The following is a 144,179-nucleotide window of genomic DNA, read 5'->3' as shown; positions in this document are numbered from 1 at the left end:
ATTTTCCCTTGTCATCATGCAAGGAATATTGGATTAATACAAGATTAAATTAAAAACCTTTTCGAAAATCATACCCATCTCTTGACTCTTTAGCATTATACTTTATTTAAAAGTGTAGAAAACTAAAAGAATGTAGAATTAAAAAAGGATAAGGAACTAGAAAAAGAAATAATTCTTTAAAAATAGTCACAATGTACACAATTCATGAATAGTGAATATTAATAATAAGTAGTAATTTAACAATTATCATCAATATCGATACAAGCTTTTTAACGTACAAGTAATAATTAACTGTTGGCTGAATTCCCGAACGGGGGAACACATTAGCATTGACTAAGAGAGATACGTGTTCGAATTTGTTTTGGGCGGCCGCATTCAAATTAGAAAAAAAAAAAAAGGTTAAAAGTCCCTCTTTAACAAATTAATTAGAAAATAGACCTGCAATAAATGTAAATTAATGGGATCATCAAATGTCATTAAGTATGATAGGAAAAAGATCATATTGCTCTGACGGGTGCTAATTGCATTTGACGTATCCTCATTTGCATATCACAGATCCTAATTACATGTAGTAGATTTTATTGTATACTACAAATACTAATTGTATATCGTTGATCCAAAACTAGTATATTGCTGATTTTATTTTACATTGTAGATGTCTAATTGTATATGATATCTTATTATATATCATGAATCCTAATTGCATTTAATTAATCCAAAATTGCATACGCCTTGTTCTAATTGCATATTACAAATGTCTAATTGCATATGAGACCTTATTGCATATCATTGATCCAAATTTGCTTATTACTAATTCTAATTGCATATATGTTACTATTTAGATAAATAAATTCCTTTATGCAGTATGATAGATTGCATATGATAGATTTCATTTCTATCATGTTAATTTGTAGATAAGAATTTGTTTGTGAGTACTACACAAAGGAATTTATTTATGTAAACAGTAATGTAAATGCAATTAGAATAAGTAATATGCATATTTGGATCAGTGATATGCAATTAAGGTCCGTGATATACAATAAGGTCTCGTATGAAGATAGGCATCCACAATATGCAATTACAATTAGGCATATGCATCTTTGGATCAGCAATGTGCAGTTAGAATCTATGATATGCAATGAGGTCTCATATGCAACTAAGCATCCACATATGTAATTAGAATCACCAATGTAAAACATTGAATCAATTATATGCAATTAAGATTCGTGATACGTAATACTATATGTAACTAAGTATCCACAATATGCAATTAGTATCAATGATATGCAAGTTTGGATCAATGATATGTAATTATAATCCGTAATATATAATAAGATCCCTTATACAACTAAGTATCTATTATATGCAATTAAGATCAATGATATACAAATGAGGATCTGTCATATGTAATTAGCATCCATCAGGGCAATATAACATTTTTTTCTACCACATTAATTACTAACATTTGAAGGGTCCATACCTTTATGTTTATTGCAAATCCCATCCTCTAATTAATTTGTCGAAGAGGGGCTTAATTTTAAGCAATTTCCCTTCAAAATAAAGTAATTTTGACAAAATATCATAGTTATGGCAGAATTTCAAGTTAGATTTGGATCTACGGACACAATAGTTCATCCAACATCTTAAAATATTTTTTTAAATACACTTATCATCTTAAAATATTTTATAATTATTTATCTAGTACCCTAAAGTATTTTTTGAAGTGGGAGCACCTTATTTACCAAATATGCTCCTTTATAGAAACTGTTTGTATAAAATTTAATGGCCTAAAATTTATCCAACTGATTTATTCTTTGTATGACGTGGTCTACTTTTATATTTGACTGAATAAGCACTGGGTTGAGTTCCAGTCGAATTGAAAATGAAATGAAAATGACAAAACCACGTGTCTCTTGTTCCTTTAGAGTTTAGAACGTATGGACAAAAATGAGAATACTTTTACGGAAAAGTTGTTGAAAAATATTTCATTGCAAAATTTATTATTTAAATGCACATAAAGACCCAAGTTTTTGGGCAGAATCAAACTATTTGTAGTGGGTGCAGCTTTTCTTAAATTGTGTGCAATTTACTTTCAACCATGTGTAATTGTCTTTTATTTTTTTTACATAATTAAAGATGAGTTTCACGTAACCGGACAAAAGTTACACATGCTAAATATAGGTTGCCTAAATCCTTAAATAAATTTTTCTGGCCAAAAAAAAGGGATCCCTAGGTAATAAATTTTGCAATGGGAGATTTCTCAGTAATTTTTGATGTTTGGTGGAATATAATTATAAAGGCTGAACACGTAAGTGACCAAATTATCCCTCAAATAAAACGTGATGATCCAATTCCTTCTGATCTTCAGGCAGGTGGTGGCAGACTCCTATAAATATTGCTTCAATAATCCTTTCGAGTATCACAGAGAGAAGATATTTTATCCATCACTGAGAGGTTGAATATTATATATTTCATGGCACTGGTCAGCATGAAATCCTCCATTTTCTCCTTCCATCCCAAATTCCCTCCCACAAAAGCAGAGCTTTCTAGCAGATCCTCCTCCTTCAAACCCTATTCTCAGCCTACTGCTGACAAATGGATCATCACTGAAAAAGGCCCGTCTACCCCTTTGAGAAACTTTGTAAGTGGTGGAAACCTTTGAGTTATTTCTATATATTCTACGCCACGTGTTTTCTGGAGCTTTTCTGTATTAATAACTTTCTTTCATGGCAGGATCACCTCGGCGATAATCTGGAAGGAGAGCTAAAACTGTATAAGAACGTGCTTAAGAATGTGGGTGAACATTCAGTTAAAGGCTTGTACATGGTTGACGCTATGCAACGCTTGAACATCGATTACCACTTCCAAGAAGAAATTGACGAATTCCTCGCAACTCAACGCACGATTTTCAGCACTTATGGAAGTGGCTACGGCCATGATGATCTTCATCAGGTTTCTCTTCTCTTCCGCCTTCTGAGACAGCAAGGTTATTCTGTACCTGCAGGTGGGGACTGATACTTTAAAAACAGAAACATATCATGTTACTCTAATTGTTTAACTTGAATAGATTAAGGATACTAGTTAAATTAGTTTTCCCAAATATTATTTTTAATTTGCTTCCTTCCTCTCCAACTTGATTGTTGTCAATGAAACATCAGTAGGGTTAATTTTGAGAATAATATATAAACATGTGAAATAAGTCTTATGTATAGGATCAACATTAACTCTGTAATTAGGTTTTATATTAAGTACCAGGTGAGTATATTTTTTGCCGAAAGAGTACTGATAAAATAGTTTGTTTTCTTTTTGTCGAGTTGCAGAGGTTTTTGAGAAGTTTACAGCAAAGGAGGGGAAGTTTAGCGACAAGGTAAGTGGATATGTCAAGGGAATGACAGAATTATATGAAGCTTCACAGCTAAGAATGCCGGGAGAAGCCATACTTGATGAAGCTGAACAGTTTAGCGAGAAGATGCTCAAGGAAATAAGTGCCTACATTGGTGTTGATAAAGTTGAGTTTGTGAGGAGTACTTTGGAGCAACCGTTTCACAAAAGTCTGCCAATTTTCACTTCCAGAAACTTATTTCAAGGCACTCATGGCATGAACGGATGGGTCAATGCCTTACAAGATTTGGCCAAAATGAACTTCAATATGCTCCAATCTGCATACGAAATGGAGATCCTTCAAATTTCTAAGTATGCTTCTAAGATATTTCCCAAAAAAAAGTTTTTCTTTACCATTATATACTTGCCAAAATATATATATTTTATTTTCATTTTCAGATGGTGGACTGAACTTGGACTAGCGAACGAGTTGAAGTATGCTAGAAACCAACCGTTGAAATGGTACATTTGGTCAGTGGGATGCTTCGCAGATCCATCTTTTTCGGAAGAAAGGGTGGAGCTCACAAAACCAATTTCCTTCGTCTACCTAATAGACGACATTTTTGATATATATGGGACCCTTGAAGAACTAACTCTTTTCACAAAAGCTGTTACTAGGTACACTTATCGTTCCTTCAAATGTTGCTGGTACAAGTTAAAGATCACAGATATTGATCTTGTTTGAATATATACAGATGGGATATTGAAGCTGCAGAAGAGCTACCCGATTACATGAAGATATGCTTTAAGGCACTCTATGATCTCACCAATGAAATCAGCTACAAAGTGTGTCTAAAGCATGGATGGGACCCCAGTACGTCCCTCCGAAAAGCGGTCAGTATATATATTCAACATTATCACAATTTTACTGTTATGATTCAAATGTTTGAAACATTAATTGTTCACTGGTTTTATATTTATCTGGTGCAGTGGGGGAGTTTGTGTGAAGCATTTCTGATAGAAGCAGAATGGTTTGCTTCAGGGAAGATACCCAGTGCAGAAGAATACTTGAAGAATGGGATAGTAAGCTCAGGAGTGCATATAGTAATGGTTCACATTTTCTTTTTGTTAGGTCAAGGAATCACCAACGAATCAGTGCAGAAAATAGACTGTACTCCAACCATCATCTCTTCGACAGCAACAATTCTTCGTCTCTGGGATGACTTAGGAACTGCTGAGGTAAACATTCTCTTCGCAAATCAACATTCTCTAAATCGTTCATTTTCTGCCGCATTTAAGAAACTGGAGAAACCTGTAAAGCACAAAACACCATATATATATATATAGTTACAGAAAAGTTAGTATGATGTGAATGAAGAGGGTTTAATTGATTAATTTGTAGGACGAGAATCAGGAAGGGAAGGATGGATCATATATGGAATGCGTGAAGAAGGAGATGAGGAACAAGGAAATGGCAAGAAAGTTGGTGAGGGCCAAGATCTCAGATGCGTGGAAGAGTCTGAACAGAGAGTTCATAATGGACAACTCATTTTCTTCATCATTCAAGATAGCATCTCTCAATCTGGCGAGGATGGTGCCACTGATGTACAGTTACGATCATAAACAATGCCTTCCCAAACTAGAGGCCGAAGTCAAGTCGTTGCTTTATGATCAAGTTCCTCTGTGATTCTGATTCCCACGAACTTCTTATGCGACAAGACAAGTCATGCTCATATTAGGGCCTAGATTCCGCGTGTGTGTGTGTGGAAGAGCCAAGTGTGATGTTGTACGAGACAGATGGCAATATCACAATCGGTTGTCGGCTGATGTAAGGCATAATGGTAATTTATTCTTTTCCCATGATCAACTTTTTGTCTGATTAATTATAATGCCACCTGTATCATCACGGGTTTAGATTCATTTCCCTCGTTTGTTAGTTCTCTCGATCCATCTCTTTGTTCTGCTGTGATTTCGCACAGAAGTACAGTAAAAATTCACGTGCAGCCGTGCATGTACACAGGAAAATGATAATGAGGTCCCACATATAACACAAAATAATGTCAAAAAGTGGCTTCAAACCTGTTAATTAATCAGAGGCGCCAAAGAAATTTGATTGCACTAAGAGAAAACATAAAAAGACTGTATTGTCACTGCTAAATTACAGTGGAAAATAAAAACTGATTTTATTTGAACCCAGATAGCTCACAGTACTCTCAAAAACTGGCGGTCTGGTGTTAAATCCACTCTCATCTGAAGCAACCTAACTCAAATCTGTTCACTGTCGCGCTTAAGCAACCTAACTCAAAGTGTAACCTACAAGAAGAAATCATGCTGATTCTAAAAATTGTAACTTATAAAAATTAAAGAACAAGAAGGACATCCATATGTCTAATTAATATAATAACGATGTAACATGATATGAACATGGCACATTGGTTAAAAATTTGAACAAATATCTTAGCTTGGGTTTCGGTTTATGAATGAGACTGAAAAGGGCCCTAATTAGTCTTTGTTAAAATTTGAAATACTAAAAGAAAAATTAATTATGCGACTTCTTCTTCTTCTTCCTTTTCCTCTCAATGTCTCGTCGCGGTGGGGGAAAACAACCAGAAGTTCGACCACAAGATGTTGGTGGAGATTTGGCTCATTGTTAGCATTGTGGAGTTGGAAATGGCACTCCTCTAGTCCTATTTATAGGATAAGAGAGAAGCAAATTTTTAATCCTATTTATAGATTACTTCATTAAATTTTTAACATAAATATACTATTTTATATTTTAATTATAGTGTAAATAGTTACATTTTTTTTAAAGGTGTATCTATTAAATAACGGTAAAATTAGAAAGTTGTTATGTTTTAATGAAGAGTTGATGTATTTTAAGATTTTTTTTAATGAAATACTCTTCCGGTCCTTAATGTAAAACACATTTAACTAATTTGATTAGATTAAGAAAGTTAGGTAAGTTAGTTCATTATAAAAAATGTGACACGTCTTTTCTAAAACACCATAATTATCTTTCTTAATACCTCTTCCCCCTCTTCTACTTGATTATGATTGAAGGAGTATCCATAAAGGTAATTTAGAGAAAATTGATAAATATAATAAATGAGTCTTATATTTAGGATCAAAATTAACTCAATAATTAGGTCCTATATTAAAAATCAGAAGAGTATACTAAAAGTACATTATAAATAATACCACAAGACCATGTTGTTGTTGTTTCTCTTATATCCACGTGATCTTGTGGCCCTTGGTAGTGGGTTCCCATAAAGATCTTCAATATCTTACTAACAAGTTCTCTTTCTCTCTCTCGGTCTCTCATTTAACCTTATGCACAAAACCCTCTCTCCCTCTCTCTCATACAAGGTTTTTGTGCTGCTGCAACTTTGTTTCGAAAAAGGAAAACAAGATGAGAAGCTCGATCACTTGACATCTCTTCTAATTTTTTAAGTATATATGTCATTATCTCGATACATATATATTAATATAATATAATGTCGATCACGAATATATATATTTATATAAATATAATGTCAATCACGAGATTGACATAAGTAATTGTGAAATTAGAGAAGGAAAGTTTGATCATGTGCATGGCATTTGAAACGCGCAATATTCACCAACAGATGTATTAGTGTAGTAGTAACTGATTTCACAGATTTGTAAATTGCATAAATTTTTGGTGCAGAAAAGTTACATAAACTTCAATGTTAAAAAATATTATGAAGCTGTTAAAAATCAAATCAAATCAAATTATAATTAAAAAAAAAGGAACAATTTTTATGTTTTAAAAAATGCTTGCCTTGCTAAAAATCAACTATCCTCCTCATAGATGTGCGTGCAAGTGTTTACATTTTTTTTAAAAAATTATTTCATACAAATTAAACGCGCAGACCCCACCCAAAGATATTAATATCCAAGTATGAACACAATTACTCCTCTGATTCTATTTATAGGGTAGAGAGATAAGGATTTTTTTGTCCTATTTATAAATTATTTTATTAAATTTTTACCATAAATATATTATTTTCTCCTTCATTTATTATAGTATAGATAATTATTTTTTTTAAAAGATGTATATATTAAATAAGGATAAAGTTAGAAAGTTGCTATATTTTAATGGAGAGTTAATGCAGTTTAAGGTTTTTCTTAGTTTGCATGAAAAATGTTGAAAATGTCTTATAAATAAGATCAGAGAAGTATATATTGAAGACAACATCACTTCACAATAATATATTTGATGTGCTTGCCAACATAATTATTCCACCTCTAGTTTTTAATATAAAAGTCAATTTAACTTTTAATTTGATTCTAAATATAAGGTCTTAATTCACTTTATCTCTCATATTTATTTATTTTTTTAATATAATCGTTGTAGTGAATGCACATATTAAAGGTTTAATCAAATGGTAGTTTTAGCTAATGTATTATTAGTAAAGATATTTTATAAAAGACAACCTCTAATTATTACAAATAACTAACTCAACAAACTTTTTTAATCTATTCAAATTAATTAACCGATTTTTATATTAAGGACTAGAGGTAGTATTTTATATATATATATACATATTGCCAGTGAAGTATTATATATATATATATATTAAGAAGAAGACAATTTATTAAAATTAAATAAGGCAAAATGATGCACACAGATTGGGTTTCTCTGCATCAAACGATAAACATAAACTCAATATTACAAGGAAGCCCAATCAAGTTTAAAGAAAATAAAAACACTGAACCCCATAAAAACATAAAACATCGACCACAACTAAATAAAGACAGGAACGAAAATATAATGAAAATGATATATTAGCAGCAAGAAGAAACACGAGTGATCTAATGTTGACTGGAACACGTCATTCCCAAAAAAGGGTCTATACATATAAGGATTAAGGTGCGCCTAATACCCTGAACTATTTTTCCAGATGCGTCCAGTGTCCTAAAGTAATTTTTGGTGCATTTAGTGTCCCAAACTAATTAAAATGGTGCATTTATATTTCGGGCTAACAGAAAAATTAAGTTTGACCATTACCTTGCTGACTCAGCCTAAGGTTGACCAAAAAATCCTATGTGGCGGACATGTAGGCGTCTGATATATATTATTTTGATGGGTTAAGGTGTGCCAGCACTTCAAACTATTTTTCCAAGTGCACCCAGTGTCCTAAAGTAATTTTTGGTGCATCCAGTGTCCCACACTAATTAAAAAAGTGCATCTACATTCCAGGCTAACAAAAAAATCTCGTTTAACTATTATCTTACCAACTCAGCTGAAGGTTGATAGAAAAATTCTACATGGCGGACACGTAAGTGTCTGATGTGTATTATTTTGACTAAAAATTCAATTTATTTCTTCCTCTTCTAACATTTATCTTTTGCCAGCTTTCAAACTTAAGAAAAAGAAAGACCATCGATCCACCCTTTTAAATCCTGGTACATGTACCACCCATTTAATCCCATCCTTGTCTTTAACATTTTATCCCATTTCTTCCACCACTCTGATTTGAAACCATAACCGTCGTCATAGTACACTTCTGTCTCTGTGAACTCCTCATCCAACTCGTATTTGCTTTTCTCCTCGTAAAACACAGTAAACTTTCCCTTGGTCACTCCATCGATATCGTCGTCGCCTCCTGAGAAAACACCTGCCGCCATCAGGCTCGTCTCGGGAGCTTTAGATAAAATAATACACATCAGATGCCTGCGTGTCCGTCATGTAGGATTTTTCAGTTAACCTTCTGCTGAATTAGCAAGGTAACAGTCAAACGAGACTTTTCTGTTAGCCTGGGATATGGATGCATCGTTTTAATTAATTTGGGACACTGGATGCACCAAAAATTACGTTAGGACACTGGGCTCACTTAGAAAAATAGTTCAGGGTGCTGGGCGCACCTTAACTAGTCAATATAATACACATCAGACACTTGCGTGTCCACCACGTAGGATTTTTCGATCAACCTTCGGCTGAGTCCGTAAGATAACAGTCAAACTTAACCTTTCTGTTAACTTAGGATATGGATATACTGTTTTAATTAGTTTGGAACACTGAATACATCAAAAATTACTTTAGGACACTAGGCGCATGTAAGAAAATAGTTCGGGGTGTTGGGCGCACCTTAACCCTACATTTAATTCATTTCATGGGGGGCCCATGGCGGGACATCTTTCATTAAAATCACGTGCATTGTTTGTTCCAAATCAATTACCTTGATGCTACCGTTTAACTAAAACTCTGCCATACGATTTGACGCTTTATAATTGTGTGTAAACATCAACAATTTGAACCATTCGCAGGGAATTATTAACTCAATAGTACTAGTACTAATGATAATAATAATTAGCTAGACATAATGCAATGTTCTGTCTAGTTTAAAATGCAGGTAATTATAACGAAATTTTAAATAAATTTTTCTAAGAAAAGTATATGCTTGATGGGAGTATGATTTTGGAAAAATTATAATAAAGTCCTAAAAAAAGATAATCATTACCAGTAAGTCTCAATGACAAGTGAAAAGTTGTTATTTACTACCCTGAAACCTATTATCGCAAGTTGTTCTGTTGTCATTGAGACATAATTTTTAGTAATTATATACTCTAGTAAATCCCAATAACAAGTGAAGAGTTATTAATTACTATCCTATAACTTGTCAATACAGGTTGCTACGTTATCATTGAGATTTTTTTAGTAATTATTTTCTTTACATGAGATTTTATAGCAATAATTCTCCCAATATTTTAGATTAAAGAAAAAAAATTCTTACGTCAAATATTTCACTGTGTACCTAACACTACAAAAAAATTGACTTTCAGCGGCGACTTTTGTCGCTGCTGAAAGTACAAAAGTCGCCGCAGAAAGTTTTTTGCGGCGACAAGTCGCCGTTGAAAAGTCGTTGCCGTAGCAGCCGTGGCTGAAAACTTTCAGTGGCGACTAAAAAGGTCGCCGTTAAAAGATACTTTCAGCGGCAACTTTTAGAAGTTTCGGCGGCGAAAACACTTTCTGTGGTGACAAATGTCGCCGCCGAAAGTGTTTTCTGCGGTGACTTTTTTGTCGCCGCTGAAAGTAATGCCTAAGAAGAATTGGCTTTACCAATGCCATGTCATCACCGCCGGTGCCACGTCATCGTCTCCGGCCGCCATGTCATTACCGTCAACCTCCACGTCATCGCCATCGGCGGCCATGTCATCACCGCCGACTGCCACATCATCACTAGCCACCTCCACGTCATTGCCACATCACTCCTCCTCGCCACATCATCGTCTAAATATTTTCACCTTAAATGTGTCTTCTTCCAGGTTCGAACTCGTGACCGCCTCCTTTCGTGTCCAACCTTCTTGCCGCTGAGCCAGATTGAATTTGTTTATTAATATTGAAAAAAAAATATATATTATTATATTATACTTTCAGTGGCAACAAAAAAAGTCGCCGCGGAAAGTCCACTTTCGGCGGCGACAAAAAAAGTCGCCGCTGAAGGTCCACTTTCAGCGGCGACACTTTTGTCACCGCTGAAAGTCCTGGTTTCAATGGCGAACTTTCAGCGGTGACTAGAAAAGTCGCCGCTGAAGGTCCACTTTCGGCGGCGACAAAAAAGGTCGCCGCTGAAGGTCCACTTTCAGCGGCGACACTTTTGTTACCGCTGAAAGTCCTGGTTTCAATGGCGAACTTTCAGCGGCAACTAGAAAAGTCGCCGCTGAAGGTCCACTTTCGGCGGCGACAAAAAAGGTCGCAGTTGAAGGTCCACTTTCAGCGGCGACACTTTTGTCGCCGCTAAAAGTCTTGGTTTCAATAGCGAACTTTTAGCGGCAACTAAAAAAGTTGCCGCGGAAAGTCCACTTTCAGCGGCGACACTTTTGTCGCCGCTAAAAGTCTTGGTTTCAATAGCGAACTTTCAGCGGTGACTAAAAAAGTCGCTGCGGAAAGTCCGCTTTCGGCGGCAACAAAAAAAGTCGCCACTGAAGGTCCACTTTCAGCGAAGACACTTTTGTCGCCGCTGAAAGTCTTGGTTTCAATGGCGAACTTTCAGCGACGACAAAAAAAGTCGCCGTTGAAAGTCCACTTTCGGCGGCGACAAAAAAAGTCGCCACTGAAGGTCCAGTTTCAGCGACGACACTTTTGTCGCCGCTGAAAGTCTTGGTTTCAATGGCGAACTTTCAGCGGCGACAAAAAAAGTCGCCGCTGAAAGTCCACTTTCGGCGGCGACAAAAAAAAGTCGCCGCTGAAGGTCCACTTTCAGCGGCGACACTTTTGTCGCCGCTGAAAGTCTTGGTTTCAATGGCGAACTTTCAGCGGCGACAAAAATGTCACCGCTGAAAGTCCACTTTCGGCGGTGACAAAAAAAGTCGCCGCTGAAGGTCCACTTTCAGTGGCGACTTTTTTTGTCGCCGCCGAAAGTCATCGCCTAAAGTCTATTTTTTTGTAGTGTAAGTGGCAAGTGGCAATATGATCTGGTTGGCGGAAAAAAAGAAAAAGAAAAAAAGAAGCAATATGATATGTTGCAAAGACAGCATTGTTTTTAGGAAAGCACCATGATTGCAGACACTAAATATATGACCTTTTTACATTAATCCTAAAAATCAAACGTAATAGGCAAGAAATTAACCATCATTGGACCAACATATTCTTAAAATTCAGATCTATTAGCCTTCATAGTTCATAGTTCATAGTTCCTAGTGATACGCCGTCCTACACATTCATACTCTTGTTGCCGGAAAGTCTAATATACCAGCGGAGGACGGCATATTCACACTTCATAGTCATAGGTCGTCCTACACTTCCAATATTCTCGCTCAAGGTTTGTACATGAAACGTGCTCAATATTGCAATTCCGAACTTTCCTCCTTTCTTTTCATCCCATAAATAAGACCTATAATTATATAAAAGACCCATAAATAAACAAAGCCTTATAAATAAGACTGGATGTAATATAAAAGATCTCATGTAATGTATATGAAAATGTACTTAATTATATAAATATTATCATCAGTTTTTAATATAAAAATTAGTTTGTAATTTAATTTTATTATTAAATACCGGAGTTAATTTTGGTATTTAAGGATATGATCCCCCTAGCCCATTTTAACAGGGTAAGCCCAATCCACTAAGGATTGATCATGCTTAACCCCCACACATGAAAATGAACAAAATAGACCTTACATTATAGTTAAAGAGAAAGATCTTATTTTATAAACTTTAAATTTAAAACATATTTTAAAATAAAAATATTTTTTAAACTTATTTATTGCTTTTAAGTGATTTTAACTAATTATTCTGTGAATTAGTCATTTGAAACTTATAATAAAAAAACAAAGAGAGTATAACAAAGCTTGAGAGAGAGAGACTCATGAATACTTGGTGGGAAAAAAAAATTAATTGTTCATTGGACAGAAGAGCTACGCATCAGCTTGGTGGGAAATATCATCTTCTATGGTTAACAAATTAATACTCTATTTTGAATCAATATCATTGCTCTAGCTTTGTCATTTTATTTATTTGAATTATTATTAACGTACTTCTACTTCACCACAACCACACAAGAAAAACAATAGAATATTTTTGAGTGAATCGTTGGATCAATGTAAAATATAAACGTTTCTTTTTTATATAAAAAAAGATTTTGTGAGTTTGATCTTGAGTTCACTAAGGTTAGAATATGCTTCTAAACTCAAAGAGTGCTAATAAAGTTCTCATATTATCAGCAGATTCAATTAGACTAACTGTTGTCGGCATAAATTAAATATAAACGTTGTTAATGCATATTGTCAGCATCAAAAGCCTTTCCTCCACAAACATAAAATATCAATCCATCTCAAAGCACTTTCGCTCTTTGCGGCTCAGAATTTTTCGCGTGTCCAACTTCCTTCTCAGTTCTCACACACGTTGAAAGCAGACACTATTCAATTATGGATACCCTTTGAATGGAATGGAAGGACGGCCACCTGCGTGTACTCTTACGTTTTGGCTTAATATTAATTGATCATTTACCCCAAAAAAAAAATTTACCTTTTTTCTTTTTCAAAAGCCAATCTCTATTATATGATGTGCGACCTGCCTAATTTTTTACTCCTTGACTCCTAATTAACTTCTCAACTTATATATATAAACTTCAAAATCATAAATTTGAGTTTATTATGGGTTAAATAAAAATATTAAAGATTTTTTTAAAAGAATTCCTAATTCAAAATATGCCTAAGGTTGAGTTTCATTTGTACGTTCAAAAAACTTAAAAATATCAAAATCTAGTGATAGAGAGTTCGTGCATGTGGGGCTCTCTCCCTTATTTAATCTGGATGTTCACCTCAACCGCAGACAATTTTGAGTTAATCGTTATTATTATTAATATAAAAAAAATCCTATTCAGCGATATATCTGTTCATCCCTGAAATATCTGTACTTACTACTCATATAATATATATAAAATACTAAATGTAATAAAAAGGATTTTAATAACATATTAGCTAGCCAGCAAAAAGTAATTATTTTGTTGAAATTCTCATCAACATGTTTAAGACCTAAATTCTAAAATATATTTTTAATTAATGATATTTAGATGAATGACATAATAACTCATTGCCCTAAAATAAACTTGATGGTTGAAACCTCTCAATAGAGAAGCCCCTCTCATGGGCTTAAATTATCTTTGTTAAAAATAATCTTTGAATTTAAATTAAATAGTAATTTAATTTACTAAAAGAATTTGCAAAATTAATAAATCAAAGGACGCAAATGCGATTAATTACATTTTCCACATAAAAGAAGTATTTTGCACATGCATGTTTAGTTTGTAGAAAACGACGCAAGGAGGGTCCCCTATCTGCCCCACTTTCGATTAATAAAATGATTTTTTTAAAAAATTTTAATTTCAAAAATAAAAAAGATAATAATTATATTTTATTGTAACTAATTAATAAGTATAAAATGGTTTTTTTTATACGAATGGTATTGTGGTAATTTAATTTACCCTTTTTGTTAGCTTTCCTATCAACTCATCAATAATTTCATCCCATAATCAAACATAAATCTGTCCTTATAAATGTGGCTGAGCATTTAGAAACACTAATCAAGTAGATATTTATCATCATCTTCTTCCATGGAACTGATCAGTATGAAATCCTCCATTCTTTCCTTCCATCCCAAATTGCCTCCCACAAAAGCAGAACTTTCTGAGAGATCCTCCTCCTTCAAACTCAACTCTCTGCCTACTGCTAACAAATGGATCATCACCGAGAAAAAACCCTTCTACACCTTTGAGAAACTTTGTAAGCAGTGAAAACCTTTGAGTTATTTCTATATATTCTACGCCACGTGTTTTCTGGAGCTTTTCTGCATGAATAACTCTGTTCCATGGCAGGACCACCTCTGTGATAATCTGGAAGGAGAGCTGAAACTGTACAAGAACGTTCTTAAGAATGTGGGTGAACATTCAGTGAAAGGCTTGTACATGGTTGATGCTATGCAACGCCTGAACATCGATTACCACTTCCAAGAAGAAATTGACGAATTCCTAGCAACTCAAGGCACGATTTTCAGCGCCTGTGGAAGTGACTATGGTCATGATGATCTTCATCAGGTTTCTCTCCTCTTCCGCCTTCTAAGACAGCAAAGGTCATTCTGTACCTGCAGGTGGGGACCGATATTTCAAAAACAGCAACATATCATGTCATATTATTTTTACCGAAAGACTGATAAAATAGTTTTTTTTTTTTTTTTTGTCGAGTTGCAGAGGTGTTCGAGAAGTTTACAGCAAAGGAGGGGAAGTTTAACGACAAGGTAAGTGGACATGTCAAGGGAATGATAGAACTATATGAAGCTTCACATCTAAAAATGCCGGAAGAAGCCATACTTGATGAAGCTGAACAGTTTAGCGGGAAGATGCTGAAGGAAATAAGTGCCTACATTGGTGTTGATAAAGCTGAGTTTGTGAGGAGTACTTTGGAGCAACCGTTTCACAAAAGTCTGCCAATTTTCACCTCCAGAAACTTGTTTCAAGGCACGCAGGGCATGAACGGATGGCTCAATGCCTTACAAGATGTGGCCAAGATGAACTTCAATATGCTTCAATCTGCATACCAAATGGAGATCCTTCATATTTCCAAGTGTTTGTCTCAAATACTTCAAAAGAGTTTATTTTACCGTTAAATATTTGTCAAAATATATATTTTATTTTTATTTTCAGATGGTGGACTGAACTTGGATTAGCGAACGAGTTGAAGTATGCTAGAAACCAACCGTTGAAATGGTACATTTGGTCACTGGGATGCTTAACAGATCCATCTTTGTCAGAAGAAAGGATGGAGCTCACAAAACCAATTTCCTTCATCTACCTAATAGACGACATTTTTGATATATATGGGACCCTTGAAGAACTAACTTGTTTCACAAAAGCTGTTACTAGGTACACTTGTCCTTCCTTCAGATATTGCTGGTACAAGTTAAAGATCACAGGTATTGATCTTGTTTGAATATGCACAGATGGGATGTTGAAGCTACAGAAGAGCTGCCTGATTACATGAAGATATGCTTTAAGGCACTCTATGATCTCACCAATGAGATCAGCTACAAAGTGTGTCGGAAGCATGGATGGGACCCCAGTATGTCCCTCCGAAAAGCGGTAAGTATATACATTCAACCTTGTCACAATCATTAGTCCTATGGGTTTTACTATTATGATTCAAATGTTTGAAACATTGTTCACTAGTTTTGTTTTTATCTGGTGCAGTGGGGGAGTTTGTGTGAAGCATTTCTGATAGAAGCAGAATGGTTTGCTTCAGGGAAGATACCCAGTGCAGAAGAATACTTGAAGAATGGGATAGTAAGCTCAGGAGTGCACATAGTAATGGTTCACATTTTCTTTTTGTTAGGTCAAGGAATCACCAACGAATCAGTGCAGAAAATAGACAATACTCCAACCATCATCTCTTCCACAGCAACAATTCTTCGTCTCTGGGATGACCTGGGAACTGCTGAGGTAAACATTCTTTTCAAATCAACGTTTGAAACAGTTCTTTTATCTCTTAATTAATACGACAGAAATATCTGTTCAAATCCTGTACCACTAAAAGGAACAAGGCGCACATAGGTAGAGAAAAGTTAGTTAGGCAGGATCAGTGATGTGGATGAAGAGGGGTCAATTAATTAATTTGCAGGACGAGAATCAGGAAGGGAAGGATGGATCATATATGGAATGCGTGATGAAGGAGATGAGGAACAGGGAAATCGCAAGAGAGGTGGCGGCGGCTAAGATCTCAGATGCGTGGAAGAGTCTGAACAGAGAGTTCATAATGGACAGCTCATTTTCTTCATCCTTCAAGAAAGCATCTCTCAATCTGGCGAGGATGGTGCCACTGATGTACAGTTACGATCACAATCAATGCCTTCCCAAACTAGAGGCCGAAGTCAAGTCGTTGCTTTATGATCAGGTTCCTCTGTGATTATGATTCCCACAAACTTCCTTTTCAAATGCAAGAATGCGATAAAACAAGTCATACTCATATTAGGGATTTGATTCTCTCTCTCTGCGTCGGTGTGTATGGAAGAGCCAAGAGTGATGTTGTGTGAAAGAGAACCTTCACGTACGTGTTATGACGAAGGCCACATATATACATAGTGGGTGGACCGGCGAGCACGCATGAGAAAAATTTATTGTGCATGAGTTGAAAATGAAAGCATCTCTTTCATTTATACAGAAACATATGAGCCATATGGCAGTTCTAGCCAGCCTGGGTAGCATCAGGAAGCAAAAATAAGTAAAAGTAATTTTTTCAGGAAGTTAATTGTGTAATTAAATCACAAAGAGGCTATGATTATATGTTACTGAAGATAAGCCTACGGTGATGGATCATTAAATATCCTATTATGAATCTCACTAAAATTATTGGCAATAAAATATCCTAACGTGATCTGTTAGACGCTGAGGAACACTCGTACGTCTGATTACAAGCCTGGACCACAAGTTTCATCAAAAGATTATGTACCCTGATGTAATATTTGGTTTAATAACATAGAATTTATGTATTTTTAGCAAAAAATAGAAAATAAAAATATAAGTTAGTATTACCTATATTTATTTTCAATTTTTAATTTGGTATTTGTCTTTTTTTCTCTTTATTAAATTTTTAATTTTGCTCTATTAACATTGTTAATCCTTTGCATGGAGACTAGAAATACTAATAGAACAAAATTACAAGATTTAATATTGCTCAAAAGGTAAAGTTAAATAATTTAATTAAAAAACACATAAATATTACCTCCAAATATGATTTTTTTTTTTCTTTCTTAAAATATCTGCGTAGGCCCAAATGAAATTTGATGTCTGAAGTCAATATTCCGGGACCCTCCATGTCCAGGTGTCCCACTTCCAACTCGCCAAAACGGAGATGTATTTTTTTCCCGCCAACCATAAATGGGAATGGATTCAATTTATTTTATAAATGCCTCGACTTGAATTCAAACATTTAAAACATGGAGCCTATCAACAAGTCTTGAGTGTCAGACGACAATTCATATTGTTGTTTTCCCAAATCTATAGTTACGATTTTATAATTGTATTCCAAAGGCAATTGAATGTTGACCTATAAAGGAACAGCAAAGAGCATAGTAGTTAAAAATAAAGACGTTAAGCCATCTGGCCATGTGAAAAAATATAAAATTCATAATAAACATATATGGAAACGAGTTGGTGTGACATTATCGAAGAAATATGATAAAAAAAAATATTAAAGGTAATTTGAACATATATATAAAAAGTGTCATTAGAGATACTAGAAGGAAGAATGATAGATTAGAGTTGATGATGCTGCAATTAACAACTACGGTGAAGTTGAAGAGAAAAATAGATAAATGACTTGTTCGTGTGTTTTCCATTATCTATACGTGGTCAAAGTAGATACAATTCTTAAAAATGTCTGGCGTGAAGGGTTGAATATGATAGGGCCAAGAAGCTTTCTGATCGTTCAGTGCAGACCCATTATTTAGAAAAGACTAAGGATGCTCATCCACGGGATGCAAGAAAACCTGAAAGGAGCGATCAGTGGGTTGGTGATGAGAGAAAGCAGAGGAGGAATTCCCACGGTGATAATCGGAGAAACATGACAGCGACTGACACCAAACCTTTACCTGAGATGTGGCGTAAGCCTGCTGAGCGGAAAAAATCTTACGATGCTGTTGATCTACAGTGAGTTAAAGCTGCTTCAGCGGTTGAACTTGCTCAAGCTTTCTCTCGATCCACGTCAGATCTAAAAGTGAATGATAGATGATTACCAGGTCAGAGGGGGGATACTGGGCGTGCACAGCAGCCATTTTCACGCCTTGTTGGTCCAACCCCGCAGCCTTCTTCCAATGATTAAATATTTCATTTGGTACAGGTACATGCAAGTTGTGGTTTCTGGAGCACTTAATGGAGTGGTTGTGGGTACATTACCTGAAGAAGAAAATTGAATATGGGCTGCCATTGAAAGCACCTAACGGAGTGGTTGTGGCTTATTCCCCACCCCTTTTGTCTCCATTCAGCTATCTTCTCCCACAACTCTGCCTGCAAAGCATGGCAGCTACCCAAGTTCTGATCTGCCGAGATAAACAATTCTCAGCTCTAGATTTACTTATGTTCCTAATAACATTCAGAGAACACGGATAGCTGAATAATACACTATATTGAGTAATGAATGTCCACACAAATTACATTTGACTCGGCCACTTAAATAGGCCTACAAAAGCTAACTAAAAACAGAAAAATAAATGGGCTTGGAGACAACAATAAGGCCCGAGCCCACTACACCTAAAGTCTTACACAAAATGAATATTGAAGTGAATACATTTAATACTTCCCCTCAAGTTTGGGGCTGAAACAAGTCAAAAGCTCCTAACTTGCTAAGCAACCTTAGTTGCATTTCTTTTCCCGCCGACTTAGTTAAGATGTTTGCTTCCTGATTAGCAGACTTCACGTGCTATAATTTTACGAACCCTTCTGCCGCTTTTTCCCTTACAAAACAACAGTCAATTTCTATGTGCTTAGGGTGTGTTTGGATGAAACCAAACCGTGGTTTGGAAAAGTGATTCTGGAGAATAGATTCTGTGGAGAATAAATTCTGTGGAGAATAGATTCTGAGAAAAAGTGATTCTGAGAAGTGAGAGTGTTTGGATAATTATTACCAGAAGCACTTTTTACATGTGAAAATTACCAAAAAGGGTATAAGTTAATATGATAATTATATAAGGGATAGATTTTATGATATATTTTGATTTGAAGAAATAAAATTGTTAATAAAAATTTTTTTACTAACATAATTAATAATATATAAGATAACATAATTAATACATAATTAATATGTGTATATATTTATTTATTCCACTGCCTAGGAAAGGGAATGAGAACAACGGGGTGTGAGGATTAGGAATATAAACCGAGGATTAAGAATATAAACCGTGGCCCATAAATACATTAATATAACGTAAGTTTTGCTTTGACGTGAATTCGATTCGAGCTAGTGCTGGGGAAGATATCAACGATTAAGCTAGATCGGATCATATCCTTGGATTTTTTTAAGTCATCATGAAATGGACGTAAATATAATAACACTAATTTTCATTATTCATACATTATACTGGTGATGCCCAAACATTTGATTTGTTGTTTTTTTAAGCCCTTTGCAACGTAGGAGCCTGATCGATGATTTGGTACATATCAAGCGCAAAAGGAAACGACAAGTGGTAAGTATTGTTTTGGCAGGAATCATGGTAGGGTCGCTTTTCGCAAAAGCGTCTTTTTCTCTCGTAGAGTTTCCGTCGTGCGAGCGTCAAATCTCTCCGATAGCGAGAGCCGCCTCACCCTCCGGCAACAGCCGAGGACATAGGTTGTGATCTATGAAGGTTCATTGGCAGCAACCGTTTGTAGTGCAAAAAGTCTGGGGATCAGAGAACTCGATCGAATAATCCTGGAAGACATTGGTGGTGTCGATATGTAAGCACTGTTGAAAGATTACTTCTTGATTCGCAGAAAAACCCAACAGATAATTGGACCATTTGGCCAGCAGAGAGAGGCGAGCTGAGTGATTGAATGCGCGAGCAGAGCAAAGAGAACCAGAGCGAGCAAAGCGAAGAGAACTAGTCAAAAGTGTCGGTCGGCCAACGCTGCAGAAGAAGGGTATTATGGGTCACTGCTGTTGCCTTCAATAATTTCTGCCAGAAGCGACAAATTGTTGCTTCTTATGAAACCATGGTTTCACCGGTGGAAACCATGGTTTCAATCACGTGCATTGTTTGTTCCAAATCAATTATCTTTGATGCCACTGTTTCACTAAAAATCTGCCATACGATTTGACACTTTATAATTGTGTGTAAACATCAACAATTTGAACCATTCGCAGTGAATTATTAACTCAATAATAGTAGTACTGATGATAAAAAATACTTGGTCAAAAAAAAAAGTAGTACTGAAAATAATAATAGTAGTAGTAATAATAATAATTAGCTAGACATAATGCAATGTTCTGTCCAGTTTAAGATGCATGTAATTATAACGAAATTTTAAATAAATTTTTCTAAGAAATGTATATGCTTGATGGGAGTATGATTTTGGAAAAATTATAATAAAGTCCTAAGATAATAATTACTAGTAAGTCTCAATAACAAGTAAAAATTGTTATTTACGACCCTGAAAACTATTATTGCAAGCTATTCCATTATTATTGAGATTTAATTTTTAGTAATTATATATTTTAATAAGTCTTAATAACAAGTGAACAGTTATTATTTACTATCCTATAACTTGTTAACGTAGGTTGTTCTGTTATTATTGAGATTTTTTAGTAATTATATTCTTTACATGGGAACAATAATTCTCCCGATATTTTCTTCATCATTCAAGAAAGCATCTCTTAATCTGGCGAGGATGGTGCCATTGATGTACAGTTATGATCACAACCTATGCCTTTCCAAACTAGAGGCCCAAGTCAAGTCGTTGCTTTATGATCAACTTCCTCTGTGGTTATGATTCCCACAAACTCCTTTTTCAAATGCAAGAATGATAAAACAAGTCATACTGTGTCTTCTGTGGAAAAGCCAAGAGTGATGCTGTATGAAAGAGAACCTTCATGTATGATTATATGTCACTGAAGATAAGCCTACGGTAATGGATAATTAAATATCCTATTATGAATCTCACTAAGATTATTGGCAAAAAATATCCTAACGTTATCTGTTGACGCTGAGGAACACACGTACGCCTGATTACAAGCCTGGACCACAAGTTCCACCAAAAGATCATGTACCCTGATGTAATATTTGGTTTAATAACATAGAATTTATGTATTTTTAGCAACAAATAGAAAATATAAATATAAGTTACTATTAACGATATTGAATGTAGCTATACTTTTTTTGTTTAATTTTCATTTTAGTACTTGTGTGTTTTTTTTTCACTTTATTAAATATTCAATTTTGCTCTATTAACATCGTTAACCCTTTACAAAGTTATAAAATATACTCTGTGTGGATGGAAAGAAAAGTTGAGAGGAAAAAAAATGAGAGGAGAGAAGACTGAAGAAAAAAATATTATTATATCCATCTTGTTTAGATGAAGGAGAGAAAATAGAGAGGAAAGAAAATAAAAAATATATAAATGACTAAAATACATTTATCTCAAAATATATTATGTTTGAAACCAAATTAAATATCACAATAAAAAATTATATTAACATTAATATTATCAAATAATTTAAAATAAAATTAATTAATAAGAATATGTTATCATATTATAATATTTAAAAATCAAATAGTTTAGGAAAAAACGTTATTTTTAATAGAAAAATAAAATGTGGATATTTTTTAATTAAATATAATATAATAAAATAAATAAAATATATATTATTTAAAATTATTATTAAATAATACAAATTTATTATAAAAGCCGAAAAAGATCGAATTCTAAGTATTACATCAAATGTGGAAAAAAAAAATCTTACGTCAAATATTTTACTGTGTACCTAAGTGGCAACTAGCAATATGATCTGGTTGGCGGAAAAAAAAAGAAAAAGAAGCAATATGATATGTTGTAAAGACGGCATTGTTTTTAGTAAAGAACCATGACTGTAAATTATTTTCAGTATCAGGTCAAAAAAAATATTTTGTTAGGTAAAGATATTCTTTTATTAGAAATAACCATTTTCTAGATATTATTAATATATGAACGCTTTACTAAAAATCAAACGTAATAGACAAGAAATTAGCTGTCATTGGACCAACACATTCGTAAAATTCAGACCTATTAGCCTTCATATTCACACTTCATAGTCATAGGCGGTCCAACGCATCCAATGTTCTCGCCCAACAGTATTTTTCTTTGCTTGTACATGAAACGTGCTCAATGTTGTAATTCTGAACTTTCTTCCTTTTTTTTTCATCCCATAACAAATCAATATAAAAGATCTCATACGATGTATATGAAAATGTATTTAATTATATAAATATTATCATCAGTTCTTAATATAAAAATTAATTTGTGATTTAATTTTATTATTAAATGCCGGAGTTAATATTTGGTATTTAAGGATGTGATCCCCCTAGCAAATTTTAATGGGCTGAGCATAATCGATTAAGGATTGATCATGCCTAAACCCAACACATGAAAATAAACAAAATAGACTTTACATTATAGTCAGAGAGAAAGATCCTATTTATAAAATTTAAATTTAAGACATATTTAAAAATAAAAATATATTTTTAACTTTTTTATTATTTTTAAGTAATTTTGACTAATTATTCTGTGATTTAGTCATTTGAAGCTTATAATAAGAAACAAAGAAAGTATAACAAAACTTGAGAGAGAGAAGAGAGACTCGTGAATACTTGGTGGGAAAAAATTAATTGCTCATTGGACAGAAGGGCCACGCGTCAGCTTGGTGGGAAATATCATCTATATATAGCTAACAAATTAAAACTCTATTTTGAATCAATACTATTACTCTAGCTTTGTCCTTTATTAATTTGAATTATTACTTCTACTTCACCATAACCACACAAGAAAAAAAATAGAATATCTTTGAGTGAATCGTTGGATCAATGTAAAATATAAACGTTTCTTTTTTATACAAAAAAAAAAGTTTTATGTGGGTTTGATCCTGAGCTCACCAGAATTAGAATATGCTTTTAAATTTAAAGATTGCTTACAGAATTATTTACATATTGTTCACTAATAAAATCATCACATTATCAGTGAGATTCAAATTCACAAGTCATGAGCGGACTCCTCATCAGTTAGGCCAACTCTTATCGGCATAAAATATAAACGTTGTTAATACATATTGTCAGTATCAAAAGCCTTTCCTCCACAAACACGAAATATCAATCCATCTCAAAGCACTTCTGCTCTTTGCGGCTCAGCATTTTTCGCACGTCCAACTTCCTTCTCAGTTTTCACACGTTGAAAGCAAACACTACTCAACTTCCTTCTCTATTATATGATGTGAGACCTGCCTAATATTTTATACCTTGACTCCTAATTAATTTCTTAGCTTATATATACTACCTCCGGTCCTTATTATAAGATTCCGTTTGACTTTTTGTTTGGTCCTAATTATAAAACCCCAATCCATTTTGTCTCTCATATTTATGCATTTTTTTCCAAGATAATCCTTCTAATAATGATAGTTCTAGCCAATATACTTAATTAGCAAGGATATTTTAAGAATGACAACACTTATTTATTACAAATAACTAATTTAACTTACTTCCTTAATCTCCTCAAATAAGTCAACTGGGTCTTATAATTAGGACCGGAGGTAGTATAAACTTCAAAATCATAAATTTGAGTTTATTATGGGTTAAGTAAAATATTAGATATTTTTAAAAAGAATTCTTAATTCAAATTCATGAGTTTAAAAATTATGAGTCGACGCCTCGTCAATTAGATCAACTCTTATTGGCATAAAATATAAACGTTGTTAATACATATTGTCAGCATCAAAAGCCTTTCCTCCACAAACACAAAATATCAATCCATCTCAAAGCACTTTCGCTCTTTGCGGCTCAGAATTTTCGTACGTCCAACTTCCTTCTCAGTTCTCACGCACGTTGAAAGCAGACAACATTCAATTATGGATACCCTTTGAATGGAATGAAAGGATGGCCACCTGCATGTACTCTTACGTTTTGGCTTAATATTAATTGATCTTTTACCCCAAAAAAAATTTTACCTTTTTTTTTTCAAAAGCCAATCTCTATTATATGATGTGCGACCTGCCTAATTTTTTACACCTTGACTCCTAATTAACTTCTAAATTTATATATATAAACTTCAAAATCATAAATTTGAGTTTATTATGGGTTAAATAAAAATATTAGAGATTTTTTTAAAAGAATTCCTAATTCAAAATATGCCTAAGGTTGAGTTTCATTTGTGCATTGAAAAAACTTAAAAATATCAAAATCTAGTGATAGAGAGAGTCAATGCATGTGGGGCTCTCACCCTTATTTAATTTGGGTGTTCACTACAACCGCATACAATTTTTAGTTAATCATTACTGTTATTAATATAAATCTTTAGGTAATAAATTTTGCAATGGGAGATTTTTCAGTAACTTTTGATGTTTGGAGGAATATAATTATAAAGGTTGAACACGTAAATGACCAAATTATCCCTCAAATAAAATGTGATGATTCCTTCTGATCTTCATGCAGGTGGTGGCAGACTCCTATAAATATCGCTGCAATAATCCTTTCGGGTGTATTTGGTTGGAGGGGAGGGGAGGGGAGGGAAAATGAGCCCCTCCCCTCATTTGGTTAAAAATTTTGGAGGGGAGGGGAGCTAAAATGTCCCCTCCCCTCCCCTCCCCTCCCCCATTTTGGCTCCCCTCCAAATTGGGGGTTTTTGGAGGGGAGCCAAAATTTTGGACCATTATACCCTTATGGCTTTTTTAATATTCCACTTCTACCCATAAAATATATTATTATAATATTTATTTCAAATAAAAAAATATTATCCTAAGTAAAAAAATAAAAAATATATACATTATTATAATTAAAAATATATTATAAAAATTATTTAAAAATAAAAAATATTTAAATAAAAAATTATAATATTATAAAATTAATTGTTTTTTATAAATATATTATTTATTAAATATATTTTAAAGCTGGAAAAAAAGATAGCCTAAAGAAAATAAAATTTCATTTTTCTTATAGCATATAAAATTTGTTAATTTGATTATTTTAAATATATTATTATATTAATTAGAATAAAAAATTACTATACCAATTTTTTAATACACATATTAACATGATAAGACTGAATTTTTATTAAATTATATAATTTAAATTAAGATGTAAATTAATTTATATAATATATCAATAAAAAACATAAACTAATATGTAAGGATAAAATGGTAAATTGATTATTACTATCCCTCCCCTCCCCTCCCCGAACCAAACAAGGGATCATTAAATGCCCTCTCCTCCCCTCTCCGAACCAAACAAGAGATCATTAAATGCCCTCCCCTCCGGCCCTCCCCTCCTTTTTAATCAAACCAAACAAGGGGAGGATGAAACCTCCCCTCCCCTCCCCTACCCCTCCCTCCCCTCCCCCCCCTTCCCCTCCCCTCAAACCAAACAGGCCCTTCAAGTATCATAGAGAAGAAGATATTTTATCCATCACTGAGAGGTTGAATATTATATATTTCATGGCACTGGTCAGTATGAAATCCTCCATTTTCTCCTTCCATCCCAAATTCCCTTTGGTCCGTACGAAATCCTCCATTTTCATGGCATTGGTCTGTTTGAAATCCTCCTTCAAACCCTATTCTCAGCCTACGGCTGACAAATGGATCATCACTAAAAAAGGCCCTTCTACCCCTTTGAGAAACTTTGTAAGTAGTGGAAACCTTTGAGTTATTTCTATATATTCTACGCCATGCGTTTTCTGGAGTTTTTCTGTATTAATAACTTTCTTCCATGGCAGGATCACCTCTGCGATAATCTGGAAGGAGAGCTGAAACTGTACAAGAACGTTCTTAAGAATGTAGGTGAACAGTCAGTGAAAGGCTTGTACATGGTTGATGCTATGCAACGCCTAAATATCGATTACCACTTCCAAGAAGAAATTGACGAATTCCTTGCAACTCAACACACGATTTTCAGCACTTCTGGAAGTGGCTACGACCAAGACGATCTTCATCGGGTTTCTCTTCTCTTCCGCCTTCTGAGACAGCAAGGTCATTTTGTACCTGCAGGTGGGGACTGATACTCTAAAAACAGAAACATATCATGTTAATCCCCCGTTTCTTAATATAAGACTTAATTAACTAATTTGAATAAATTAAGGATGTTGGTTAAATTAGTTAGTATAATACGTTTTTTCTAAAACATCCTAAGTATTTTTCTTAATTTCCTCCCTTCCTGTCCTACCTGATTATTGTTAAGAAAATATTAATAGGGTTGACTTTAAAAACAATATATAAACATGTGAAATGAGTCTCATATATAGAACCAATATCAACTCCCTGGTTAGGTCTTATATTAAGTACGTATATTTTTTACTGAAAGGGTACTGATAAAATAGTTTGTTTTCTTTTTGTCGAGTTGCAGAGGTGTTTGAGAAGTTCACAGCAAAGGAGGGGAAGTTTAGCAACAAGGTAAGTAGATATGTCAAGGGAATGGCAGAATTATATGAAGCTTCACAGCTAAGAATGCCGGGAGAAGCCATACTTGATGAAGCTGAACAGTTTAGCCGGAAGATGCTGAAGGAAATAAGTGCCAACATTGGTTTTGATAAAGCTGTGTTTGTGAGGAGTATTTTGGAGCAACCATTTCACAAAAGTCTGCCAATTTTCACTTCCAGAAACTTGTTTCATTGCACTCATGGCATGAACAGATGGCTCAATGCCTTACAAGATGTGGCCAGAATGAATTTCAATATGCTTCAATCGGCTTGCCAAATGGAGATCCTTCATATTTCTAAGTATGCTTCTGAAATACTTCAAAAAAAGATTTTTTTTTATCTTTATATGTTTGCCGAAATCTTTTTTTATCATTATATGTTTGCCGAAATACATATATGTTATTTTTATTTCCAGATGGTGGACTGACCTTGGATTAGCGAACGAGTTGAAGTATGCTAGAAACCAACCATTGAAATGGTACATTTGTTCACTGGGATGCCTAACAGATCCATCTTTGTCAGAAGAAAGGGTAGATCTCACAAAACCAATTTCCTTCATCCACCTAATAGATGACATTTTTGATATATATGGGACCCTTGAAGAACTAACTATTTTCACAAAAGCTGTTATCAGGTACGCCTCAAACGCTCAAATTGTCTAGCATTCCTGTACAAATATTGCTGGTACAAGTTAAAGATCGCAGATATTGATCTTGTTTGAATATATACAGATGGGATATTGAAGCTGCAGAAGAGCTACCTGATTACATGAAGATATGCTTTAAGGCACTCTATGATCTCACCAATGAAATCAGCTACAAAGTGTGTCTAAAGCATGGATGGGACCCCAGTACGTCCCTCCGAAAAGCGGTCAGTATATATATTCAACATTATCACAATTTTACTGTTATGATTCAAATGTTTGAAACATTAGTTGTTCACTGGTTTTGTTTTTACTTGGTGCAGTGGGGAAGATTGTGTGAAGCATTTCTGATAGAAGCAGAATGGTTTGCTTCAGGGAAGATACCCAGTGCAGAAGAATACTTGAAGAATGGGATAGTAAGCTCAGGAGTGCATATAGTAATGGTTCACATTTTCTTTCTGTTAGGTCAAGGAATCACCAACGAATCAGTGCAGAAAATAGACTGTACTCCAACCATCATCGCTTCGACAGCAACAATTCTTCGTCTCTGGGATGACTTAGGAACTGCTGAGGTAAACATTCTCTTCACAAAATCAACATTCTCCAAAATCGTTCAGTTTCCGCCGCATTTAAGAAACTGGAGAAATCAGTAAGGAAAAAAACACCATATATATAGTTACAGAAAAGTAATTAGTATGATGCGAATGAAGAGGGGTTAATTGATTGGTTTGCAGGACGAGAATCAGGAAGGGAAGGATGGATCATATATGGAATACGTGAAGAAGGAGATGAGGAACAATGAAATGGCAAGAGAGGTGGTGATGGCTAAGATCGCAGATGCGTGGAAGAGTCTGAACAGAGAGTTCATAATGGATGACTCATTTTCTTCATCATTCAAGAAAGCATCTCTTAATCTGGCAAGGATGGTGCCATTGGTGTACAGTTACGATCACAATCAATGCCTTCCCAAACTAGAGGCCGGAGTCAAGTCGTTGCTTTATGATCAAGTTCCTCTATGATTAGGATTCCCACAAACTTCTTTTTCAAATGCAAGAATGAGATAAAACAAATCATAATCATATTAGTGCTTAGATTCTCTCTGTCTCTGTAAAAGAGCCAAGAGTGATGTTGTATGAGAAAGACGGCAATATCGTAATCGGTTGATGGAAGGCATAGCGGTAATCTATTCTTTTCCCATGCCACCCCACAGTTCTTTGTGATCAACTTCTTTTCTGATTATAATTCAGAAGCACCGACAATATCATGACGGATTTAGATTTATTTCTCTCCACGATGGCACGGAGGTCCCACGAAGTACAAAATATTCAAACCTGTTAATTAATCAATTTTTTTGTCTTTGAAAACTTCTTCATCAAATTGTTTATTTTAAAGTATTCATAGCAAAGGAAAATGGCGAGAGAAAGAGAGAGAAGCTGTGTGAGAGAGAGAAGGTCGTCCGATGATCCAGGATCCCAAAAGCAGCCGCCTGATCACCTGCAAGGGAGTCCGGTGTGCTGTGAAAGGTCACCAATAGACATTCTGAGTACGAAGGATAGTGAGGGCACCTTGGTTCCTTCATCTTTCCCGCCTCTAAGGAAAACGTTGGGAAATAACAGTAATAAGAAGGAAGAGAGAGGGAAAGTGCCGAGAGTAGTAGGCAATTTCACTGATGAAGTCTCAGTAGAAGCGAGAGAGGAAGACTGGATGTTAGAGAAAGGAGTAGAGTCGAGCGGCCTGCAAAAAGAACCTCTCTCTTACAGAGAAGCCTTGAGACCAAAAACAACTTATGAGAAGAAGCAAGGGGAACAAACTAGGGAGGAGGAAGAATGGGACGGTAATCTAATGTTCGAAGACCCAAAGGAGTTGATGGAAGGTGTAACTATCACCGATACGGTTAAAGGGCCTAGCTTTGAGTTCTCAAAGAGACAAGGCGTCTAGAGAAAAAATGAGAGAACACACTCATCATAAAACTATTAGGAGGATCACTGGAATTTATGCAAATGAGAAGAAAACTCCAATTGATGTGGGGAAAAGCCGGGAGGGTTGATATCAATGACATTAGCAATGGTTTCCTGACAGCATCATTCCAAGCGATAGATGATTACTATTTCGCACCCGAAGGCGGTCCCTGGCTCATTCAAAACCACTATCTAACAATGCAAGTTTGGAAATGGAATTTCAATCCCTGGAGTGAGAAGATACAGAGACTCGCGGTTTGGGTGAGACTACCAGGCCTCCCTGGTGACTACTATGACAAGAAGTTTTTCTTCAATCTAGGGAACAGGATTGGTAAAGCAATAAGGGTGGATGAAATGACACTCCCAAGAGCAAGAACCATGTTCGCTCATATGTGTGTAGAGATTGATCTGAATGCTCCACTGCTACCGTAGTACCTAGTTGACAAAAACTGGTTGAAAATAGAATATGAAGGGTTACATATGATTTGCTTCAATTGTGGAAAGTTTGGTCATGGTACAAAGAGGTGCCCTTTGAAAGTGAATCATATAGAAGGAGATTCGGTCAGGAACCAAGGGGAAAAATTACTGAAACAATGATGAAGCACCGAAAAGGTCACCGTCGATGGAAGAGCCAGCCAACCCATTCAGCGATTGGATGGTTGCACATCTACTGAAAAGAGGTCAAAAAAATGTCACTAGGGATAATAGAGTAGGGGGCGTGATGAAGAAAGATGTTAGAGGGGGAAAGGCTCTGGCCAGTCATACGAGATTTGAGGTTTTGGTGGTTGAGGAGGAAAAAATGGAAAAAGAAACAAGTAGGTTGGTAGGAGATAGACCTCTTCTTGATATAACTAATACAAATCAAGAAGCAGGAGTAGAAAAAAGAGCAGGGGAGAAACTGAAAAGTGGAAAGAAGGAACTGACTAAGGTGTTAGGGGAGAAAGAGGTGACAAGGATAACAGGGTCTTGCTTCGAGAAAAAGAAAGAGATAATGGCAGAGGAGGGGATAGCAGCTGGAGTGAAAAACAAGGAGAAAAAGGAGGCAAAAATTAATAGAAATAACAAGGGGGGATGGGCATACAAAAGCAGGGCAAAATGAAATGAAAGAGGGGATCTAGCAAGAAAATGTTAATGGGCCGAGGACCTCAAGAAATAACTGTCAGCAACCCATGAATAGGAATCCCCAACCGATCTTGATAGAAGTCAGAGAAATGGGCCCAGAAAATAAGCAAATGTCCAATCTTAAAGAAAACAAAGGAGGGCCAGAACATTTAGGTATGATGGAAAAAGAAACTGATTGCATAGACTTGGAGGAAAGTAAACCACCCGACCCTGAAGAGGTAGGGGGAGTAATGGGCTTATCAGCATGGAGCAATTGTTAAAAGCCCAATGCCAATCAATCCTTGAGATTGTAGAGGAGCAGAGAAGCTAGTGCATGGGCTTGTAAGGTCTATGTCTATGACTGTTTCCTTTTTACTCCTTTGCTTAATGATAGTTGTTTGGAATGTCTGAGGGGCTACTGGAAAATAAATTTGGTTATGCCTTAAAAGATTTGGTAAGAAGAATGAAACCAGTTCTGGTAGTGCTAGTGGAAACAAGATGTAGTGGTGAAATAGCCTGGAAGGTTATTAAAAGATTGGGATTCAGGAGAAGTCATGTTGTAGAAGTGCAAGGCATGTACGGGGGGATTTGGTTACTATGGAACAATGACTGCGTTAAATTTCAGTTCCTGGAAAATAGTAAGCAACACCTTCATGGCCTGATAAGTGGAATTAGTGAAAAAAGCCGGTACTTCACCGCAGTCTATGCTAGTCCCAGGGAAGCAGAGAGAAAGGACTTGGGGGAAAATTTAGAAAGTATTTCCAATAAGGTACAGGGTCCGTGGCTTGTGGGAGGGGATTTTAGTGATATTAAAACGCGGGATGAACAACGAGGGGGACGTGAACCATGTGAAAGAAAGTGCAAACGATTCTATAATAACATTAACAGATGCCAGCTAATCAACATGGGATCTGAGGGACCACGTTTCACCTGGCGAGGCCTTTTGGTAGCCACAGCAGAGAGAATTTTCAAGAGACTCAATAAAGCCTTGTGTAATTCTACATAGAGAAATGAGTTTTGCAAAGCCCATGTGAGAATGGGCCCAAGGGTGGAATTAGACCACCACTCCCATTCATTTATCTTAAACAACCCCAAGGTAATAGAACCTGCCGTCCATTCAAATTTGAAGCAATGTAGTTGAGGCATGCCGATTTTAAACAATACCTAAGTCGTAAATGGCAAAAAGGGAGGGAAGCACATCAGGAATTGGAAGAATTGAAACCTTTTCTAACTGAGTGGAATCATACTGTGTTTGGCCATGTTACTAAAAAGAAAAATAAACTGGTCAGAAGAATAAATGGAATACAAAGAGCTAACGGTGAAAGGGACAATGAGTACCTGGAGACCTTGAGAGGAAACTTCAGAAGGAGCTGGTAGAAATTCTTAAGCAGGAAGAAGTTTTTTTCTTCTAAAAAGCCCGAATCAAATGGTTGAATAATGGTGATAGGAATACATCCTATTATCATACCAAAACCAACATTAGAAGACGGCGAAATAGAGTATCCAGCTTAACAGATGACAGCAACGAAAGAGTTGAAGGAAAACAAGAAACAGGAAAATTAATTAATGACTATTTCCAACAATTATTTCGGGAAGAGGAGAGTAACCAAAAATGGTTTAATATTGTGCACCGCTAGCCAGAGATAAAGAATGAAGACTGGGGTATTGTAAATGGCAAGATCTCTTCTGAAGAAATCAGAGAAGCTATGTTTTCCATAGGGGGTCTTAAAGCACCAGGGGAAGATGGATTTCTAGCAGTTTTCTTCCATAAATATTGGGATATAGTGGGAGAAGAAGTTTGCAAGACTATCCTTAAGCTGTGGGAGAAACCTGAGGAATTGAAACAGATTAATGCAACTTTAATTACTCTTATTCCTAAGGTTGGGAATCCTGAGAAAGTCTCCTAATTTAGACCTATTTTCTTGTGTAATGTGTTGTATAAATGTTTGTCCAAGATTTTTGGTAAGAAGACTGAAATTGATTCTACTTGACATTGTGTCCCCCTATCAAGTCAGCTTTGTTCCAGGCAGGAATATTAACGATAACATCATCATTGTGAATGAAATGATACAATCAATGCAGAGGAAAAAAGGGAAAAAAGGCTTTATGGCTATCAAGGTGGATTTAGAAAAGGCTTATGATAGAATGAGTTGGGAGTTCATTGAACAAATCTTGAAGGAACTGAAGTGCCCTATTGAAACTACAAGGAGAATTTTGGGATGCATCAATGTGGATTCCACCAACATTCTTTGGCGTGGAGAAAAACTAGAAGGATTTCATACTAGCAGAGGCATTAGATGAGGAGATCCCGTCTCCCCCTATCTCTTTATACTTAGAATGGAAAAACTCACACTACAATCCCGGATAGAGTGAGAGAGAAACAGTAGAGAGAGGACTGAGAGCTGGCCGTAAAGGGCCGATCATATCACATATGATGTTTGCTGATGATCTTGTTCTTTATAAAGAGGTGGACTTAACCTAGGTAGAAATTATAACTAATTGTTTGCAGGAATTTGGTGAGAGCTCAGGTCAGAAAGTGAGTCAAAAAAAGTCCTGTATCTATTTCTCACCTAATGTCACGTAGCACACGCGGAGGAGCATATGTCAATATAGTAATTTCAAGCAAGTGGAGGACTTAGGAAAATATCTTGGAGCTGATATATCATTACTGAAAAGGAGAAGCTACAAAGAAAGTTGAGTGGATGGAAAGCAGCAAGTCTATCATTGGCAGGAAGAGTAACATTGGTTAAATCAGTTACGAGTTCTATGGCCCTCTATCCAATGCAGCATGATCGGATCCCATTGTCAATTATTGAAGAAATGGAGAAAGGAGAAAGGTGATTTATCTGGGGGGAGGATGAGAACTCCCATAAATGGCATGCTCTGAATTGGGAAACTCTTTGTAGACAGAAGGAAGAAGGTGGGCTAGGTATCAGGTCCCTCAAGGCTATGAATGATGCCTTTCTACTCAATTTTCTATGGAGATTCATTCAAGAACCTAACTCTCTTTAGGTTCAGGTACTAAAAGGAAAATACGATAGAGAAAGAGGACAAGGTGAGCAAATATTTACAAAACAAACTGACTCAAGGTTGTGGAAGGAATTAGGCAAGTTGTGGGAGAAATTTGTCATGAATATTGAAGCAGGACAGACGAGGGAGCAACATCCAGAAGCTGAATGCAAATGGAAACTCACTAGTAATAGGGAGTTCTCAATAGTAAGTGCGTATAAGTAGATCAAAGGAAGGCAAGAAAGAGCGGGATGGAATCAATGGGAGAGGATATGGAAACTCAAAATCCCTGAGAGAATGAGAATCTTCATGTGGAGAGCTATGCACAATAGACTACCAACGTAGGTCCTGACTAGCAAATGGGATAGGGGACAAAGGTGGTGCCCAGTCTACAATAAGGAAAAAGAGACGATACTCCATGCACTCCGAGATTGTCCCTACGCAACACACATTTGGAGACAACTAGTACCATGTGAGAAGAGAGTTAACTCCTTTGGTCAAGACTGGACAGAGTGGCTTGAAAAAAATAGCAATAGAAAGGATAAGGTCTCAGAAAAAATAAGATGGGCTGAGTTATTTGCAATGGGATGCTAGCAAATCTGGAAATGGCAGAACCTATGGGTCCACAATCAGGACTTTGAACTACCGTTCAAGCCAGAGGAAATAATTCAAAGGTATCTAGACAACTACCACCATAAATTGGGGGGGGGGGGGGAATATGTGGGATATGGCTGAAGCATGTGTGATCAATAGGACTTGGCAGCCACCAAGATCAGGCTAGTGTAAACTAAATACTAATGGAACTGGAGCAAGGAACGGCTGGAACGGGTGTGGTGCAGTGATCAGAGGAGACAGTGGCGAATGGCTTGGAGGATTCACAATGAGAATAGCAGAATGCACCGTAGGTGAGGCAAAAGCAAGGGGTATCTTGGAGGGATTGGAACTTTGCTGGAAGATGGGATTCAGGAAAATAGAAGTAGAGAGCGATGCAAAGTTAATTGGGGAAGCTATAAAGTACAAAAGAAATATTGAAGGTAACTACAACACGTTTGCTAGCATTCATGAAATGTTAAATCTAGAGTGGCAGGTTCAGATCAACCATGTGTACAGAGAGGGCAATTACTGTGCTGACAGAATGGCTACAATAGGTTGGGAACAACTTGAGACAAAGCGTTTCTGGCAACTAACCCCGGAGGACCTCCAAAAGCTGTTGCCTGATGATCTGCTGGTTTTTTATGATTTAGGCAGTAGTGGAATTTAGTTGCTAGTGTTTTCTCTTTTTTCTGTTTTCTCTTTCTTCAACCGATACGGAGGGTTGTTGCTTTGGCTTAGGGCTTAAGGATTGGACCTAGAATCAAGGGAGGGTTCCTGCTCTTTCATCGATCTTAGCTCCGTTTGAAACAAAGAGAGGCTCTGAAACTCGTGCAATATAAGATTATTATTCAGTTGCTGAATTTCGGTGGCACATCTATTTACCTTTCTTTAATGGAGTAGCAGAAGTAAAACCTCACGTGCAGCTATATGAATAAAGGAAAATATTAAGAAAAATATGAATGAAAAAAGCACACATATAGAGGAACTCAATGCAGGAGCAAGAATATCGGGGATGTTATATACTAGCTCAAAAAATCGAAGAACTACAGATGGAAGATTGGAACATTAGCTGGCAACATGTTTACCGAGAGAAGGGAACTGGTGTGCTGATAGATTAGCAAAGATGAGCCTGAACCAGAAGGAAGAAAGAAGAGTCTGGAATAGTCCCCCCATGGAACTTACTGGGCTATTGCAAGAAGATTTAGAAGGAAATGGCCTTAGAAAGAATAGGCTAATAGATGCTTTATTTTTGTATTGGGCTTGGCCCCTGTTAATCAATTGGGGTAAAAATGACAAAGGTTACATTAAACAATGTTCATTTGTTTTCAAAGTGTAACTTATAAGAAAAAATCATATTGATTCTAAAAATTGTAGCTTATAAAAGTTAAAGGACAAGAAGGACATCCATATATCTAATTAATATAATAACGATGTAACATGAGATGAGCAAGGCAAACTGGTTAAAAGTTTTAACAAATATCTTGGGTTTCAGTTTATGAATGAGACTGAAAAAGGCCTTAATTAATCCTTGTTAAAATGTGAAATACTAAAAGAGAAATTAATTATGCGCCTTCATCTTCTCCTTTCTCTTTCTCTCAATGTTTCGCCGTGGTGAGGGAAAGCAACCAGAAGTTCGCCTCCATCAATCGTCTCGGGCCACATCCCAGTCTGCCGATGATCAAGATGTTGGTGGAGATTTGGCTCATTGTTAGCATTGTGGAGTTGGAAATCGTACTCTTCTGGTCTTATTTATAGAACAGAGAAAGAGAAAATTTTTAATCTATTTATAAGTTATTTTATTAAATTTTTAACATGAATTTACCTTTCATCTTTTATTTATTACAACGTAAATAGTTATCTATTTTTAAAAGTGTGTCTATTAAATAGAGATAAAGTTAGAAAATTATTATGTTTTAATGAAGAGTTAATATATTTTAAAGTTTTTCTTATAAAACAAGCATAGATACCCCATAGTTCACTTCAATCAATATAATCAATAATTTTAATTTATCACAAAAGTATCAACACATTATAACACACTTCTATATATAAATAATGATATTGAAATTGCCTCCTCTATTTATAAGTAGTACATACCGTAACAATTGTGACTTTGTCACAAGCCAATTTTCAGCTTGTTCGGTGAGGCGTTTTGAGGAGGAAAAAGTAGCTTATAAATATGACAAGTCAATTTGCAAATTTGAGAGATATTTGTCATAGCTTTTGATCAATTTGACTTATAAATTAAAAACTGCTTTTTTTAAATACGATTGTGAAAATATCTAAAATTTACTTATGACTTATGTAAAATCAGTTTTTAGAAATTAAACGATATTTTTTGCCCTTATATGTATGTTGTTCTTATGCCTTTTTTTATATTTTTTTTTGTGCTTCCCAATCAATTTTTACTTATTTATTTTTAATTTTCACTTTTTTATAATATTTTTAATTTTTAATATTATTTTTTACTTTATACTTACATAAATTATGTATATTATCCAATTAATTATGTAATATTATTTAGTTCAAAATTTTTCACATTATTTATAATTTAAATATATTTTATTCATTAAATATAACTTTTTTCTATGATAATAATTTAAAATTATTATATTTTGTAAATTCATATTTTTAATTATTCAATAAAAGTCATACTTATTTTAGTTATTTTATAAACTAAACTTACTTATTCAATCATAATCTAACAACTTTTAAATTTTTCAAACTAACTTTTATAAAAACCAATCCAAACACAAATCACATTACCTGATCTTATTTTTTTAAAAATTAAATTAAAAATAAGTTACTTTTTTTTATCATTAATACAAACAAACCCTTTCTGTTTTGCCTACGATAAATCAAAGCATCTCTTTTCCAACCTCATATGATTATACATTGGTACATGGCCTTCCCCCCCCCCCCAAAAAACCTGATAATTTCAAAATTTTTGCCCAAACACTTTTATTTTGGAATGGCATTTTAGATTGCATTGTTATGCAAAAGTATAGCATTTATTTGCTTGCAAGTTTTTTGTATTTTTAGGAAAAGTAAATTAGTCTTGCACATAGAAAAGTACGCTATGTACAAAGCCAGAGACAATATTTCCCTAAAAAAAAACCTGTAAAAAATTTTTTTCCTTTTTTTCCCCAATTATTACTGCGGCTCCCCAAAAGGATGTCATGAAGGCAACAAAATATAACCCAATGGTCAAAGGCCCTGTGCACAATTCAACCTGCCAAATGCCTCCGAATTCACTTGGACAACATTCATGTCTTTATTGTGACGTGATTTTCTTTTGCAAAGCTCTAGAAGGGATTCTTTCAAGACAATACCATGGTTATGATTGCTGCCTATGGTTCCTTGATTTGAATATGAATATACCTTATGAGCCTATATACAATCAAGGAGACTGAATGGTCTTACTATTTTAACTACTTTCATCCTTCATACTTTTGGATCTCCTTTTTCTTCTCTCTTCCTGAGACCTATTTAAAGAAGATACTCCAATATAAAAGAAACGATGCCTTGGCCTGATCTTGAACATAAACATTTATTCAAAGAGGCATTAAGAATATTATATTATCATGTTTGTTGAAAACTCTGAAATTCTTCCATCTCCACCCCAACAAATCGATTTCCTCAAGCAGCACTGATCCTGCCAGTTCCAGTCTAACATTTCACAAAGGAGACCTTAATTGCAAACTTACATTAGGCCAAAATAACACAAAAATGTTAAGAATACAAGAGAACAATAATGCTCACAAAAAGAGCAACAAAATACCACAAATGAGCTCTGACCTTGGTAACTCCTGGGTCTTCGACATACCACCTCAAACCACATAGCTCATTAAAAGAGTTTATTAAATAGATAAACCACATACTCCATTGAGTATCAAATCTCATACTTAGATAATATACACTATTGGATTTAAAATCCAAATTCCATACCAAAATCCTTATAACTTGCAAGGGGTGAGTTTGATTTTGATATTTAGAACACCTTAACAAATTCCAACAAAACACCAAATGGTCTGATTCAAGAACCATGCACTATAGTAAGGATGGGAAGCAAATCAATACTAATCCAATTTGGAGGGAAATAAAAAACAAACACTATGGTAAGGGTGATGTCTCATGTGAGGGAAAAAAAATACACCACTATTCTTAAATTGAAAGTATGAAGCCCACAAAGGCACCATTAAAACTGCAGATATTAACGAATTAGATTGTATACACTCTTTGTGACAATTAACACCAAACCTTCACAAAACAAAATAGCATCCATCATACAATAGCAAGTAAACCTTCTATGACATTAAACAAAATTGGATGAATATAAAGAAGGAAAACAACAAATATGAAAATACTGATATGAGAGCAGAAAGAGAGTTAACCTTGATCTCTCTTCACCAAAGCAAATTGAATCACCATACCAGTTTGATGTTCAACCTATAGCTTCACAACACAATATCCAAGCAAAATACACCTTATTCTATTCCTGCTTTATGATAGATGAACTTAGATAGTTTCATAAAAAATGAAGCAAGACACTGTAAAAAGATAATTGTACCAGAAAAAATGCAGAAAACTAATCATACTGGAAGACAGAATATTAGGATGAATGCACTATTGAGCCGTAATTACCTTTGAACCAAAGACATTGTTCATGAAAACATTCATGTGCCTCCCTGCGGGCAACTAATGAGACGACAAAATGAGAAGTAGCCCAGTCTTTTTAGGAATAAGTTCCTGCATCAACATATGCCACTAAACCTACCCCACTGTAACTCAGACCAGAAAAAGAATAAAAACCCAGTATTTAAAAATAAACAATGGAGGATTTGAATTGACTTTATAGTACATAATATGTAACAGAAACGTAAGCTTTGAGAATGGATGATGAACACCTGACAGTTGAATATATAAACGTTCAGCCTGTTTTGTGAGGAATTTTAAAAACACTTCGTTTAGCAAGGAAAACCCATCACAGAACAATAAAATACATTAAAATAAAAGGAAAAATAAAAATATGAGGAATACTTGGATTTACCTGCAGGTTCTGCTCTAGAAGCACTCCTTGCTATTATATGAGAGTGTCAACCACCCTCACCCAAAGGTCATCAACATCGGATACTGCAAACTCAAGCTCCTACAATGGGTTTGCAAGCAAAGGAGAAAGAAAAATTCACCCGGAAATTGAGGAGAAGAGGGAGAAAAAAAAGAGGAATGGGAAACACGTAAAGGAGTGAGTAGAAAATAAAAAATGGAAAGAAAATTTACCGAGCAGAAGAGTGAAGGAGTCCATATCCGGTGACAATCTGTGAGAAGCTACTAAGAGCATAACAAAAATGATGAAAAGATGAAACATGATGCAAAATATGAAGGCAACAGAGAAAAGTACATGACTTGTCAAGAGTAGACAGAGAAAGCGTGTTGCAGGGAGAAGGCATGTGGCAGTCAATTTTGGGATATGTTATAATTGATTTTTTTTTAATTTTTCCAAAAGCCAAAAATTTACAAATTTAAAAAAAATCTGAAAAATTTACTATATTATAAAGGTAAAAAGAAATATTTTTATTACTACGTCAATAAATATTTATATTATAATATTGTTATATTTTCAAAGATAAAAATTATTATAAACATTAAAATATTAAAATATTAATTTTTTAACTGTATTAAAATTCAAGTAATTTCTGCATGTATTAATTTTTAATTTAAAACCGTTAATATTAATGCCAACTATAAATATATATCTAGTAATTTTATATTTACTTCTTCTATTGATATCATCATATACATTTCTAATATTATTTTTTATTTGATTATTATACTTTAACATTTTGGATAAAACGTGGGAATTGGAAGGAGGAAGCCAAAAAAGCGTGAGAAAGAAATCTTGCAGATTTTGAACCCAAAGAGAGAAAGAATTGAAATGGAGGTAACTTCAAATTTTGAAACTTCTATTTGTACACTTTAGAAAAAGTATCTGGAAAACATGCCATACACAAAATTAAAAGTAAGCGCAGCCCAAAATTGAGCTTCCACTATTCATAAACTGTTACTGTTCATAAAACAGTATTCTGAGTGAAGAGCCGTTATGGAGGTAAAAATGAGCCAGCTTATAGTTGATTTTTATTCAATATTATAGGTTGATATACTGAAAATATTTTATAAATAAAACCACAAGACTATGTTGTTGTTGTTTCTCTTGTATCCACGTCATCTTGTGGCTTTTCTACCCCCGTAAAGATCTTCAATATCTTACGAACAAGGTCTCTCTCTCTCTCATCTACCCTTATGCACAAAACCCTCTCTCCCTCCCCCCCCCCCCCTCCCTCACACAAGGTTTTTGTGCTGCTGCAACTTTGTTTCGAAAAAGGAAAACCAGATAAGAAACTCGATCACTTGACATCTCCGTTCTAATTTTTTTTTAAGTACGTATGTCGTCGTCTCGATATATATATTAATATAATGTCGATCACGAATATATATTTATATAAATATAACGTCAATCACGAGATTGACATAAGTAATTGTGAAATTAGAAAAGGAAAGTCTGATCATGTGCATGGTATTTGAAACGCGCAATATTCAGCAACAGATGTATTAGTGGAGTAGTAACTGATTTAATAAATGTGCAAGTTGCATAAATTTTGGTGCAGCAAAGTTACATAAACTTTAATGTTAAAAAAATATTATTCTATTTATAAGACAAAGAGAGAAGGTATTTTTTTAGTTCTATTTATAGGGTACTGAGAGAAATTTTTTGTATGGATATACAATTTTAACTCTCATTTATTATTATATTGACTTAGTTTATATGAAGTATAATGTATATTAAATAGGGATAAAATTACAAAGTCATTAAATTTTAAATGAATTAATGAAATTTAAAGTTTTTCTTGATCTGTGTGAAATATACTAGAAGTGTCTTATAAATAAGACCCGAGAGTGTTAAAAATCAAATCAAATTAAATTATAATAAAAAACGAACAATTTTTTATGTTTAAAAAAATGCTTGACTTGCTAAAAATCAACTATCTTCCTCATAGATGTGCGTGCAAGTGTTTATATTTTTTTAATTATTTCATACAAATTAAACTCGCAGACCGACCCAAAGATATTAACATCCAAGTATGAATACAATTACTCCTCTGATTAGAGGAGAGAAAAAAAATTTTGAGCCTTATTTGTAAGTTACTTTATTAAATTTTTATCATAAATATGTTATTTTGTTCTTTATTTGTTATAATATAGATAGTTATTTTTTTGACAAGTATGTTTATTAAATAAGGGTAAAGTTAGAAAGTTGCCATATTATAATGGAGAGTTAATAATTATTCTATCTCTGGTCTTTAATATAAAAGTCAATTTAACTTTTAATTTGGTCCTAAATATAAGATTTAAATCTATTTTGTTTCTCATATTGATTCATTTTTTTTAAATATAATCTTTTTAGTAGTTGCACATATTAAATGTTTAATCAAATAGTAATCTTAGCTAATACATAATTACTAAAAATATTTTACAAAAGACAACACCTAACTATTATAAATAACTAAATCAAAAAATTTTTTAATATATTTAAATTAGTCAACTGGTTTTTATATTAAGAATTGGAGATAGTATTATATATATATATATATATATATATATTAAGAAGAAGACAATTTATTAAAATTAAGTAAGGCAAAAAAATGCGCACAGATTGGGTTTCTCTGCATCAAAAGATAAACATAAACTCAACATTACAAGGAAGCCCAATCAAGTTAAAAGAAAATAGAAACACTGAACCCCATGAAAACATAAAACAATGACCACAACTAAATAAAGAGAGGAACGAAAATATAATGAAGATGATATATCAGCAGCAAGAAGAAACACGAATGGTCTAATGTTGACTGGAACTATTCATTTCATGGGGGCCCTGCGGTGGTGCACCTTTCATTAAAATCACGTGCATTGTTTGTTCCAAATCAATTACCTTGATGCTACCGTTTCACTAAAAATCTGCCATACGATTTGACACTATATAATTGTGTGTAAACATCAACAATTTGAACCATTCGCAGGGAATTATTAACTCAATAATAGTAGTACTAATGATAATAATAATTGGCTAGACATAATGCAATGTTCTGTCTAGTTTAAAATGCATGTAATTATGATGAAATTTTAAATAATTTTTTCTATGCATATGCTTGATGGGAGTATGATTTTGGAAAAATTATAATAGTCCTAAGAAAAGATAATAATTACCTGTAAATCTCAATGACAAATGAAAAGTTGTTATTTACTATCCTAAAGCCTATTATTGCAAGCCATTCTGTTGTCATTTAGACTTAATTTTTAGTAATTATATAATTTAGTAAGTCCCAATAACAAGTGAATAGTTGTTATTTACTATCCTATAACTTGTCAATGCAAGTTGCTCTGTTATTGCTGAGATTTTTTAGTAATTATGTTCCTTATATGAGATTTTATAGCAATAATTCTCGCTATATTTAAGATTAAAGAAAAAAAAATCTTACGTCAAATATTTCACTGTGTACTTAAGTGGCGAGTGGCAATATGATCTGGTTGGCCAAAAAAAGAAGCAATATGATATGTTGCAAAGACAGCATTGTTTTCAGGAAAGCACCAGGATTGTAAATTATTTTTAGTATCAGGACAAAAAAATTATTTTATTAGGCATAGATATTCTTTTATTATAAACAACTATTTTCTAGATCAGGTACTAAATATATGGACCCTTTACATTAATCCTAAAATCGAAGCATAATAGACGAGAAATTAACTATCATTGGACAAACACATTCTTAAAATTCAGACCTATTAGCCTTCATAGTTCATGGTTCATAGTCATACGCCGTCCTATAGTTTCATACTCTTGTTGCCCGAAAGTCTAATATCCCTGGGAGGACGGCATATTCGCACTTCATACTCATAGGCCGCCCTACACTTACAATGTTCTTGCCCAACAGTATTTTTCTTTCTTTGTACATGAAACGTGCTCAATATTGCAATTCCGAACTTTCTTCCTTTTTTTTCATCCCATAACAAATCAATATAAAAGATCTCATGCAATGTATATGAAAATGTATTTAATTATACAAATATTACCATCAGTTTTTAATATAAAAATTAGTTTGTAATTCAAAAAGGCTAAAGTATACATTTGGTCCTTTAACTCTACACAAGGTTTCAATTTGGTCTCTTAACTTTAAAAAGTATACATTTGATCCTTTAACCCTAAAATCATTAGTTTTCAATGATGATTTTTTATAACAATCATGGATGTTTTGAAAATAAAACTTAATATGTTAACATTTGAAAATATTTTATCAACATTTAATATCTTAATCTCATCATTTTTTGAAAAAAATTTTAGAGCTAAAGGACTAAAAGTATACTTTTTAAAGTTAAAAGATCAAATTAAAATCTTATACAAAATTAAAAGACCAAATATATACTTTAGCCTATTATTAAATATCACAGGTAATATTTGGTATTTGAGGATGTGATATCTCCAGCCAATTTTAGTAGGGTAAGCCCAATCCACTAAGAATTGATCATTCTTAACCCCAACACATGAAAATGAACAAAATAGACCTTGCATTATAGTCAGAGAGAAAGATCTTATTTATAATTTTTAAATTTAAAACATATTTAAAAATAAGAAAATATTTTTAACTTATTATTGCTTTTAAGTAATTTTAACTAATTATTCTGTAAATTAGTCATTTGGAGCTTATAATAAGAAATAAAGAAAGTATAATAAAGCTTCAGAGAGAAAGAGACTCATGAATACTTGGTGAGAAAAAATTATTTGCTTATTGGACAGAAGAGCTACACACCAGCTTGGTGGGAAATATCATCTTCTATGGTTAACAAAACTCTATTTTGAATCAATACCACTACTCAGCTTTGTCCTTTATTTATTTGAATTATTATTAACGTACTTCTACTTTACCATAACCACACAAGAAAAACAATAGAATATCTTTGAGTGAATCGTTGGATCAATGTAAACTATAAACTGTCCCGTCTCTTTTTATATATATAAAAAAAAGTTTATGTGAGTTTGATCCTAAGCTTATCAGTGTTAGAATATGCTTTTAAACTTAGAGAGTGTTTGCAGAATTATTTACAGATTTCTTACTAATAAAATCCTCACATTATGAGTGGGATTCAAATTCATGAGTTTAAAAATTATGAGTCGATGCCTTATAAATTAAACCAACTCTTATTGGCATAAAATATAAACGTTGTTAATACATATTGTCAACATCAAAAGCCTTTCCTCCATAAACTCAAAATATCAATCCATCTCAAAGCACTTTCGCTCTTTGCGGCTCAGAATTTTTCGTGCGTCCAACTTCCTTCTCAATTCTCACACACGTTGAAAGCAAACACTAAATAAGTATGGATACCCTTTGAATGGAATGGAAGGATTGTTGTATATATAAGTGGGTGTGTCAAAATTGAAGTCCCACATTGCCCAAGAGAGAGGGAGCTCAAGTGTACAAATGCTATCATATATTATTGGGCTAGTGAATGGGCTTAGAGGAGAAGGAGGATCTTGTGCATATGATAACGGCTCACCGGGGGGAAACACTGTTGGAAACTAGTGATTTCCCCCTGTGTGCAAATTAGAACAGTATCGGGCACCTTTTATAAAACACTTTTGCAAAATTAAATTATAAAATGGTGTTAAGAGAGTTTATCAGAAAATCTTTATTTTGACTATTTATTTTTGTAACAGCCGAAGGTTACTGAACGTTGGAAGTTTTTCAAACCATGATTAACCCTCCATTAATTCTTAAACCGTTTTACATGGATTAATGTCTGGTAATGTCTGGAATTTATTTCTTAAACGTACCTAACGTTCATAACCAAAGGCATAATTACAAATTATTGCAGTAACGTATGAAACTGATGGATTAATTGTGTTTATAGTGGTGCCCAATGGTCAAGTCCCCTGAGGCCTATATAAAGCGGTCCAGGACAGTGTGTTCTACACACTGCTCTTAAGCTTTTGAGCATCTGTCCCTCCTCTGTGTTTCTCTTCTTCCCTCTTTGTGTTTCTGTGTTGTGGGGTTATATTTTTTCTGCTGTTTTGTCACCCTGTTTTCTACAGGAAGGGTTCATTTAATCCTAGGGAGTGTCGCATTCACATTTACCTACGAGGACGGAATAACTCTTAAGGACAGTGTCTACCGACACGACTTGGACCAAGCTGATATACACTTCTCATTTACTCAACAATCTTAAGAGTTATTATAGAGTCCCATAGTGATACTGCTGCTAGGAACACTGACCCTACTGTCAACGTTGCCCATGCCCCTGTCTTCATTACAGTTCCACTGCCCAAGCCATTTCCAGATGGCTCCAAGATTGATGTGCTCGATGGAAAGTACTCCAGACAGTGGCAAGCACATGTGTACACTGTCCTTGACATGTATGGAGTTGTTGTTGCTCTTACCCAACTTGAACCCCATTGATGCTGACTAAGCCCATAAGAATGCTTGGGCAAATGCCAACAAGGTTTGCTAACATACACTCATTAGCTCTTCCAGTAACTTATGGTATCCATTGATTTGAAGTTTTATGTCCTTCTCTTTATCCATCTCCCGTTTGTAAAAGTTCCCAACCATGAACTTTTGCTTTCTAGCATTCTCAGCAGTGTACTATGTTGAAAAAATAACTTTTGCTTCACCTAGATCTTTCATATCAAAATTAGAAGCAAGGAAACATTTAGTTTCAAACACAATATCTAGACAAGTACCAAAGATTAGCATGTCATCCACATACAAGCAGATAATCACACAGTCATTATTTACAAGTTTGGTATAAACACACCTTTCTACCTTATTAGCAGTGAACCTGACATTAGTTAAGACTTTATCTAATTTTTCATACCACTGTTTAGGCACTTATTCCAGGCCATATAAAGATTTCACAAGTTTATAGACTTTGTTTTCTTACCCAAGAGCAATGCACCCTTCAGGTTGTGATGATGATCCGTTGAGTACTCCTTATGATTCTAGTGTGAATTTGTTTTAAAATAAAGGAGAACCAATTGCTCAATCTAAATATGCACAGATTATTGGAAGTCTATTGCATTTAGTGAACTTTACCAGGCCAGACATAGCATATGTTGTGGGCAGATTGAGCAGGTATACTCACTATCCAAGCAGTAAACACTGGGTGGCCTTGGTAAGAGTATTGAGATACTTGAAAGGTACCATAAGTTATGGTATACTCTATAGTGGATTTCTCATTGTATTAGAAGGATACAGTGATGCCAACTGGATCTTAGATACATAGGAGACCAAATCCACTACTAGTTATATATTCACTCTTAGCAGTGGTGTCATATCGTGGAGGTTAGCCAAAAAAACTATTCTAACTAAATCCTTGAGGGATTCAGAGTTAATTGCTATGGAGTTGACTAGTACAGAGGCTAAGTGGTTGAAAAACTTCTTAGCTAATATCCCATTAGAAGAAAAATCACTACCATCAGTGTCTTTACATTGCAATAATGAAGCCGCAATAGCTACAATGAAAAATAAAACCTTCAATGGTAAAAATAGACACATACGATTGAGACATAATATTCTAAGGCAACTACTTAAAGATGGAGTAGTCTCAATCGATTTTGTGAGATCAGAAGTAAATCTGGCATATACGTTTATGAAACCCCTGGGGAAGAAACAAATTATCGAAACATCGAGGGGAATGGGACTTAAGCCAATATGAAATCAACAACAATGAAAACCCAACATTTGTGATTGGAGACCCCATGAAGAAGATTCAAATGGGAAAAACAAGTCGTCTGTTAGTTTTGCTAGTACTATTGTAAATTCATAGTCCCTTCCTATGATGTGAGAAAGTGCTAGAATGCATTTCTTAAGGAGGCTAAGTGAAAACTCTTAATGATTTCATAATTCTATGGGATGGTGTGTTCATTGCAAGTACACTTGATGAAATCACCTCTACGGATGTGGAGTGGGGCCAATCCTATGAGATCATGGCAAAATCTCTAGAGCATTCATTAAGAAATGGGCTTACACATGGCCGTCATAACACACAAAATCACCGTAAACAGTAAAAATTGTGGGGGTATAATCTGACTCTTAATACCTCTAGCGCATGCCAAGAGCTGTTGGTTCATAGAAGTAAGCTTCACTGACATCTCTATGTGCTAAGTATTATTGGTCTAGATCTGGTTCATAGTTCAAAAGACACTAGACTCGAAACAGTTATATCTATGTGTAACTCAGTTGTACGTGTTCCCTTTTGACACATGTGGGGGATTGTTGTGTATCCAAGTGGGTGTGTCAAAAGTGAAATCCGACATTGCCCAAGAGAGAAAGAGCTCAAGTATGTAAATACTATCATACATTATTGGGCTAATAAATGGGCCCAAAGGAGAAGGAGGATCTCGCACGCACGACAACGGTTCACTGGAGGGAAACAAAGTTGAAAACAGGCGATTTCCCCCCTACGCGCGAATTAGACCAGTACCAGGCACCTTTTAGAAAACACTTTTGTAAAATTAAATTATAAAATAGTGCTGTGAGAGCTTATCAGAAAATCCTTATTTGGACCATTTATTTTTGTAACAATCGAAGGTTACTGAAAGTTGAAAGTTTTTCAAACCGTGATTAATCCTCCATTACTCCTTAAACCATTTTCTATGGATTAATGTCTGGTAACGTCTGGAATTTATTTCTTAAACATATCTAACGTTCGTAACTGAAGGCATAATTACATATTATTGCAGTAATGTATTAAACCGATGAATTGATTGTGTTTATGGTGGTGCCCAACGGTCAGGTCCCTTGAGGCCTATATAAAGCGGTCCAACATAGTGTGTTCTACACATAGCTCTTGAGCTTTCGAATCTGTCCCTCCTCTGTGTTTCTCTTCTTCCCTCTCGGTGTTTCTGTGTTGCTGGGTTATATTTTTCTGCTGTTCTGTCACCCTCTTTTCTGCAGGAAGGGTTTGTTTAATCCTAGGGAGTGTCACATTCACGTTTACCTATGGTGGCGGAATAACTCTTAAGGACAATGTCTACCGACACGACTCAGACCAAGCTAATATACACTTCCAGTTTACTCAACAAGGATGGCCGCCTGCATGTACTCTTACATTTTGGCTTAATATTAATTGATCTTTTACCCCCAAATTTTTTTTTTCAAAAGCCAATCTCTATTATATGATGTGAGACCTGCCTAATTTTTTATACCTTGACTCCTAATTAACTTCTCAACTTATACATATATATATATATATGTATAAACTTCAAAATCATAAATTTGAGTTTATTATGAGTTAAATAAAAATATTAAAGATTTTTTAAAAGAATTCTTAATTCAAAATATGTCTAAGGTTGAGTTTCATTTGTATGTTCAAAAAACTTAAAAATATCAAAATCTAGTGATAGACAGTCAGTGTATGTGAGGCTCTCACCCTTATTTAATTTGGGTGTTCACTACAACCACATACAATTTTCAGTTAATCATTATTTTTATTAATATGAAAAAATATCCTATTCAACTATATATTGGTTCCTCCCCGAAATATCTGTACTTACTACTCATATAATATATATATAAAATACTAAATGTAATAAAAAAGATTTTAATAACATATTAGCTAGCCAGAAAAAATTGATTATGTGGTTGAAATTGTCATCAACATGTTTAAGACCTAAATTTTAAAATATATTTTTAATTAATGATATTTAGATGAACGATAAGTAACTTAATGTCCTAAGATAAACTTGAGGCTCGAAAACTCTTAATAAAGAAGTCCCTCTCATTTGGCTTAAATTATCTTTGTTGAAAAAAATCTTTGAATTTAAATTAAATAGTAATTTAATTTACTAAAAAGATTTTGCAAAAGTAATAAATCCAAGGACGCAAATGCGATTAATTACATTATTCACAATAAAAGAAATGTTTTACACATGCATGTTTAGTTTGTAGAAAACGACGCAAGGAGGGTCACCCCCTATTTGCCCCGCTTTTTATTAATAAAATGATACTCTTCCAGTCTTTAATATAGGACTTAATTATTGAGTTGATCTTGGTTCTAAATATAAGATTTATTTCTTATATTTATTAGTTTTTCTTAAATTACCCATATTGATTTCCCTCAAGCATAATTAAGTAAAAGAGGGAAGAAAGATATTAAGGAAGATGTTTATGATATTTTAGGAAAAGCATGTCGTATTTCTTATAACTAACTAACTTATCTAACTTTCTTAATCTAATCAAATTAATTAAATAAGTCTTATATTAAGGACCGAAAGAGTATTTTTTGAAATTTTAATTTCAAAAATAAAAAAGATAATAATTATATTTTATTGTAACTAATTAATAAGTATAAAATGGTTTTTTTTATACGAATGGTATTGTGGTAATTTAATTTACCCTTTTTGTTAGCTTTCCTATCAACTCATCAACTTCATCCAATAATCAAACATAAATTTATCGGGAGCAGTTTCTATGCTCAGCGGGTGATGAGCACCACACCATTTCATTTAAACCATGGGGACACACTTATTGCCAAACGACGTCACTCCTGGGGCTCTTGAAAAATGCTTTTTGTCACACCGTTCATGGTATAACCTTGGGTTATTGGCACCAACTTTGGGAGAAAAAGGAGTTTCTGATTTCTGCCATTGAAGATTGGAAGAAGGTTGAGTTTCAAAGCAAGAAGGCTTTCAGATTGAATAATGGTGTCTTTGACCTTAGACCATCCTTTGTAATTGAAGAAGAAGCCGCCGAATTGCAGCTGAAAAAAGGACCTCTGTGAGAAAGCATCGGAGGTTTCATATATTCTATCCTTCATGCCATTTTTCACTATTGCCATATTTTCTAATAATCATATTAATATATATTATACACACACACATATCAAAATTGGGGTTCATGTGTGGGTTATTATATACAAACGTATATATATAAAACTAAAATTTCAAGTCGCTCATAGGTGAGTTTAGTTTTCTTATTTAGCTTGTCGATATTATTTGTAGACAATAAAAATAGACTATTCAATTCATTTATTATTTCAGTAAGCTAAAACTCATATTTGTATTTTCATATGAGGAATGATTTTTGCAAAATGATCATTTTTTTATATATTTGGATTTAATAGAAATGTGGAAATTCTTATCCAAGCTCATATTACATAACATCTTATATTTGCAAGATGAAATTTTTTAAATTGTGATTTTTTTTATTGTGTATGGAAACCATATAATGGAAGATGAACTCAAACTCAAAATAGGAAGAGAGTTTGAAAGTTTGGATGGAGCTTGGGATTTCTGGAATGAATATGGGGGGAAATTTGGGTTTGGAGTTAGAAAGTATAATGGAACAAAGCGCAGAACATATGGTTGCATTATTACATATAGATATGTTTGTTGTAAGAAGGGTGTTCGAAAAAAATAAAAATAAAAGAGAGACAACCTCTTCTAGATATCGACCAGAGATAAGAACTAATTGTAAGGCAAAAATGATTGTATCTCGTGTAAACAAAAGTTCAAAATTACCAAGTTTAATTAAGAACATAATCACCCTCTTCATACACAAGAAATAGTGCACTTGCGACCATCACAGAGAAATTTATCAGAAGCTCAGGCTCATGAGATAGATCTTGTAGAACAATCTGGCTTGAACCTCAAGAAGCATTTGACTTGATGAGTACATATGTTGACGGCCAAGAAAATCTTGCTTATACCATGACAGATGCAAAGAACTATTTGATGAAAAAAAGATGAAAACATATGAAGTTTGGAGAGGTGGGATGTCTTCTTGAATATTTTCAAAAACAAATTGGGGAAAATCCTTCATTTTACCACAAATACCAGTTAGATACGGAACAACAGGTTACTAATGTGTTCTGGGCATATGCTTATATGTTAAAAGACTATGCACATACACGACATATAGTACAAATAGGAATCATCGACCACTTACACTCTTTTTTGGTTTTAACCATCATAGAAGTGTGGTGATCTTCGGAGTAGCGCTATTGTATGATGAGACCATCGAATCTTTTAAATGGCTATTGGAGACTTTTTTGGATGCTCACATACAAAACAGGCTTCAAACTGTGTTTATTGATTAGGATCAAGCAATGGCCAGAGCATTAAGTGAAGCACTTCTTAATACAAGATATTGTTTGTGCACTTGGCATTTGTTGCAATATGGTATTAAACACCTTAGGAACTTGATGAAAGAAGATTCACACTTTTTAACTAACTTAAAAAAAAAAGCATGTTTGATTATGTGGATAGGGATAAGTTTAAAGAAGCATGGAGTGAATTATTATATTCTTATAACGTCCATGAAAACAGATGGTTGAACTCCACCTATAACATTAAGGGAAAATGGGCTAGGCGTCATATGAAGGATGCTTTCACACTAGGAATGAGAAGCACACAAGTTAGTGAAAGTGTGAATGCTGATGTGAAGAGATGTACAAAGCCAAAATTAGATATTAATCAATTCTTTAAGAGATTTGACAAAGTTATAAAAAAGAAATGATACAGAGATTTGGAACTTGAGTATGAATCTCGGCAAAAGATACCAAGAATGGTCAATCAAAGTGTGCCTATCTTGTGCCAACTTGTGAGATCTTATACCCCTGCTGCCTCTGATATGTTCCAAGAACAATGGGATCTCCAGTTCTTTGTAAAGTTAATTGAACATAACGAGAAAGAACCCTTGTTTATATACATGACCCATATGATGATAGACGAAGAGGGGGAATGGAGAATTGAGTTCAATCTTGACACACATGAAATTTGTTGCAGTTGTCAAAACTTTGAGACTACAGGCATATTGTGCTGCCATGTATTGAAAGTATGAGTCCAAAGATGTAAGACTTATGCATGAGCAATATATTCTCAAGCAATGGACCAAAGAAGCAAGGAATGGTGTTGTACATGATGTCAAAGGAAATGAGATACAAGCAAATTCTAAACTCGACACAACACAAAAATATAGATGACTATTGCTTAGTATGTTCTAACTGGCATCATAGGCTGCGTTCAAAGATGTATCATTAAGTTACAAAAAGAGTTTTCTCATAAAAATGAATATGATGCTTTTGTAGGACTCTCAAGGGGCTTCATCATCTAAGAAGCCATCCAAGAAAAAAAAAAGATAGAGAGAGAGAGAGAGGCTTCATCACAAATGAAAGATACCAGAGCTCAAGTTTCAATAATTTCAACACAACTTGAACAAACAAAAGATTCAACATTTTCATTCTTAGTCTCTCCAACATAACATGGTTTTGTAACCTCTACATTCCAACCATTGTCATATACAAGCTCATTGATGGTATCAATCAATAAATTAATTATTACTAAGTGTTATATATAGCTTTCATGTTTTGATGTCATTGCCATTAACACTTGCAAATGTAGGCAAAAGATACTGCAATTCCATCATTTGAAGCCATAGATCTTATGCCAAACTATATACTAGGTAATGAATATAAAAACAGATGCACCCAATTTGTATAAAAATAGCATCTTATTCATTTCAATAATATCGTATGCAATTTCTTTTGAATATAACCAGTCTTTGTACATTTCAGACTCTTCACAGACTTGACATGTTACATCTTCATTCAAGAGAGTAAAATACACACTAGACTCTTTTTGGCTTTTGAAGAATATTTTACAACTTCCCCCTAACTACTTTACAGTTTCACATTGCTCATGGAGACAAGTTTTGGCTTTTGGAGACAATTTGCTTGCCCAAATAACAGAAAACAAATATGGAAGAAGATTCAGGAGACTCACCTTACTTGATTTTTACCTTTGCATGAACCGATTCCCTCCTTCGATTGCCTTTCCCCTCTCAACCTCTCTCCAACTCTCTCAATTCTCTCTCTATTTCCACTTCAAGCAGCAAAGGAAAAATGAGAAGGGAGAAGATGTTATAGCAGACTAGATGGGTGAGGGATGTGAAATGACCATTATGCCTTTTGGTCTTCGTTTTCCCTTCAATTTGATCCTTCGCTATTTTTCTAGGATAATCAAATAATTCCAAAAGTCAAACCTGGATCTAACTATTTTTCCTTCAATTTTCCAAGAAAATATCTCCTAAATTCCTGAAATTAACTTTATAATTATTTAGACCATATTTTAAGGGTCTTAATCTCAACAATTTCTCTAAAAATTTTCTCCTTTATCATGCTTTATTTAAATCCATAAAATTCGGGATATTTCAAGGTACACTTATCATTATTCCTTCAAATATTGCTGGTACAAGTTAAAGATCGCAGATATTGATCTTGTTTGAATATGCACAGATGGGATGTTGAAGCTACAGAAGAGCTGCCGGATTACATGAAGATATGCTTTAAGGCACTCTATGATCTCACCAATGAGATCAGCTACAAAGTGTGTCTGAAGCATGGATGGGACCCCAGTATGTCCCTCCGAAAAGCGGTAAGTATATACATTCAACGTTGTCACAATCATTATTCCTATGGGTTTTACTGTTATGATCCAAATGTTTGAAACACTGTTCACTGGTTTTGTTTTTATCTGGTGCAGTGGGGGAGTTTGTGTGAAGCATTTCTGATAGAAGCAGAATGGTTTGCTTCAGGGAAGATACCCAGTGCAGAAGAATACTTGAACAATGGGATAGCAAGCTCAGGAGTGCACATAGTAATGGTTCACATTTTCTTTTTGTTAGGTCAAGGAATCACCAACGAATCAGTGCGGAAAATGGACAATACTCCAACCATCATCTCTTTCACAGCAACTATTCTTCGTCTCTGGGATGACTTGGGAACTGCTGAGGTAAACATTCTCTTCAAATCAACGTTCAAAGAGTACTTTTATCTCTTAATTAATACGACAGAAATTTCTGTTCAAATGCTGTTACACTAAAAAAGAAAAAGGCGCACATAGCTAGAGAAAAGTTAGTTAGGTAGGATCAGTGATGTGAATGAAGAGGGGTCAATTAATTAATTTGCAGGACGAGAATCAGGAAGGGAAGGATGGATCATATATGGAATGCGTGATGAAGGAGATGAGGAACAAGGAAATCGCAAGAGAGGTGGCGGCGGCTAAGATCTCAGAAGCGTGGAAGAGTCTGAACAGAGAGTTCATAATGGACAGCTCATTTTCTTCATCCTTCAAGAAAGCGTCTCTCAATCTGGCGAGGATGGTGCCATTGATGTACAGTTACGATCACAATAAATGCCTTCCCATACTAGAGGCCCAACTCAAGTCGTTGCTTTATGATCAAGTTCCTCTGTGATCATGACTCCCACAAACTTCCTTTTCAAATGCAAGAATGCGATAAAACAAGTCATACTCATATTAGGGCTTGGATTCTCTCCCTCCGCGTGTGTGGGTATGGAAGAGCCAAGAGTGATGTTGCGTGAAAGAGAACCTTCACGTACGTATTATGACGAAGGCCACATATGTACATAGTGGGTGGGCCGGCGAGCACGCATGAGAAAAATTTATTGTGCATGAATAGTTTTATTTGAGTTGAAAAAGGAAGATAGCATCAGGAAGCAAAAATAAGTAAAAGAGGGGTGAGGGGCGTAAAACCCAGCCACTAAAGCCCTTCAGGACTTTCTACTGCCAAATTACCAGAACGATTAACAAAAGCTAACGAGGTTTCTCATATGAATCGAGTATTTTAGAACCGGAGGAGTAATACGTTAATTTGCAAGAGATACGGCTTTAATAACTAATGGCGTAGGTTTAAAAAAGAAAAAAAAGAAAAGATGCATCTAATTAATTTTGCCATATGTACCACTGTTACGCTGTCCATATAACATATTTTCATATTAATTTAGACTTCCATTTTAATCCCAAAAAAAATGACATATTCAACGCGGATTCATCCGTGAGATGTGTACTGTTCATGAAATATGTGCACCTGACTTGGGAGGCTCAGACTCAACTATAGAATAGTATTCCTCCGGTCCTAATTATAAGACCCAATTGACTTATTTGAGGAGATTAAGAAAGTAAGTTAAGTTGGTTATTTATAATAAATAAGTGTTGTCATTCCTAAAATATCATTGCTAATTAAATATATTAGCTAAAACTATCATTATTAGAAGGATTATCTTGGAAAAAAATGTATAAATATAAGAGATAAAATGGATTTGGGTCTTATAATTAGGACCAAATAAAAAGTCAAATGGTGTCTTATAATAAGGACCGGAGGAGTAATTTTTTCACGAAGTTAATTGTGTAATTAAATCACAAAGAGTCTATGATTATATGTTACTGAAGATAAGCCTACGGTGATGGATCATTAAATATCCTATTATGAATCTCAGTAAAATTATTGGCAATAAAATATCCTAATGTGATCTGTTGACGCTGAGGAACATACGTACGTCTGATTGCAAGCCTGGACCACAAGTTTCATCAAAAGATCATGTGCCCTGATGCAATATTTGGTTTAATAACATAGAATTTATGTATTTTAGCAAAAAAATAGAAAATAAAAATATAAGTTACTATTACCCATATTGAATATACCTATATTTATTTTCAATTTTTAATTTGGTATTTGTGTGTTTTTTTTCTTTTTATTAAATTTTTAATTTTGCTATTAACATTGTTAACCCTTTGCATAGAGACTAAAAATACTAGTAGAACAAAATTAGAAGATTTAATATTCCTCAAAAGGTAAAGTTAAATAATTTAATCAAAGAAAAAAAAACACATGAATATCAAATTAAATTTTTTTAAAAAAAATATCGGTACCTCCAATTATGTTTTTTGTTCTTTCTTAAAATATCTACATAGGCCCAAGTGAAATTTGATGTCTGAAGTAGGGCTGTTCACAGGACGGGACGGGACCGGGACCGGGACCCGGACCCGGACCGGTCTTGTCCCGATGAATAGTAACAAGACAAGAAATTTGTCCCGTGTCCAGTCCCGATATTGTCCCGGTCCCGATCGGGACGGGACGGGACCGGGACGTCCCGATACTCTGTTTTTTTTTTTTTGAAAAAATGCTGTGGGGCTTCTGAAAACGCTGTGGGCCTTTTAAAAAATGCTGTGGGCCTCTTTAAAATGTTGTGGGCCTTTTAATAGGGAATTTTAAATGATATGAGCCTTCAATAGGAGATATACTTTACATATATCAACAATTTTACAATCTAAACAATAATAGACAGCTTTATATCCATTTACTGAATGCTCGTGCAATATAGAGTGAGGATACACTGAAAAATAAACTATTACCCAGCAACATCATGATAATTCAAGTATTCAATAAATGGGACAGCACGAAAACAAAGTTAATCATGTGATGGATCTTGTCATCTTGGTGGGACAAGAAATAGGAACAACCAACAAGTAACAAGCTAGAAAATAACAAACAGAACATAATCCATTGACTGGAAAATGGTCTCAAACCGTAAAGAAACTTAACAAACAGTCCAAATGTCCAAGGAGGCAGTAAGTCCATCACCAAATGACCACACTACATCAAAAACACTTCTCTAGAAAATAAGCCAGAAAATATCAGAACCAAATCCATCCAGCAGCACACAATCCAACATTTACTGGTTATTCACTTATTTGGTTGCTCCTCTTCATCCAATAAATTTGAGGCAACTGATTCTTCTACAAATGAAGACAAGGAAAAGAAAAATTGTTAAATGTTAATATGAAGTTAATAAATCAGATAAAAAAGGAATTTTAAAACCGTCCATAACAAATTATGAAAATATAAAAAATGAAGGAATGCCTGGATTTGGAAAACCATTCAATTATTCAACTGGTGCCACTTACTTGAGAAGGCATCCAAATATAACAAGTGCGCAAAGGAGACGGCCACACTGATGATATATAGGCCTTTCAATACATGCATCAGAAGCATAAAGGGAGGATTGTCCCATTCAAGTAGAAATATTGAAACCACCTTCCCCTCCTCCCCAATACGTTGAAAACTCACAGTACCAATTCTTTTCTTCAAAACAAATGAAGTTGACATGAATTCATGTTCTACCTGCCTCGCTATTGATCAGAGGTGTGTGATCATATATCTTCAAATAAATGGCCTTGGACCACAAATAAAATTTACTATGATTATCAACAACTTTGCGCACGCATTGGGAGGACAACATTTCTTCGTTGTTCAAAATTTTCCAGAATTTATGTATGGAGAAAACTAAGAAAAAATCTTCAAATATTAATTTTCAAGTCCTTTAACAAAAATTAACGTGAAAAAGAACTTTTAAAAAAAATTTAATGTGATGCTAAACTGATTCAGTAGTGATATTGTAATAAAATACTAGTCAAAAGGGCCTTATGCTTAGAAAATGTTTAAAAGGAAAACTGCACAAAACTTTTAGATGCCTAGTAATCCAGATCATCTTCAAGTATTAACAAACATGATTAAGCATGCAGAGACCAAACCCAGACCCTGATAAATTATAGAATTAACAGATTCGCAATTGGCATCAAGTCCAAGACTAAACATGTTTGATGAGAAATTACATGAAATGTTAAAAAAAATTTGGCTTCAATCAAATGCTACTAAAAGATAGATATTACCATGTGCTGCAATCTCAGTTTCATTGAAGTTATCAATGTCTAGTCCTTTCAGCTTCACTCTTGATGGAGATAGCCAATTTTGTGTACAAATTAATGCCTCAACCATTTTTGGGGATAAACTCCTGAAGTCATCAATCACACGACCCCCCGTGCTAAATGTAGATTTTGAAGACACAGTAGACACGGGCATGGCTAAAACATCACATGCAATCATTGAAAGGACTCTGTACTTCACAGCATTAAGGTTCCACCAGGCCAAAATATCAAAGCCAAGCTCATGTGCTTCAACTAACTCAGCTTGCAAATACTTCTCCACCTCTGCATACTTATCTGATTGAGTCTCAGTCTCAAATCGGGCAACAAACCTTTGAGCTAATCGCTTACGATGCACAGAAGTTATAGTTGAGCCTGATTGTTCTGAAGCATAGGTAGATGCAGTAGTAGTTTCACTTACAACTTGTCTATTCCTTTGTCCTTGAATTTGCATATGAAACTGAGATGTGTCAAGCCCACCCGAATAACAATCATACAATTGATACAAGACGGTTGAGACTATTTTTAACATGTGTTCACGTTGTGCTTGGCTTTGAAACATCTCCTCAATGGCAAAGGTGAGATATTTCATTTTATACTTGGGGTCAAGTACCACTGCTATCACCAAAAGAGGATTAAGAGTTTGCAAGTCACCCCAATACTTATCATACTTAATCTTCATCCTCATAGCCATCTCACATAGTAAAGAATTAGGATCCTTTGCATGCTCATTTAGAATAGTAAACACATCAACTATATTTTGAAAGCATATATTTGAGGTGACAGTGGTTGATCCAGAAAATTGCAATGTGATGTCATGAAACTCTTGCAAGAAGCTACAGAAAACTTTAGCTTGTCTCAAATCATATGCATCAGGAGGACCAATTAAATTCTTCTCCAAGAAGTGGTTTGTGTAATCCCTATCTTCTTTTGCCATTCTTTCAAAAACACTACTAAATTTAATAGCATTTTCCAGCATCATGTAGGTTGAATTCCACCTTGTTAGGCAATCCATGCTTAATAGACTCTTCGAATCAATTTTCATTTTTTCCACTAGATCCTTAAACTTACGAAACCTTGCAGGTGAGGATCTTACATATTTAATGGCATTCTGAATTGCTTTAATACACCTATGTATCTCCTTCACACCATCAGAAACAATAAGATTCAGAATATGTGCACAACAACGCAAGTATAAGAACTCCCCATCGCAAACTAGACCATTCCAATGTTTCAACACATCTTTCAAAGTTGATATTGCAATGTCATTTGAAGAAGCATTATCCACTGTTATAGTAAACAACTTATCAATGCCCTAGAATAACAAGCATCTCTCAATCTCTGCTGCAATAGTATCGCTTTTATGGTTTTCAACCACACAAAAATTCAAGATTCGCCTCTGGTAAGCCCAACGATCATCAATCCAGTGAGCAGTTAGACACATATAGTTGGTATTCTGATTGGAAGTCCATGTATCAGTGGTAAGAGAAACACGAGCATTTAAAGTTTTAAAATACCTTTTCAACCTTCTTGCTTCTTCATAATATAGCTTCAAACAATCCCTAGTTATTGTTGCTCTTGAGGGAATTTGAAAACGAGGTTCTAGTGCCCTTAACAGCTCTTTAAAACCTTCACCCTCCACTATTCGAAAAGGCAGTTCTTCCAATACTAAAAATTTGACTAGAGCTCTCCTATAAAAGTCTTGACTAAAGACATGATGAGTCAAACTTTTACCACTAGCCCTTGTTGAGAACATGCATTGCTTTAGCTTGTTAGCCCTATGGGGATTTCTAGGACACCTCTATAAATGTTTAACAAGTCCACTTGTCCTGTGTGTGGTAGGGTGGCAGGCAATTGTTGTTGGGCAATACTTGCACTTTGCCCTTGGTTCTCCATTTTTCCATTGCTCTGGAGGCAATTTCTCAAAATGTAACCAAGCTAAAGATTTTTTTCTCTTTCTTGATCCATCAACATTTGATTCATCCCCCTCTTCTTCACCTTTTGATGTAATAATTTGATCTTCATTATCTGCTTGTCCTAAAGCTCTTTCAGTAGTTTGTGACTGTGTTTGAGTATTTTCTTCAGTCATTTGAGTGTTTCCTTCAGCGGTGTTTGTGACGGAGTTCATGTTTCTTCACAAAGAGAAGTTCTTCAAAATGATCATAAAGGCTCAATTAGAGATAGTAAAATTTTCGTACATTTTAATAGGAACATCTAGAAATCAAACACTGAACTGAATCTACAATTATATATATATATATATTACTACTTCACAAACCATCAACCAGAGAATGATATGTACAAATTATAAAAGAATTCAACAACCAAGAAAATTCACAGAACTAGCGAATGAGGCAAATCAGACAGATCCCAATCGACCAATCTATAGTCCATATTCATACAAAGAGGCAAAATATCGTGTTGGATATTAAGATGAAATCAACAAGCATGGATGGAGAAAAAGATATTAAAAGGGATTTTTAAAGACCCCAAGATCAAGAAAAGCAGTGAAAACTCACGGGTATGAGAAACAGAGAAAGCAAAAATTGAGGTTGGAGATGAGATGAGGCCCGTCTGCAATCTACACTCTACAGCAAAGACCAACGCTGACGATAGACTGGGGCTGGAGAGAAGCTACGAAGCTTGCGACTTCAATGGAGGCTAGAACTGGAGAGTGGGACCATGACTCCGTGAGTGAAGAGCCGAAGCCGAGACGAGAGAGGTAGAGTGAGTAAGCACTGAGTAGTGAGCACTGCTCTCTGACGGCCTCTTTCACACTTTGCAGATGAGAGAATAGCTGAGAGCCCGAGAGCGGAGACTAAGAGGCGACTCGTGAGAGTGCAACCAGGACCAACCACGCTGTACTGCTCCGTCGGCCGTCGTTGTCTGAAATCTGAAGAGAATGGAAGTGAAAATTGAAAATTGGAGATTGGAGTCAGAGAGACCGAGAGAGGCTGTGCCGTAGAGACTAGAGACAATCAGACATTTAGAGTTTCAGACACGGCTTACTAGAGTGGCGCCTAAGGGCTTCCGCTTCGTATTTCATTTCTTTTTACATTTTAACAAATAATAATATTAATAGAAACTAATTGATAATATAAATAAAATATAAGAATTAAAAAAAATACATATCGGGACAAGACCGACACGGGACGACCCCGTCCCGTGTCCCGTCCCGTCCCGAACCTATTTTTGTCCCCTCTTGATTTGTCTTGTTCCAAAAAATTTCGAGACAGACCTGTCCTGTTCCAATAAGGTCGGGACCGAGACGGGTCAACCAGGATGGGCAACTATGAACACCCCTAGTCTAAAGTCAGGATTGGCGGGCCCTCCATGTCCAGGTATCCCACTTCCAATTTGCCATAAACGAAAAATATAGTTTTTTCCCGCCAACTATAAATGGGAATATATTCAATTTATTTTATAAATGCCTCTACTTGAATTCAAAGATTTAAAACATGGAGCCTATCAACAAGCCTTGTGTGTCAAGCGACGATTAATATTATTGTTTTCCCAAGTCTATAATTACGATTTTATAATTGTATTCCAAAAGCAATTGAATGTCAACCTATAAAGGAACAATAGCAAAAAGCGCAGTAGTTAAAAATAAAAGTGTTAAGATGGATGCTTGGTTATGTGAAAAAAATATAAAATTCATATATATATATATATATATATATAGAAACGGGTTGGTGTGACATTATTGAACAAAAATAATAAAAAAAATTATTAAAGATAATTTGAACACATATATAAAAAGGGTCATTAGAGACACTAGAAGTAAGAATGATGATTATATTAGGGCTGGTAAAATGAGCAAACCTATTGGTTATGGGATTAGCCTATGATGAGCTTAAGGACTGAATGTTCAGTTCTAAAAGGCGGACTCCTGGCAGGCTAGTATTTTACCAACTTAGCCACTTTTTTAAAAAAAAAAAAAAATTTTGGGTTAAGGTTCTTAATTGCCCTGGAAGTTTTCCCCGAGGAGCACTCAGCACCCGGAAGTTTTTGTTTGTTCTTAAATATCCCGGAAGTAATTTATCGTAGCAATTATGCCCCGAGTTAACGTTCAGGCAAACGGACATCTGTAAATGACACGGTGTCGAGAAGATGGACGACACGTTGGTGAATGAGATGGTGACGTGGCACTGTTGTGTCAACAAAATAAAAGTTGATGCCGAAGGTCAATGTTGTCATCAAAGGTCGCTCTTGTCGTCGACATTGAGAGCTAGGGTAAAGCAAAGTGAGGTGGGGCGCATGTGAAGTCTGAGAAGAGGACAGAGCAGAGATTCGACCGGATTGAAAAGGTATGGAATATTAGATCCTCGTCATTAGGTTCTTATTTTCAAATCCGGTGTGGCGAAGTAATTTTCCTTTTTTAAATTAGTTTAGGGTTGAGGTGAGATGACCAGGAGGGGTGAATTTGAGAGGGCTTTGAAGACAATTGATGAAACGAAGAATGTTTGGGGGGTTCTGTGAATGATGATAGAGACAGGGTAGATGATAAGAGCATTGCTAGTGGAAATGATAATGATGATCCTGATCCTGATCCTAAGTCAAACAATGATGATGATGATGATGCTGAAGTACGTGATGAGGCATATTGGAGAGGTAAACTGAATTTTTTGGATGAAGTGAGGCAGGACCTGCGAAAAAGGAGGCAAGAGCTTCGTGAATCATTTGTTAATCGATAAATACCCTTATCGACTAATCAAGATTAATCAATATAAATAGCTTTTTGTCTTCTACTGTTGCACATCCCACGTATCCTTTGTGTCTTTTACTGTCGCACATCACACGCATCCTTTGGTAACACCATTCTAACTCAAAGCTTATTTTCAACTATATTATTGAATATATTCTTGAATATATATTAGAGAAATGGTCTTCTCGAATATATATTTGAGAACTGGTCTTCTTGAATACATATTCGAGAACTGATCTTTGGTCTTCTCTGCTCTGTCCTCTTCTCAGACTTCACATGCACCCCACCTCGCTTTGCTTTGCCCTAGCTCTCAATGTCGACGACAAGAGCGACCTTCGATGACAACATTGACCTTCGGCATCAACTTTTATTTTGTCAACACAACAGTGCCACGTCACCATCTCATTCACCAACATGTCGTCCATCTTCTGACACCGTGTCATTTACAGACGTCCGTTTGCCTGAACGTTAACTCGGGGCATAATTACTACGATAAATTACTTCCGGGATATTTAAGAACAAACAAAAACTTCCGGATGCTGAGTGCTCCTCGGGGAAAACTTCCGGGGCAATTAAGAACCTTAACCCAAAATTTTTTACATTTTGTTTTCTTTTAATAAAATATATTTTAATTCATAATTACTTAAAATGAAACATTCAAATTGAAATTATCATAAATAAAATATGAAATTCAAAATTCTAAACATCCCAAAATATTAAACATATATGATACATCACCCTAAATGATTAAACATACATCTAAAATTGAAACATAACAAATCCAAATCAACAATAACACAAACACAATGTCACAAATTACTCTCAAATGCTCAACCATTAGCCATCATTCAATATTTATAGGGTTCGAAAAATGATATGAAGATTTGAAATTATTTGGTTGAGCTTGAGAAATGGGACCATCTTTTTTTTGCTTAGCTAACTCTACTACAAATAAAATTCATAATACAAAATGAAAGATATATTACATTATGGTAATTTTAAATAATGAAAGTGAGATAAAGACTAAAGGAATAAACATAATTATATTTGAAGGGCAAGAGAAAATTTAAATAAAATAAAATAAAATGGGCTGGCCTGCTAACTTACACTGCCGTGGGTTTGATCTTGGTAGTTAGGAGTTTAAAAGATCTATTTTAAAATGAGTCTAATTTTTATCATTCTAACCCACCGCCACTTCTTAGTGTGTTGGCAGGTTAAACTTGCGAGTCCAACCTATATTACTAGTTTTAGATTAGACAATATAAAGCCTGTTAAAAAAGGGCATAAGAATTGAAAAAAAAATTAATAAAATTATAGACTAACAATACTTTTTATTTAATAATCAGTTAATATAATCTTTGATCCTTCAAATTTGCCCTCATTTTGGTTTTAGTCCCTCAAGTTTTAAATTATAAGTTTTGGTCCCTCAAAGAGTAAAATGGTCCAAATTTTCATTGGATTATGGGAACCAATATTTTAAATAAAAAGAAATTTGAGATATAAAAACCTACAGTTTGAAGCTTAAGAGATCAAAACTAAAATGAAACTAAACTTAAGAACTAAAATTTATATTAACCCTTTAATAATTTATTTAAAAATTTGGTTGTTAATCAAGTACAATGATATCATAATATCATGCAACTTATTTAGCTAATCTTAGCTGACCCCACCCATAGAATGAGATTTATTAATATTGTTGTAGGCTTTTCCATTTTAAAAGTTACACTTCAAGTGATCCAAGTTAAATAGAACTGGTTTTAGTGCTCATCATAATTATGAGCGTCATAATACTTGTCAAATCTTAACCATTAAAATTTAATATAGGTACATAATGCAAGTATAATCTTTTAATATTTAATATTTTTGGTTTCTTAAAAAATATTTTCCTTTAATAGGTACATAATCCAAGTACAATCTCTTAATTGTAAGTTTTTTAAAATAATTTTTATTTAAAAATCATCGGTTAAAAATTTTAAATCTTTTTTTTTTTACCAGTGTTAAAAATTTTAAATCTAAACCATTAAGATCATATTTGAACGATTCAGATTTCAATATAGTGTGAGTACTATAATGCTCATTATTATGATGAGCATTAAAACTGGTTCCCAAGTTAAATGAGTATTTCCAAAATTTTCCATATTAGGCAGAAAAATAAGCAATATTTTCTAACTACATTTTTGGAAACATAAAATTGTTAAACTATCATGTTTTTCTCCTTATGGCGACAACGTATTTAGAACTACCAAACCCGATTTGAGTACTACCATACTCAATTGAAGAGAACTTTTTCGGCGTGATTTTTTCTTAATTCACAAAATTTAAATCTTCAACCCTACTTAAAGACAAGCAAGTTCCTTCTACTCATTTTCGACCATGTAAAGGGTCTATAAAAGGGAGTCCATGTTTTCTCCATTTGATGTTATTCCCTCCAATGGCTCTCTCTTTGTTTACTTGCCTCATCCAACAAAGCATTCCCCATTTTCTCTCCAAGAATCAAGAAATCTTAGCAGAATGCCATCGCTAATGGACCACTGCTCAACCTATCATATTCTACATCCTTAACAAAACCGAGACACCAAATACAGCTATATATATATATATATATATATATATATATATGCGTGTGTGTGTGTGTGTGTGGGGTAAGAGTGATTCAACTACCAGTCTTAATTTTTGGACTATACTACTCTTGGTCTTTCTCTTTGTTAATTTTTGTTGCATCTGGAGATAATGTCCGAATGATTCCCAGTTCCAGGTGAATAAGAGCTGGATTCACACTTTACAAGAGTTAGCCTAGCCAAGATTCCTGCAAAGTTAAGTCCATACACCAGGAAGAACTCGTTCAAGTTTGCAAGTAAGATCATAATGAACATTAAATAAACATAATTTCACAGGCTGTGTATGATAATTTCAAGATGGTGAAAGGACCTTGGACTGAACAAGAAGTTGAATCCAGCAAGGGATTGACCACACAAATGGTACATGTGGCCAATGGCATGCCTGACAAATCCCAAGTTCTCAGAGGAGAGGATGGAGCTCATAAAACCTCTGTCCCCTGTCTATATAGTTGATGGCATTTTCGATGTTTATGGATCTCCGGACAAACTTGCTACAGATGGAACCAGTTTTGATGCTCATTGCTTTGATGAATACCCTAAACTCATCAAATCTGGATCGTCTATATCTGATTTGAACGATTTAGATTTACAATCTTTAATTAATTATTTTTAAATAGAAAAAAATATTTTTTTTTTAGAGAATGATAGTTGAGAGATTATCTCTATTCTAGATTATATACATATTAAAATAATTATTTTGAATAAGTAAAATAAAAAAAATCAAATCTAAATCATCCAAATGAAATATGAACGATTCAGATTTGAGAAGTTTAAGGTAGGATGCTTATCAGGGTGATGAGCACTGAAGCTAGTTCCATTTATAGATGCAGTTAATATATACAAATTATTGAAACATGTCTATTCAGAAAGGAGAAGACAAAAGAAGAAAAAAAATCCATAATAAATATAATTATTTCTGCTGCTAATTAAATCACCTTCTGTGATTGCAGATGGGAATTGAAAGCTGCCGAGAAGTTACCACAGCAGCTGAGAATATGTTTCAATGCTCTTCATCGCATTACAAATGAATTCTCCAACAAGGTCTATCTAAGCATGGATGCAGCCCTTTGAACACACTACACAAATTGGTTAGAAAACAAAGCTAAAGCAGTCCAGTTAAGTTGGTTGAATAGCTTCATTTTACAGAGTTTCAAACTTGAACTACTAACGCATGTTGCAGTGGGTTCAATTGTGCAATGCCTTCCTCGTAGAAGCAAGGGGGTTTGCTTCTGGCCGTACACCAAGCACTGAGGAGTAATTGAAGAATGGGATCATCAGCTCAGGAGCACAAGTGGTTCTTCCAGGACACTTCTTATTTCTCCTAAATCATGATATAACCAAGGAAACTGCAGCCATTATGGATGATATAAATATATATATATATATATATATATATATATTCATGGCCTTGTTTCTTTAGTACCCTCATCTTCGACGGGAACACATTCCATGCTCATTTCAATGATGAACATGGAGTGCTCATCACAATTTGGACTATCTATATTGATTTTGGATGGTCCAGATTAAATTTAAATGGTTTATATAATTTAATTAATTTTTTATTTTAATAGGTACATAATTTAAAATAAAGGTAATCTTATAACTCATATTTCTTTAAAAAAAATAAATTTATTGTAAAAAAATTATATATTAAAAATTTTAAATCTGAATTATTCATATAAAGTTTTGAATGGTTTAGATCGCATTATAGTGATCAATACATAGTGCTCATCACTGGGAATTCATTCTTCACCTGTATGATGATTTGCAAGGATACACGGTACCAAGTTAATCTGACGAGTTTATTTGCCTGCCCATTTAAAAAGAAATTATATATGTTTTGTTAACATGAGGTTTTTCCCCATTGATTGTTTCGCTCTATTAATATATATATATATATATATATATATACACACACACACACACACACTCTCTCTCTCCATTCTTATAAAGCATATTCTCATGGTTCTTAATATAAAACATTTTTGCTTAATGTATCAACTTTTTCCCTAAATATCAAGATTCTCTAACTAACTAAATAATTTCCTAACTAATTAAAGAAATTCCTCTGATTAATAACCTTCATTAAGGATAATCTTAAAACTTTAATCAAATGTATTCATTTTTAAAATGTGAAGAGGGAAAAAAAAACTCAAAAGGACCCTTATTCCCTGTTAAAATTAAAAATTTAAAGACAGACACTTATACATCGATACAAATGTATATGAATCCACAAGCACGTTGGACATTTCGTATCTTGTAGTATATCATATATTCAATAAGAATGGAACCAACCAGTCCCTAAGAAATATTTTCACTAATTAATTTAACTACATAAAGTAACTATTTTTATTGCAACCTAGAAAGTTAAGCCTTACATTTCCCTCACAATTGGGAATGTAACTTTTCAAAATATAATGCTGCGTAATTGAACCAAGTGAGAAGCTTAAGGATAGGGTGATATATCATCAAAAGGCACACTATTGTAGTGTATCAATTAAATTATTTAAATAATCAAATCATATATTTGATTATGACTCCTTGCTGAAATTGGCAAAGAGCCAAAGACATCATCATCAAAAATGGTTTCTTTTAGCTTTAGGGAACACATTTGATTTCAAAAAAGATTATGTCCCCTTCAATTTGTAAATTTCTTACATGACCCCTTCCTAAGTCATAACAATAATTTAGCCTTGAAAGTCACAAATAAATTAAATTTATTAAGCATGATAACATAAATAATTAATAAGACTGCCCGTTTGATTTGTAAAGATAAGTACTAACATTTTTTTTAAAAAATTTTACCTGTTTGATTCTTCTCCTTTTGACCAACTCCAACTTACTGGGCAAAAGTGTGCGCGCTATTCCAACTAACCAACTCGTTAAAAATGAGCTGTATTTAATTTGTTGATCAATAAATGCATTTTTTTGGGGAAAAAATGATAATATTAAATAAAGTAGGGTTTTGCATAGTACAAAAACTTACCTTACAAATAAAATGATGAAAAAAAAAACACTAAGAAAAGAAGACAACTTTAACATAATACTCCTCTGGTCCTATTTATAGGGTAGAGAGAGAAGGTATTTTTTGGTCCTATTTATAAGGCACTGAGAGAAATTTTTTGCATAGATGTACAATTTTACCCTTCATTTATTGTTGTGTTAACTTTGTTTATATGAGGTATAATGTATATTAAATAGGGATAAAGTTGGAAAGTCATTAAATTTTAAATGAGAGTTAATGAAGTTTAAGGTTTTCCTTGGTCTGTGTGAAACATGTTGAAAGTGCCTTATAAATAAGACCAGAGGAGTAACTACTAAAGGCATGCGATAAGGAAGAGCAAGCCTGCCATATTATGTTGGTCGAAGTGAAAGGATCAATTGGGATACGGATGAATCTTTTGTCAACACAAGCAATTGCTAATGAAGGTCTTGATATTACTTCAGGGAGATTATAATCATGGATCCAAAACAGAAAGGCTCTGAAGCATTGACCAATAAAAGAGATGCCAACTGCGGAATGACGCTTCCATAAAAACTCCTTCAAGGGCAAACAATGATTTTTCTAGTTCTACCTAGTTTTTAATCAACTTTTTTTAGTTTGACATGATTAATTATTAATTGAAAGAAGATTTAAAAATATTATAGAGACCTAATTAAAATAAGTGAAGTTATAAAGATTCAATAAAAAGAATAAAAATACAAAGAAAAGATTAAAAATAGGTGAAACTATAAAGACTTAACAAAAAGTAGAGTGAAAAAAAATGAAAGGACCTAATTAAAATTTAAGTAAAACTATAATAACTTGCAGATTAATTATCTTTATAACATTTAATATTATCAGATTAGATTTGGATATTGTCATATTTATTTGAAAACAACTCTTTCAGGGTGATTTTTTTTATTTATAATATTCAAGTCTCCAACTTCACTTAAAGACAAGCGAGTTAAATTTTACTTAATTTTTTTCAAAACAAAATTAAAAAAAATCTTTTCGGCCATACAAAGGGTCAATAAAAAGTGTTCATGCTTTCTCCGCTCAACATGTTGAATCCAATGGCTCTTTTTCTTCGCTTACTTGCTTCAGCAAAGAGAGCAAACCCATTTTCTCTCCAAGAATCTACAAATCTTAGAAGAATGCCAAACCATAAATGGAATATTGCCCAGGAAGATAACCTGTCTTATTCTGCATCCTTAGCACAAAGCAGACTCATGACTCATAATACAGCATATATGGTAACAGTGATTCATCCACCAGTCTCAATTTTTGGATTATACTACTACTCTTGGTTTTTCTCTTGTTACTTTTGATTCGTCTTCTTCTCACAAATCTTTCAGGATGATGTTCATATCAAGCATGCAAGGAAACTGAAAGAAGCCAAGCATGTTTTGATGAGCAAAGTGACGGAGGAAGGAAGGGAAGTTTTTCGCATGATTGATGCTATCCAAAGGCTTGGCATTGAGTACCTCTTTGAAGAGGAGATTGAAGAAGCTCTACAAAAGAAATCATCCATGGTTTCTAAGCTATACTGTAGTAGTGATCGAGAACTGTTGGATGTAGCACTTCAATTTCGTTTATTGAGACAGCAAGGATACTTTGTTCATGAAGGTAGCTATTCTTAACTTCTTACTAGTCATCTATAACTGACATTTTAGTGTAAGTTATTCTCAGCTTTCTGTAGCTACAGAACCTTAGAGATAAGAACAGGTTTTTTGAACTGATAATGTTGCAAATTACAGACGTATTTAACACCTTCATGGACAAGGAAGGGAATCTCGGAGAAAACATTAGAGCAGATATCATGGGGCTTCTCGAATTGCATGAAGCCTCTCAGCTCAGTGTAGAAGATGAGAACAATCTCGACGAAGCAGGAGAAAAAAGCCGGAATCTTCTTGCTGCATGGCTGCTGTCTGGAAATCAAGATCCTCGTCTGGCCAAACATATCTCAGGTGCATTGCAGCTTCCTTTTCACAAAAGCTTGCCCAGGTTTTCACACAGAAGATTTTGTTCGAATGATTTCCAGTTCCAAGTGAATAAGAGCTGGATTCACGCTTTACAAGAGTTAGCCAATTATGATTCCTGCATAGTTACGTCCGTGCACCGGGAGGAATTCGTTCAGGTTTGCAAGTAAGTTCAGGATGCATATTAAACAAACATAATTTCCTGAGCTGTGTGTGTGTGTGTGTACTGACTTGTATGATAATATCACAGATGGTGGAAGGACCTTGGACTGAACAAGGAGTTGAAGCTTGCGAGGGATGAACCACACAAATGGTACATGTGGCCAATGGCATGCCTGACAGATCCCAAGTTCTCAGAGCAGAGGATGGAGCTCATAAAACCCCTGTCCCTTGTCTATATAATTGATGACATCTTCGATGTTTATGGATCTCCGGACGAACTTGCTCTGTTTACAGATGTGGTTAATAGGTACAAATTATTGAAACAAAAAAAGGAAAAAAAATTCACAATAATTAAAATTATTTCTGCTGCTAAATCACATCCGTTGATTGCAGGTGGGATTTGGAAGCTGCTGAGAAACTTCCACAACACCTGAGAATATGTTTCAATGCTCTTCATGGCATTACAAATGAATTCGCCCAGAAGGTCTATCTTAAGCATGGATGCTACCCTTTGAACACCCTACGCAAACTGGTTAGAAAGCAAAGGCTTCAGATTCAAAAGATAAAGCAGTCTAGTTAAGCTGGTTGAATAGTTTTATTCTAGAGTTTCTAACCTGAATCACTCTCGCATGTTGCAGTGGGTTCAATTGTGCAATGCCTTCCTTGTAGAAGCAAAGTGGTTTGCTTCTGGTCATGTTCCTAGTACTGAGGAGTACTTGAAGAATGGGATGATCAGTTCAGGAGTACATGTGGTGCTAGGACACACCTGGTTTCTCCTAAATCATGATATAACCACCCAAACAGGAGGCATTATGAATGACACTCATGGCCTTGTTTCTTCAGTAGCCTCAATTCTTCGCCTCTCTGATGATTTACAAGGATACATGGTACCAAGTTATCAGTCTGACAAGTTTATTTATCTGTCCATTTGAAAAGGAAATGATGTTTCGTTGACAAGAGATTTTGATCATGCAGGAAGATGATCAGAATGGTCATGATGGATCTTATGTGGAGTGTTACATGAAGCAGCACAGAGGCATTTCTGCAGAAGAAACACGACAACATGTGAGCCACATGATCTCAGGCTCATGGAAACGTCTCAATCAAGAATGCCTTGCACCATTTCGATTTTCATCAACCTTTAAGAAGGTATGTCTCAACACTGCAAGGATGGTGCGTCGCATGTACAATTCTGATGGCAATCACTGCTTCTTAGATCGAGAAAATCTTATGAGTTATTTGCTGTGAGGTATCGTAGGTCACCATTTAATTGGTAGAGCGCCCAATGATCAGACTGAGAGACATGTTTCTTTACTTTTGGTCCAAAATATATAGCGAAGATATACTCCTTTAATCCTATTTATAAGGCATTTCTAGCACATTTCACAAAGTTTAAAAAAAATTTAAATTATATTAACTCTTTGTTAAAATATAACAATTTTTCAACTCTACTCATATTTAATATATGCACATATAAAAAAGAATAGCTATCTACCAAGAAAAACATTTTCTCTCTACCTCCTAAATATACCGGACAAGAGGAGTAGTGCGTATATATTTTTCGTCAAGACTGGCCGTCCTTTATTTATTGTTGGTCTTATTGTGTTTAGTGAAGATTGGATTTCTTTTTTTTTTTTGTTGGTGAACAGTGAAGATTGGATTTTTTTATCATTGATGTATCATTCAATTCCACACATGAATATTAACTTCAATGAAGCATAAAAATTGAACAGTCCTAAACATTTTTATAGAGTTTAAGATTATCGACGATCACTCTATAACAACTACAAAGTAGTTAACCGGAGTATGTATTAGGGAGAATTAGAGAGAAAGACCAATAGGCAGTAATATTTATGGGAGAGGATTATAAAAATTAAAATTATTTAAAAGGACCAAATATTCAAATATAAATTTAAAAATACCATATTGCCCCTATCCAGACCTCCTATATTCCCCCTTACATTTTATTTTTAAAACTAATGCAAATTACCAAATTTCACTAAATTAAACTTGATTTCTCTCAAAGTTCACAACCTGCGTAAAAATCAATTTAAAGAATATGCAAACATTGTTGATTCATATAAAAACTAAGTTTCATTTTTTTTTATAAAAAATTAAAATTTTCTTTTTAAAAACCTTCATATATTTTAATTGAAAATAAAAGTTATATACTTTTACCAAAATTTAGATTATTACTTAATTTACTATATTCACGGTTTTAAAAAATTCAAAAAAAACTTGTATAATTTAATTTTTTATTTAATAAGAAATTTATATCTGATTTAAAAATAGAAATATCATGTAATGTTAAGAAATTTAAAGAATTCAGTTAATTTATTATAATTTTATAAGACCCCTCCACAAGATCATTTAAAAAAAGCCACCTAATTATATAATAAAAAAATTCATGTAACGTTAAGAAATTTAAAGAAATCATTTTCTTTGAATTTTTAAATATTTCCTATATAATGAATTAAAAATAATCTAAATTTTAATAAAATTATATAATTTTTATCTTTAATTAAAGTCTGTGATGATCTTAAAAAAAAATTTAATTTTTATAAAGAAATAAAGTTTTGATTTTTACATGACTGAATGATGTTTGCGTATATTTTTAATTGATTTTATGTAGTTTGTAAATTTTGAGAGAAACTATGTTTAATGCAGTTAAATTTATTAATTTGCATTAGTTTTAAAAATAAAATGCAAGAGGAAATATAGGAGAAAATGTAAGAGGTTTGAATAGTAACAATATAGTATCTTTAAATTTATATTTGAATATTTGGTCCTTTTAAATAATTTTAATTTTTATTATCCTTTTCTATAAATATCATTCTTTATTGGTCCTTCTCTCTAATTCTCCCTATATATTACTCCCCTCTGGTTCTTAATATGAAATCCTTTTAATTAATTCATAAAATTCACAAAAAAGTAATTAAGATCGTTATTAATATCTAAAAAAATTTGCGACATTTTTTTTTGAAAATACCCTTGTCATTTATTGATTAAAACCTTATGCGCAGAGATAACAATGATCCAATAAATAGGAGGAAATTGAACATTATATTTAGAATTGAAGGAGAATATACTTGTCCTTGATATTATTCAGATTCTAGAAAAATTTCCTAATTTTTTTTTTAAAAAAAGCCTCTTTGGATTCTTTGTTGTATTCATTAATTTTATCATTCTATTCCTATTTATGAATTACTTGTAGAGTTGTAGGAAAAAATTTATTCCTATATATAAGTCATTTGTGAGATAATTAATGAGCATTTCCAATTTTACCCCCTTGATTTAATAAATAAAGAGAGAGATAAAATAAATATGTGAGAGATAATATAAAACATATTTTTAATACCCTTTCTTTAATAAGGGCAAATGTTACAAAAAAATTATAAATTAAATGTATTTCTTGACTTGCAGGCTTGAGTACAAATGACTTATAAATATGAACTGAATAGTATTTATTTATAGCCTTGGTTTGCAATGAATGTAATTAATGTTATACGGTGGAATTTAATACAATTAGTAAGAGCATTGGCAGGGAGTATTTAAAAAAAGTTTTTACGAGATTTAATGATCCACCGAACTTTTAATGACTAAATATATATGTGTGCGTGTGCGTACAAGTATCTCAATCGCAACTTGGCAATGCAATACCAGAAATTCTCAAGCAAAAAGACAGTCTTAAAATGTCAAACTTACACCATCTTGCCCTCTTCCTTGCTCTTTTATCAGCATCGTGCTTCTGCAATACAATTATCAGAGCCATGGATGGTACCAACGAGGAGGCTCAAGCAAGGATTCAAATCCACATGGTGTTGCCAAAGGAAGCAAAGCCAGTGAGAATAACTTGCAGCTCAGGAATAAGCTTTGTGGTTCGAGCAGGAGAAGCAGTTGAATGGCTGGTTCCTGTTCAGCAGGTTGAAACGTGCCAGGCAGTATGGGGCCATTCCTCTGCTTCTTTTAATGCTTTTGAGCCAAAAATTGACTCAGGTCATGCCCTCATCTATTGGCTGGCAAAGCTTGATGGTTTCTTTCATAGTTGGGATCAGGTCAACTGGGATAAAAAGGCTAGTTGGATTGGATTCAATGAACACTAATAATGGATGCTGCTGCTGCTGCTATCTAATGATGAATAAATCAAATGATAAATCTAAACTATTGCCTGTTAATACTCCTTCTTGTTATCCATTTTACTTGTACTAAATAAATAATGACTAGTGTTCTAAAAACTTGTGTTAGGAACATTCAAGTGAAGACGACCAATTAATGGTTGCAACTTAATGCATAAAAATAAACCCCCCCCCCCCAATAAATATTGCCAAGAAATAAATAATTAATATAGGTGACTGGGTGAAAATGGACCATAAGACCAAGTCAAATGCATCTCGTACTCCCGCCCGTCCTGTGTATGACTGTATGAGTTACAATTTTTGAGATAGGTTACACTTTTCATTTATCTAAAGTTTAATTCACTTTTTTTTTTACGCTAATTAATTATATGTTTCTTTTATCTTTTTTTTTTTTAAGTTTATACTCATTTTCTTTTGTCTCTTTTCTCATTTACCTATTCATAAACACGGGCACGTTTAGAGAAAAAAAAAGTTGCAAATCTTATCCACTTATTTTTGTCAACCAATTTACGTAATTTCATTATTTGTGACTTACATATATAAATGGAGGGAGTATTTAATAGGAAAAAATTTAAGTCAAGTTCTTTATATTCATTATATCAAATTCTTCAATCATACATAATCATGCATCTTTTTTTGTTTCATAATATAGATTTATAATTAAATGCCATCAAGGAATACATTTATCCTTAATATTACTCAGGTTCTGGAAGGAATTCTTAGTTTAAAAAATAAGTCACTTGGGAATTCTCAATTGTATTGATTACTTTTTTATTTATGGCCTTCATTTGCAATTAATGTAATTAAAATGCTATAGGAATTTAATATAATTAATGAGGGTATCGGTCAAAAGAGTTGAAATTTTTTAACAAATTTAATGATGTAATTAATTCATTTTCTCACTGCACCTTCTCTCTCCACATGTCACATATGCATATAAGTATCTCAGTCCCAATGCAATCCGAGCAATTCCCAGGTAAGAAGATAGTCATACTTATAATTTAAGTGCCTCAGAAAATGTCAAACTTACACCATCTTGCCCTCTGCCTAGCCCTTGCATCAGCATGCTTCTGCAATACAGTTATCACAGCCATGGATAGTACCAACGAGGAGGATCAAGCTAGAATTCACATCCACATTGCGTTGCCAAAGGAATCAAAGCCAGTGAGCATAGTATGCAGCTCAGGAAGCTTTGTGCTTCTTGGAGGACAAGATCATGAATGGAGTGTTCCTGTTCACCAGATTGAATCGTGCCACGCAATATGGGACCATTGCTCTGCGTCTTTTAATGCTTTTGAGCCAAAAACTGACGCTGGTCATACCCTCATCTATTGGATGGCAAAGCCTGATGGTTTCTTTCATAGTTGGGACCAGGTTAACTGGGATAAAAGGGTTGGTTGGATTGGACTCACTGAACATTAGTGGATGCTGCTGCTACTATCCTATGATAAGGAAATCCTTTGGCTCAAATGATAAATCTTAATTTAAGTAATATCATTCAGAACAAGATTAAACTATTGCCTGTCAATAACCCTTCTTGTTATCCATCAAAAATTAACATACACAAATGATACATAAGTGAGATATAAACAATGACTACAGTGTTCTATACGCTTGTGTTAGGAACATCCGAGAGAGGACAGTCAATTGGCACTAAAATCTCAAAGAGTTAGCGGACACCAGATTTTGTCAGTTCTAAGGTCGACTTCTTTCACTAAAACAAAAACCTGTCCACAGAATCACAAAGTAAAATCTTTACTGAGAAATTGTATAAGACAATCAATTTTGCTAAATTATTGTTATAGACGAGGTATAAATACGCCCCGGAATAGATCATGACGATCTACCATACCATAGCATTAAAGATGACAACAACACTAGAATAAGGAGATCAAAGAACTCATATATATGTAAATGACTAGTTACTCTGAGAGAGAGAGAGAGAGAGAGTCACGCACGAGGGAAAGATGAACCAAATTCAAGCTTTCAATTACGAGCTCAGAATGAACCAACAAAATTAAGGATCAGAATAACAAGAATAATAGAACAGAACACGAGAGAAAATGCACTAGCCTACTTCTCTTCCGGCAAACTTAGTTTAAAACGATTCCCGAGTTTCACTATCTTCTTTGCTTCTAAAATCCTTTTCTTTTCCGCCAGTTTATCCACCACAAGCTGAGGAATTGATGCTTCAACATAGTTCCCACTCTTGAAAATATCCTTGCATACCTTGTATGCAGAATCCAGACCACCATTCTCACATAGAAAGGGAATCAGCAGTTTAAACGTTGTGTTATTCGGTTTGTAATCGGTGTTTGCTATTTCACGGTACCACTTCTGAGCTTCATCCAAATTTTTCTCAGCGACAAAACCTTTAATCAAAGCATTAACGCTATAGACATCAGGTTTGACACCCTCATTTCTCATCTTCTCAATCAATTCAAGGGCTCCGTTCATGTTCTTCTGCCCAACCAATCCCTCTAACTTAGCATTGTAGCTCCTGATATCAGGAACAACGTTGTTTTTCAGCATTTCGCTCCATATTTTGTCACCATCTGAAAAACGACCATTCACATATAACTCATCCAGCAACGTATTGAAAGTTATCAAATCCGGGTTTAAGCCCTTCTTCTTCATCTCGTCGAGCATAGCAAGGGCGGTATCAAAAGAACCCATTTCACAAAATGCCTTAATAACAGTATTATAAGACACCATATCCGGTTCAAAGGACAGCTTTGGGGGCAGCTCCTTGAAAAGGCGATCTATCATGTCAAATTTTTTAGAATGTAAATAAGCAGACAAGAGGGCGTTGAAAGATAGCACCGTTCGGGTACAATTTCTCTCGGGCAATCCATCGAACAGCTCGTGCGCATTTTCGGACATGCCCGATATACCATACAGTCTTATCAGCCGAGCCGAGAAGCCTTCTCTGGAAATGTTTTTGTACTTCTTTTGATCTTCCAGGATCTCTTGGACCAAATCGAACTGCTTGGCGGAGGCAAGGCGACGAACAATGAGTTCGTAAACGCCATCTTTGTTCCGGAAACGGTCGACTTCGGAGGCTTTCTTGAACTTCTGGACGAGGAGTTTGTAGTCCCTCTCCCTGTAAAGCTTCTTCGACAACGACCGGATGCTGGTGGGTGCGGCGGCGGCGGCGGCGGCGGCGGAGGTAGAGAAGTTGCGCTGGAGAAGGCGACAGAGAGACGACATCGTATTTGCGGAAGGAGTTCTCGGATTGAGGGTTTACCGAGGACTGAGGAATACCGAGTCTACTTCATGACCTTTTAATTAAACCCTCCGTTTTATCCTTTTATGGCTTTACCGTTTTCCTAGGCAGCGTTTTTAATCCGATCACCAAATAATATGGGGAAAAAAAAATACGAGCGAAGTTAGTTAGAAAAAATGACACACAAAAACAAAGTTTGGAAATTACTAAATATTAAATTAAGTTTGGTAACGAACTTTATTTAGAGTTGACAATACTGAATTTACAAATTATAACAAATTTTTGTTGAAATTTCTTATTTGATATTTAATATTCTTTCGATTCTTAATATAAAACCTATTTAAATTAATCTGATTAGATTAAAGAAATTAGATAAATTAGTTAATTATAAGAAATGTGGTATATTTTTCCTAAAACACCAAAATCATCTTCCTTAACATCTTTTTTCCCTCTTCTACTTGATTATAGTTAAGAGAGTATCTACAAGGTGATATAGGAAAAACTGATAAATATAAGAAAAAAGTTTTATATTTAAGACTAAAATTAACTCAACAATTAGATCCTATATTAAGGACTGAAAGAATAATTTTTAACTTTTTTTTGGGGTCATTTTTCTTTTTTTTTGTGTGTCAAAAGTGTCATTTTTCTATTTAGTTAAGAGTTTTTAATTTGATTTTTTTTTTTCAGCAGCAGCAAAATGTAATAGTCAGGGGTCTATCTATTACGCAAGAGATGATTAGACATATGGACTTCCGTTGGCCCCAAAAAAAATAGACATATGGACCTTTTTTTGGAAGTAATTCATAAATATTTCCCTAAATTTTATAAAACTTCTTATATTAACGTTCAAGTAAAACTTTTATAATGTGTTTTACACTGTAGATGAGAGGGAGTATGGGATGGAAGAACTAGATATTAACTGAAAAAGAAAGGATATTAAAAATTTATTAAGTTTGATGTACATGATCATCTCAATTTATTTCTTAAAAAATTGAAAAGCATATTTTCAACATTAAAATTTTTTGCCAAAATATTTTGTATGAAAATAAAACAATTTTTTTGGGCTGCAGGAAAATAAAACAAATTGAAACAGCTCACTTTGGGGGAAAAAAATTGCCAATCGATTCAATTTAGCAGAACATTTGCGCAAACCCAAAACAAAAAAAATTTCACCATCAAATCTGCGTATAAAGCCATTGCTAACATTGATTAGAGCCACGATCATGTGGCAGAAATTTTGCAAAACTTTTAGTGTTTAGATTAGCCTTTTAAAAGTAATTTTACTACATACAAAATAAATATGTAATATGAATTTTATCTCGACATATACGAAAAACACTTATTTTAAGTGCTTTTAAGGTAAACCAAACCCCTCCTATATGTGGCTGGCTAAAAAGGGAATGAGCAACGAGGACCTATGTTCGGCCTGAAAGTTCAGTCCTAACTAAAACAAATTTATCCTGAAAAAGGACAAGTTGATTGTCGAATCCAAATACTTAATGATTAAGAGGTTGTATGGTTAAACCAAGAGAACAGTCAACTTGTGTTGGATGGAGAAAAAAAAAAAGGAGTAAAGAATATTAAGGAAAAAAAACTCCCTAAAATAGTAAATTGTTACTATTTTTAGTTTTATAAATTTATTTTACTTACCATTATGATCATATTATTATAATTTTTATGCTTATGTTATTTACAAGTTTTTTCTGCATGGTTTATATTTTTTTTTGTTTTTTAAAAGGAAACTTTTTTATTTGTCAATTTTTAAGTACGGTCAAATATTAAGCAAATTTTTATCTATTTTTATTGTATAATTTTTACCATGATTTTTTATGCTCTAAGGATATTTGATTTTGAAATTAAAAAGGCAAAAAAAAAAAAAAAAGATGGAACATCTCTATTCCGTCCTGATTATGTTCCATCTCCACCATTTCTGTCATGATTATAGAAACAGGGTTATTCTAATTCTGTTTTTTTTTCATGAACACTCATACATCCAAACATACCTACAGGTTCAAGTACTCTTAGAAATCAGATGTATGTTAGGAAGAGGATGGAAAGTAGGGTTCCCCACAAAGTGCTAACACGGCCAAGCAAGCTTTGAACACCGTGCCTGGGTACCCCCATGTTGAAAACCTGTTAGGAGCTGAAAGATCTCATTGATGTTGTGTTTAATCACTCCAGTGATGCTGAATAGAGTGGCTTGACACTTGAGAGCTTTGTTTATTCTTATGTAATACAAAAAGGCAGATAATCCTTTTCTAATTTAGTTTTAAAATGTTAAATTTGTTTTTATGTACATTATAGAACATAGGACCTAATTATAACTTAAAATTACGAGTAATTATATCTCTTATGTTTTATCTTTTAATTAATATCCTTTTGAGCATTTTCAAATTTAATCAGGATAGCCATCTCATTATGATTTTTTTTTCCAATTATGACTTTGTTCATATCAAGAAGATGTTTGGGTAAAAACCAAATACTACCTCCAGTCCTAATTACAGGACCTAGTTGACTAATTTGGAGAGATTAAGAAATTTAGTTAAGTTAGTTATTTGTAATGAATAGGTATTGTTTTTTCTAAAATATCTTTGCTAATCAAGTTTTTTATCTAGAACTACCATTGTTAGAATGATTATCTTGAAAAAAAAATAAATATGAGAGACAAAGTAGATTGAGGTCTTATATTTAGGATCAAAATAAAAGTCAAACAAGATCTTATATTAAGAACGGATGGCAGTATGATTTTAAAAGTGATTTTAAGTACATAAAACAAACATGTGAGGAAAAATTTTTCTCAATAAAAACATTTTTTTAAAAATGAAACACCCCAAGTCTGCCGCTTTCAAATACAAAGCAACCCAGAAAAATGTCAACCCACCTCGAATGGGGGACTTCCTTATTTTAAGGTAATCTGGCGGGACATTCTACAAAGAAACGCGAATATAGAGAGAATAAAAAAGGAAAAACGAAAATGGCTTGAATAAGACTAATGGTTATTCTTATTTATAATTGATTGATGGTTAATCCTAATCCTAATCCTGATCCTAATTAAATATCTAATCCAAATCTTGATAATGTAATTAAATCCTATCTAAATCTATTAAAAATTCAAATAAATCACAATTATTAATGAATGAAGCTGACAAAATCTTATCTAAATCCAAAATCAGATGTATAATCAGGGAAGCAAAATGAAAAGGAAGTCATCACTCATCAGCTATGAAGATAAAATCATGACTACTTCTCCCTTTTATCTTCCAATCTTTAACAAGGCATGACAATCAAGCATTCAACATATTAACAACTTTATATTAAACTTTTCATCAACAAAACACAATATTGTTACATCCTCAACGAGAAATCCTAAAAACAAAATGTCATTATCTACAGAGAATGATCGCTGTCCACCCCAGCTTTCCGGTTTTCTCATATCACTCTTTCACCGGAAAAAACCTTTTCTACAAAAAGAGGCGCCTCATTAAAAAGATCTCTCTATACGGAGTCAACTGCCCCTTCAACCTGCTGCCTTGCAAGATACCTTTCCCTCCTCTCTTTCTGGTGAACATAAGCAGCCATTACACAGATTAAGCATTGGTCAGATGTATAATTGTAAGTAGAAACATAACTTCACCTCACAAGCCAACTAGATGTACTCACCCATTCATCAATGACAAGTCCCTCCCCAATAATCTTAGCCCCAGCCTCTTCCGGAGGTTTCTTTCGTGCCTCGAGCGCAGCATCAGCATCAGCCAACTGACACTTCAGCTTTTCCAAAGCCTTTTAATGAGACAAATTTACAAAGCAAGCAATCAGATGGTTATTACATGCAGGCATCTTAATAACATGCACAACAAGTTAGCAGATACAGAATGTCTAACAGACAAATGAAATGGAAGCAAGAAACTTCAGCATAAAGAACATATGAACACGAATTCAAGTACTTACTGGACTAGGATGCTCGGGATCTAGAAAAACAACGCGCAGAACTTGCTCAACTGCTACTTGGTCCTTTTGCTCATCGAACTGTTTCCAGAAATAACGAAAAGCTTACAAGAAAGTCAGAATCGCACGAGGATGAACTGAAGAAGTGAACACCAAGTGACTTCCAGAGTACAGTATAAACTTTCGATTTTGCAAGGACGCAGAAGGATTATGAAGAGTGAATTTTACATATTTAAAATGTATTGAAAAATGTAACCAAAACACGTATTCAAAGATATGACCTTTTAATAAAATGTCATAAAAAATCATGAAATAAAGTAATCTTATAAGTAGAAGTAAAGCAAATAGCGATAGGTTTGCTTAGGGTAAAAAATAATAGCAAATTACCAAGCTTGTTATTAGGTTCCATTCCGAGAGGCGGTAAGGTTGGTAAGACAAACATAACATCAAATAATTAAAATCAACAACTCTTAATGGCAACTATAATTACAGAGAATTTAACTAACCATCTCAGGAACGTAATCAATTGGTCCTTTGACCTTCAAGCTCATTATTTTAAATTTCAGTTTGCTCTTCTCTGGCTTTTCATTATTTTCTGGAGGCTCAACAAACTTGAACACTAGCAAATTGAATAAGAATTGGTGAGTTCATTTCAAATAGGGATCCAAACAAAGCCTTCGTATCAAAAAATGAAATACTTGTTACCGGTTGCTATGATACTTTCACCAGGCGCAAGAATAGCTCCAGGAGGACGCATGAAACAGCTTTTGGGCGCTGTTGTCTGAAACTGTATAACACATGTCAAAAGCAGAACAAAGAAATCATGTTAAACAGTTAAATCTAAGTACTAGAGAAAATCATAGGCGTATGGCTCAGTTATTGAAAAGGCATAAATTGAAGCGCTCCTAAACAGGACTATGTTAAAAGTAGCAGCAATAACATATGGTTGAAATCAAGATTGATTTGACCGCATTGTTGACAAAAATGGCAGATCAATAATAGAAATTCTGGAAGGCGTATATGTTTAACTATACCTTGAAAGCTACATGAGATTTGCTAGTGTTTTTAATCTTTATGGCACTCCTAACCTGCTTGCCTGGTTCATCTTCAAAAGAATGATAGCAAATAATGAATAGACAGAGTATAAGTCCATCAATCTTATGGGTGCGCCAGAAGAAGAAATTCCACAAAATAAACACCATGCAGTATATGTATATAACAAAACCATAGATACACATGCATAAAATGAATAGATCTTCATGTGGGCTCATGCATGCGCCCATGACTGTGCATGTTAAAGTGCAACACCGAAAGTGCAAGAGAGGCATTGCGAGTTTAGTTATATTTGTCATGTAGCTCAGTTGTTGGGTATACGGTAGCCATGTGAATATGGCATCAACAAGAAGAACAAGCGTTTCATGATTTAATGCCCATGATGACATTAAAAAACTCCGGTCGGAAAATCATTGTTGCTACACGAAAATTTATCTTCTCTTTTGTTTTGCTGGATCATTGGGAGCTTTATTTTCTTTTAATAAACATCAGAATTTCTTTATACATATATATATTTCAAAAAAGAACATAATCTCTTCAGTCGCGTTAATGACCAGTAAGACTGCGTTGCTTAGCAATGACGGTTAGTACGTGAAGCTCATTTTTTTCCTCTTTGCTACACATGAGAAAGCCGTTTATATATGTCTTTCCCAGAAGGGAGAAAAGGAAAATTAGAAGACCTCGCAAAAAGTTAACAGGTCATCAAGGAATAAAGACGGAAATATCGCTAGGCATTTTTAAGGTAAGCACCCCCTCCGCATTTGAATGATATGAATTCAAAAGGCGAGATTTGATGACAATAAATGCCCAAACAAGAAACTTTCTAATTTAGTCATCTATGTTCTAAATGTAATTCAAGGAAAACACTTGATTAACAACTTCCAACTATAGCAAACCATAAACAGCAGCAGCTACCTTTAGTTTTGTTTATGGTGAGGATATACAAAATCATTCAGTAAAATAGAAAAACTGCATTGTGATCAGACTTTCAGCTTTTGGGGCAGTACAAATTTCCAATTTTAGAATGACTTTCATTGCGATAGACTGCGCTCCTCTACCTAACAGAAAGCTTAAGCATCGACGCTAATGAGCATTTTCAGCTCAGATTCAAAAGGGGAACGATTAACAAATAATTACCCAACCATTTCAATTATTTCTAAGCAGAGAGAGCACTATAATACGTCATCGAATTGCTATTTAAACCCTAACAGGCGAAGATTACAATCAAGGCCCACATTTGATCGTGATCATAGCAATTTACTTACTCTTCAACAAGCACAGACATTACCACAAGCTAAAAAATAGGAAGAAAAAAGAAGATTCCTTACAAGGCAAGTAGAGCTTATTGGAGGGATCAAGCTTGAGACGACGGCGGGTTGGAAGAAACGACCTTGCAACTGAAGAAACAGAACTGGAGCCATGAGACGTCGAACCCTCAATCGGAGGAGGATTATGGTGATGGTGGACGGTAGTAGACAGCGTCGTATTAGCAGAATTAGCCCCCGAGCCACGAAACGGAAGCTTGAAGAAATTCCAGACCTTCCCGTCGGATGGTGACCTCTGGTTACCAATCGCCATGTCGTCTCTTCGCTTCAGACGCAGCACCAGGCTTTCACAGAACACACAGAGAAGAAAACAACACCGTTTACTTGCCCCGGGGTCAACTCATGAGGATCAGAGTTTCAGCCCGGACTGGACTCTGGACTCGCAGGGGTAAAAACTCGAAAGTGGGAAAAGTGAAAGAACGCGGATCTGAGGCGGAGATTAATGGGGAATGGAGAAGGAGGTTTGGCGTCCGGATTTTCGGTGGTTTGATTTGGTCTTTTTGTGGGCCCTGGCAGGGATCACGAAGAAGGAACACGGTTAGGGATTAAGGAAGACATGGGACGACGTCGTTAAGATGTGCCTGGGGGAGAAAACGTGTGTTGTGAAATTGGTGGGGCCCAAGAAGTTGACTTTTGGGAGAAAGTGGACGCTTTGTCCCGACGGGGGCGGGTGGTGGTTTTGGTGAATGGGAATGGGTTTACTTTTCTTCAAGTTGATAAACCGACAGAGAATCTTGGGAGTGGATTAGTTGCGGAAAAGATCAGAGGATTTTGAACTAATTAAAGATAAAGATGGTTTTAAAATTGCAATTATGATAATGACCACTTACTCTTCCGGTCGTTAATATAAGACCCATTTAACTAAGTTAATTAGATTAAGAAAGTTAGGTAAATTAATTAATTATAAGAAATATAACGCGTTTTTTCTAAAACACCATGATCATCTTTTTTAATACCCGATCTCCCTCTTATACTTGATTATAGTCGAGGGAGTATCCATAAAGTAATTTAAAAAAATTGATAAATATAAGAAATTAGTCTTATATTTAAGACCAAAACCAACTCAACAATTGGATCTTATATTAAGGATCGGGGGAGTAGTTTAAATGGAATAAACAATTGTGTAGTTATGTTTGTGCGTATGCTATGGTTGACAATGTATGATGTTGTTCTTTGAGGAAACAATTCACGCAGTCTTGAACTTTGAACTTAACTCTATTCTTATTTTCAAAGAATCGAATCATAAGAACCCCCTTCTGCCAACATTGAATTACACGTGTATATTTTCCTGTATCAAGAAAACACGTTATCTAGGAAGGAATCCATTTTTGAGCATACATCTTGTTTAGGGGCTATTTGGACTAGTTATGGGGAAACAAGTTTAAGCTGTATGGAATAAATATGTGGAAAGAATTTGATCTCGCAAAACATAAACAGCTACTTGTCACCTTTTCTTTTTTTAATGACTTTTATTGCAATTGTAGTATAAACTCAGATGCTTGAATTCTAAATATAGGTCCAATATTATTGATTTATTTGGCTATATCAGCTAACTCATAGTTAAAATCAGGCAGGGACGGCCTTATTTTTTTACATTATGAGTGCGATTGCCCCCACAAAAGAATTAGATAAAAAATTGTGACAAAAAATTCTATGCTGTGCAAAAGGCATCAAATAAAATTTATTTGAGCAGTTATGAAAGTAGCTTTCTTTATAACAAGACAGTTTTATTTGTCATCTTATTACAATTTTATGTTTTATGCACGATTGTTTATCATTTACTTCTAATAAATTTCGCTTTTGATGTAATTTAATAAATATCTAAAATTATATTTTTTTTTAAAAAGAAAAAGAAGATAATATTAGCGTTTATGTCGCTAATTTTTCTGAGTCTATTATTAAGGCAAGGACAGTATCATCACAGGATCAGTTAGTGTTCAAATTTAATGGTGTATCCGTATTTAATGTCCATTTCTAATAAGATTATTTCCTTAAAAATTGGATTGTTCGTAATAAAAATATTAAGTACAACCTCCAGTCCTAATTATAAGAGCCAATTGACTAATTTGAGGAGATTAAGAAAGTAAGTTGAGTTAGTTATTTGTTCTAAATAGGTGTTGTCTTTCCTAAAATATCATTACTAATCAAGTGTATTGATTAGAACTATCATTATTAGAAGAATTATTTTGGAAAAAATGTATAAATATGAGAAAAAAAGTGGATTGAAGTTTTATATTTAGGACCAAAATAAAAGTCAAACAGGGTCTGATATTAAAAATCGGAGGTAGTAAGATTTTTTGGAGGGAAACTCTTGTAATGTTTGGGTGAAAATATTGACATGCATATTCTTGCCTATTTTGTCATCGCATTTTAAATTACTTATAAATATATTTTATGCAAGTTGAGACAAACTCTTTTTACATAGTTATCTTATATTTTGTAAATTATTATTAAAAAATTATTTATAAACTGTTTTAAATGGGCTCTCTCTTTAAGGCGATCACGCGGAATAAACGGACACAAAGTATCGGCCTATAGGGCTTTGGGGCTGGCGATCCACGCAGAAACCATCTTGCTTTGTGGAAAGCGCGTGCATGCCAGCACTGTCTATAGTGCTTCAAATGGGCCTACATCAATGGGTTTACGGTTACCATGACATGGCCCAATACCTTTATTTGATGCTAGCACCCAATGGGAGTGGATTGGGCCTACGAATTTTTTGTTCAATGGTAACCATCCCTCACTAAATACTCCAAAAAAGCACACGAATTACAACATTTCAAAAGGAGGCGGGGAAATACAAACCACAAAGATATTTTTCATATCTGTCTTTTCAATTTTTTTAATAAACAGTAAAACTATAAGGACGTTCCAACCCCTTTACAGCTGCATTTGCTTTGCGCATGGTCCCTCATAGTTAATTCACCAATCAATGTCATTCTTATTTGGACTACTTTATCAATTCTTTTCATGAAATTCAAAATAATAATTAAATTTAATTAAAAAATTAAATATGTAAAATACATAGAGTTAACCTGCATCCTGCGTTATTAAATATTTTTTCAGTACATCTATTATTTTAATATATTCTGTAGTACATTTAACATATTAAACTATTTTTTAGAATATATCTAACATATTAAAATATTTTTATATATTAAAATATTTTTTTAAGTATATTTAACATGTAAAATATTTTTTTTCATTTAACATCTTAAAACATTTTTTATAAATACGTGTAACACTTACAAATATTTTTTGATACATTAAATAAAAAATATCTTCAAATATTAAACGTATCTAAAAAAAATATTTTAAGATATTAAATATATTTAAAAAAATATTTTGAGCTTCTATACATTTTAACCGAAATATATATGTACACACACATCTATTTCTAATTATACTCTTATTTACCAAAAAGGATATACGATAGATAATAAGCAAAAATTAATTTAAAAAAAAAAATAGTAAGCAGTAAACGACAGAATTTGTTTGTCATACACAGAGATTGTTTCATGTAATAAGAACAGCATGTTATTCGTTTAGTGAAAGTATGGATAATTGATACAGCAAATGAATCCAGAATTTTCTGGTCAACTCTGGAAATACCATTCATTTCTCAAGCGCAGCACTAGTTGCAAAAATTAATCAACCAATCCAGCATATACGGTGTTTCCATTACTACTCATTACTGATGATACTGCTATACATATTCTTGAATTTACAAGATCTTACAAAACCCTAAAAAAGAAACAGAAAAAGAAAAGGATTGGACATCAATTAGGGCCCCAGCAGCTCAAGTACATAATGGTTCTGAGGGACTCTTCGGCCTGCTTGAGCTTGTCGGAGTTGGAAGCCTTCACGGCGGGAGAATCGAAGGCGTTCGAGAAGCGCCTGACCTGCTTGGAGGAAGAAGAGGAAGCAGAATCGCGGAGAGATTTGATGGCGGAGTCGCCGCACTTGGATCCCTGATCTTTCATTCCCTGCCACCCGCGCATCCCTGTTTGGTACACTATCCTCCACACATACCTCAAGCTCATGCCCAGCGATCGATCTCTCTCTCTCTCTTTCCCGAAATCCCACAGAATATGAACGAAGAAGCAACGAAGAACTGTATGCGAATTGAAGATTGAGCTGGATTAATAGCGTTTAAGGGAAACTTGCAAAGCGCCAGAGCGAGAGGTTTTATATAGAAAAGTTGGGGAAGGCGGGTCAAGGGAAAACAACCGGCGGTGACGTGGGCGCTCCCGAGGAATTTATTCACAAAACCGGGAGCTCCGGATGCATTCCAGTGGGTGCATGGACACGTGGGGGTGCATCCAGCTGAATCAGCACAAGTTTTCTTCATCATATTTCGGTCTTATTTTTTTAAAAAAAAAACATTTTATTCTTCCCTTAAAAATCATGCAGTATAAAGAGTTTGAACCCGTTTTCTTGCATACTATGGGTCGCAGTGGATTTTTAAAAAAATTTTTTGAAAAAAAAAAACAATGTCATGAATGTGAAATGATAACCATATATTGAATACTTTAAAAACTGTTACATTTTAAGAGTATCAAAATTTATAACTAGTCATAATGTCCAACTCAAAAATAATTGATAAAAGCCTGCGGTATCCTTTTTTTGTTTTGTTATAAAATAATATGGCTGTCTATATTCTTAATTTTATTAGTTCAATTAATGTGATGATAATATAAGAGAATATAAATTGCAGAGGAAGACAAAGTTACACACGTAGGAGGGGTAATATAAGTGAATCTGGGACCTTGCTTTCGCAAATTTACAATTTGAAATGATTGAGATGGTTTGGAGTTTGTGGGCGCAAAGATAAGATATTTTGGGAGAGCCTTTGATTTTTTAATTTTTTAATGACAATTTCATTTTCAATCCACAGAGAACAGTGAAACTATCTAATCTAATACTGCCTCTTCTTATTTAATATAAAAATTAATTAATTAATTTGTGAGTAGACTAAATAAATTTGTTAAGTTAATTATTTGTAATAATTAGTATTGTTTTTTTTAGAATACCTTATTAATCATATGTATTGGTTAAAACTACCATTCGATGAAATTTTTAACATGTGTAACTATTATAATGATTATTTTGAAAAAGAAATGGTTAAATATGATAAACAAAATGGATTAGAATATTATATTAAGGGTGAAATTAAAAATCAAACTAACTTTTATACTAAAACCAGGAATTAGGTAGTACAGTTTAATAGGATAAAAAAATATTACTAGGGACGAGGATTTTATTATATTTTCAAACTAATCTAATCTAATACAATTTCTTTCTTTTTTTCCGAAAAGAAAATCGTAATTATGTTGTTCCAATCTGCTTTTCTTGGTGCTTATCGGCTTATCCCCCCAGGCTGTGTCCACGCACAGGCTCATAGTTTTCGTCGAACGAATCCGTCAAGTTGAAATTTCTGGACAATGACACGATCGATGAATCCTATCTTTAATACGATGATAATAATAATTATTGCATGGGCTTCTTATTCTTCAAGAAAAAAGGCAGTGCCAAACTGATAAAACATTCGGCTGAGCTCATTGTTATCTTTTAAGTTGAAATTGTTGCCAAATCAAAGATATAATAATGCGATAATTTAAGCCAATTATTTAATTCTCTTTATGAGATTAGCCAAAACGTGTAGCATTAGAGTCAAGGGGGCGTTTGAGAGTGTGCTTTGTCAGGTTCAGAACCTCTCCACTGTAATTTCTCTCCATTTTGCCTCCACTAAAAAAACGACGTTGTTGAGTTTTAAAATAAGCAAACGAGGAAAATGATTTTTAGAAGAACGACATCGTTTTTTCAGTGGAGGCAAAATGGAGGGAGGCACTGCAGTGGAGACATTCCGAACCCGTGCTTTGTCAATTTGAGGGGGTGTTTGGATAGAAACTAAACCATGATTTCAAAAGTGATTTTACGGTCTACAAGGTAAATATATGGAGGAGTTTATCTCGATTTGCGAAAAGTGCTTCTGAAAACACTTTTCAGGGTATCCAAACACCCCTCAAGTAAAGTTTCCTTAATTTTCAAACTTGTATATCTGCTTTCTTTCTTGGTTGGTATATAAACCTGAAATTGGTTTTAATTTGGCAAAATCATCTCTGATTATAGATATTGAAATCATTTTAGATTATCAAAATGATTTAATCTACTTTGTAAGGATATGTGTGCGAGTGGTAAGACGTATTAAAGATACGATGCATCTTTATATGTTTCTGTGAAATTTTGTGACTTTTTGGTTATTCTGTTATCTGCAAGCCATGAGTCTTTTTTAGCCCCCTCTTGTTGCTTTTGATAAGTAGAACCGATCTGTTTTCAAACGTGACATCAGACTCCAACTAATCCAAAGAAAAGAAAAAAGAGAGTACTGATGGCAGACTGTAAATATGGCCAGTGTGAAGAAGAATGGCAAACTGACCCTCTGAGGATATATAAACAAAAAAGAGAGAGTTGAACTAATAACGCTCATGATTTTTGTTTGATGTGATACATGAAAATAATTAGCACTTAGATATACAAGTTCAATCAGCTTACTTTCCTGATGTGAATTTACACTATCACCTGAGATTCCTCTGTGGTAAAGGAAGTTCCTGTATGTATTAATGTTTGTGTCCATTTCTCCTTAATTAGGAATGACTATATATCAGGCAAAACTCAGTGAAAATGCAATTTTCTTTGTAATGAATCATGTTCATCTATTGGCCATGTAATTAGAGGCCTGTCAAAAGCTGTGTAGAGGAGCACTTGAAATTTCTTGGAAAATCTTCCATTGGAAGGCGCCCCTGCGGATGATTGTTTTGTTCTGTGGTCACCATGAGCTTGATGGGTCTAGAGATAGTGTTATAGGATAGGTTGTCATTATCTGGTTTTGCATTTGAATCACCCAATGAGGCTTGATCAGATGTTTTGTCTTAATCTGTTTCATTCACAGTTAAGGTTCTGTAATGGGCTGGTGATAAAAGATAGTTCAAGTTTAGCAGAGTAATCCGAGGAAGGAATCAGCCTTCGTTCTTTCTTATACATGTGTTATTTATGATATGAACTAAGCAGCACTAAACTAGCCTATAAAAGTGACATCTTGATTCCTGCAGATTGACAAATTTTTGTTGACTGAAATGATTGAGCTGATAATGGTGTTGCAGAAACATATAGTTGACGAAGGCCCACAAAAAGATCCTCATCATCTTATTGGAAGTTGATTTTGGCAGATATGAGAAACATTTGTGGGTTCTGAAGCATGAACTCTGGTTTAGCGTACTTGAAATTACTGTGAAAGCTAGTGCATTGTTTTTTTCTGAAATTGCCGCGATTCTTTCTGATATTATACTCCTCCGGTCCTTAATATAAGACCTATTTAACTAAGTTGATTAGATTAAGAAAGTTAGGTAAGTTGGTTAGTTTTAAGAAATATGATATGCTTTTCCTAAAACACATAATCATCTTTCTTAATATCCTCCTCTCTCACTTACTTGATTATGGTTGAGAGAGTATCCATAGAAGTAATTTAGGGAAAATTGATAAATATAAGAAATAAGTCTTATATTTAGGACCAAAATTAACTTAACAAATAGTTCCTATATTAAAGACCGGAGGAGTATAATCACTAAGCTTTCTCTCTCTGTTAACAATTCTGCAGCAGATCAAGTTACAAATCATGCAGATTATCTCAAAGTATCAGAGCATAATATAATTTTGATGGTGAGCAATCCAGAAGACAATGGGGACAAAGAAGCGTAGAATGCTTAAAGATGATACTAGTGATCTTTGTCACACATATTCTCAAATATTAATTTCCAACAGATAAAAGGTCGTTGATGGATGCAGTTTTGTGGCCTAACAGCTTATTAGAATTAAATCATTTCCACAATCCTGCATTCAAGTTCATTACTGTGCAAGCAAATTCACAACTCCACATATAACAGCACCCTACGAACTTCAATGTGTTCAATCATAACTAATGCTAACTAACACCAGCTGGGTCACCTAATAGCTAAAGATCTAAAGCTCACGTCTTCTTTCTCTTAATTAGAAGGGTTTTTTTCATTTATCAGAATGAATTTGATTTCATTCCGCTGTTTGGACTTCGGAATATTGTTTCCTTCTTCTGACCTGGTGATCATGTGAGCTGCAAAATGCTCTCCGAGTCACCTGGTAGAACTTTTAGTCGAAGAAGGCCCACAAAAAAAGATCCTCATCATTTTACTGGAAGTTGATTTCGGTAGATGTTTGTAACCTTTGTGGGTTCTGTAATGTGAACTCTGGTTTAGTATAGTTGAAATCATTGTGACAGCGTTAAAAGTGCGAGACATGTGTCTCTCTATACACACACACACACACATATATAGGTGAAAACAAGTGAATTTGTTTTCTCTGAAATTGCGGCAATTCTTTCAAATATTATATAATCACTCAGCTTTCACTCTCTGTTAACAATTCTGCAGCAGATCAAGTTACAAATCATGCAGATTATCTCAAAGTATCAGAGCATAATATAGTTTTGATGGTGAGAGAAAGAAGCGTAGAATGCAAATTAACAACCCTACATATAACAGCGCCCTACAAACTTCAATGTGCTCAATCATAATGCTCAAACTAGCACCAGCTGGGTCACCTGACAGCTAAAGATCTAAAGCACACGTCTTCTTTCGTCTTAATTTGAAGGTTTTTTTTTTTTTTTTTCAATTTATCAGAATGAATTTGATTTCATTCCAGTGCTTGGACTTTGGAATATTGTCTCCTTCTTCTGACCTGGTGATCATGTGAGCTGCAAAATGATCTCCAAGACACCTGGTAAAACATTACTTTTTCTCTCAAACCGAGAGCTTTTGGCCCAACCTCAAATGAGCCTTTGAAGACCCAAACCAAATTATCTGCAATAACAAGATCAAATCATAATCACAAGACTTGAAGTTCATCTGATATTAAGGGTATATATGCCCACTCAGCAACAATTAAGTCGTTTATAATCCATTATTCCCCTATTAACATGAGTGAGTGAGACAAAAACCTCAGACTTTAAATTATTGTGGGGGGGGGGGGGAGAGAAGAAAAGAAAAGAACAAAGTTATAATGCATATGCGTTGGCTGCTTCTACGCCAAGAAATAGTACAAAGCCTCACAGCAAAGCATTAATGAATAGAACCAATTTACAGCTGACACGTAATGGTCTCGTGAATCTGGGGTTCATCTCTTATCGGCACTCAAGAATATGCTTTCTTTAATTTAATTTATATATGCTCTCATAATGCACTATCTGTCTCCCATTCCATTTACATCCATTGGACTAAAAATAGATATTAAAACCCTAATCAGGGAAAGTTCTGGAGCCATAGCAGGAACCAGACGTTACATATATAATATATAATTCATACTGTAACACATCAGCTTTCGTCGTCACCGATCTATAGAATGAGACAATAATGGGAGATTTAAATATATATACAAGAGTCTTTGATTCCTTGAAATGGAAATGCTGGCGTTTTCTTGGCGCAAGCTTTGGATCTCATATCTGCAGAATAATACTAAACAATGGCGACGAAGAATTGTCCTGAAACAGATAAACTAATTGATAACCCTCACATATGACTTTGTATTGTTGGAACTATATTTAACAACTCCCGCAACAAAAAATTAACAAATTTATGTACACGAACACGTCTGGTTAGTCTCCACGTGGGCAGCATCTTAGGGAGTGATTAATCGATAAAAAACATGAGAAAGAAGAAGAAACAAAATTAAACTCTAGTTTAAGTCCTAAGCAAATTTGTTAATTGATTAATTATTCCTGTGACAGGAGACTGTGTCTCTAAAATATGAAGCACGCAAGGACAAGGCCCAGATCTCACGATCTTATTAATTATTCTTGAATTCAAAGTTCGCAAATTAGGGTTTAAATCCTCTAGAATTCTTCTTTCTTCTTTTTTCTCAATACCTAATCTCTATCATTGGATCATATAATGAATGGTGCATATTTCATACTTTATACATAAATAAGAGAGAAAAGGTGGATATATGCTTTTTAAAATATTAAATCTGAATCATCTATTATTTAATCAACAGTGGAGATGAGATTCTAAGAAGAAAAGAAGAAAGAAAGATTATGAGAGGATCCAAACCCCATACATTAAAGTGTGATTTTCAATTAAAGAAATGTGACTGATAATTAGTTGTTAATTACATTATTTTGCTCTCATCTCGATGGAGGGTTTAATTAATTAATAACCTACTAATTGGTTGCTTTTGTGTACCTAGAGAGAGGGGAAGGAAACGTGGAGCCAAAAGTATGGCTATTTTGGGAGAAAAATGTTTAAAAAGGGAAACAAATCCAGAGGGGATGAAAATCTAAGTGAATGATTTAATTAATGTTTGACTTTCAAAGTACAAAGTTGGAGTTAGACCTAATCAGGAAGGGGTTTCCATATTAACCAATACTAATCACACATGTTTGCATGAAGACTGAATAAAAAATAAAAGATTCGAAATGGACTCACTTTTTGAGGAAAAAAGTGTATATCAGATTTCCCCTAATCTTTTCAATGGTTTGGAAAATTAGATAAAAACAAAAGCATCAACATCGAAACGGAAGGTAATAGTCAATCCATTAGTGTAATTACCAAACATAAGAAGATCGAAGACCAAGACTTAATTAAATCATCATAATCTCTTATTTTGGCCTCTTTTATTTGATTTGTTCAAGTAAAATCGTATTTTTCAATATGTTTAAAAATTGATAGAGTCCAGCTTGCACTAGCTAGCTAGCTAGCTATATATATAGACAGTAAGAAAAAACACTCAAATAATAAAATTGTACAAGGCAACAACCAATTATATAGTTGCTTGCTTTTATAAAATAATCATCAATTTTGATAGACCAAAAGATTGAGTCTTTTTCAGGACCTACAAAAAAAAAAAAAAGATTGAGTCTTTTTCATCGTCAGGCCTTTCGCCTGCCTATTTTTAATCCTCCAGTAGAATTACACATCTCAAAAAGGCAAAATAGAAAACTATAAAGCAATTATTAAAAAGAAATTTGGTTAAAAGTTTGAAAATTCAATTGACTAAAAGGATTTAAATTTGAGCGAGTGTAACTATGATCTGTAAGTGTAACTTTTCTTCTGCTATATGCAACGTATCATCAATTACATATAATAATTATCAACAGAAGTCATTTACATATAGTGGAATGTATGTTGCATTTATGAATGATAATCATACATGCTTAACTTTAGATTCTTTTAGTCAATTAATTTTTCAAATAGGGATTTTTTTTACCAAATTTTCTTATTAAAAAAGGGGGGTTAACTCGGCATCCACAATAATATTTTGTACAAAGCCAATTTAATTATGCATGAAAAAAAAAATTAAACCAGGACTTGTTTTGTTATTGTCAAGCAGACAACAGTGGAAGGGTTGATAACCTGGCAGTGTAAAGATTGGGGGATTTGTTGAATTTGTTAACTCAATGACGTTTGTTAAGGACACGTTTCGAGCGGTCTTTCGATGCAATCCGATTAATCATTAATTAATTAGTTATTTAATCTCATATTAAATCCCCATTGAACTTTCAGATAGCTACTGAAGTACTGTATTCAACAGTAATCCGTACAAGCTTCACTATCATTCATGCAATATCTATAAATAAGAAGAAATCAATTCACAGCATGACCCATTAGAGTAAAATGATATCGTTTAAATTAATAATACTTCAGTCACAATTATTTGAAGTCATCCGAATATTGTAGAAAACTCAGTAATATTAATTAATCAAACTAATCAAGTGGGACAAAATACACATCTACACACACACAGATGTACATAGTCTAGGCTAATTATATGGTACACTAGCTTTGGAATTTATTTGAACATGATTATTTAAAACCCATTTCATTAAACTTGAAAACAAGAGAGTGAAGGGGGAAAAAAAAGGGAAAATAATATAATTAATTAAGGATCAGAAATTAATTAACTAGTGGGACATGTATCATTGTATATGGACTGGTTTTCATCTAGAAAGTTGAGGCTAGGAATAACATTTTCTTTCTTTTTCTTTGAGCTCTTTCTGACTTTCACGGTATCTGTCTCTTTCCTTTTTGAATTGAACTGCTTATAATCACACTTTTACGCTTGAAATTTGGTATGCGCTACAATTATTCGCACACACATAATTAATCTATAAAAACTCAGGCACTTAAGCCCTCGCTATTTTTATTTCTTCAACTCAAACTCAACTTTGAATTCTTCAGTTCACACCTGGCTGCTGTCACACGAAAGTATACCATATAGAAAATATTTATATACATATATATAAAACACCTTTTTTCATAAAAGTAGGTAAACTATATATCTATATATATATATATGGCCTTACATTAGCAAAGGAATATGTTCCTTTAATTTGATTCTTCTGCTACATTTTTTGTTTTAAAATGTGGTGTGTTTGGGTCAATGGTCTAAAGGGGTTATGAACAAGGTAAAAGGGCGGTGATTGACTTGACAGCATCGTGTGTATGATTGGATTCTGTCGCGAAAAATTCCAATAATGATGTTCTAATTAATTTAACTGAATATTATTCACCCCCAAAAAAATATTTTAACTTAATACTAATGAATTAGTCAATTGAGTTAAGTTGATAGGAAATTCATTACTGGTTTGAATCATGAACTAGCATTATTATAGGGAGTAAAGTCAATGAAGAAAAAATGGCAAAAACTAGTTATATCAATCATCTTTCTCTGCGCCGATTTGTTCTCATCATCAATTCACCCATAGTCAATGACAATGTCCTTCTTTTTTTTGAAAAAAAAATTAAACTTATTGAAAAATTTGCATTTATAACTTTGGGCAATAATCTAGAACATCAGTTTTGTCACACGCTAGCTATCATCTTTATTATGAAAGAAAAATTCATTTCAGTGTCAAATCCGTGGAACTTTGATGATGATATGTAATTGATAAGCTGTATAACATATACATACTAAGACATAAGAAAAAAGCTTCACTTTTCCAGAACCCAGAAAATATATATAAATTTAAAACATTATCCCAAATAATATATATCGTCATCAATAACTAGTTATACATATATACATAGATATATATATGTTGGCTATGTATTTTCATCAAACACCCAACTCTATTATTGCCATCTTCTATTAAATGCTCGCCCTCAATCTTCCTTGCATTTAATACAGACACATTCAAGATAGTGACTCCCAGAGATACAGTCACAAAACGCAGCTTAATTTCGCAGCTAGCCATATGACATGAATAATAGTAGTAACATATGTATATATTTATTGTGTTGGACCATGAGATGGGGTTGGAGGGGTTACGTGGCGTTCTCATATTGAATACAGCTAATATGAATCCAGAAAGCTAGCATGGAGTCACACTCTCCCCGGAAAACGATAGCTTCAGTGTTAGTCTTTCACAATATTAATAATCAATTACCACTTAAACACGTTCGTACGATCAATTTCCATGGAAATTGTGATGTAAATAAAATAATTTAGTGAGATGATATATTACCTGTAATTTTATTAGGATGTCTACGTATGAGTAGAATTATATGTCTAGATAACTAGAGAGAGAAAGAGAGAGAGATTTTTTGTGAGGAGAAGGGACACGTAGCAGAAGAGATAACAGGACGGCACCGAATCCATTTGACTTCCCTCTGTTTCTCACACTCCCATCTTCAATCTCCTTCCTTCTCACCTATTTATACCTCCACCACTACGTTCCATTACGTTCCTTGCATTCGCCTCACAATTCATAGTTCTTCTTCTTCTTCTCCTCCTCCTCTCTGTGATCTTCTCTGGCTATTCTCTTACGTCTTCAAAAGCCTAGGGACCGAGTTGAAGCAAATTGTATCCGAAACGACATGGGAAGATCACCTTGTTGTGACAAGAATGGTCTGAAGAAGGGCCCCTGGACTCCTGAAGAAGATCAGAAACTCGTTGATTATATTCAGAAGCATGGCTATGGCAACTGGAGGACACTTCCTAAGAATGCTGGTATATACCTATATCACGTCTCTTTCTTTCTTTCCTTATTCCTTTAGTCTTCTTCTTGTATATTAATGGGCGGTTTGTTTGCGTTTGACCATTATTATTAGGGTTGCAGAGGTGTGGAAAGAGCTGTCGTCTCCGTTGGACCAACTATCTCCGGCCAGATATCAAACGAGGTCGTTTCTCTTTCGAAGAGGAGGAGACCATCATTCAGCTTCACAGCATTCTCGGCAACAAGTAATTACCAATATTCTTCACTGAGAATGAATCTCTCATTCTTCTCTCATAGTTCCTTGTTTGGGTTCATGCTTATTGATTTTTGAATTTGTGAAGGTGGTCGGCGATTGCTTCTCGTTTGCCGGGAAGAACAGACAACGAGATAAAGAACTACTGGAACACTCACATTCGTAAGAGGCTTCTTCGTATGGGGATTGATCCTGTGACTCACTCCCCACGTTTAGACCTTCTGGACCTCTCTTCCATTCTCTATGCTTCATCATCTTCTTCCTCACACCTCAACAATAACGATCTTTCAAGCCTGCAACTCGGCGGCATGCAAGCTCCTTTACTTAACCCACACTTTCTCCAGCTAGCTTCTTCCCTCCTTTCAACTCAACGAAGAGATCATCCCCAAAACCTCAACTTCTGCAATCAACAAATCCCAGATGCCAAACTGTTTCAACAAGAAATGGCTTTACCTGGATCACAGCCTATGCTCCAACCCAATGTAGATCTAGATCCTTACATTTCTGAGAACTTCGCCGAGTTTGGCGATTGGCAAAACAATAACAGTGGGATAGCTTCTTCAACTAATGCTCTAACACAGGACTATGTTCCTGAATTGTTACCTAGCTTCCAATACTACAGTTCTGATAATCAGTATCAGAATCTTATGGACCTGCAGAATAATAACAACACCAACTTCAGCTTGGCCTCAGTTCAATCCACACCATCGAATTCGAATTCAACGTACATCAATGGAGGAAGCTGCAGCACGGAGGATGAAAGAGAGAGCTATAACAGCAGCAACATGTTCAAGTTTGAAATCCCAGAGATTTTAGATGTTAATGACTTCATGTAATGTTGTTTGTAATTAGCAAATCATTAAAGTCAGCCAAACAGGTTGATTTTATTTGCTTATAGATTTCCCCGCCTACTTTTCTGGGCTATATAGCTATACCCACATATAGCTTCTGGTTGGATATTGCCTCTTCTGCCGGCGGCTTCCATAATACCTGTAACATTTTCTAATCTTTTTCATTTGTATTGAATGAATGATTAGTTTATATTTCTTTGTTTCAGATTTTCCTTCATTCCTATCTGTTTTCTGAAAGTAGCAGCAATATCCACCAAATCTTTTTCCCCGCACTTTTTTTAATTAATTCAAAGTTTCCATTATTGCCATGATACTGTAGACCATTGTTTTTTCCCTCCTAATGTGGTAACGCATCACACCAACAAGATTACTTGAACAAATCACGAAACCCAAAAAAAAATATTTAAAAAAAAAAATCAATTCCATCACTTCGAAGCACATGACCTGCTTCCCTATCACCGAATTTAAATGAAGTGGAAAATATATAATGAATATTAAAATTCAGAACTATCTGTGGTGTGTCGATTGGACGTGTTAGCAATTCATATAAGTGGTCTCTCTAGGTATAACAACTATTTCTTGTCTTTGTTGCCGTTTTATATTTTGTTCTTTCTTTATGAGAAGGAGATTGAAGGAGACAAACTGAAGTGAAAGTAAAGGCAGGATATAGAACGTTAATTAACCAAGAGTGGCACAAGAGACCCCGACAGGGAGTCCATAATTCCGGCGAAAGGTCACCGGAGGGTTGGCACGTGTCCCGGACACGTGGACGTAAAGGGTCGTATTGGCGTGCTAGCAAGTAGTAATAATAATTGGAAAGTAATATGATTTGCATGGGATTATTATTTTTATTATTTAACTTTACTATCTCCGATCCTTAATATAAAAAAATTAGTTAAATTAGTTATTTGTAATAAATAGGTATTTTTTTTCTTAAAATACTTTCAATAATTAAGTATATAGTCTAGAACTACTATTATTATAAAGACTATTTTAAAAAAATGAATAAGTATAAGAGACAAAATATATTAAAATTTTATATTTATGACTAAAATAAAAGTCTAACAAATTCTTATACCACCTCAGGTCCTAAATATACAAAATAGTTAACTAATTTGAAAAGATTGAGAAAATAAATTAAGTTAGTTATTTGTAATAAAGAAGTATTGTCTTTCTTAAAATATCCTTGTTAGTCAAGTTTATTGGCTAAAACTACTATTATTAGAAGAACCATTTTTTTAAAAAAATAAATATAAAAAATAAAATAAATTAAAATTTTATATTTAAGATCAAAATAACATTTAAATAAGATCTTAGGAGTTAGGAGGTAGCATTAAGGATGAGAGGCGTTACTAATTTATGATAGTACTCCTCCGGTCCTAATTATAAGACCCAATTGACTTATTTGAGGAGATTAAGGAAGTAAGTTAAGTTGGTTATTTATAATAAATAAGTGTTATCATTCCTAAAATATCCTTACTAATTAAGTATATTGGCTAAAACTATCATCATTAGAAGGATTATCTTGGAAAAAATGCATAAATATAAGAGACAAAATGGATTGGAGTCTTATAATTAGAACCAAATAAAAAGTCAAATGGGGTCTTATAATAAGGATCGGAGGAGTATTATGGTGCAACGTAGGGGCTTTGACTAAATGACTTGGGTGTACGTGGCGATGCAGGAGTCGTGACAGCAGGAACCATAGTGGGGTCCACACAAAAAGCGAGTTTGCTTTTATTGAAAAGCATGGCATGCTGCTTGCCTGCTTGCGCCCCTTTTTTTTTTTTTAGAAATCCATTTTTATTGGATGGCTTAGCGGGCAGCTGATATTAATTGCGTCAGCATTGTGGGACACGTGGACTCAATAATGCAGGGGTGGGCCCCGCTCTTGGCTTGGGGAAACCGGTAGGCTCGGTCACGCGGAAGGTCTTATCCGGTTACGTGGAGGAAGAGACGTGGGATTGTGTTATTAGTCGCCGAATTTTTTATGGCAACGCCACGAGCACGAGGGATCTGGGACTTGGAGATGGAGTACGGAAATGAGTGAATGGACGAAGAAGAAATTACGGCGTCAAGTTTGGTTCCTACTTTTATCGTCGGACTTGGTTGATTACAGTTCATTTAATTTATGTATTTATTTATAAAAAATAAATAATTATTTGGTTGTTACATGATGAATTTATTCTAATTGAAAATTTTGAGAAATATTCAAAATAAAAGTAATTAGGAATAACAACAGAAAAATACCTATTGAATTTCAAAATAACGAACAGGTGATTTTAAAAGATTTTGACTTGCCAAAATTATTATAAAAGTAGCCAAAACTATTAGAGGAGTACTTCTCTAGTCCTATTTATAAGGCAGAGAGAGAAGGTTTTTTTTGTCATATTTATAAGTCACTTCATTAAATTTTTATTATGAATGTATCATATTGTTCTTCATTTATTATAGTGTAGATAGTTATTATTTTTAAAAGGAGTATATATTAAATAAGGGTAAAGTTAAAAATTCGCTATATTTTAATGAAGAGTTAATGCAGTTTAAAATTTTTCTTGGTCTGTGTAATGCATATTAGAAGTGCTTTATAAATAGGACCAGGGAGTAGAACGTATCTGTTTTCTTGAAATTTAACAAGTATTTTTTATTCCATTTTCCCAAGCAATTTTATGGGTTGGCTTTGTGTCATGATTTTGATGATCTCCTTCTCGTGTCATAGATGAAAAATCTAAATGCGGTAAGAAAGATTTGGTGTGTGCGTGTGTGTGACGTCAGAAACTACTAAAATCATGATATATAAACAAGTCACTATAATACTATATTAATTTTGTAATTCTAAACCAATATTTTCATATTAAAGACAAATACATTACATATGACCGACTGTCTAATAATATATATGCGTGTGAGGTTGGCAGTGTGTGTGTGTGTGTGAAAAAATGATAATAGATCATAATGGTTATAGCATATATGATGCAAAATTGAGTGATTTGCGCATCCCCAGTCGAATATAAGAAATAATAATTAACAACGCCACTTTATAATTATTTATGACATGCCTCTAACCAATATTATCCCACGTATTTCTAGTGTATTTTTTTTTTTTGGCCAAATATTTCCAGTGTAGTATGATTATAAAATTAATGTTTGAATTATACTTTATCGTTATTTATAGCACCAGATAGAGATAGAGAAGATCTATACTCCTGACCAGCCTAATTGGAGTAATATTTATTTCATATATTTACCAATTTTTTTTAAAAATTAACTCTATTAATACTTTTCAACAATGATCAAGTAAGAGAATGAAGGAAGGAATTAAAGAAGATGCTCAGAAGTGCTTAAACCATATCATATTAACTAATTTAACTAACATCCTTAATCTACTTAAATTAACTAATCATGTCTTACATTGAGAATAAAAACAGTATATATATTGAACTTCATTAGGAATAATCGTAATAAGTTACGTGTATATGGCGGCAAGTGGAAAATAAATTTTGTTTTTAAAAAAATAGACTCAATAAGAACATGCAATGGGGCGCCGAAATTGATGCAGCACAAAATCTTTGAAAACACTAAAAATGTGTATTCGGCAAAATGAGTATACGTACGACGATGTCTAAGCGGTGGAGAACAATATAATGTGTGTGTGTGTGTGTGTGTGGGGCTAACGATCTGTTGGTCAGAAGCAAACAAGAAGGCATATTAAGTGCAATTTTGTTTCTGCGATCATAAAATGTGGCTCTGCGTGTTTTGTCTGTCTTCATGTCGTTTTGTGTTTGGAATTGTTCTCCATCGCACGCACGTCTCTATATTTTGTAGCATGTGTTAAATATTTCAAAGCTCATTCAAGCTTATTGCCGAAAAGCTTCCTTTTTTAGCCAAATATTAATTAACAGCCCCAAAAGTTAATTGTGTCTCCATGCTGCCTTTTTCTTTTTTGGTTAATGCCGGTGCACTAGTTAATTTCATTGATGTAACTAATTAAGCTGTTTTATGATTTTAGCCCATAGTTAGGAATTCTCAATTAAGAAGATCAAAAGTACACAAGTTGTGCTTTTATTACATTGGGAAAAATAATTATATCCGATTGCTCGCTATGAACTTTTATGTCGTCAAAATTGACTTTTATCATGTTAATTAACACTTTGGGAATTGAAGCCGGTTATATATTGAATTTGATTTTTTTTTCCCTCTCAATACGTTTTACGGCTCCAGGTTGGACTAGCTAGATTTTGGAGAATTGTGATGAATCAAATTATTTTGTCTGCAAATGAATATATCGATCGACCATTTGACCAAAATTTACAAAGTCAACAAAGCCACGTTATTAGGATTTCATCCACACGTTAATTTACTCGTGTTTGTTTGCGTGGGTATGTTGTATTTAAGAAAGAAAAAGTAATATGAATGTAAATTTAAAAAAAAAAGGTCATTTATTTCTAATTTCTATTTTTAAATATTACTCCCTCCGTTCCTTATTATAAGAGACGAATAACCGAATTACGTTGATAAAAAAAACAGTTAAAATTAGTTAAGAACAATCAATGTGTAAAAAGTATAATTTCTTTTCCAAAAATACCCTCATTAATAAGGAGAGAGAACATGAGAGAGAATAATAATAAATTATTAAAAGAGAGAAGTGGGAAGGAGAGAGAGTGTGAGTTAGAGACAATAAATATGGGTAAAATAGGAAATCAACACAAAAAAGTAGAGAACTTTTAAGTGTCTCTTATATATAGGAACATGCCATAAGCATCAAATGTCTCTTATAATAAGGAACGGAAGGAGTAACATCTTGTTTTAATCTACATGTACGTAAGTATATATACATATATAAATTAATGTGGATATTTTATTTGATAAAGGCAAATAAGCTTCTACTATATATAAGTGTTCTTCTTGTGCAAAGAAGCTCAATCATTTAAGTTGCTAGCGACAGCACCAAACCCAGCAAAGAAGTCTAGAAATTCTAGATACTTATATACAGATGTAATACTAATATTAATGAATCATCAGATTAGAGTTCATCAAATCGCCACCTATTGAGCCATCCCATGTGATGTTCTTGAACGTAAACTCGTACGATATGATTCCATTGAGGGCAAAGCCTCTCTTTGGTGGCCATACGTACGTGAGCTGGCCGTCATGCGTACGTAAACAGGAAATAATATTGACTTTGCAGCCACAGATCATTAGCCTTTGAAGTTGGATATGTTCGCCATCTTCAACGTGTCTAAAGGTTAAGGAATCCACTGTCTGTGTCGAACTGTGTGTGTGTGTGTGAGACAGAGAGAGAGAGAGGGTGTTTGATGAATTAATGTATTTGATGAGTTTGACTCGGAAACCGACCACTTGAAATCAACCAAAATTAAAGCCAACCAAGCAGCAGCAAAGAGAAAGCGAAAGAGAAAGACAAAGCTCTCTCTCTCTCTCTCTCTCTCTAATTTGTTCTGTGTAATGATTCTTTACGTGAGACCTTTGTTTTCTTTTCCTCGACCGCCCAAAGAAAAATACCTTCCAATCTCCATTCAAAGTCTTTGAATATTGCTGCTATATGTATGTATGTATGTTTGTATGTGCGCGCGCGCGCTCTTAAAAGGCCTTTCTGCCTTCCTCCCCTCTCTTGTCTTTCTGATTTAATTCCCATGTTCTGTTAACTGTACTTTTCTTCATTCCCATCAAAATAGTGCCTTGACTTTGCTCACTTCACTATGTTTTAGATCTATTCTTCGTTTCAGCTTTGGCATTTGGCTATCACATGGAAATCTAATAGTAGTACATTTGTATGCTATATACTCCCACTACTCCACAATATAAGTCCCTTCTAGAAGAATGGCATAGCAAATACTTTTTCGTCCTATTTATAAGTTACTTCTAATATGTTTTACACAAACTAAGAAAAACATTAAATTTCATTAACTCTTATTTAAATTCAATAACTTTCTAACTTTATCCCTATTTGATATACATTATACCTCGTGTAAATAAGTTAACACAATATTTCTTTTCCTCGACCCGCCCAAAGAAAAATACCTTCCAATCTCCATTCAAAGTCTTTGAATATTGCTGCTATATGTATGTATGTATGTTTGTATGTGCGCGCGCGCGCTCTTAAAAAGGCCTTTCTGCCTTCCTCCCCTCTCTGTCTTTCTGATTTAATTCCCATGTTCTGTTAACTGTACTTTTCTTCATTCCCATCAAACATAGTGCCTTGACTTTGCTCACTTCACTATGTTTTAGATCTATTCTTCGTTTCAGCTTTGGCATTTTGGCTATCACATGGAAATCTAATAGTAGTACATTTGTATGCTCATGCTATTTTATATATACTCCCACTACTCCACATATAAGTCCCTTCTAGAAGAATGGCATAGCAAATACTCTTTTGGTCCTATTTATAAGTTACTTCTAATATGTTTTACACAGACTAAGAAAAACATTAAATTTCATTAACTCTTATTTAAAGTTCAATAACTTTCCAACTTTATCCCTATTTGATATACATTATACCTCGGTAAATAAAGTTAACACAATAATAAATAAAGAGTAAAATTGTACGTTTATACAAAAAATTTCTATCAGTGTCTTATAAATAGAACCAAAAAATGTCTTCTATCTTTGCCCATAAAATAGGACTAGAGGAGTATATGTTACTTGGAAAATAATTAATGCTTATTTCTCACTTTTATCCTTGTAATTAATGCTTAAATATAACTTTTTTATATTTTTCTCTCTTCTACTACCTTATTTGATATAGGTAAAGCTGAAAAAAAAAATTTGAACAGATTTTATGAGTTAACTACCATTTTTTTTAATTCTGACGAATAATTAAAGTAACTTATATTATGGATCAAAGGGAGTATCATATACGATTCGAGTCTGTCTTTTATAGAAAGAATAAGTCATCCTTATTATAGTCACTAAGTAAGATGAGGGTGCATGATTTATTATTTTAATTAAGGACAAATTTGAAATTATTTTTTGTAAAATAAACAAATTTAATGATTTTGCCCACTTTTTTTGGTTATGATAAAGTAATAATTTTGAGATGCTTTATAATGAAGATTGGAGTGATAGAAAACACTATATAATTAATTTGAGCAAGATACATTGCATTTGTGTGTGCGTGTGTGTGTGTACTCTGTCGAGTTGTCTTAATTAATTCACACTAGCTTAATTTCTTACATATCCCATCATGCTCCCCACACTTCGCTATCACGCTATTTGAAATGTGGAGATAAAAAATAAATTGTATTAAATGCTTCCCCGATCTGTTAAATCATTAGTTCTGAGAAAGTTGAGTGCTAATTAGCTGAAGTGCATAAATCAATTTTGAAATGAAACTCAAATCACCCAATGACCGTAAACCTATTTGTGGAACCATGACGTTAGACATGACTAGTGGACGTAGCATTATGTTTTAAGCCCCTAGTTAAATTAAAATATATTTCAATTAATTTTGACATTGATATATGTAGACAAATTTAGTTCCAAAAAATGTTACTGTGTTTGTAAGAGCTGATCCATTAAAGTCATAACAAATACGTAATTTATGGGGGGGAAACAGTCTTCAGTGCCAAAGACGTACGTTTTTGTCAAATGGATCTGACACAAATGTGGAATTTTAATCTAAATGCTCTTTGAACGAAATTATTAAATTAGTACCCTATAGTTTTACAACCTCGTTTAGTGTGTCTCAATGAGCCCCTTGCTATATCAGAAAAAACGCATCACTCTTATATATACAAAAGCCAGATTTTTCCTCGTGACGACCTATGAAGATTTAAAAAAAAAAAAAAAACTACTCATTCTCGTATTAAAAAAGGAATACTACAATTGCTTTTGAGTTTTGATAAATATCTGCACCTGCTTAAAATAAGATGTAAAAAAAAAAATACATCTTTCTCTCTGTTTTTTTCCTTGCACGCTAAGGGTCTTAGAGTTCAGACCTCAAAGTAAATTCATAGCAATCATACATAGTGTTATTTTGAAAAAAGAAAGAAAAGGAGTAAGCCATGTGCTGTTGACCAAATATAAATTATTAATTAATAACTTTTTCGTTTTGTTGCGGATATAGAAGCAACGATCGATATGTTGCTTCTCTTGGGACGTGGGGGCTACTACCCAAAATGTGATGACCTAAATTTTTTTAAAACTTGGTCAAACTTTAGAATACACGTACACTCTTCCATTAGAAATTCAACCTTCGTATGATTCAAAAATACATATACCTAATTAAGCTTTTGGACTACTTGGTGCAATGGCACATGCCATGCTTTTGTTTTTTGTTTAATTTCCTCATCTTTTCCGTCCCCTTTTGATTTTTGTGTTTTATTTGATGGATTAGTCAGATATGGGGGTGTTTTATCGTGGAAAATCTTTGATATGTGCTTTGCTTTTCATTTGTTCTTTTATTAAAAAAATAATATCACAAGTTTAAAGATAGATATGCCCAACAGTAGTTTTGTTGAAAATGTATACTAGTATAGCGCTATTAAAAAGTGATGGTTTTATACTTTCTGGGATGCCATATTATATTATTTATCATCAGCTCTGATGATAAACTTATTTTTTCAATTAATTAAGGGTTGTGATTTTGGGATTTTAATGGCTTTGATCGTGTGATTTATACATAATTTATAGATATTCAATTGATTTTATACGTTATCTTTTCCTATTTGATTTTTGGAACAAGTAGGGAGTTTTTATTATAAAATTCACCTGTATTTCTGATGACACAATTTCTCTACACAAAGAAAAAGAAAAAGAAATCAGAAAATAAACAGTAAAATAATGATTAATTAATACTTCTAACTATTTGTCTGCGATTTGATAAAGAGGAAGAAACTCAATTTTCTTTAAATAAGATATCTCTAGTCAAGATTTGTATAGAAATATTTGAATACATAAATAGTTATAACCTCCTAAAAAGTTAGAGTAATTTTTGTGGTAAGCCAGGAAAAAAAAACAGTATGTCAAAACGAATTATTATATTCAATGATGCTTTAATAGGAGTAATTAATTAATTATTACATCATCGTTAAACAATTTCATGAAGGTAATAATATTGCTAAAACGTTGACAACTTATAAAAACAAGGTAGACCTATCTTCACTTCGAGTTGAAAAAAAGAACCAAATCCAGCCATCAACCTTTAATTTCTTAGTCAATTGCCAGCGCCCTGTGGATAAGATCATCATTACAAAGTCCTCATACTTTACAGACCATACACACTGAGGAGGGATCACTTTCTCTTCCTTTTTTTTTTTTCCCCAACAAACCTTTTAACATTTATCATCATTGGCTCGTTAAATTCAAGTCGAATCTAGTCATAATAAGAAAGTTTAACAAGATTTTTTTAATCAGATCTTGTAATTTAAGTAACACCAGACGAATTTTTTAAGATTATTTTAAAAATTTGATGTCGTAAATTTGAATTCCCTATAAAACGAACGGGTGCGTTATGACTCACGGCAACAAACATATTTTTTTTTTTCAGTCCTTTGTGCTCAAATTTGATGTCTTTCTTAGGCAATATTTTTAATTTCTCATCACTCAACTCTTAACTCTAATTAGTAGTAATTGAGAAAAATAAAGTTAAGAAATTTTTGTGAGAATTATTTTGAAAAGATATTTTAGAAAATAAGATCCAAAATAAAATAATTTTTGCATCATTCGTGTCTTTTAACCACGGATCAACACAGTCTTTTATTCATCTTTTAGAGTAGTGCAAGCGGCAAGCATGCGAAGATCTTCTTGTTATTGAATTATGTTCTATCTTTATAATGACATCCACACTTATTTTTGATTTGTGATTATCTTTCCCTCTATAAATATGCAGGGATATGACATTTAATGTCTCTAATCAGGATCCGGTAAAAAAAAAAAAAAGCTGCCTCTAATCAGGAAGACATCTCATGTTTAATCACAGCGCGTACAATCACATTTATTATAAGCCAAGAAAATCAAAGATGTTCATAACGTCATTCATGAGATCATACACACACACATATTATCTTTAATATAAAAGTTAGTTTGACTTTCAATTTGATTCTGAATACAAAATCCTAATTTATTTTTTCTATTATATTTATTCATTTTTGTCCAAAGTTTTGTAATAGTTGTATATGTTAAAAATTCTATCAAATATATAGTAGTTCTAACTAATACACATAATTAATAAAGGTATTTTAGAAAAGATAACACCTATTTATTTACAAATACTAACTTAACACATTTTCTTAATCAACCCAAATTAGTCAATTAACTCTTATATTAATAATCAGAAATGATATATATCAAAATAATCTTATTACTCCCGTATGTTAAGAACACAAAAATGAACACATGGACCTGATGCATGAGGTTTATTTCAATTGAATATCTGAATAATGAATAATAAAAAGCACCTGTTGTTGGGCATTTTGGCTTATTTTTAGAAGGTCTTCCATCCGCGCTTTTAATTTGTCTATGAAAAAATACGTATTAATCCTTCGATTTAAATATCCGCTTTAAAAGTTATACTACTTTCTTTTTTAAGAGTTAGTTGACTAATTTAAGTAGATTAAAAAAGTTTGTTAAGTTAGTTATTTGTAATAAATATATGTTGACTTTTCTAAAATATTCTTTGCTAATCAAGTGTATTAGCTAAAATTATCATTACTACAAGGACTATCGTAGAAAAAAGTGGATAAATATGAGACATAAAGTAAATTGAGATATTATATTTAAGACTAAAATAAAGTCAAACAAACTCTTATATTAAGGATCGGAAGTAGTATAAGAACGTCATGGCTATTGTTTTCATAAAATCATGGCGCTTTTATAATGAGATAAGTATGTGAAAAGAGTTTTATTTCAACTGACGTAAAACGCTCTTATAATAATTTTAGGGCATGTTTGAAATATTTTTTAATTGTGATTTTAAAATACGAGATAAATATATAAAATTTTTTTATCTCAATTAACGTAAAAATGTGTTTATAAGTATTTTAATCCGTAATCAGGAATCCAAGCTAACCCTTAAATGTGATGACAAAACAGGGCCTATATAGTAGAGAAATTCAGGATGATTCTACAAATCTGAGATGGGCTGATTTTTTTGACCAAGAGAGATGGGATGATTAAAAATTAATTGGGAAAATTAATATAATTGTCCTTACAGTTTTATCATATTTTGAATCAGGTCCTTATAGTTTTTTTCTTTTTTTATTAAATCCTTATTGTTTACTTTGTTAATACTGTAAGCTCTTCTGTTAATTCAGCCATTAATTTGAATTAACACCGTTTTCTCTTTATCTCTCTCTCGGTCGCACTGTCTAGCTTCTCTCTCCACTCTCCCCTTCCTGTCCCCTCTCCCCACCATCATCTTCTTTATCTCCTCTCTCAGTTTTTTTGTCTCTTACGACATGCACATCACAAGTTATTAATCATTGGTGGTTAAGAAAATAACTTGTGTCCTTCTTTAGAATTAGATACATCCGATTTAGTTTGCTTTAATTTCTAATTAATTATTCGCTCTTTGAACTCTCACTTAGCAGAAGTGCCATCTAGCTAATTAATCATTGCAGTTGGAGATTGTACTCCTACGGTCCTTAATATAGGACCTAATTATTGAGTTGGTTTTACCCTAAATATAAGACTCATTTATCATATTTATCCATTTTTTCTAAATTATCCCTATAGATACCCAACCATAATCAAGTAGAAGATGGAGAGGGGGTATTAAGAAAGATGATTTTGGTGTTTTAGGAAAAACGTGTCATATTTTTTATAATTAACTAACTTACCCAACTTCCTTAATCTAATCAAATTAGTTAAATGGGTCTTATATTAAGAACCGGAGGAGTATTTACAAAAAGCTAAAGTTATAATTTTATCTCTGATTTTATTTTTCAGATGCACCCAACACTTACTTTTTAGTGGTGCAATTTTACCCTTTAAAGGTTTAGGGATAAAATAGAACAAAAAAAGATGGTAGGTAAATTGCACTATTAAAAAAATCAAGGTGGTAGATACAGTTAAGAAATAAAATGAAGGATAAATCCATTCAATCTTTACAAAATAAAAGATTTTATGTATTTCATGAAAATTCTAACAAATTACTCAATCCAATCCACTGTGTATATAAAAGTAACAGCCAATCAAATTATATAGATTAAAATATTAGTCAACATTACGTCTTTAGTTAGGAAGGCTAGAAGAGTTAACAAAACAATTTTAAACATAGGATTCAGAATTCAGAGGCTGTTATGGATATTGATGTGATATTGCTCTCGCTGCTGCTGTGCTTTGACGTATAAAACCAATCAAAATTAAAAACAACATCGATTATTCTCGCTCATATTATCATATTATTGAATGTGTATATACAATAAAATTTAATATTTTAAAAATGTTCATTTTAGTTTTTTTCCTGACATTTTTTTTTTCAAAATAAGCCTCTGGCTAGAGGAAGGTTAATTTTGAGATTTACGCGAGAGTGAGAGTTTAGATGCTACTGACCTCCCTTGGTGTCATGTTTGTTGTATCTCTTTACTTTGCGTACAAGGAATAATTAGGCAGATTATTTTCCTGTTTACCTGCCGTCAAAATCTGCCTGTTTGTTGCCAGAATTGAGGGTTTTTTTTTTTTAAAAAAAAAGTAGTTATAAATTATTATCCTATTTATCATATTTTATATTTTAGGAACCCCTGTCACTATTTATTTTCACTCAAGAAATTAATTTCCTTCATGATATGAGATCATCATGATTTAATTATAATCATGACACAAAAATAAAGGCAACTAAGTAATTTCAAATTTCAGTTCAAATTTGTGATTTTATTTTTTAACATATATATAAATAACGTTACTAACTGATTTTCCTTTTTTTAAAAAACAGAAATCGCATCATAAAAAATGAAATTTATCAATATAAAAACAAGACTTATTTGTTGAGTATTAGATATCAAACTTGATGCGCTTTTAAATCACCCTCAATTTCTATTCTCCTAAATCACATCCCCGTTTTAATTCTCATCCCAAATAACACATTTTTAATATTTTATAAATAATCCGACTTATTTCAGTTATCAAAAAGATGCGACTTATTTCAGACAATGTATATGAAAACATGCCTTATATAATTAAATATATAGTAGGTTATATTATTTACAGCTTATAAATAAAATGACCATTTTGCTAACCACAGGTGTCTTTTTATTGGAAGGAGTCATCTTCAAGATATGATCGGATCCTAATTGTAGGCTACTCTCCTAATAGAGATTTATTAATTTATTTCTTTAGACTCAATTCTTGTTAGTGATGATAATTAGGTTTTTTTTTTAAAACCCATCGGGTAAGTTCTTTACTGAAGTGTCAGTTCGGAGGCCCAATAGCAAACTATGGGCTAGAACTAACTTGAGGCGATATCAAAGGTTGTCTTTAGCGCGTTTGGAGGAAACTAGGCCCACATACGAATTCCTGGGCTCATTAGAATTGGATAATCAGCTTTTGGTGCCCAATGTAGTATTTTGACATTAGAATTTTTTTTTATAACTTAAAATATCTTCAAATTACTTTACGTTTGAAACTAATTTCTGTCAAACTGAAAATACTAAAAATTAAAATATTCTTAATAAGTGTGCTTTTCAAATTTTGAACTCGTGTTCTTTTTCTTACGAGGTAAGACTGTTTACTATTTTAACTAACCATTTGTGTTGATTTTGGAAAGTATTTTAATTGAAGTCTTTTCTCGTTATATAAAAGGGCAAAAATTGAAATCTTTTGACTTTGGAAACAATAAACAAGTAGTTGAAGTGATAAGAGCGTGATTGTACTGAAATAGATGTCCAGATTAGATTTGATTAGAAAAATTCTATCTTAGAATCTATCAAGATTCAAATTACTTATATACTTCTCCGGTCTTAAATATAACCCTTTTAACTAATTTGATTAGATTAAGGAAGTTAGGTAAGTTAGTTAAGTATAAGAAAAGTGACACATTTTTCCTAAAACACCATAATCATCTTTCTTAATACCCCCTCTCCTTCTTCTATTTGATCATGGTTGAGGGAGTATTCGTAGGGGTAATTTAGGTAAGAAAATTGATAAATATGAGAAATGGGTCTTATATTAGGACGAAAACTAACTTAAGAATTGGGTCTTATATTAAGGACCGGAGGAGTAATATAATTTTCTCAATTATAATGGATGTGTAATGAGCTTGTGTCAAAGAAATATTACTTGTGTATCCAATTTAATTTCTAAATAGGAAAAATTCCAACTACATGTCTTTTTTTTTTAATAACAAATCACTACTTCCAGTCATAATTATAAAAACTAGTTGACTAATTTGAGAAGATTAAGGAAAGAAGTTAAGTTAGTTATTTGTTATAAATAGGTGTTGTGTATTGGTTAGAACTACTATTGTTAGAAGGATTATCTTAAAAAATGCATAAATATTAGAGACAAAGTGGATTGAGGTTTTATATTTATTACCAAATAAAAATCAAACGAGGTCCTATATTAAGGACCAGCGGTAATATTTAATATTTATTACGATCAACTAATATCGATTCGAGTTAATGAGTTGACTTCTAGATGGAGGAAAGCTCATCCGGCATGATTTTTTTCCCCTCCTGTTAAGGTTTGATGTTATTATGTTAATGACATCAATTTCAATTATTTGAAAAGAAAAAAACTTTTAACTCCACGCACATGATCAAATAATAAAGTCAACGATATGGGAAATATCTAATGAGATATTGACTTTTAAAAGCTCCGACACTGAAAAAAGGTTCAAAACAGCTAATAGCAAAATGCTTAAGTGGGAGCTGAGTTCAGGAAAGCGAAAGCAATCTTTGTCAGTATTTGAACTCTTCAATATTTAATTTATCAAAGTAAAGAAAGAACGAAGAACAAAAGTTATAAGTGTTTTTTTTAGGGAAAATCCCATATAAATACCTATTGAATTCTAAAATCCCAAATAAGTCACTCTAATTTCACAAAAGACAATAAGCCTACAGGTATTAAATCGGAATTTGCAAAGTTTGACAAATTACCTCAATGCCCTTTTCTCATTTCCTTATCTTCTCTCTCTTCGTCGTCTTTTTAAGGCAGAGACACAGCTTGTATGGGAAATTACTTTATGTCGTGGGCTATCATTCTTTCAATGGGTTTGTTAGACATTGGAGACGCAATTGAAATATTTAGGATAGAGAAGAGAGATCGCCATTGATTTTCGGAGCACACCATTCTACAACGGATCCCTTCTTCAAATAGCGGCCATTGCAAAACTTTGTTGCTTATATTTATGAATCAAAAGAGCCATGGGAACCAAAATATAACAACTATAAGTCATCTTCTTTAGAGAGAGAGAGAAGACGCGGCTAGATCTTCTTTTTCCTCAGTCATGGTAGCACTAAATATAGTTACTGTCATAGAACAGTCTGGTTTTTGGTAAATGTCATTAGTGCAGTTGTCAAAACCCATTATAATGTTGTCAATCATATTATTTGTAATAGATTGACTTTTGTAGTCTTAATGACAAGAAAATATTATAAATATTAGTTTAATCTTAATGCTACCTTGTCATTTGAATATAGTTAATGTAACTTCTGTCATAGGTTGTTGTTTTTTCGTAAATATTGTCATTTTAGTGGTCAATTCCATTACACATGTAGTAATTATGAAAGTTATTGATATTATGTTTATTATGATATTTTTCTAGTGTACTTGTATACTACCTTGTCAATACATTTTGACCCTCATTTAATTCCCCCAAAGGCTAGATTTAAAATGGGTTGCAAAAATTGCTATGCGTGTAGTAATTTTCATTACGAAAAGTTATCATTCCCATTACATCTTTAATAAAGTTGCCTGCAAATGAACTAAAATTGGATTGCAAATAATCAAATTACAAGTTGCTTGATGGAAATGATAACTTGCATTATGCAAGTTGTCATTTTCGTTTACTTGTTTGTAAAATAATATGTAAATGACTTAAAACAGGTCGCACAAAAGCATTATGAGACTTGTAACTTGATTATTTGCAATCCAATTTTAGTTCATTTGCAGGCAACTTTATTAAAGATGTAATGGGAATGATAACTTGCGTAATGAAAATTACTACACGCATAGCAATTTTTGCAACCCGTTTTAAATCTAGCCTTGGGGGAATTAAACGAGGGTCAAAATGTATTAATAAGGTAGTATACAAGTACACTAGTAAAACATCATAAAACATAATATCAATAACTTTCATAATTTATTACATGTGTAATGGAATTGACTACTAAAATGACAATATTTATGAAAAAAAACAACAAGCCTATGACAGAAGTTACATAAATATATTCAAATGACAAGGTAGCATTAATATTAAACTAATATTTATAATATTTTCTTGTCATTAAGACTACAAAAGTCAATCTATTACAAAATAATATGATTGACAACATTTATAATGGGTTTGACAACTGCACTAATGACATTTACCAAAAACCAGACTGTTCTATGACAATAACTATATTTAGTGCTACCATGACTGAAGAAAAAGAAGATCTAGCTGCATCTTCTCTCTCAAACTAGTTGACTAATTTGAGAAGATTAGGAAGGAAAGAAGTTAAGTTAGTTATTTGTTATAAATAGGGTTGTGTATTGGTTAGAATTACTATTGTTAGAAGGATTATCTAAAAAAATGCATAAATATTAGAGACAAAGTGGATTGAGGTTTTATATTTATTACCAAATAAAAATCAAACGAGGTCCTATATTAAGGACCAGCGGTAATATTTATATTTATTACGGATCAACTAATATCGATTCGAGTTAATGAGTTGACTTCTAGATGGAGGAAAGCTATCCGGCATGATTTTTCCCCTCCTGTTAAGGTTTGATGTTATTATGTTAATGACATCAATTTCAATTATTTGAAAAGAAAAAAACTTTAACTCCACGCACATGATCAAATAATAAAGTCAACGATATGGGAAATATCTAATGAGATATTGACTTTTAAAAGCTCCGACACTGAAAAAGGTTCAAACAGCTAATAGCAAAATGCTTAAGTGGGAGCTGAGTTCAGGAAAGCGAAAGCAATATCTTTGTCAGTATTTGACTCTTCAATATTTAATTTATCAACGAAGTAAAGAAAGAACGAAGAACAAAAGTTATAAGTGTTTTTTTTAACATAAGAATTTAAATTTAATTTTGAATCCAATAATAATCATGTAAGTATATATATAAAGTATATTATTGAATTAATAGCAAAAATTGCGATAAAAATCATTTCATAATTCACAATATAAAGCTATAATTACGAAGAGTCCAATAGATCATGATCAGCCGACAAGTTTTTAGGCATATGCATATATGTCCAAAACCTTCCCTTGTTTCACGAAAACAAATATGCTAGCTGCAAAAGAAATGCCAAAGTAGGGCTAACATATGTGTGTGTGTATATATATATATATGAGTTACGTCTGTCGCTTGAAATATTACCTCCGGTCATAAATATAAAGTTAGTTGACTAATTTAAAAAGATTAAAGAAATAAATTAAGTTAGCTATTTTTAATAGATAGATGTTATTTTTCCTAAAAATATTCCTACCAATTAATTGTATTGGATAGAATTATCATTATTAGAAGGATTATTTAAAAAAAAACATAAATATGAGAGACAAAATGAATGGAGTCTTATAATTAAAATCAAAATGAAAAGCAAGAGCTTATATTAAGAACTTTGCAGAGAATATTATAGATAACAATAGAAGTGGGAAGCTAAGCCGCAAGGATAATGAGGACGCGTTTAGATTTGGGAGTGGGACGAGACAATAAGTGACATTTGAATAACCGTCAGAGGCACAGATAAGAGACACGTAGCTTGTTGCCACCAAGATAGTGGGAAAGCCATGTGCCCCTCCACGTACTCTTCCTGGCTACGTGGCGCGCACCCAGATCCCCCACATTAAAAATCCCAACACACGTTTCTTAAAAAACATATCCTCTCAGTGTTACATGCGACGAAGCTACGAGAGGGCACGCCCTCGTATCAACCTATGTGCATATATACACACACGATTGGTTCCAGACCAGAGTGTGCTCAATACAATAACCTTAGCAATTAATAAAGGAGAAGGAATGGGTGGGTTCATGGAGGCCCTGGCGGTGGGGAAGGTCATCGGAGACGTCGTGGAGCCGTTTGTGACGGAGGCCAAGCTGACGGTGCAGTATGGATCGAAGCAGGTGGCTAATGGCCGTGAGATCAAACCCTCTCTGGCTGCCGACAAACCCCATGTTCGAGTGCTTGCTCCTTCTAACAATGCTGCCAACCTATACACTCTGGTTAGTATGCCATTATATACTTATCTTTAATTAAGGATTCAAACTCACAACCTTACCCTTGATAGGTAATGGTGGACCCTGATGCTCCAAGTCCAAGCGAGCCAACCTTCAGAGAGTGGCTCCATTGGTATATATCATTTACATTCCCTCTCTCTCTCTCTCTCTCACACACACATATCTTATTTTGGCATGGTTAATTGGGTACTAAAAAGAATATATATGGTGTTGCAGGATTGTTGTAGATATCCCAGAGGGTTCTGATGCCACCCAAGGTAATTATATATTAAGTGAGACTCAGATGGTTCCTATTCATTCATTTCTTATTTTTATTAAACCAATATGATATAAAAAGAGTGATCTATTTGAAACTATGATATTATCAAGTAGTTTTTGAAATATGTTGATGAGATCAGCTTATGTACATAATGCAGGGAAAGAAGTGGTGAGTTACATGGGGCCAAACCCACGGACAGGGATACATAGGTACGTGTTCGTGGCGTTCAAGCAAAGAGAGGGATCGCTGGCTGGCGTGGAGGCGTGTTTGCCGGAAGAGCGTGCCAATTTCAATACGCGCAATTTTGCATCCAAACACGCCCTTGCTCTCCCCGTCGCCGTCGTTTACTTCAATTCCCAAAGGCAACCGGCCAAGTCCCGCAGGAGCACCCGTTAAACCATTTTCTTTAATCCTGGCCATTCCCTGGTTTAACGGCTGTTTGGGATGGTTTGATTAATTGAATGGTCAGGATTAAATTGGTGGTTTGGATCTCCTATCAGGACCCCATCTTCGATGAATCAACGGCTCAGCTCTCGGGAGTACAGAGGCAGCATACCTCTTAGTGGCAGACACTTAGGTTCCCTCAATACCTTACATTCCTACCATTTTTAATTATTCTGATTCCAGTTGTGATTTTTTGCCTTTTAATTTTTGTGTGGAATTATGTAGTATATATTCCGACAAAAATAATATAGAAAATAAGTCGTCCGATATTTATGAGGTGCTGGCAGCTTTGCAAAAGGGTGAATAGGAGTATAGGACCCTTTTAATCCGTTGATCAAATTAAGGAATCTATTTCCAAAACGATGAGAAATTATGTGTTCGTAATTAAATATAATGCACGTGATAATTTGAGAAAGTAACTTCTCATAGAATAATTTTGACTTCTTTATTCAACTGAACCAAATCAGTCCGTAAAATTATATTTCATATTATATTTTCATTTTTTAAAAAAATCGATGCAATGTTTTTTTTTTTTTACATGACCATCTAACTGAGTTATATTTAAACATTATCAAGTCTAATTGGGAGTGATTCTCTAAAAACATTTTCTATATTCACACAACTCAAATAATTTATATAAGACATCATATTTAAGTGATCAAAACTTTTTAATTATCTTGGATCAACATCAGAAAAATCAAGACAATGAATTAACTTTGGGGACCCATTGGTAGCCTAATTCCCACGCAACCAACATGTTGGATAGTGGTCCTCATCTCTATCTATTCAATGACTCTTCCCCGGATGATGGGTACTACTAATGCAAGCATGCCCAATCAATTGCTTTAATTTAATTTCTTACCTACTATACTCTATCCCGCAAAAATAATTTATTTTCTGATTTCTGTTACTTCTGATACTAAATATGAGGTAATCTTATCATAACCACTTCACTTAAATCAAAGAGATGCTGTCAAGTTATTATTTAAAATGGTCTTAAAATTAATTCTCTAAAAAAAAAAAAAAACAGTGGTAAACAATAGTGCTCCTCCGGTTTTGAGATAAGACCTAGTATTTTATATATAATTTTTACTACAAAATAGGTTTTATATTTAAAACTAAAAGAGTATTTATTGAAGGACTTAACTCACGAAAGGGAATTAGTTTGGGTGTTTATTGCTTTGGTGAGCATTATAAAACTTATTAAATCTGGAATATCTGGATTTGATTTGGACAGTTCAAATCTAATTTTTTTTCATTTAAAATAATTATTTTAATGACTATAAAATCTAAAATAAAGAGTTCCATGAAAGGGTGATCACTTGATCACTAAAAAAAAATCATACTGTTTATATTAATAATTAATAATGATATCACTTTTTTCCCGATAAATAGCTAATTTGGACAAGAAAAAGTAACCATAATAACAACATACATCGTTGATTTTTCCCCCCTTCGAAATTCCTTACAGGGTCATCGTTGAGTGGTGGGGTAAAAGGCAAGGCAGCAATCTCCTCACAATCTCATAATCAATGAAACAAAAGCCTAATACGTCCAACAAATAGACACCTATATGGATGTATATTTAACTTCTCATTTCTTTTTAAATTAATTTAACGAAAAAAGAAATATTTTTAATTCAAAACATAAATAACATCAAGATAGCTGATCACCCCTAGGAGCACTCTCATCATGCAAGCAAAACTACGAAAACAAAAAAAACAAAATAGCGGTCAGGATAAGTTGGTATCACACGCCCCGGCCCAAAAGAATTAAAACAAAAAAAAAACTTTGCATCTTACGTCTGAATATATACTTCATAGAAAGGATTTTTTTTTTTTTTCATTTGGGTAATAAATAGGATGCGTTTTTATGTTTTGTTTTATTATTTTTTACTTTTGAAAGTATAGCGTATAATAAAAAGTGACCTTTTTTTTTTTATGAAATAAAAGAACGTGACCTTTGAGAGAATTCTATATGAATATACTTGTTCTTCTTTTTTTTTAACAAGGAATATACTTGTTCTTACTCCTTAAAGTTAATTGCATAATTTATTTCTTTTACCTCTAATATTTATGTACAAGCACATATATAATTATACACAAGGTAGAAATAATATAAATAGATATTAAAATTATCGTTATGGTGGAATATGGCATAAGACTAATTATTATTATATTAAATTTAAAATTTTATTATTAGGATATGATTTAGATGATGATTTTAAGATTATTTTGATTTATTGTTGTTTTATTATTTTAAGACTCTGATTAGAATTAGTATTTTATCATTATTAATTTCTTTTATAAGCAGTATTGGGGCTGTCGGTTAAATATTGAATGAGATTACAATTATTTTTTCTTCTGAATTTTTTCTTATCTGTTCTCTATTTTCTCTAATATCTTTCCTTTTCATCTCTCTGATCTCTTTCTTTCCTTTCTTCTCATTTTACATCACATCATCATCATCATCATCATCATCATTATTATGAGCAATTCCAAAAGTCTTTTGAAATATAATAATTAATAAAAATACTCAAGAATTTTAAATTAAAATTTATGTTTTTGGTTGATAACAAAATAGTAGTAAGAAAATTTAAGATAAACACATTTAGTTTTAAAACCTAACATTTATCCTAACTGAAAAAATTATAAATATTTTGGTTAAAAATTGGAAATAATTTGTTTTGCTTAAAATCTTAGATTTTAATTTTTGATCTACAAGCGAAAAAATGAAAATTTATTTTCAGATTTTATATTAGATTTTCCTAACCCTCCTAGGGTTTGGGTAATGTTTCGGCCCTCCCGAATCGCGCCAAGTCGAAAATGTTCCACGTCGCCTCGGGTCGTTAGACGTAGCTTCTTGTGAACCCTCCGACTCCCAGATTTTCGCGTGCCTTTCTCTGACCGCCATTGCCATCACTGATTTCTTCCCGGATTCAACCATTTGTTTTTTACGTTCCCATTCCAGCCACCGACGCCTCCTTCGTCTTCTCGCCGGCTCTCTTCTCGCCGTCTCGGCCCCGCATCATCTCTGAATAGCATGCTCTCCTCCTCCACAGGTTCTCATCTCTCTTTGCTTTGTCTATTTTCCTTTTGTTTATTTGGAATTCAGCTTCTTTTCGGGCTGCGGGCTTTGGTCTTTTCTCTATTTTCCGTTGCAGCCCCCTTATGTCTAGCGAATAATTTCTTTGATTAGTTGAATACACTGTTTTATTTGATAAAAGGAAGAGCTTTTATCGAGGTTCTATGGGGGGAACAATTAAGCTAGAAGTGGGAGGAAGACCCGAGATCTTTGAAGGGAAAGTGCATTTTGTAGAAACCGTGAATTAATGGATTTATTTCAAATGCTTTTCCGTTTTGTGGCCATTCGGAAGAGTTATGGTGTCCATTAGCAGTGTGAGAAATTTGGCTACCGTCTTTTACAAAATCAACTGGATTTGGCCTTCTCAAATGTGCGGCTAAATCCTTCAGTGGTACATGTTCTGAGTCATGAAAAGTTTGGTCTCTGGCTTTCCTTCTGGTGCCAATACCTTTTTTGCCTCCAATTATTGTTAGCTTCCATCTCTCTCTCAATGTCAAGATTTAAAATTTCCTAACTTATTTCTGTAATGACGTAACAAGAGGTTCGGAGTCGACCTGCTCTTAATTCTTCCGATTCCCTGTATGCTAATGGCTAACTTTTACTGCTTGCAAAGGCATATGGGATAAAAGCATGCTTACTTTCTAACTTATACCAAAACCTAATAGTGACTGCAGTGGTAATGAAATCATTTCTTACTCGGGGGGCATAACTACCTGTGCTGGTGGGTGATTGCCTCTGGACTAGTAACTTAAGTTAATGGTGCCGCACGTAAATTTTGTTTTCTATGACTTTGACTAGTTATTGTTGTCTAAAGCTGTTAATTTTTGTCAATCTCTTATGCTTTACTCTCAGCATAGCTTGATTATTTAAGGTGTCTATTCCAAGCACATGGTCCATATTGTGCTCATTCGGGTTTTTGTGACTGCTTGAATCACGGTGACCCCACAATGCCTAGTTAAAAAATGAATTATTTAAGAAACGCAACTTCACCATACCTCAAATATCTGTCCTCATTAGTTCCCCATATAGCTGATGAGGACCATGATGGCTTAATGTATGTTACGCCAGAAGGAGGTAAAACTGGGACGAGAAGAAAGTTATTAAAATTCCCATTGGTAATAACAAAAAATGGATGGACACTGTGAACCAGGAAAGCCATAAAATGAAATGTATGGAATGGTCGCAATCAGCTGTTTTTGGTTGTATGAAATGAATGTTATAGGGAATTGTTTTCCCCCCTTTTACGTCAACAATCCTAATCATAAAGGTTAAAGTTATAGTCCCCCCCCCCCGGATAACTCATAATACGCTTGCTCCTAGTTCAGCTCATTGACAATAATTGGTTAGAAACGGAAATTTTAGAATGGATGGATTTTGCTGGAAGTTAGGGACAATAATGAATTGATGTCATGTTTCATGATGCCATGAACAGATTCTAACATTGTTGTGGGCGACATTATTTTGGGTTTGCAGGTTTTTGATGCTTGGATATATAAGGATTGTTCGTCAATCTATTCTTAGGAACTGTAGGAGCAGGCATACAGAAGGAGGTAGATATGGGGCAATAGCCTCAGTTGGACCAAATATCCGCCAATGTAGGTTGTACGTGCAATATAAGTTCCCTAGTGAAGCTCGCTATTCATTCTTTCATGGGACAAAAGAGAACTCTTGCTGGCACTTTTTTCTAGGAACTTCACTGCAGTTTCAGCAAGTAATATAGTGACGAAACATTCCCAAAATGCTTGGAGAAGGCTACATGGAAAGTATTCTTCCAATGGTTACCGCACTCTTCCCTCCGTAGATGTCATTGCCCAAGCAGTCAGCTTGGCTTTGGTCCGTTCTTATTTGGTGGTTCCTGGTATTTTTGCTTTTGTATGTGGAGAGCTCGCATGGACTCATCAACAATGTGCAGATGCGGAATGTTACCCATCACAGAATGTTTTGTACACCCATGCACAAGATGGGTACACTTACTTCTCATCATTTGTATTTATGGCAATAGATGGCCTTGTCTTGTTAGCCAGAGCTCTCTACCTAGCTATACTATTCTCTCCTTGCATAATAATGGCACCAATTGCAGATTATTTTGGACCAAAGTTCAGGGAAGCATGGCTGCAGGTTGTTCACCGTACACTAGAAAAAGCAGGTCCAGCATTCATAAAATGGGGTCAGTGGGCAGCTACTCGACCTGATCTTTTTCCTCGAGATCTTTGCACAAAACTTGCAGAACTTCATTCCAAAGCTCCTGAACATAGTTTTAGCTACACAAAGAAAACTATAGAAAGATCATTTGGTCGGAAAATTTCTGAAATTTTTGAAAATTTTGAAGAAGCCCCAGTTGCATCTGGAAGTATTGCCCAAGTTCATCGGGCTTCTCTAAAATACCGTTATCCTGGTCAGCAAGGGAAGCCTCTTATGGTTGCTGTGAAGGTTAGACATCCTGGTGTGGGAGAATCAATCAGGAGGGATTTTTTGATTATTAATGCGATAGCTAAAATTTCAAACCTTATTCCAACACTCAAATGGTTCAGATTGGATGAAAGTGTGCGGCAGTTTGCAGTTTTCATGTTGTCTCAAGTTGACCTTGCAAGGGAAGCTGCCCATTTGAGCCGCTTTATTTACAATTTCCGTCAATGGAAGGATGTTTCTTTCCCTAGGCCCGTCTATCCCCTTGTGCATCCTGCTGTCTTAGTAGAAACTTATGAACAGGGAGAAAGCGTCTCACACTATGTTGATGACCTCCATGGACATGAGCGGATTAAAACTGCTCTTGCTCATATAGGGACTCATGCACTTTTGAAGATGCTTCTGGTAACATATGCACCATTTGCAATTTTTTCAATGCTGTCGATTCAGTATTTATGTGCTAATAACTCCCCCCCCCCCCAAAAAAAAAAAAGAAAGGGAAAAGAAAAAGATCTGCTAAATCTAATACTACCTCCAGTCCTAAATATAATATGCACTTTTGCACTACAAAGTAGATCTTATATTTAGAACTAGAGGTGGTATATAATAATAAGTTGAAAATGCTTATTGCTGGTGCACTGTGAAGTAAAGTAACTAGAGGTAGCAACTGTTACTTATGAAATACCCTGGCTCAGCTTTTCTCATAAGCGGGTACTGTGGCAGTTTCTGGTTGCCCGTTTCCTTTAGGGTATTTTCCTTAAAAGTCTTACAACCTCTTCCTCCCTCTGTGCTTTTTTCCTACTTGTAATGTTGCATGATGTAGTGCTGTTAGGATGTGATTTGTTTTCTAAATATGAATGCTATAAGAATCCCTCTTTGTGCAGCATATTTATATCATAAATTATTAGTTAGTCATTTTCGTTCTTGCAAAATTACTTTGATCTCGCCTGATATATTTCTTTGAATTAAAAATTAATACTTCACAATTTTTGACCGCAGTTGATCCATCTATTTATAAGCATACGTCCTAATCAGTAGTATGAGCTAAAACAATGGGGCCAATGTTAGATTTGATCTTAAATGTTTTAAAGATCTAGTTTCCAATATGTTGGGTGTCTTCTTTCAGGTGGACAATTTTATTCATGCTGACATGCATCCTGGAAATATCCTTGTACGCATGTCTCAGAAGTCATCTCGCAGACGGTTCTTCAAATCAAAGCCTCATGTGGTTTTCCTTGATGTAGGCATGACTGCTGAACTCTCTGGCAGTGATCGGCTAAATTTACTGGAATTTTTCAAAGCTGTTGCCTGCCGAGATGGCCGGACTGCTGCAGAGTGCACACTAAGGTTATCAAAACAACAGAACTGCCCAAATCCAAAGGCTTTTATTGAGGTGATTGTTCAACTTTTTGCTGAAATTGCGTTATCAATCAGCGTCTTCATTATGTCATTTCTGCTCTATTTTAATGGAAGCACGTTATGTAAAGGTCTAAAATACATTTTAAATCAAGTGCCAGCAAATATAAATATAGATTTCCTCTTCTCTTTGGCCTCAGTTGTTCATCAATTCAGTCAATAATTACTAGTAAAAATGTACGGATTCTAGAATTTCTGAACTAGTGTTGCGGTTCCTCCTTTTGTTTCTGTATTAGCACAGTCAAAATTTTGGAACATCCACTGTAACCTAAGGCTAATGAAATGCGCATGCTGTGTTTCTGAAGCAGTTGTTTAGTTTGTTTCTTTTATTCCTGAGAAACTTGCGCATGAAACCAATCCATGCTACTTCATGACTTAAGTCCACCGTTTGTTTTATGACAGGAAGTGGATGAAGCGTTTGCTTTTTGGGGTACCCCAGAAGGTGATCTGGTACATCCTGCTGAGTGCATAGAGCAGTTACTTGAGAAAGTTAGGCGACATAGAGTTAATATTGATGGCAATGTCTGTACTGTGATGGTCACAACCTTAGTTCTTGAGGTAATTGATTCTTTGAAAGTTTGATAGTGTGACGTGTTTCTTTGTTGTATGAGTATATGCATTGTGAAACAGCTTGGTGAATTAGTTTGGCCCCTTGTACATATTGTATACTATACCGTGCACTGATGTTATTAACCTGATTTTGGTTCTGGATTTCGTAGGGGTGGCAGAAAAAGCTTGATCCTGGGTACAATGTGATGGAGACACTACAGACGTTGGTACTGAGATCTGACTGGGCAAAATCTCTCTCTTACACAGTTGACGGGCTGATGGCCCCTTGAGAAGGTCCTTTTGCAATTTTCTTTTTTTGAGGCTGCTGATAAAAAATTTTGGTAATACAACTCAACATCACCAGTCCTAAGAATTTCCAGTCTTAGGCCAAAAAAAAGAAAGAAAGAAAAGAGCTATCTGAATTTCTTATTGTTTGGAGGCTCTATTCTGCTCCCTGTAGTTATCTAATTAAAATTTTGAAGTTCCAACAGTTATAACTGTGTAGCTGAGTGTCACAGCAACAGCACATGAGAAATGAAGTATAAAGTGAATAAAAGAAGTGAATATTTATTGTTTCCCATTAGACTTGGTTGTACCTGCGCTAAGAAAGCAGGAAATTAATTTTTTTAAGGTGAGTGCCGATGCATGTAATGTCAAAATTGGCCGCAATTGTATTAGAAGTTGGAAGCATGTCGAGTGTCTAAGGGCTTGGTTGGATTGGCGGTTAAAAACATAAACACGTATCTTATAAGTTGAGACAAAATTTTTTTACGTATTTATCTCATAGTTTGTAAATGTCCTGACTTTTTTTTTTTTGGCTTGAATCATGTTCGTTGTCATTCTTACAGTGTTATTTATTAATTTTTTTGAATACTTAATAAGCAGCTCTTGAACTTCTCGCTTTAGATGATTAAACTTAATTGTACAGACGTCGAAGTTGTTGTTTTCGTGGGTTGAAGTCTAATATACATTTTACATGTTTTTTGTTGTGTCTTTTTAATTCTGATGCATCATTACCAAACATGAAAACATGACTCATGTCGTCCTGCTTCCAATGGCTAATTAGGCCAGCCATGATGTTTTATAATAGTTTGTTAATGGGGTGTTTGAGTATTCTTAAAAGTGTTTTTCAAAAATAGTTTTTTCACAAATCAAAACAAATTTTTTTATATATTTATTTCATATACCGCAAACACTTTTAAAATCATAGTTTTGTTTCTATCCAAATATCTCTTTAGTCACAAAGGAGAGTAACTTTCAAGGCTTTATTAGAAACCAATGAATTGTTAGTTTATGCAATTTAATTCTTACGGGTCTTAATGACAGTCATCTCACCTTTGGTCTTTGCAACGCATTTTCGACAACGAAGCACCGCGTCCGTCGCTCTTCCATGTAGAAATTTCCTGAAATCGTACGTCCTCCTATTTTTTTCGGTTTACTAATGTTAATAATTTCTTTAAGTTAGAAAATTAAATATAATTAGAAAGATATAAAAAATTTAATATTTTACAAGTTTGACTTTAAATAATACTAATCTACCAACTTTGAAAGTTTGACATATACATAGATTGTTAATTTGACTTGTAATTATAGAAGTTTGACTTGTAAATATAAAACTTTAGAACCCATCCATAAATTTTTTCCCCCCAAAGTTGGGAACTATAAGTAATTTCGCATCTTGCATAGCGTCACAGTGAACGACACAACCTCGTAATTAGATTTGGGGTTTCTTCCATTTTCGTGGGTTGAACTGATAGTAAAATATGCAACAAATCCCTCACAAGTTTAAAGGAATCCCTCGTTGGAGAAACTAAGAAGTGAGAATCCCTATCTGTTAAAGAATTATGTTCTGTTGCAATATAATTAAAGCACAGAGCTTTGCATCTTTCTACACAGAAAAGCATTTCAAGGTAAAATGGATATCAGACAGCGGATGGAAAAAAATTGATGCTTCATGTGACATCGGTACGATGTTGCAATTGAACACCTTTCGTTCTTGTAAGGTCAAGCCATGCGTGGCAGCCATTTGTTCTGATTATTTATAAAATTTCTCTTCAAATAAACAGTTGAGATATTTCCAAAACCAGAACATTCCAATTGGAAAGGCATATAATTACAGTAAAATTGACAAATTCAACAATGTGTTTTAAGAATTAAATCTATACAGCACTTGGAACCAGACAGTAAGGAAAAAGATACACAAGCACATATCAGTTGATGCAGTTACGTTTTGGAGGTAAGTTCACGTATCTCTTTTATTGCTGAATCAATGCTATGAAGAGCCATTTTCTTCACCTGCTTTCACAACCCATGACAGAATAAATTATAAAGTTGACAATTTTATGTGAAGCATTAAACAGAAAAGGCTCACGTAAGAAACAGGGAAAGTTAATCATTTGATTAGGGAAAACACCTCAAGATGGTCAACTTTTGCTTTGTGGTCTTCTGGAAGCTGACGGGCTTCATCAGTCAACTGGATACACTCGGCCACATTCTCAGGGGAAACAAATTCCAATACTACATGAACACAACACTGCACATAAACAGAAAATACTAGTCAAATGTGTGTAATGGACATAAGCATCATAAGGAAAGCAGAGCCGTTGAGAGGTTAATCTTTGTATTTCTACCTCCTTTAAGATTCTGAGTACAATGCAAATGTTGGCAGTCACATGCAGTCTTTAGTTCTTGGAATTTTTTAGCAAAAAAAATTGAATTGTTGATGATTTTCAGAAAGAGCCCATTTCTTTCAGCACAGAGTAACTCAAATCAGTTAGATCCGTTCTGAATAAACAAACTGGAAGATGGAGAAGGAAAACAATTATATAATGCGAAAGAGACCTTAGAATTTCTAATCTGGTATGGACATCCAGCAGGAATAATGACAGCTTCGCCCACATGTTGCTCAAAAGTCCATGGCTCAATTTCTGGAAACATTACTGTCACTTTAGTGCATACTTTCAACAGGTTATAAAATACATAGAATCATGGAAAACCGAAAGCATACGTACTATATTCCTCCTTGAGCCTCTTCTTGTGAGCGTTGTCAAGAAAGCAGCTCTGATCTAAAAGTGGATGATCCACCTGCAGAAATTTTACAAAATCAAATTCCGCCAATGCCCCAGAAAATCACCTATGGAAATGTTTTCTAATAAAATTACCTGCTTGTGATTGTCATGGGAAGGAGAAAACTCAGCAGAGTGTCTTTTAAGGTATTCTAAGAGCTTTGGAACATCTTGTCTGCGAAAGACATCCCACTGGCAACCATCATGTTTAGTAAACTTTTCATTTCTATCACTATTTGAACTTCCATGGGGATTTTCAGAATCAGAAGAATCACATTCTTCATCCTGGGAAATGTTGCTGTCTATATTCTGATAAGCTACATCTGATGCTTCAGAAACGATGCAAGCTGTTCTGTTGACTCTCCTGAAAAATTGCTTCTCTTCTCTCCCTTTTCTATGCAAACCGGTCTTGTCAATGTCTTCAGCAGGCAGCAACGAATTTATTCCCTCTCTCTGTTCCTTCAATTGTTCAGAACTAATTTCAGAAGAGCCTCTTTGACAAAGACTTTGGTGCTTTTTCAGCAGCTTCCTCATTTTAGTCAGCTGTTCTGTAGAGAGAATGACATCCGTGGTGTGAGCCATAATATTAACCTGGAATAGAAAGGAAAACACAGTAAATGACACAGGTAAAACATTTTCTCCTCAAAATCCTCAATATCTTCTAGCAAGCGCCACTTGTTGCATTCATCATTCACTAAATGGTTACCAGCAAAAGTAAAATAAGCAACACACGTTTGAATGTTACAATTTAAGAACATGGAATCAAACTTCACGGGGACCAGTTTTAACTTGAATGTCATCAAGCGATACCACTTACAAGGTAAACACATTATTAGTCTGATCAGTTACTCGGCCAAGTTGGGCTGTATCATTAAGATCCTGACATGACATAGTTGGTCAACGATGCCTAGGATAAATTTGAACATCAAGGATAAATTTCAAGTCACTGAACCATGTACTGCGGCCAAGATTATTCTCCAAAGACTGAGACCAACTGGACCTTTACTTTTACCCAAAATTCCACTCAAATTGACAAATATAGTGCCATCGCATACTATAGCGCTGTGCAATAAGCAGATCAAACAGCTCACAAAGAAAGAATGGATGAAAGGATGGATCGCCTGCATTTTATAACATGTCTGCAATTCTCATAGTTTGTTGATAAGTTAGGTAAGCTAGCTCATTTTATGGCTCTTCAACACCATTGTTCAGAAGTAGATGTGGCCCAAATTTTCTAGGATAATGTGGAGAAGCTTCATGGGTTCTCTACGTTTATTTGTCACAGATAGGGACCCAGTCTCTTTTATGGCAAGTTCAGGGGCAACCGCTTGGGCTGTACAAGGTTAGACTTATGTCAGACTTCAGTCCACCATCCTCAAATGGAGGGCCAGGGCTGAGGTGACAATGAGAGGTTCAAAGTGCTATCTTCACAGTATAACTGGGGACTGTCTAAAAGAGCAGTTGAATTGGTTTCCACTGGCAGAATTTTGGTATATTCCCATTTTCCACCCAACCATCAGAATAAATCCTTCAAGGCAGTTTTCAGCATACCAAAACTGCTAAATTTGCCTCATCTAACAAGTGATTCATCTAATGATGTTGAGCCAAACTTGTCAAGAAATGGGGGCCAATATTCAGTAGTAGAAGCAACACCTTAGCAAGACTCGGAACATTATGATTCAAATGACAAATAAGAAACAGACGAAGGGCAATGTGCAGGGAACATGGTTTATTTGAAATTACATCCTTTTTGAAGGAATTTGCTCAATAATTCCTCATTGCACAAGTAGACTACAACAATTTTTGGGCCTTATAAATTGGTTAAAAGGGTGGAGCCAGTGGCATATCAGTTGGCATTTACCAGGGAATTGTAGGATACACCCAGAGAATCATGTTTCTCTGTCAATTCGACATGTGGGAGACAACCTTCGTGTGAGTTCTGCTCTGCCTCACCTCAAGTTGATATTTGGAGGCAATATCTCATGGAACTCGAGAAGATTTTGGCCAGAGAGGTAGTCAAACAATATAATTCAATGAAAGCACATCAATATTAAAGATGTTTCATCAAAAAAATCTCCCAGCTATCAAGCATCGGTTTCCAGATTTTCCAACTACAACTTATCACTAATCCTTGGTGTCAAGGACTGTTTCTGAAGAGAGGAGATTATTGTTACAGGGGCAACTAGTAACTGATCAGTTGGTTTCTGTACTCAACCAATGGTGTCAGCGAGTAAGCAAATAAAGTCAGGTAGTTTAACTAACTGAAAGGTGTAAGTCACATTGGAAGTCTCTCTACTGCTATAACAGTAAGTGGGACATGTTATCATTTTGTCAATGAATTGAACCTCTTCCTTTCTTCCTACAGCTGCTATCCTCTGTTTATTCTTCTTTGTTGTAGCTCACACTGGATATCAAAACAAAAACATTTGAATATTACAAGCACCTTGATACCTGTCGCTTGCGAGAAATTGGAAGTTTCCAGTTATTTCTGGGTTTCCCCACCAGGGGCTACAGGCATATTTAATGAACAGAGTCTTAATCAGTCATGACTAAGAAACGATCATGTACATTATTATTACCTTAGATGATGACTCATCCAAGTTATCACTGATCAGACTATAAGCATTAAGATACACATGACAGTTCAGGTTTTGCTGAAAGGGACATGTAATTTTGGTCATTTACTTTACCATGATCAAGTATCAGTTCTTAAAAGTAGAAAATTGACTGAAACCATGGCCAAGTATTAGATTATAAATATGCAAGATGAAACTAAAAGCAGCTTAAAAAGAAAGGTAGCATACCACATCATATGAATCAAAAGACAGTTTGGTCACAAAGTCACTCTGTTCATCACCACAGCCATAGGAAAGATAGATATATGGGCCCAGGTCAGGCTTTGCGTTCCCCTGGGCCAGATTTACAGCTAAATTGAGAAAACCAGATGTAGGATTCATGTATTCTTGAAGTGGTAGGGCATCAATTACTTCAGCAAAATGATCTGGAAACCATTCTTTGAATAATTGGGAAGACAGTAACCACTTCAATTTCAGCATCTCATGCCACATGTTTTTCTGTGGCTGACATTTAAGAGATCCAGTAAAGCACTGCCTAATGTTAATCTCCACCTGTAATAGAGAAAGAAAGCAAAAATGAATAGAAAATGTGCATTCAGAAACAGAGCTTGGGCAGCTCCATTCCTTCTATGAAGCAGAGTGGAGTTAAGTCAGGTTTAAACATAGGGTACATTATATTTGTTTGTGTTCATGTTAATTACAACAATAATAACTATGAAGATTAAAACTAGCAGAAAATACAAGAAAGCTCAAATCTATGATATGACATATTCATTTAACTGATAAACTGACCTCACACCAATCCAAACAAGCTTCAAGTTCATCTTTGTCATTCTCATATCTTGACATGCTACCCTCAAGATAAGTACAGAACATGACCAGTGGATTCCAACTGAGGTTTGATGTATTTTGGAGCACGTCTCGCACCACTACAGGATGGCCTTTACCCCAGTGCTTCTGAAAGTGTTCAAAGTTATCACCCTCGATGTCCAAAACTGTGGGATAAAACAACCAATTGTCTTTTGAATCTTCTCTAAAAGCTGCTTCTCGTAACTGCTTAAATCCATCAAGTTCATTATCAGTGTCTGGACACAATGAGCAGCTCAAACTTTTGTCTAATGTTTCAGGAAAATCGTAGCTGCAAACTATTTCTTCTGCTGTTACTTCCATCTCCTGATCCAACTTAACGGAAAACCACATCTTAATTCAAGATAATTATCACCACAACCACCAAGTTCTTTTGGAGGACAAGAGACTTTGCCAGTACCATCATAGTTTGTGCATTTATGCAATGAAAAAGTAGCTACTGAATTGCCATTGGCGATGGCCTTCTTATTTAAAAGATGATTTTCACTGGCAAGACGGGCATCCATCCCATCACGTGACTTGGAAATAGATGTATTAATTTCTTCAGAGTAGTTCCTTCGACACAATTGTCTGCAACAACTTAGGCAAAGGCTATAGGAACAACTTGGACAGCTTCTATGGAGATCCAAAAAGGGTGTTTTGCATTGATTGCTGGGACAAATGCTAGATTAGTTACAGAGCAGAACCAGAAAATCGCACAAACTTCACCACAAGCATCAATAAAAGAGGCCTCACCAGCGAGTCTCGTCATTGCTGCAAAATTCAACTTGCTTGATGTGAATATCAGATATTCCTTTACCTGTTACACATGAAGGAAACTAAGATACCCATTCTCTAGCAAACAAAAGTTGATTTCGATATCAACGATGCAGAAGCAACGCAAGCAATGATGACTAATATTTACTACCTCTGATTTTAGCTTCTGTTTCTATCTCAGCATTGAGGTCTTCATTTATTTGTTTCAGTATAGGAAGGAGCGTACAAATCAAATAATGAAAATGCAATATTCTATCAACTTTTCTCTTACCAGCCAAAAATTCCTGAAAAAGCAAGGCGTAAATTCAAGAGTCAGAACATGGTTTCATAGAAACACTGGTCCATCCATCTGTGAAAAGCATTTAGTTGCGATATCAGACCTTAGTTTCGTTGTCTTTACATTTACTTCTCAAGCAGTCTTTACATGAGCAAGATCCTCGACAAACTGGACATGCCATCTTAACTTCATTTTGAGTATCAAAATACCTATATTGTTTCAAGATAGAGATGACAAACATCTCATGTACACATGCTTAATAAATAAAAGAGCAGACAGCAGAAATCATGACCACTATAAATTGTCCTTGTTATGTTGTTATCAACCAAGAGTTGCCAAAAAAGCACAGGGAGAAGAAGTAGTGAGATTTACAGGATTAACAAGATTTATTGACTTATTCATATGGTTGTATATAACTTCTCTTCAAATTGATAGTTATTCTGCTCATATCATGACTAAGCAAACAGAGCATCCTTTCATTTAAAAAGCCAAATAACCAAAGGGAAAAAGTGTAAGACCATCCTAGGATCTTGAAGCGGCAGGTGCTGGAAAAGCGCTCACTGAGAGAAATAAATTACAAAAATGAAGCAACAAGAAAAGTCATATGTAAAATAACCAGATTTTAATATTGTGATACAATTATTAAATTAACAGTCAAGCATAAAATTTAGATGAAATAGTAGAGAAGATTGAGTATACCAATAAGCCATAAATATTCATATTTACTACCAAAAATAAGATGCAGCAGTCCCACACTTAACACAACTTGTCACGAACGCCTTTCGATGCCTAGCCTCATTAACTTATTCTTCGACACTGAGTTCTAAAATTGTAGCAAGATTAATTGCTGACTAGGGGATTTTCACATTATGACTATAGTTTTTGTGCAGGAAAGTAAAAAACCATGCTAAGGGGTTTAACTTATCAAATGATGCACCACAAAATAAAGTTCCAGCATTACCCAGATTTTCTATTGAACTTCTAATCCTATAGAAAATCATGACTACTTTTCAAATGGCCATAGATACAACGCAGACGAGTATTCTGTACACAAGGAATGGCAAAAAGCAAGAAGTTCAACATTCACTGCAAACTAGAATATAAGTAACGCAGTTTCTAGTTTATACTTAAATTGAGAAATATTTAACAAACCGTTCTTTAATGCAATCCATGCAGAAAAACTCTTTTTGACAGCTTGAACATTTTATGAGATTCCAAGAATCACTTCTTTGACACCAATGACACTTCTTCCTCTTACACTTGCGTCCATACGGTAAAACCTAAACATGACAAGCAATTTACTCAAAGAGGAGACATATAAACCACCAAAAAGCCTCAAACTATAGAGGAAGTACAGTTAATCAGCTATAACCCACATAAGACACACCTGCAACTTCCCCGCTGGCAGCCTTTCAACATTCTTGGACCTGAAGTAACGTGGAGTAATTGCCTTATGATCAACACATAATTTAACGTCACATTGAGAACCTACATTGCAGTATTCTTGGGCCGTTGATGCCCTAGAAATTGCCATTAAACCATTGGGTAATTCCTTTGTTAACTCTCCCTCACTGTAATGAAATTCCTGTTCTTCCTCCTCCTTCTTCCTCTTCATCTTCTCTCCCTGCTTCTTCTTCTTCTTCTCAACCTCTCTCTTCAGCACCATCCTTATCAACTCCAACTGCTTATTACCCTGCTTGGACGCCTTCTTCCCCACAGGAGCTTCCATTGCCTCCGAATCATCTGACACTTTTATCCTTTTTTTCATCATCTTCGCCATCTTGACCACTTTCCGTGCCTTCGCTTCGACATTGTTGAGAACAGAGTCATCCTTATTAAGCCCTTTCTTACGCTTTCTCTGGAGCTTTAGCGACTCCGGCACCTTTTCCTTGTATTGCCGATGGCGGCCTTGAAGATAGTGAATCTCACAAAGCTTCACGTTGTCCATCACTCTCCGGCTACACCGCCATTTGCGTCCGTCGGTGCGCTTGCAGCGCAGATGATCCGGCAAAACTTCCTCCTCACCCATTTCGATTTTCCCAGAAAAATTCAATCTTTCTGGTGAAATTGAGATTTTTCTCGAGAAAATTGCTCAGGAAAGTGGAAAATACCCCATATGTCTCGCAGAGCACACAGAAAAAGAAAAGGGTTTTCTCAGGCCCAAAGGGCGTATCTATTGGGAATACGAAGAAACAGTGGGGATGAGAAGGGATATTCCAATAAATATTGGTAAAGAGTCTATTCAGTCTCGTAATCTACAACATAGGGACTGGTGAGATCATGATTTATGAGGGGAGATCAGGACTCCACAAAATCCTTTGATCCGTCACTGACCTGATAGATAGCAAGCAACTCTGTCAAAGGACACGGGTTTCGCTCCAAAATTGGGCTTGTTTGGACCAACTTAAGGAAGTAACTTGAAAATTGCATCACAGATTTTAAGGATTTCTTGTTGCGGGAGGTTTTTTCGGGGACAAAATCATTTAGCAATTGCTATTGAAGCAGTTTCTTGGGTAGGAAACAATCTTGTATGCATTAATGATGCAGTGTTCTGAATTTTAACATCCAAACTTTGACACAACGTATATTGTTATTCAAAATCTTTAAAAGGCATATCAGTTAGTGAACGATGTGGTCTGGTTGATTAATTGCTGCTGCTTTATGCATTTGTTTTGGAAGTTTCAAAACTTCCTTATTCTGCGGATACCCACCTGACTGGGGAAGCATCCAAGATAAAAATGAGACCCAACCACATTTGGATTGTGCAATTTCCATTAGTGAAATTGCTACCTTGATGTAGGGAAATTTTGAAGAGTGTGATTTTGCAGAGTCTACAAGCACCAGAGAAAATTGAGGTGTGGTTCTGTAGTATAAGGACTAAAGAGGTGTAAATAACTAACAAGGAGATTTAAATCCTGTTAAAAAATAAAATTCACGAGTCCGAGTTGGAAAGAGCTGCACTAGCTAACAGAAAAAATAGTGTTCACGATTTCTTTTAAAATGAGGCTTTGGAGATTAGCTGCACAATTAATGTGGTTTAAGTATGATAATCACCAGAAGTGAACTTCTTTTTGGGCTGAAATCTTCAACGCTTTGCTTAGCGAAGCCCATTAATTTTTGCCTTCCCATTGCCAGGTTTAATGGGCTTGTAAATGCAGCAAGAGCATCTATGATGTTTCTGTTTAAATACAGTTAATGAAAAGGGACATGTCATCATGAAATTAAAATGAGTAATCTGGTCTGCCATGTTTCTGTCTGGTCCAAACAGGCGTGTATATATAAAATTGTACAATGTGCATATTGAAACAATGATGATTCTTTCGTTAAATTCTAGTGTACAAATGAGTAATAATTTAACCACAGTTGCATTTGAAAAAAAAAAAAAACGAATGGATTCTTTCAAGGAACTACAATTAGCATCAAAGCTGGTCTTCTGATTACTCATAATAGTGGAAAGTAGCTAGTCTTGCAGCCTCAATCTTCTTTGAAGACGCAATAAATTCAAATTAAAATATGAGCACCTTTTTCTCACTTTGTTCCCCTTTTACAGCTAGCCCATACCTACCATAACCTCCTTCTGGCAGCTGATGAGTTCTATTGCTGTTCTGTAGTTATCCCTTTTCCCAAGATCGAATAGCTCAGTTCAAACTTCATCGGATGGTTAAGTTTTACAATATAAAATTTGGCCCTGAATGAAAGAACCTACTAGCCAATGATCTTTCATGATCAAAATAAAAATATAGTTATGGTGCTATATTAAAAAAAAGTGGAATGGCATTACTTTTTAAGGGAAAAAATATTGGTCTATTAGATTTACCAACCCCACACCACTCCTATGTGATGGACGAGAGAGGGGGAGAGAAATATTGCTCAAATAATGAACTTAATTCCTAGTTATCTGATAAAAATAAGCTACGACCTATTATGTCGTGGCACTGATTTTATGCTTCATTCCTGAAGTTCTGCAATTAATCACCACAAAAGCTGAAAATGGTGAGTTCCACAGAACTGAAATTGGTTGTTATTAAGGAATATAGTATGCCTGTAGAATTATTATTATTTTTGTTTGTTAAGTTCAGATCATAATGAGGATTACTATAAACATCTATTCACATATGGCTGGGATAAAACATTAATCTATGAATTCACACAAACTCAACCTATACCAAGAAAGCCGCCGATCTGAACAAAGTTTATTGCGATTCAATTCTAAATAAATCCAATTCAAGAGAAGGAATATAGCTGAGAAGAAATATTGAGGAACTTAACCTTTCATGATCAGTTTCAAGCTAATAGAGACACATAGTTTCCACATTGTCCCAAAAAAAACATGATTGAGTGCAGTGCTGATGACGCCATCTCCATTAAAGCTCGAACTGGAAGCACATGATCATATGAAGGATTTAGTTCATCAACGCTGCACTCAATGGTGTTTTTCCGACGTGGGTTGTTTTTTATACTTTCTGTGAGATCCACAAAGCTCCTCTTAGATGTGTGTGTGTACACACACACACACACATATATATGTAAGTTTCAGGACGATGCATCATCTCTTATCTAATGTTCCTTGCAAAACAAGGTTGTAGTGTAGTACACCACCCTCTTTTGATTTGTTGTACTACCATTTTAGTCACTTCACTTTCTCTGTGGTTGTTAGCATTTGCAGTTGTCTCTCTTTAGTTGTTGTACTGAAGAGACCCCTTTTATTGGAGAAGTCATTTTGGATGGACACATACATAAGGATGAGAGGAAAATCACATATCAGCCAAAATCAAAAGCAAAGTCACTTAGGTCATCCATTAGGAAATTTTGCATCACTGATGGAGGTCGCATCACCCGCTCTGAAGGGCAAGACCTGCTCAATGAAGCTTTAGCAATTCAAACAGCAATTAAATTAGTTTATCCGGGATTCATTTTTGCGTTATGGAATCTCAGAGAAACTAATTTGGTAGCTGATTAGAAGTCTTGCCCCTCAAATTGGGTGATGTGACCTCCATTGCCGTTACAGCAGTTGCTAATGAAAAACCTAGATGACTCCTTTTGATCCGCGCCTGGCTGATATTTTATTTTTCCTCGTCCTTTTAATATTTTGTTATTTAGTTTATTGTTGTTCTTTCGTTTGTTTAATTGTTCCAGACGATGACCCTTCGGTTGTGGTGATTTACTGTGATGTCTTATGGAATTTCTTGAGTTGGCAAATATATATATATATAATCTAATAATAGCCCGTAATTAATAGAGTTTTATGTATAGCTTCGACTTAAGAAACGAGGCCCTTTCTTTCTTTTTGGGTCACTAGCTGTTATTTAGTCATTAGTTGTTGCTTTATGTTTCTTCATAAATAGCAAAAAATGGAAACGCCAAGATGAATGATTAGTTATGCAGTTAATGTTGTAATAATAAGTAGAGTAATTAAGAAGTGATGAAACTTGTAACTTGTTGCACAAGTCACTTCCATTAAACTCCTTTGATTGAGCTAAACACAAACAACGACTTGATTGTACAGATCGATCAATTCACTTTATTATTGCCTAGCGCACATGCAAACAGATGGCATTTTGACGAGTTCTTCATTTGACGACACAATTATCAAATATATCAAAACATTTTCCGTACTTATTACTTCTTTCATTTCTTACTATAAAAAATAACTATCAAAATCACACAATTCAAATGTTAGTTAAATTTAATTAAAAACAATAAATGTATAAGATATATAATACTTTTCTAATTATACCTTATTTGTAAAGATAGTATATGAGAGATAATGAGTGAAAATCTATTACAGAGAGATAACAAGTGACATATATTTAATAGGAATAAAAATGAAAAGACTAATTTGAAATTTCACAAAAATGATTTGTTTCTTATGTTCAGGGACAACACTGTAAGAGGGATTGTTTCTTATAAAAAGAGACAGAAAAGAGTACTAAATAATCACTGATCAAATGCTGATCACATGCATATTGAATTGATTGTTTGCGAAGTTCTAATTATTAACTACTTATGTTAAAATATTATATATTTCTCAGTACATATATGAAGATGAAACTTTTTGAATGACGTGAACTGATGAGAAATGTATGTATATTATACTATCTTTGGTACTAAATATAAAAACTAATTTGTAATACAAATTATACTACAAACTAACTCTTATATTTAGGACAAGAGAGATCATTAATTTGATACTTGCCTTGTAGCTTAAGGATGCTTGATGCTATTTGAATATTAGAAGAGGAAGATGCTAGTGCTTCAAGCTTAGCTGGTCATTTATACACATTTGAATGAACAAAAACCATTTACATGTACCAGTTTTCTTGTTCAGAGAATAATAATATTACAAGAACCCTAGTTAGGTATGTACAGATTTATTAGCAGCAACAAATTAATATTAACAACAGTAAAAAAATGAATTAAAATTAACCTAGAGGTATCACCGTCTTGTACGAAGAACAATTTTACCTTGGGCATCTTCATGAACAAAAATGAAAAGACTAATTTGAAATTTCACAAAAAATTATTTATTTCTTATATTTAGGGACATAAGAGGAATTGTTTCTTATAAAAAGGGACGAAGGAAGCACTAAATAATTACTTATTAAATGCATATGCATATTGAATTCATTGTTTGAGAAGTTCTAATTATTAACTACTTATTTTAAAATATTATAGATATTTCGAAGGACACATATTAAGATAGAACTCTTTGAATAACATGAACTTGTAAGAAATATACGTATATTATACAAATTATACTACAAACTAGTTTTTATATTTAAGACTAGAGGTAGTACATTAATTTGATACTTACCTTGCAGCTTAAGGATAATTGGTGCTATTTGAATATTAAAAGAGGAAGATGCTTTAAGCTTAGATGGTCATTTATACACGTTTGAATGAAAAAAAGCCATTTACATGTACAAGTTTTCTTGGTCAAAGAATAATAATATTACAAGAAACCTAGCTAGGTATTTACAGATTTATTAGCAGCAACAAATTAATGTATTAACAACAGTAACAAATGAATTAAAATTAACCTAGGTATCGTCGTCTTGTGCGAAGAACAATTTTACCTTGGGCATCTTCATGAACAATAGCCAAAACTTGATGGGGAGGAACATGTCTCCAAATTGTAGGTTCCTCCAAGTGATGTCCCATTTGAGCAAATTTATCAGCAGCCCTATTACCTTCCCTATATATATGACTCACAACAACGTTGTTCATTTCTGGTAATATTGAATTTATGTGACTTATATGTTTCTGCACCTCCATGCACCTCACTTTCCTTCTCTTCAATATTATCTCCACCAACGTCTTTGCGTCTCCTTCAAGCCATAGGTTGTCGTTCCAGCCGTTCTCGAGCACGAGGTCGAGGCCTCGCCGGAGGGCGGTGAGCTCGGCGATGGTGCTGTTGGCTCGGCCTATGGACTCGGCGTAACCCAGTAGGAACTCGGCCTTGTGGTTCCTAACAAGCCCTCCTATGCTGGCTTCCCCATTGCTGCCTCTGCATGAGCCATCAAAGTTGAGTTTTGTCCAACCAATTCTTGGCTTCTTCCATTCCACTGGGATCGCTTCCTTATGCAAAAACCTAATCACGTTACTACAAACCAGACCGCATGGCACTGTTCTTTGCCATCTAATTATGTTTATCACCTGCAACATCATTTCTTAAACCTAGCTAAACGAATGTAAGGGGATGAGGAGTCTTGAGATGAATTAATTAAAGAGGTTGGATTCTTATAATGAAAGGGATGGTGATGAGAATATGAAGAGGTTGGAGTGAGAAGAGAGGAAAAAGAGATTCAGAAGTTTGGAAGGGGAAGAAGGCAACATTTTTGAAGGCGGAATAAGAGGGAATATATATATTTATATGAAGGTTTCTTGAGGAATAAAAAGAGATGAAGAGAAGAAGTATATTCTGTGTTGAAACCTCTTGGTGAAGAACTTTACGTGCATGAACACTATAATATGCCGTATAAAGCCTGAACCCTGAATTGAGAAGCGAGCTGCAAAATCTCAACAAACCAATACTGTTCATTAATTAATTATATTGTGTTCATTGATTCCCAAATAACGTTAATTAATAATTACCAACCAATTGTGATCAGTAAAAGCTTTGTTATTCCAATTTGGGAATCTGAATCTTGACCATATTTGTCTGCGCTGCCAACCACCACACACTATAACGTGGGTGTATCAAAAATAAAAAGGCAGTACTTCAAATTTGAGAATATTGCTGATATATGTGTGTGTGTGTGTGTGTGTGTCCAAATGGGCTTTTCCAATTATATGAACTAATTAGTTTTTTTTAACCCACAGATATTTTTCTACTAGAGACCGTTTTGTCTGAGACGTTATCAGAAACTAAAAATCTGTTGACAATTATTGGATAAGCCGTGTGGTGTTCTGTTGCGTGCCTTTGTTTCATAATATCATGTGATTGGGTCTGTTATGTGTGAATTATTATTTTAAATTTATTCCGTTTCGGATTCATTTGAATATCCGTGTAAAATAGACAATTATTAAATCAACACGTGGTTTTTTTGGGGGGGTATTTTCTATTTGTGCGACCTAACTCACCTCAAAATGATCATCTAACTATAGAGCTATAATAGAATTAATTTCATTATAGAAAATATTTTTTGAATTGTGTTATTACTTATTAGGTTTTTTGTTTAAAAGTAAGTTGTATTGTTGATAGTTTATGAAGAATACCGTTTTAATATGTTTGAAAATAAAATAACACTACCTCCGATTCTAAATATAAGAGCTAGTTGACTAATTTGAGTAGATTAAAAAAATAAGGTAAGTTAGTTATTTGTAATAAATATGCGTTGTCTTTCTTAAAATATTCTTGCTAATTAAGTTTATTGGCCAAAACTACTATTATTACAAAGATTATCTTAGAAAATAATAGATAAATATGAGAGACAAAATGGATTGAGATTTTATATTTAAGAACAAAATAAAAATCAAATGAGATGTTATATTAAAAATCAGAAATAGTATATATATATATATATATATGATATTTTCGACATATTGGAAGCCATAAAGTTATGGAACGACGTCGACCTTTTAGTTTTGGGCTTCATTGTAAAGATTTGGGCCACAATATCCAAATCAGTTAAGTTTCATTTTACATGCTTCGTTTGAAAACAAGATTGGAATCGTAGTTTTCTCGTGGGCTTTCGATTGGACGTTTGGCGACATCTGGGCCCAAGTAATTGGCAATGTTTTGGTTTATTTTGTAGGACAAACTAGCTATCAACATGAAGAGTTGAGATTTGAATTCTATAATCCGCTTTAAACAGTAGAACCAGATGTATGTGTCTGGCCAAAAATTTTTTTGGGTAAAATCCCTTTATTTTTTTGTATTCTTCTCACTGTTTTTGTTTACATGGTCTTCCAATTGTTTTCCTTCCTACCCAAACAAACAAACAAAAAAATAAAAAAGCTTAAGGATTTTTTTTTTAGTGAAAATTGGATAACATTACTTAAAACAGAAAAGATTACATCAGAACTCCTTCATTACTATCTGCCTCTGGACGCAAAGGTGGAGCTTGATCAAGGTTACAAAAAACACTATTAGCAATATGGGCATATCTAGCTAGGAAGTCCGCAGTTTGGTTTCCTTCCCTATGAATATGGTAAGCCTGTACTATCCAATCCCTATGAATTAGAAGTCTAGCATCAAAAATGATATCACTAAAAGAATGGTCAAAATTACACCCCCAATTTAACAAAGAAATAGCTTCTATACAATCAGAAACAAGATGGATCTTCCTAAACCCTATATTCCAGCACAAAGTAAGACCATGGATGATGCATAACATCTCTGCAATCGTTGGAGCAACATTAGTAAGTTTGCAGTTGAATCCGTTAACCCACTCCTTCGATGCCCCTTCAATAATTCCCCCGCATCCATTCCAATAATCCCGAAGGACTGACCCGTCGACCTCGAGTCTGACAAACTCCTCATCCGTAGGAATTCGGCGGGTCTCTTGCCCAAGGTTTACGTTGTAGAATTTAATGTTCTGTAGCAGATCCTGATCAAGACAAGCTTTGAAAAAGCTCTCCTGATGTGTGTTGGGGAAAACTGAAGGATTTGAAACGCTACAATGTGATTTTGAATTATTTTCAAGAAAATAAATATTGGAGTCAATCAGGCCACCAATCAATATCCCTAATTGCTCCCCTCGAGACTATTTATAAGAAGCAGTATATAATTAATTATAATTAAAATATAACTTATTTCCTATAAATAGAGTCTTAGGATAATATTATAATGCTTATAGAGTGCACATATTTGTAAGGGCAAAACAGTTGTAGTATAGTGCAATAAGTGGTATTATTGTTATTTAATGAACAAAAAAAGAAAAAGAAAATGTTGTGATTGTTAATAATTAATAGCCACATAGAGAAAAGTATTGTTAATATAAGTGGCAAGCTTCACTGATGATGCAAGCAGAAGTGTTTGTTAGTGTAATTGTGATGATTAGCAATAAAAATGATTTAAAGGCACCGCCCAGATGAGACATACCCCACAAACGTCCCTTTAATCCCATCCAACTTGCTAAAAATATAAATTAGACCCATTTTTTATTTCCCCAATAAATATGTTATGTTATATTTTCACATCACTAGCCCCAAGTGGATATACTCATTCCATAATTATTTATGTGACATATACTATTCCCGGAATCAGTTTGCTTTGCCCCGTTCACAAAAAGCTTCTTCTTTTTTTATTTTATTTTATTTTAAATATTATATACAAGCTGTAGGCAAATATGAGCCCCAAATTAAAATAAACTTTTGACCCAGCCCTCCCATTGGAAATATCATAAAAGATATTCCCCCTCCCTATATTTGTTTATATTGGTAAAATTAGTGGCACAATCCCTTCCTAACCCTCACTGGATTTATTTAAATGTTTAATGATGCATTTCTTCCTGTTACAAAATTTTTTATTAAATACCTCATTTTCAACTTATTCATAG

General features: G+C 34.1%; 12 protein-coding genes, 1 long non-coding RNA gene and 2 pseudogenes across 14 annotated transcripts; 9 read left to right on the top strand and 6 right to left on the bottom strand.

The window, feature by feature from the left end:
* The first annotated feature begins 2,488 nt into the window (after window positions 1-2,488).
* LOC114760242 ((3S,6E)-nerolidol synthase 1-like) lies at window positions 2,489-16,966 on the top strand. The gene is made up of 7 exons (XM_028949509.1): window positions 2,489-2,641; window positions 2,734-3,004; window positions 15,036-15,408; window positions 15,489-15,707; window positions 15,785-15,923; window positions 16,032-16,280; window positions 16,459-16,966. Exons 1-7 carry the CDS (start codon window positions 2,489-2,491, stop codon window positions 16,741-16,743), a joined length of 1,689 nt encoding a protein of 562 aa, XP_028805342.1. The 3' UTR covers window positions 16,744-16,966.
* A 9,095-nt stretch (window positions 16,967-26,061) lies between these two features.
* Window positions 26,062-28,794, top strand: LOC114760241 ((3S,6E)-nerolidol synthase 1). Its single transcript, XM_028949508.1, has 7 exons — window positions 26,062-26,166; window positions 26,259-26,529; window positions 26,885-27,257; window positions 27,373-27,591; window positions 27,689-27,827; window positions 27,924-28,172; window positions 28,335-28,794. Exons 1-7 carry the CDS (start codon window positions 26,062-26,064, stop codon window positions 28,617-28,619), a joined length of 1,641 nt encoding a protein of 546 aa, XP_028805341.1. The 3' UTR covers window positions 28,620-28,794.
* A 5,754-nt stretch (window positions 28,795-34,548) lies between these two features.
* Window positions 34,549-34,929, top strand: LOC114760240 (uncharacterized). The gene has a single exon (XM_028949507.1). The coding sequence runs from the start codon at window positions 34,549-34,551 to the stop codon at window positions 34,927-34,929; it is 381 nt and encodes a 126-aa protein (XP_028805340.1).
* Window positions 34,930-53,993: 19,064 nt separating this feature from the next.
* LOC114760239 ((3S,6E)-nerolidol synthase 1-like) lies at window positions 53,994-54,565 on the top strand. Its single transcript, XM_028949505.1, has 2 exons — window positions 53,994-54,102; window positions 54,281-54,565. The coding sequence occupies exons 1-2, from the start codon at window positions 54,028-54,030 to the stop codon at window positions 54,563-54,565; spliced, it is 360 nt and encodes a 119-aa protein (XP_028805338.1). The 5' UTR covers window positions 53,994-54,027.
* A 3,243-nt stretch (window positions 54,566-57,808) lies between these two features.
* LOC114760238 (zinc finger BED domain-containing protein RICESLEEPER 2-like) lies at window positions 57,809-60,001 on the bottom strand. Its single transcript, XM_028949504.1, has 2 exons — window positions 59,698-60,001; window positions 57,809-59,160 (listed from the first exon to the last, which is right to left on the bottom strand). The coding sequence occupies exons 1-2, from the start codon at window positions 59,999-60,001 to the stop codon at window positions 57,809-57,811; spliced, it is 1,656 nt and encodes a 551-aa protein (XP_028805337.1).
* Window positions 60,002-69,252: 9,251 nt separating this feature from the next.
* LOC114760237 ((3S,6E)-nerolidol synthase 1, chloroplastic-like) lies at window positions 69,253-70,459 on the top strand. Its single transcript, XM_028949503.1, has 4 exons — window positions 69,253-69,432; window positions 69,535-69,805; window positions 69,937-70,316; window positions 70,409-70,459. Exons 1-4 carry the CDS (start codon window positions 69,253-69,255, stop codon window positions 70,457-70,459), a joined length of 882 nt encoding a protein of 293 aa, XP_028805336.1.
* LOC114760232 ((3S,6E)-nerolidol synthase 1-like) lies at window positions 69,360-71,639 on the top strand. 2 transcript variants are annotated; one of them, XM_028949497.1, is made up of 7 exons: window positions 69,360-69,432; window positions 69,535-69,805; window positions 69,937-70,324; window positions 70,419-70,627; window positions 70,714-70,852; window positions 70,959-71,207; window positions 71,296-71,639. In XM_028949497.1, the coding sequence occupies exons 4-7, from the start codon at window positions 70,476-70,478 to the stop codon at window positions 71,566-71,568; spliced, it is 813 nt and encodes a 270-aa protein (XP_028805330.1). In that variant the 5' UTR covers window positions 69,360-69,432; window positions 69,535-69,805; window positions 69,937-70,324; window positions 70,419-70,475; the 3' UTR covers window positions 71,569-71,639. The 2 variants fall into 2 exon arrangements, with proteins under 2 accessions (XP_028805330.1, XP_028805331.1); XM_028949498.1 differs by lacking the exons at window positions 69,360-69,432; window positions 69,535-69,805 and having other exon boundaries at window positions 69,902-70,324.
* Window positions 71,640-76,341: 4,702 nt separating this feature from the next.
* LOC114760259 (pentatricopeptide repeat-containing protein At3g13160, mitochondrial-like) lies at window positions 76,342-77,688 on the bottom strand. Its single transcript, XM_028949523.1, has one exon. It carries the CDS (start codon window positions 77,664-77,666, stop codon window positions 76,530-76,532), a length of 1,137 nt encoding a protein of 378 aa, XP_028805356.1. The 5' UTR covers window positions 77,667-77,688; the 3' UTR covers window positions 76,342-76,529.
* Window positions 77,689-80,840: 3,152 nt separating this feature from the next.
* LOC114760256 (vesicle-associated protein 4-2) lies at window positions 80,841-84,389 on the bottom strand. Its single transcript, XM_028949521.1, has 7 exons — window positions 84,009-84,389; window positions 82,662-82,732; window positions 82,333-82,414; window positions 82,134-82,246; window positions 81,631-81,708; window positions 81,343-81,462; window positions 80,841-81,240 (listed from the first exon to the last, which is right to left on the bottom strand). Exons 1-7 carry the CDS (start codon window positions 84,256-84,258, stop codon window positions 81,178-81,180), a joined length of 777 nt encoding a protein of 258 aa, XP_028805354.1. The 5' UTR covers window positions 84,259-84,389; the 3' UTR covers window positions 80,841-81,177.
* Window positions 84,390-87,524: 3,135 nt separating this feature from the next.
* LOC114760257 (uncharacterized) lies at window positions 87,525-88,176 on the bottom strand. Its single transcript, XM_028949522.1, has one exon. The coding sequence runs from the start codon at window positions 88,046-88,048 to the stop codon at window positions 87,785-87,787; it is 264 nt and encodes an 87-aa protein (XP_028805355.1). The 5' UTR covers window positions 88,049-88,176; the 3' UTR covers window positions 87,525-87,784.
* Window positions 88,177-97,888: 9,712 nt separating this feature from the next.
* LOC114760262 (transcription factor MYB102-like) lies at window positions 97,889-99,334 on the top strand. Its single transcript, XM_028949525.1, has 3 exons — window positions 97,889-98,039; window positions 98,141-98,270; window positions 98,367-99,334. Exons 1-3 carry the CDS (start codon window positions 97,907-97,909, stop codon window positions 99,112-99,114), a joined length of 1,011 nt encoding a protein of 336 aa, XP_028805358.1. The 5' UTR covers window positions 97,889-97,906; the 3' UTR covers window positions 99,115-99,334.
* A 17,924-nt stretch (window positions 99,335-117,258) lies between these two features.
* On the top strand, window positions 117,259-118,167 carry LOC114760233 (protein MOTHER of FT and TFL1 homolog 2-like). The gene is made up of 4 exons (XM_028949499.1): window positions 117,259-117,462; window positions 117,528-117,589; window positions 117,694-117,734; window positions 117,894-118,167. The coding sequence occupies exons 1-4, from the start codon at window positions 117,259-117,261 to the stop codon at window positions 118,130-118,132; spliced, it is 546 nt and encodes a 181-aa protein (XP_028805332.1). The 3' UTR covers window positions 118,133-118,167.
* Window positions 118,168-122,740: 4,573 nt separating this feature from the next.
* Window positions 122,741-126,405, top strand: LOC114760263 (probable serine/threonine-protein kinase abkC; annotated as a pseudogene).
* A 1,226-nt stretch (window positions 126,406-127,631) lies between these two features.
* Window positions 127,632-135,625, bottom strand: LOC114760260 (lysine-specific demethylase JMJ25-like; annotated as a pseudogene).
* Window positions 135,626-136,476: 851 nt separating this feature from the next.
* Window positions 136,477-137,529, bottom strand: LOC114760255 (uncharacterized). Its single transcript, XR_003742031.1, has 2 exons — window positions 137,446-137,529; window positions 136,477-137,138 (listed from the first exon to the last, which is right to left on the bottom strand). It is a non-coding gene; the product is annotated as an uncharacterized LOC114760255 (long non-coding RNA).
* Between the last annotated feature and the right edge of the window lie 6,650 nt (window positions 137,530-144,179).

Source organism: Neltuma alba, unplaced genomic scaffold (genome assembly GCF_004799145.2).
Source record: "Neltuma alba isolate B1F8T4 unplaced genomic scaffold, ASM479914v2 tig00010952_pilon, whole genome shotgun sequence".
Lineage (NCBI taxonomy): Eukaryota > Viridiplantae > Streptophyta > Magnoliopsida > Fabales > Fabaceae > Neltuma > Neltuma alba.
Note: the sequence above shows the minus strand (reverse complement) of the source record. Positions and strands in the feature narration are given on the sequence as shown.

Bases quoted from the DNA above. Each gene is read 5' to 3' on its own strand.
- LOC114760242 (XM_028949509.1), top strand. From the start codon at position 2,489: ATGAAATCCTCCATTTTCTCCTTCCATCCCAAATTCCCTCCCACAAAA. The intron at 2,642-2,733 runs GTAAGTGGTGGA...CTTTCATGGCAG, and splicing joins CTACCCCTTTGAGAAACTTT to GATCACCTCGGCGATAATCT. The intron at 15,924-16,031 runs GTAAGTATATAC...TATCTGGTGCAG, and splicing joins GTATGTCCCTCCGAAAAGCG to TGGGGGAGTTTGTGTGAAGC.
- LOC114760241 (XM_028949508.1), top strand. From the start codon at position 26,062: ATGGCATTGGTCTGTTTGAAATCCTCCTTCAAACCCTATTCTCAGCCT. The intron at 26,530-26,884 runs GTGGGGACTGAT...GTCGAGTTGCAG, and splicing joins AGGTCATTTTGTACCTGCAG to AGGTGTTTGAGAAGTTCACA. The intron at 27,828-27,923 runs GTCAGTATATAT...TACTTGGTGCAG, and splicing joins GTACGTCCCTCCGAAAAGCG to TGGGGAAGATTGTGTGAAGC.
- LOC114760240 (XM_028949507.1), top strand. From the start codon at position 34,549: ATGAGAATAGCAGAATGCACCGTAGGTGAGGCAAAAGCAAGGGGTATC.
- LOC114760239 (XM_028949505.1), top strand. From the start codon at position 54,028: ATGGACAATACTCCAACCATCATCTCTTTCACAGCAACTATTCTTCGT. The intron at 54,103-54,280 runs GTAAACATTCTC...ATTAATTTGCAG, and splicing joins ATGACTTGGGAACTGCTGAG to GACGAGAATCAGGAAGGGAA.
- LOC114760238 (XM_028949504.1), bottom strand. From the start codon at position 60,001: ATGAACTCCGTCACAAACACCGCTGAAGGAAACACTCAAATGACTGAA. The intron at 59,161-59,697 runs GTGGACTTGTTA...TTACTATAACAG, and splicing joins CCCTACCACACACAGGACAA to TGGATAATGCTTCTTCAAAT.
- LOC114760237 (XM_028949503.1), top strand. From the start codon at position 69,253: ATGGCTCTTTTTCTTCGCTTACTTGCTTCAGCAAAGAGAGCAAACCCA. The intron at 69,433-69,534 runs GTAACAGTGATT...CAAATCTTTCAG, and splicing joins CTCATAATACAGCATATATG to GATGATGTTCATATCAAGCA. The intron at 69,806-69,936 runs GTAGCTATTCTT...TGCAAATTACAG, and splicing joins AGGATACTTTGTTCATGAAG to ACGTATTTAACACCTTCATG.
- LOC114760232 (XM_028949497.1), top strand. From the start codon at position 70,476: ATGTGGCCAATGGCATGCCTGACAGATCCCAAGTTCTCAGAGCAGAGG. The intron at 70,628-70,713 runs GTACAAATTATT...CGTTGATTGCAG, and splicing joins TTTACAGATGTGGTTAATAG to GTGGGATTTGGAAGCTGCTG. The intron at 70,853-70,958 runs GTTAGAAAGCAA...CGCATGTTGCAG, and splicing joins TGAACACCCTACGCAAACTG to TGGGTTCAATTGTGCAATGC.
- LOC114760259 (XM_028949523.1), bottom strand. From the start codon at position 77,666: ATGTCGTCTCTCTGTCGCCTTCTCCAGCGCAACTTCTCTACCTCCGCC.
- LOC114760256 (XM_028949521.1), bottom strand. From the start codon at position 84,258: ATGGCGATTGGTAACCAGAGGTCACCATCCGACGGGAAGGTCTGGAAT. The intron at 82,733-84,008 runs GTAAGGAATCTT...ATTCTTTTGAAG, and splicing joins CAATAAGCTCTACTTGCCTT to ATGAACCAGGCAAGCAGGTT. The intron at 82,247-82,332 runs GTAACAAGTATT...TCAATTTGCTAG, and splicing joins TGAAAGTATCATAGCAACCG to TGTTCAAGTTTGTTGAGCCT.
- LOC114760257 (XM_028949522.1), bottom strand. From the start codon at position 88,048: ATGAGCTTGAGGTATGTGTGGAGGATAGTGTACCAAACAGGGATGCGC.
- LOC114760262 (XM_028949525.1), top strand. From the start codon at position 97,907: ATGGGAAGATCACCTTGTTGTGACAAGAATGGTCTGAAGAAGGGCCCC. The intron at 98,040-98,140 runs GTATATACCTAT...CATTATTATTAG, and splicing joins GACACTTCCTAAGAATGCTG to GGTTGCAGAGGTGTGGAAAG. The intron at 98,271-98,366 runs GTAATTACCAAT...GAATTTGTGAAG, and splicing joins CACAGCATTCTCGGCAACAA to GTGGTCGGCGATTGCTTCTC.
- LOC114760233 (XM_028949499.1), top strand. From the start codon at position 117,259: ATGGGTGGGTTCATGGAGGCCCTGGCGGTGGGGAAGGTCATCGGAGAC. The intron at 117,463-117,527 runs GTTAGTATGCCA...TACCCTTGATAG, and splicing joins CTGCCAACCTATACACTCTG to GTAATGGTGGACCCTGATGC. The intron at 117,590-117,693 runs GTATATATCATT...ATGGTGTTGCAG, and splicing joins TTCAGAGAGTGGCTCCATTG to GATTGTTGTAGATATCCCAG.